The 144,179-nt window shown below is 44.2% G+C and overlaps 1 protein-coding gene and 1 pseudogene across 1 annotated transcript; one reads left to right on the plus strand and one right to left on the minus strand.

Annotated features, from left to right (window-relative positions):
* Positions 1 to 3,932: 3,932 nt before the first annotated feature.
* On the minus strand, positions 3,933 to 93,290 carry LOC124552273. The gene is made up of 5 exons (XM_047126552.1): positions 93,100 to 93,290; positions 80,083 to 80,227; positions 55,353 to 55,511; positions 39,704 to 39,855; positions 3,933 to 4,131 (listed from the first exon to the last, which is right to left on the minus strand). Exons 1-5 carry the CDS (start codon positions 93,201 to 93,203, stop codon positions 3,933 to 3,935), a joined length of 759 nt encoding a protein of 252 aa, XP_046982508.1. The 5' UTR covers positions 93,204 to 93,290.
* LOC124552880 lies at positions 9,979 to 10,096 on the plus strand (annotated as a pseudogene).
* Positions 93,291 to 144,179: the final 50,889 nt, after the last annotated feature.

Raw genomic sequence — 144,179 nt, forward strand, 5'->3', positions numbered from 1 at the left:
ACATCAAGGGCAGACTGAACTCAGGAGCGCCGTGGTCCCGTCGTTAGCGTGAGCAGCTGTGGAACGAGAGGTCCTTGGTTCAAGTCTTTCTTCGAGCGAAAACTTTAATTTTTATTTTCAGTCAATTATCAAAGTTCAGACACTCACACATAATCAACTTCGCTCTCCAAAATTCCAGGACATGTTCAGATTTGCTTGGACATATGCAGGATTTGACGGTCTACACATGGAAAAATTTGAAAACGTTAAAAACATATGTTTTGACAGAGCACAGGGAAAACTGTGCGACTGTGAAACTGTTGCATTCATTTGTTGCAGTTTATGTGACAAACTCTTATGTTTTCATCACTTTTTTGGGAGTGATTATCACGTCCACAAGAAAACCTAAATCGGGCAAGGTAGAGGAATCTTTTTACCCATTCGCCAAGGCTACAAGTTAGGTGGGTCGACAACATATTCTTGTTATGTGACGCACATGCCGTCACCAGTGTCGTATAGAATCTATGAGACGTGTTTTCCTGTGGATGAATCGTTTGACCTATGACCTTGCGATCAAATGTTTTCGGTTCCCATTGGAGAGGCACGTCCTTTCGTCTACTAATCGCACGGTTTTGCGGTGCGGTCGCAAACCACGGACACTAAACTTATTACAGTGAACAGAGACGTCAGTGAACGAACGGACAGATCATAACTTTGCGAAAATAAAGAAAGTAAACCTATCACTCGAGGGAAGACTTGAACCAAGGAACTCTCGTTCCACAGCTGCTCACCCTAACCACGGGACCACGGCGCTCCTGAGCTCACACTGTCCTTGATGTTGCCTATCTTGCACATGGACTACTCAGTTTGTATATTTTGCTTATTTTTTCATAGTTCCACTCAACTTCTTCCTGTTTTCTCGATTGATCTGTATTCAGTTTTTCAAGGCCTGTCCATTGTGCCAACTTATAACTAAATCTGAGGGGGGTGCGATGGGGAGGTTTCCTTGTAAGTGAGGACCTGAGGAAAAATAAGTTCGGTAGCTTAGCAAAAAGGACATCATCGGTACAAAATAAACATATAATGCCTTCACTTATTTTGTTACAAAACCCACTTCATTTCTCATTTCACCAGCTATCGATGATCCTCAAAAATTGCATTCATTCAGCGAAAAAGTCTGTAGTTATTGGAATAACACGGTAATTATCGAAGTTCTACTTGTTAACGATATGGTAGAATACTCTCCTCTTTGTGTGTTATTATTTCTCAAAATCTCACTTCGATATCTGAACCCATTTGTGAAATGTGAGTAATGATGTGGATACTTCACTCTGGCTTTATCACTGGTGCGGTGCGATCGCAAATGAGTATGCTGCATCAGATCGGTTTTCTTGAGGTGGGTGACTGATACTTCTACGGAAGGAAAATTCAACATCTTAGCTAGATTTCATACCCAAGAACATAATATGTGATATGCAACAAACGCAAAATCGTAGTCACATCTATTGATCAAGTGCTCGTAGCTTTTACTGATGTTTAACAGACATTTTTTCTTGTCTTGGTTCGTACTACCAGCTCTAAAAGTTCTATACTATATAGTCTTAGCAACAGTAGCAGCAGTACACGTATTCCATTATGAGAGGCATCAGAACGTTTTTCATTTAAAACTTCAGACTCGTTCGCGTCCAGTCTTACCTCAAATCGATGCATGTGTCCTTCTCCATCATCCCTCAAATTTTGCAATATCGTCACGAAATCACTCTGTATAAACATACATTTACAGGTGCCAGCGGTTCTAGGCGCTTCAGTGTGGAACCGCGCTGTTACTACGATCGCAGGTTCCAATCCTGCGTCAGGCATGTATGTCCTTAGGTTAGTTATGTTTAAGTAGTTTTAAGTCTAGGGGCCTGATGACCTCAGATGTTAAGTTCCATAGTGCTTAGAGCCATTTGAATCATTTCTGAACAGGTGCCAGCACCTATATCTTTGATGCTGTGTAGCATTGTTGGGTGACGTTTCTGGACATGGGTTCGAGTGTGTGTTTTGGGATACATAAATAAACAGGCAATAAACTGTTTTCGATATTGGTGATCAGCAGTCATACAATAGTTTCTAAACGAACACACCGCCATTTGACTGAATTGTTGTTAATTTAATTACGACCCAGGTTTCGGCCTTTTATGTCACTTCCAGGTTATTGAGTTTCTGTCATTAACACAAGCTCGAAATTGGTCATAAATTAAGAAAAATATTGGCTCCCGACGAAATAAAAGACGTAAAATCATCATATTTACTGAACTTTTTGCAATATGTTGATTTTACATCTGACAATTTTGATCTTGGTGTACTGCGGTATATGTTAATAACACAAACTCCATCGCTTGAAAATGACATAAAAGGCCGAAAAGCACTCCATCTTGGGGCCACAAGTGGCCTATCTGGACCATCCGACCGCCGCGTCATCCTCTTCTGGGGATGCAGATAGGAGGGGCGCGGGGTCAGCACACCGCTTTCCCAGTCGTTGGGATGGTTTTCCGTGACTGGAGACGCCACTATTCGGTCGAGTAGCTCCTCAGTTGGCATCATTAGGCTGAGTGCAACCTTAAAAATGGCAACAGCGCATGGTGGCCTACATGATCACCCATCCAAAGGCCAGCCTTACCTGACAGCGCTTAACTTTGGTGATCTGATGGGAACTGGTGTATCGACTGTGGCAAGGCCATTGCCCCAAATGGCCAAAACCTGGATTGTAGTTCAATAAACAACAATACAGTTGTCATGTACATAGTTCCGCGTAGTCAGCGCATACACAACTTTCCCACTTGAGCGCACCCCGCTAAGCACAACAGCACAGGTGCAGCGCTCATCCGTCTCCGCACAATGAGATGTCGCTGCCTTAGAGACGGACCAAATTCTGCTTCCGCCGATCTGCATATTAATATGTAACGCAGCCAATGAGATTGCTGCTAACGTAGAACCTTTTCTCCTCACGGATCACCCTCACGCAGTGATACCTGAATGCGCGAAGTATTATAACGAGTGTACAGACCTCCAATTAGTCAGTCTGCATTTGTCTGCACCAGTCTGTACCAGTCTGCGTTAGTCTGTACCAGTCTATAGTCAAGTTTCAGTCTGCACCTAAGAAGATTATCATATTCCTGTACATAGTCATGAAGATAAATGTATAGACACTTTCTCAAGTATCAGAGATATGTGAGAATACGATTAACGAACGAAGACCAAACAAACTTCAGATTGTCAGTTGTAAACACCATCCATAATCAAGTTACGTAATGTCTATGTTTTTTTTATTTTAATAAATGTGTGTGAAAATTAATCAAGTTCTTTTTAAAGTTGGTCACCATCAATCTGCTACTCTAGGCGTGCAAGTGGCATTTCTATCGTCTGACCTAACGACAGAAGATAAACACGCCATGATAAGACCACGGGACATATTGCTGACACTCGCCTACTTCGTTAGAGTGACAAGTCAAATAATCTGATGGTGCATGTACTGAAGGTCTTACAGTATGCACACCACAACAGTCAAATGGCAGTGTATTCATTTAAAAAAAAATAAATGGACAGTGTTGATTCAGCAGCTGGAAATTTAATAATTCTCTCAGACTAACATTAATTTATATTCAGTTTATGCTAATACTTTCCTGTCATGTTATTGTTGGAGTATATTAGTTAATTTGTACATACATAAGTAATAATTACAACTTTCACTGAGTTCTGGCATAATACAGAAATAATTACTCTGGATACCACATCAAGTGCCCCTGACACAAGTTTAATTATTGAAATGTATTGTGTTACAATTTTTTTTCCTCGTTGCAGCTAATCACAGTATTCTTAGACACACATTAGACAGTGCTACAGCCTGCTGGTGGTGAGTGATCCTCAGAGAGGTTTCTCTGCAGCTGTCTCATCCTCAGGAGGTGAGAACCTCAGAGCCCCTGCGCCACCCCCGCCGCCTCCAGCACGTCCTGCACAGTGAGCTGGGACAGCCGCTGGGCCAGCACGGGGCGCACCCTGTCCTCAACCACCCCCAGCAGCACATCCTGGAAGAGCCACGTGAAGAGGTTGATGACCCCATTGGCGATCCAGTCCACCAGCGTGCCCCCTTGCAGTTGTACGGTCAGCTTCCTGGAGACAAAGCAAGACACACACATACTGCAGTTACAAGAGAAAATACGAGTACAGTTTAGGAATGAGATGAAAGAGAAAAGCTCAATTGGATAGGGAGTGGGGCAAGGCTGCCCTCTCTCCCCAAAACTATTTACCAGGTGTAGAAGTATGAAACCGGAATTTGGTAGAAATAATTACACATCTTTCGACCAACTTTGTTGTATGGGAGCTAAAGCTAGGTGGATTCCGGTTACCTTATCAATAAGGCTGAGGTTACGGATACGAAAGTAGCTAGGGTGATTGCAGGTACTAGTAGATGGGAACAATGGCAGGAGGGTGTCCACAATGAGGAAATCAAAGAAAAATTGGGAATGAATTCTATAGATGTAGCAGTCAGGGCGAACAGGCTTAGATGGTGGGGTCATGTTACACGCATGGGAGAAGCAAGGTTACCCAAGAGGGTCGTGGGTTCAGCAGTAGAGGGTAGGAGGAGTCGGGGTAGACCAAGGAGAAGGTACCTGGATTTGGTTAAGAATGATTTTGAAGCAATAGGCTTAACATCAGAAGAGGCACCAATGTTAGCACTGAATAGGGGATCATGGAGGAATTTTATAAGGGGGACTATGCTCCAGACTGAATGCTGAAAGGCATAATCAGTCTTAAATGATGATGATGATGATGAATTACACATCTATTGTTTGAAACTTATGACCAATATTTTATTCAAAATAATCTCCTTTGCTATTTATATATTTCTTTCATCTCTCCGGCAGGCCCACAAGGAGTAGCCATGAGCCATGCAGTGTGAGGCTCCTTGTCACGGCTCCCCCTGTCGTAGGTTCGAGTCCTCCGTCGGGCTCAGGTGGGTGCATTGTCCATAGCGTAAGTCAGTTTGTTGGATTAAGTAGTGCATAAGCCTAGCGACCGATGACCTCAGCAGTTAGGTCCCATGGTACTTACCACAAATTTCCAGTTTTTCTCCAGCAGGCTACGAATGCCACGCCGAAAAAGCGTTTTTCTTTTGAAGCGAACCTTTCAGCGAGCCATTTTTGTACATTTTCATGCAAACTGAAACGTTGTTCAGGGAGAGGGCGTCTCAGTGATGCAAAACGCAAATAGATGGTAATCGGACGGAGCCAAGTCGGGAGAATAAGCCACATGCCATAGTATTTCCCAACTGAACACCTCGATCGTTTCCCTGAACCGTTTTGCTGTGTGTGATGGGGCGTTACCATGGAGCAATATTTGTTGTTGCATTTTTCCATATTTCGGTCGTCTTTCGCATAATGCTCGATTTAAATCGATCATTTTCTGTTGGCAGCGATCAGTGTTAATGGTTTCACCAGGTTTTAGCAGCTCATAGTAGATGATACCTTTCTGATCTTAACAAACACAGAGAATTGTGTTCTTTCCATAGCGATTTGGTTCAAATGGCTCTGAGCATATGGCACTTAACATCCGAGGTCATCAGTCCCCTGAAGCGCCTAGAACCGCTCGGCCACACTGGTCGGCCAAAGCGATTTGGTCTTACAGTGGATGTCGATGCTTTGCCTGGATTCACCCACGATTTCGACGCTTAGGATTCCCAAAACATATCCATTTTTCATTACCTGTCACAATTCGATGGAGAAACGACTTTATTTTGTATCTGGCGAGCGGAATTTCAGAAGCGGTCTTTCGATTTGCTTGCTGTCTTTCATTCAGCTCATACGGAACCCATTTTCCCACTTTCTGAAACATTCCCACAGCTTTCAATCGAAGGGAAACAGTTTTCTACGTCACATTCAATTGCTCCCAGAATTCCTGTTGAGTTTGAGTATCATCTCCACCCAATAAAGCATACAATTCGTTGTCTTCGAACTTCTCGGTGGTTTCCCACGCTCGTCGTTTCTCACGTTAAAATCACCACTTCTGAAATTTTTTAACCACAGGAAACACTGTGTTTTCCCGAGAACATGTTCGCCGAAAGCTTCGACAAGCATTCGATGCTGTTCTGCATAATTTTTCTTCAAATGATAACAGAAAACAAATGCTGTCCGCAAATCGTAGTTCGCAGGCACAAAACTCGACACGTTTACGGGTCTGAAGCAGATACCGATGTCCGGAACTTCGCCGGCCGTCGTGGTCGAGTGGTTCTAGGCGCTTCACTCCAGAACCGCGCAGCTGCTACGGTCGCAGGTTCGAATCTTGCCTCAGATATGGATTTGTGTGCTGTCCTCAGGTTAGTTAGGTTTAAGCAGTTCTACGTCTAAGGGACTAATGACCTCAGATGTTAAGTCCCGTAGTGCTCAGGGCCATTTGAACCATTTGATCCGGAAATTCCGTTACTGTGTGCTCACATTCGTCATCAGCCGTAATAGGAACCAGATGACGCTTCAGACAAGGTCTCGCGGGCTATACACTGACGGCTAGCACCAACCATAGGGAAAATGCGGTTTCGTATTTCTAGATCTGGTACATTGCAGCGCCAATGAAACTGGTACAGGCATGTGTATTCAAACGCAGAGATATGTAAAGAGGCAGAACACGGCGCTGCACTCGGCAACGCCTCTTTAAGACAACAAGGTCTGGCGCAGTTGCTAGATCGTTTACTGCTGCTACAATGGCTGGTTATCGAGATTTAAGTGAGTTTGAACGTGGTCTTATAGTGAGCGCACGAGCGGTGGGACACACCATCTCCAAGCTGGCAATGAACTGGCGATTTTTCCGTACGACCATTTCACGACTGTAGTGTGAATGTGAGGAATCCGGTAAAACATCAAATCTTCAACATCTCTGCGACCGGAAAAAGATCTTGCAAGAACTGGACCAACGACAACTGAAAATCGTTCAGCATGACAGAAGCGCAATCCTTCCCCTATCTGCTGCACATTTCAATGCTGGATCATCAACAAGTGTCAGCGTGCGAACCATTCAACGAAACATGACCATAAGGGCTTTCTGAGCCGTAGACCAAGGGCGTCGCCTGGGACTGCCAACAACGACACTGGACTGTTGATGACTGGAAACGTGTTGCCTGGTCTGACGAGTCTCGTTTCAAATTGTATCGAGCGGATGGACGTGTACGGATATTGCCAAAACCTCATGAATCCATGGACCCTGCGTGTCAGCTGGGGACTTTTCAACCTGGTGGAGGCTCTGCAATGGTGTGGGGTGTGTGCAGTTGGAGTGATATGGGACCAAAAATGGTTCAAATGGCTCTAAGCACTATGAGAACATCTGAGGTCATCAGTCCCCTAGACTTAGAACTACTTAAACCTAACTAACCTAAGGACATCACACACATCGATGCCCGAGGCTGAATTGGCTCTGAGCACTATGGCTCTGAGCACTATGGGACTTAACATCTGAGGTCATCAGTCACCTAGAACTTAGAACTACATAAACCTAACTAATCGAAGGACATCACACACATCGACGCCCGGTGCAGGATTCGAACCTGCGACCGTAGCAGCAGAGCGGTTCCATACTGAAGCGCCTAGAACCGCTCGGCCACCGCTGCCGGATGATGTGGGACCCCCGATACGTCAAGGTAGGACTCTGACAGGTGACATGCACGTAAGCGTATTGTCTTATTACTGCATCCATTGTGCGTTCAAACGCACTCCGGCAATTCCAGCAGGACAATGCGACACCTCCCACGTCCATATTTTCTCCAGAGTGGCTCTTGTAAGACTCTCATGAGTTTAAACGATTCCTCTGGTCAGTAGACTCCCCACACATAAACATTACTGAGTATATCATGGATGCCTTGCAATGCGCTGTTCAGAACAGATATCCTCAGCTTCATACTCTTGCGGAAAAGGACTGCCTTGCGGGAATCGTATTGGGAATTGCCTCCATTACTACTTCGTACTGGAGTCTTACAATATTACGGTAATTGCAATTATCTTTTGAAGATAATTCAGTTCTTCACTAAAAAACAACAGAATCGTTTAGTTTTTACCCGCCCTAAAACTTCATTTTAGCCCACCAGCGGTAACTACTCCCATATTAAGAACTACTATTTCTGGAATATGTATGTGACCAGAACGCAGCAAGTCATCCTCAATGGAGAGAAGTCTTCCGAAGTAAGACTGATTTCAGGTGTGCCGCAGGGGAGTGTCATAGGACCGTTGCTATTCACAATATACATAAATGACGTTGCGGATAGCATCGGAAGTTCACTGAGGCTTTCTGCGGATGATGTTGTGGCGTATCGAGAGATTGTAACAATGGAAAATTGTACTGAAATGCAACAGGATCTGCAAGGAATTGACGCATGGTGCAGGGAATGGAAATTGAATCTCAATGTAGACGAGTGTAATGTGCTGCGAATACATAGAAAGAAAGATCACTTATCATTTAGCTACAATATACCAGGTCAGCAACTGGAAGCAGTAAACTCCATAAATTATCTGGGAGTAGGCACTAGGGGTGACTTAATATGAAATGATCATACAAAGTTGATCGTCGGTAAAGCAGATGCCAGACTGAGATTCATTGGAAGAATCCTAAAGAAATGCAATTCGAAAACAAAGGAAGTAGGTTACAGTACACTTGTTCGACCACTGCTTGAATACTGCTCAGCAGTGTGGGATCCGTGCCAGATAGGGTTGATAGAAGAGATAGAGAACATCCAACAGAGAGCAGCGCGCTTCGTTACAAGATCATTTAGTAATCGCGAAAGCGTTACGAAGATGATAGATAAACTCCAGTGGAAGACCCTGCAGGAGAGACACTCAGCAGCTCGGTACGGGCTTTTATTGAAGTTTAGAGAACATAGCTTCACCGAGGAATCAAGCAGTATATTGCTCCCTCCTACGTATATCTCGCGAAGAGACCATGAGGATAAAATCAGAGAGATTAGAGCCCACACAGAGGCATACCGACGATCTTTCTTTCCACGAACGAGACTGTAATAGAAGAGAGAACCGATAGAGGTACTCAAAGTACCCTCCTCCACACACCGTCAGGTGGCTTGAGGAGCAGGGATGTAGATGTAGATGTAGACCTTTCACGCGCATTGTCGGACATTGCAAGATTACTCCTTTTTTTGCAGGTGTCACAAGTATAGGTATGAAATGTCGTATCAGCCTCCTTACCGAAAGGAATACTACGCACTGCACTGGTCCCGCAGAAACGCGTTTTCGTGGATACTCACTATCTAGACGCGGGCTGTGGCCTTCGCGTTCAATTACTCAGGACGCTGCAGAACAGGCCGGGCAGCCGCCAACTCTCCGGATGAGCGCGGCTGACGTTTCGACGCTGATGTATGGGCCCACCCATCCTCAGGCAGCGTTATTAATGAGGGCGCGGCGGCCGTCGCTGCTGACGCAATTATTAGTGCCGCACGCGATGTCGCTACGCCTACTTTCTCTCTCTCTCTCTCTTACACACAAACACACACACACACACATGCACACACAAACACACACACACACACACACACACGCTGCTGGATGATCGTTTTCCAGCGAGGGCAGATGCTGGATGGCGCGTAGGACGGCTTTAAAAATTCGTCGCCACTCCCCAGTGCCCGTCTTCCGAGCCAAAGCCAGACCTGTATCAACAATGAGGCATCCGCTGTCGGACCAGCCTGGGCAAAAAGGCCTGTCGCCGCAAATGGCTGTCATTGTCGCGGACGGGCTGATCTGGCAAATGTTTCACAGGGGCCCAAAGTGCTTGTTGTCAACAGCCCACAGTCTGCTGCCAGACGACTACATAGACATGTTTTTGGTATTTCCTCTGAGCATCTTTTCTCATGTGGATCGCCCGTCTTACTGTATTTCCCACTGAAATCTCCCTTTCGACGTGAATCAGATATCAAAATCGAACCCACCTGACTAGAAAATCGGCCCATATGCTGTTGCTAGATTGTTTAACGGCAACGGCCTTGCCGCAGTGGATACACCGGTTCCCGTGAGATCGCCGAGGTTAAGCGCTGTCGGGCGTGGTCGGCACTTGGATGGGTGACCATCCAGGCCACCAAGCGCTGTTGCCATTTTTCGGGGTGCACTCAGCCTCGTGATGCCAATTGAGGAGCTACTCGACCGAATACTAGCGGCTTCGGTCAAGAATACCATCATAACGACCTGGAGAGCGGTGTGCTGACCCCACACCCCCCCTATCCGCATCCTCCTCTGAGGATGACACGGCGGTCGGATGGTCCCGGTAGGCCACTCGTGGCCTGAAGACGAAGTGTGAGTGGATTGTTAAACACTGTGTAGTCCAAAGCAGCCACTCTAGGAAATGATCTTTCTAGAGTTCAGACAAATGGGTATTTTTCCTGTGAATCCAGATACTTTCACAGATGAAGATTACTTGCCACCTGAAACCATCCTTGCAACGAGGAATTTCTTGAAATAGCTGTAGAGGGTCAGGTACCAATGAGCAAATCATCTACGAGCAAAACTATGTCTATGTCTGCCGGCCGGGGTGGCCGAGCGGTTCTAGTGGCTAGGGCCTACGGTCGTGTGTGATGTCCTTAGGTTAGTTAGGTTCAAGTAGTTCTAAGTTCTAGGGGACTGATGACCTCAGAAGTTAAGTCCCATAGTACTCAGAGCCATTTGAACCATTTTTTAAGTCTACGTCTACATCACATTCCGCAAGCCACCTAATGGTGTGTGGCGGAGGACACTTTCGCTACCACTATGTAATCCCTCCAACCCTGTTCCACTCGCTAAAAGTGCGTGGGAAGAATGATTGTCGGTAACCGTCTGTATTGGCTCTAATTTCTTGAATTTTCTCCTCGTGGTCAGTATCTTGACGTGTATGTGAGGGGAATTAATATGTTGTCTGACGCCTCCTGAAAAGTGCTGTCCCGAAATTTCAATAGTAAATCTGTTGCGTACATAGTTCCACGTAGTCAGCGCGTACACAACTTTCCCACTAGAGTGCACCCCGCTAAGCACAACAGCGCAGGCACAGCGCTCGTCTGTCTCCGCACTATGAGATGGCGCTGCCTTAGAGACAGACCTAATTCTGCTTCCTCCGATCCGTGTATTAATATGTAACGCAACCAATGAGATTGCTGTTAGCGTAGAACCTTTTTCCTCGTGGATCGCACTCACGCAGTGATACCTGAACGTGCGAGGTATTACAACGAGTGTACAGACCTACGATTAGTCAGTCTGCATTAGTCTGTACCAGTCTGCATTAGTTGGTACGAGTCTGCATTTGTCTGCACCAGTGTGTACCAGTCTACATTATTCTGTACCAGTCTATAGTCAAGTTTCAGTAGGCACCTAATAAGATTATCATATTCCTGAACATAGCCATGAAGATAAATGAATAGACACTTTGTCAAGTATCAGAGATACGTGAGAATAACATTAACGTACCAAGACCAAAGGAATTTCAGATTGTCAATTGTAAACAGCATCCAGAATCAAGCTACGTAAAGTCTATGCTTTTTATTATTTTAATAAATGTGTGTGAAAATTAATCAAGTTCTGTTTAAAGTTGGTCACCGTCAATCTGCTACTCTAAGCGTGCAAGTGGCATTTCTATCGTCTGACCTAACGGCAGAAGACAAACACGCCACGATAAGACCACGGGACATATTGCTGACACTCGCCTACTTCGTTAGAGCGACAAGTCAAATAATCTGATGGTGTGTGTACCGAAGGTCTTACAGTACGCACACCACAAAATCTCTCCGTGATGCGCAACGCCTCTCTTGTAATGTATTATATTAGAACAAATAAGCCCTCGGTCACAAATGTTAAGTCAAAATTGACCAGGTTTCGACGATACTATGAGCGTCGTCTTCAGAACTAAACTAACTGTTCTAAAACATATTAGGTATATAATACATTAATAAAATTAAAATTTGTACTCACTGAAAAGAGATGCAGTACTTACAAGTCACATTTAAAAAAATCTAAGCCGGGAAGGCGACGTCATGAATAGTTGTAAATAAGATGGCGAGTCGCTAAGGGCTGCTCGTACTTGAGTGAACAAGGGCTGCAACAAGACTGAGGTGTCCACGTTAGAAAGTGCGGGCAAGTAAACACGGTGTTGCTACGAGCGCCATCTAGTAGCCGCAGAAACAACTAGGCTACTGTACATTCAAAATTAGACACATGAAATTGTGATGAAGCTGATTCAGGCTTAACGTCAGCACTAATAATAATAAGATGAAGTTACATATTTATCTGCTTTAAACAGAGATACATTTTGTAACGTAAAAAAAGGTCAGGTGTGACATACAAGAAAACAGGAAAGATGTAAGAGGAAAACAACATTTCGGCAAACTACATGAGGAAATCTGAATCTAAGATCAAGCAATGACTTTATACAGTCGAAAAAGTTTTTATTGTCTTGTGATGTCTGCCAGTGGAATTTGTTTAGCATCTCCGTAACGCTTTCTCGCCAGTTAAACTATCCCGTGACGAAACGCGCTGCTCTACGTTGGATCTTCTCTATCTCCGCTATCAGTCCTACCTGTTAGGTATCCCAGACAGTGGAACAATTGTCAAGAATCGGGCGAACAAGCGCCTTATAGGCCACTTCTTTCGTGGTTAAGTTACATTTCCTTCAGATCCTTCCGATGAATCTGAGTCTGGTGTATGCTTTCCTATCTGTTTGATGTGGTCATTCCACTTAATGTCACTCTGGATAGTTACGCCTGGATGTTTTACAGCGGACACTGTTTCCAGCTGTTTGTCATCAGTAGTGTAGTTGTACAGTAGTGGATTTCGTTTCCTGTGTATGCGCAATATGGTAAGTTAGTCGAGTAACTCGGCGCATCAAGCATTCATTTTGGCAAGCAAGCCATCTACAGCAACGTCCAGTGGTCATTTGGCTCCTATGACTCAGTCCAAAAGAAACTCTTGGCATCATTCCTCATTCAAAAAATGAGACTAATTCTAAATCTGAAGAGCTAATCCCAGTACCAGCTTCAGAAGGCCAAATCAAAGCAAGGAAACAAGAAGGAAAACTCAAACAACATTCAGAAATTCAGAAAAGTCCTCAAAAGAAAAAAAAATGGAGGACAAACTACTAAACAAAAATAATCCCTTAAGCAACATAAGCCAAAAGAGACAAAGTGGAAGAAATCAATGAAGATGATGAAAGCTAAGAAACGCAACCGCAATTGAAAGTTCGGTTCAGATACTGAAGACAGTGATACTGAAGTAAATGAACACGAGTTGTGTGACAATGATGAACGTGATCTTCCAGGCAACGAAGCTGAAGATATGTGCTTCGTTTGCAGTGAATTTGGACAAAATAATGGTGCAGGCGTACAGGCTGTGTGGGCTATGGAGTCATGCTTTTTGTAGGGGGACTGATTCAGCTGTAAAAAAATTTTATGCCATTTGCTTGAAGAAATAGTAGGCCTAAGCTTGAGGTTAAACAAAAAAAAAATCTCATACTAACTTTTATTTCCCTCAGATAGTCTAAACACATTGTTAACTGTTCAATTAATCTTCTTGCAAGGCCTATTTGCTTATTAATATTTGTATTTAAACCATTATAACCATTACATTCTTAGTTTGTGACAGGTTAGTATCGGTTAATATATACATATATTGTGAGCAGGTTAGGCCATTATTTCAGTATTTTGTTTGAAACTATTGCAATTTGTATTATTTTTTAAGAATTTTTAACACTATGGATGCTCTTTAACGGTGTGGGGCTCGTGCAGTCGGAATGATATGGGACCAAAAATGATTCAAATGGCTCTAAGCACTATGGGACTTAACGTCTCAGGTCATCAGTCCCTTAGACTTAGAACTACGTAAACCTAACTAACCTAAGGACATTACATAATAATTAAATTCAGCATTTTCCATATAAAATATGTGGAACAAAAATATGATCTATATTACCCCAGGAATGGGGGAGTGCCACTCTAAGTTTTTTTTTGTTTTTTTTTCGCTAATTAAACACTAAAGAATAGTACTTGTGCGACTTTTAAGTCTTAACCGCAGGCAGGAGGATATATTTGTCTGTCGTTTGATGCAAAATTTTAAATTTTCCAGATTGAAATATGCTATATAGCAATGTATTTCCTTAAGTGATTTTTGCTTCCTCATTTTCCCCTGCTAATGTGGATGACCTCACACTTTTCATTATTTACGGTAAATTGTCACTTCTCGCACCATACAGATATTTTGCTTAAATCGTTTTCGGATTTGTTTTCATCATATGACGGCTTTACCAGACAGTAAATCACAGCATCATCTGCCAACAAGAGGGTGGCCCAGATTGTCTCCTAAATCGTTTATGTAGATCATGAACAACAGGTGGGCTATAATGCTTTCTTGGAGAACGCCAGATATTAGTTTCGATTTGCACAGTGAGTTTCTTCCAGTTATTATGAACTCTAACATTTCGATTGTTATGCGGATTTGTTAACATGGAGTATAGATTTAAGCATCAGGAAGTCTTTTCTGAAAGTATTTGCAAGGAGTGTAGCCATGTATGAAAGTGAAACACGGACGATAAATAATTTAGACAAGAAGAGAATAGAAGCTTTCGAAATGGGGTGTTAAAGAAGAATGCCGAAGATTAGATGGGTAGATCACGTGACTAATGAGGAGCTACTGAATAGACTCGGGGAGAAGAGAAAATTGTGGCACAACCTGACTAAAAGAAGGGATCGGTTGGTAGGACACGTTGTGAAGCATCAATGGATCACCAATTTAGTAGTGGAGGGAATCATGGAGGGTAAAAATCGTAGAGGGAGACCAAGAGATGAATACACTAGTCACATTCACAAGGATGTAGGTTGCAGTAGTTACTGGGAGATGAAGAAGTTTGCACAGGATAGAGTAGCATGGAGAGCTGCATGAAACCAGTCTCTGGACTGAAGACCACAACAACAACAACAACAACCTTTCGCACAGAAAATCACGAATCTAGTCGTGCAAGGGAGACAATACTCCATAGGCATGCATTTTCATCAGATGTTGCTTGTGAGGTGTCAAAAGTCTTCTGGAAGTCTTGAAATGTGCAAGCTATCTGAGATCTCCTATCGATAGCACACATTCCTTCGCATGAATAAAGAGATGATTGTCTTATATCAGAACGATGTTTTCTGAAACCGCGATGACTATTTGTCAATAAATCGTTATCTTCGAGGTACTTCACGCTGTTCCAAAATCATACTGCAAATCGAGCCGAGTGATATTAGTGTCTAACTCAGTGGATTGCCTCTTTTTTCCTTCTTGTGTACGGGGAGGTCTCATCGTTAAGTTAATGTTGGAGGTAGCATAATGACGCAGACAGAATTTCTATTTGTAGCGACGAATGGAACCTTGCTCTAAATGTATAAAAATGTATGTTAATGGAGATGGGTAGGGAAAAAGTCCTGTAGTTTTCGAATGCAGTATTAGTGTTGTGATTCTTGACACAATCAGGCAAATTAAGTACCTAGACATAACGCTGAAGAGCAGTACGAAATGGAAAAAGCATCTAAGGTCGATAGTAGGGAAGGCGAATGGTTCACTTCGGTTTATTGGAAGAATCGAGGAAAGTGTAGCTCATCCATAAATGACTAGAGTGACCTGCTCTTGAGTTATGGTTGAGTGTTTGGGATCCACACCAGGTCGGACTAAAGGAAGATGTCGATACAGTTCTCTGCGTGATGCTTGAATTGTTACCGGTACGTTCGATTGACTCGTGTGTGCTACGCAAATGGTCAGTGAACATAAATGGCAATCCGCAAAGAACACCTTCTTTTCGTGAAACACTGCTGAGAAAGTTCACATGCGGCTGAGTGACAAACCATGCTATTGCCACCGCCGTACATTTCGCTAAAGGGTTGCAAAGACGACATAAGATAATTCTGGGCTCATAAGGGTGGATACAGACGATTGTTTTTCCCTCGCTCCGTTTGGTAATGGAACACGAAAGGGCATAACAAGCAGTGGTACACGAAACGCTCCGCCATGCACCGTACGGTCGCTTGCGAAGTACGTACATACATGAAGATGTAGGTAAAAGGCTTCTAACGATGATGACTGGCATGTATTATAGTTATTCCTAAACTTTCAGTTATAAAATATGAAGAGGGAAATTGTTGTGTACACCTTGGGCAGAAACGAGATTGCAGGTATATAAGCAGAAGAACATGTAAGGAAGAGAGTAGCAGCGAATGGGATGCGACTGATTTGTATTCTGTCCTGGATAACACGCCGGTATTACTGCACCTGGCTGTGAGGAAGATTTGGTTAGTTCAGCGTGAATGAACGCGTAATTGGGTCGATAGTACTGTATATGCAAAACTGCCCAGAAAGCATTGACAGCATAATGTGTTATTCTTGACCACTGTGCTGGCGGACGCCTTCGCCGGCACTAGTAAACACTGTATAGCAGGCGCTGAACTAAGCGCTCCTATCACAAGAGAAGACCAAGACACGCCTCGAGGCTACTCCCCAATAACGTCACCTGGGCAGTCTGCATATAGCCCGCCGACGACCGAGCTGTCTCAATCTCTCAGTCTCACAAGGGAACCTCCCCAACGCACCCCCCTCAGATTTAGTTATCAGTTGGCACAGTGGATAGTCCTTGAAAAACTGAACACAGGTCAATCGAGAAAACAGGAAGAGGTCGTGTGGAACTATGAAAAAGAAGCAAAATATACTAACTGAGAAGTCCATGCGCAAGATAGGCGACATCAAGGATAGTGTGAGCTTAGGAGCGCCGTGGTCCCTTGGTTAGCGTGAGCAGCTGCGGAAGGAGAAGTCCTTGGTTCAAGTCTTCCGTCGAGTAAAAAGTTTATTTTCGCAACGTTATGATCTGTGTGTTCGTTCATTGACGTCTCTGTTCACTGTAATAAGTTTAGTGTCTGTGTTTTGCGACCGCACCGCAAAACCGTGCGATTAGTAGACGAAAGGACGTGCCTCTCCAATGGGAACAGAAAACGTTTGATCGCAAGGTCATAGGTCAACCGATTCCTCCACAGGAAAACACGTCTGATATATTATTTACGACACTGGTGACGGCATATGCGTCATATGATAGGAATATTTTGTCGACCCACCTAACTTGTACACTTGGCGAATGGGTAAAAAGATTCTTCTACCTTGCCCGATTTAGGTTTTCTTGTCGGTGTGATGATCACTCCCAAAAAAGTGAAGAAAACATAAGAGTTTGTCTCGTAAACTGCAACAAATGAATGCAACAGTTTGACAGTTGCAGAGTTTTCTCTGTGCTCTGTCAAAACATATGTTTTTAACGTTTTCAAATTTTTTCCGTTTAGGTGTAGCGTCCCCATACTACGGCTCAGTTACCTCGCATCGGACGGATGGACGGACAGATAATGATTGTCTGAAAATAAAAAATTAAACTTTTCACTCGAGGGAAGACTTGCGTAGCTGCTAACGCTAACCACAGGACCACGGCGCTCCTGATCTCACACTATCCTTGATGTTGCTTATCTTTCGCATGGACTACTCAGTTTGTATATTTTGCTTATATTTTCATAATTCCACACAACTTCTTCCTGTTTTCTCGATTGATCTGTGTTCAGTTTTTCGAGGCCTATCCACTGTGCCAATTTATAACTAAATCTGAGGGGGGTGCGATGGCGGAGGTTCCCTTGTCAGTACCTCAATATGTCGATGGGTCACATTGCACCTCGGCACGTCATTCTGTGCTCTAGTCTTCCTCACCGATAGCCGTCGCCTCGTATTTTAGGTAGCTGTGAGAAAATGCTAATCATTGTACATAGTTGTAATATGGACACGGACAACAGTCATGAATTGGTAAATGTTATTGTTTGCTCTTAGCTGCAAAATTTCAGATCTGGCATCATTGAAGTTAAGTACTCAACTGGTTCTCGGTATTTTTTTTTTTTTTTTTTTTTTTTTTTTTGTGTCATCAGTCTACTGACTGGTTTGATGCGCCCCGCCACCAACCTACGTCCTCAATTATTTGCTTGACGTATTCCAATCTCTGTCTTCCTCTACAGTTTTTGCCCTCTACAGCTCCCTCTAGTACCATGGTTAGCAGATGTCCTATCATCCTGTCCCTTCTCATTATCAGTGTTTTCCACATATTCCTTTCCGATTCTGCGTAGAACCTACTCATTCCTTACCTTATCAGTCCACCTAATTTTCAACATTCGTCTATAGCACAACATCTCAAATGCTTCGAATCTCTTCTGTTCCGGTTTTTCCACAGTCCATGTTTCACTACCATACAATACTGTACTCTAGATGTACATCCTCAGAAATTTCTTCCTCAAATTAAGGCCGGTATTTGATATTAGTAGACCTCTCTTGGCCAGAAATGCCTTTTTTGCCATAGCGAGTCTGCTTTTGATGTCCTCCTTGCTCCGTCCGTCATTGGTTATTTTACTACCTAGGTAGCAGAATTCCTTAACTTCATTGACTTCGTGAGCATCAATCCTGATGTTAAGTTTCTCGCTGTTCTCATTTCTACTACTTCTCATTACCTTCGTCTTTCTCCGATTTACTCTCAAACCATACTGTGTACTCATTAGACTGTTCATTCCGTTCAGCAGATCATTTAATTCTTCTTCACTTTCACTCAGGATAGCAATGTCATCAGCGAATCGTATCATTGATATCCTTTCACCTAGTATTTTAATTCCACTCCTGAACCTTTCTTTTATTTTCATCATTGCTTCCTCGATGTACAGATTGAAGAGTAGGGGCGAGAGGCTACAGCCTTGTCTTACACCCTTCTTAATACGAGCACTTCGTTCTTGCTCGTCCACTCTTATTATTCCCTCTTGGTTGTTGTACATATTGTATATGACCCGTCTCTCCCTATAGCTTACCCCTACTATTTTCAGAATCTCGAACAGCTTGCACCATTTTATATTGTCGAACGGTTTTTCAGGTCGACAAATCCTATGAAAGTGTCTTGATTTTTCTTTAGCCTTGCTTCCATTATTAGCCGTAACGTCAGAATTGCCTCTCTCGTCCCTTTACTTTTCCTAAAGCCAAACTGATCGTCACTTAGCACATTCCCAATTTTCTTTTCCATTCTTCTGTATATTATTCTTGTAAGCAGCTTCGGTGTATGAGCTGTTAAGCTGATTGTGCGATAATTCTCGCACTTGTCAGCTCTTGCCGCCTTCGGAATTGTGTGGATGATGCTTTTCCGAAAGTCAGATGGTATATCGCCAGACTCATATATTCTACACACCAACGTGAATAGTCGTTTTGTTGCCAGTTCCCCGAATGATTTTAGAAATTCTGATGGAATGTTATCCATCCTTTCTGCCTTATTTGACCGTAAGTCTTCCAAAGCTCTTTCAAATTCCGATTCTAATACTGGATCCCCTATCTCTTCTAAATCGACTCATGTTTCTTCTTCTATCACATCAGACAAATCTTCACCCTCATAGAGGCTTTCAATGTATTCTTTCCACCTGTCTGCTCTCTCCTCTGCATTTAACAGTGGAATTCCCGTTGCACTCTTAATGTTACCACCGTTGCTTTTAATGTCACCAAAGGTTCTTTTGACTTTCCTGTATGCTGAGTCTGTCCTTCCGACAATCGTATCTTTTTCGATGTCTTCACATTTTTCCTGCAGCCATTTCGTCTTAGCCTCCCTGCACTTCCTATTTATTTCATTCCTCAGCGATTTGTATTTCTGTGCTGCTGATTTTCCCGGAACATGTTTGTACTTCCTTCTTTCATCAATCAACTGAAGTATTTCTTCTGTTACCCATGGTTTCTTCGCAGCTACTTTCTTTGTACCTACGTTTTCCTTCCCAACTTCTGTGATGGCCCTTTTTAGAGATGTCCATTCCTCTTCAACTGTACTGCCTACTGCGCTATTCCTCATTGCTGTATCTATAGCGTTAGAGAACTTCAAACGTATCTCGTCATTCCTTAGTACTTCCGTATCCCACTTCTTTGCGTATTGATTCTTCCTGACTAATGTCTTGAACTTCAGCCTACTCTTCATCTCTACTATATTGTGATCTGAGTGTATATCTGCTCCAGGGTACGCCTTACAACCCAGTATCTGATTTCGGAATCTCTGTCTGACCATGATGTAATCTAATTGAAATCTTCCCGTATCTCCCTGTCTTTTCCAAGTATACCTCCTCCTCTTGTGATTCTTGAACAGGGTATTCGCTATTACTAGCTGAAACTTGTTACAGAACTCAATTAGTCTTTCTCCTCTTTCATTCCTTGTCCCAAGCCCATATTCTCCTGTAACCTTTTCTTCTACTCCTTCCCCAACAACTGCATTCCAGTCGCCCATGACTATTAGATTTTCGTCCCCCTTTACATACTGCATTACCCTTTCAATATCCTCATACACTTTCTCTATCTGTTCATCTTCAGCTTGCGACGTCGGCATGTATACCTGAACTATCGTTGTCGGTGTTGATCTGCTGTCGATTCTGATTAGAACAACCCGGTCACTGAACTGTTCACAGTAACACACCCTCTGCCCTGCCTTCCTATTCATAACGAATCCTACACCTGTTATACCATTTTCTGCTGCTGTTGATATTACCCGATATTCATCTGACCAGAAATCATTGTCTTCCTTCCACTTCAGTTCGCTGACCCCTACTATACATAGATTGAGCCTTTGCATTTCCCTTTTAAGAATTTCTAGTTTCCCTGCCACGCTCAAGCTCCTGACATTCCACCCCCCGACTCGTAGAACGTTATCCTTTCGTTGATTATTCAATCTTTTTCTCATGGTAACCTCCCCCTTGGCAGTCCCCTCCCGGAGATCCGAATGGGGGACTATTCCGGGTTCTTTTGCCAATGGAGAGATCATCATGACACTTCTTCAATTACAGGCCACATGTCCTGTGGATACACGTTACGTGTCTTTAAGTATATTTTAATCACAAGTGTATTTTCTGTACTAATGAGAGAATACCGGCCACCCATCTATCATACCACCCAGGAACCACTAACATTAAAAGACGGCACAGCCATAACTATCACCACTGTTCTTCTTTTTTGCAAAGTCACCACGTGGTCTGGTGATGGCCAAGCGCCGGCCACTGTGGCCGAGCGGTTCTAGGCGCTACAGTCTGGAACCGCGCTACCGCTAAGGTCGCAGGTTCGAATCCTGCCTCGGGCATGGATGTATGTGCTGTCCTTAGGTTAGTTAGGTTTAAGTAGTTCTAAGTTCTAGGGGCCTGATGACGTCAGGAGTTAAGTCCCGTAGTGCTCAGAGCCATTTGAAACATTTTTTTGGCTCTAGGGGCTTCAGTCTGGAACCGCGCGACCATTACGGTCGCAGATTCCAATCCTGCCTCGGGCGTGGATGTATGCCATGTCCTTAGCTTAGTTAGGTTTAAGTAATCTAGGGGACTGAGGACCTATGATGTTAAGTCTCATAGCGCTCAGAGCCATTTGGACCATTTTTTACTATCTGATGTTTTCTACATGGCCATAACTATGCCGTGAATGGTGGACTATGCCTGTCAGTACTGACTGCCCGTTTTCGCATATGCAGGATTGGTGATGTCAGATTCTTCCGGCAGAACTTCAGACATTAGTCGAGTCCATGCCACGTCGTGTTGTGGCACTTCTGCGTGCTTGCGTGGACCCTACACGGTACTAGGCATGTGTACCAGTTTCTTTGGCTCTTCAGTGCATTAGCCAGCAAATGAAGTACATTTTGTTGTAATGTTGTCAGCACAGTGTCCACTCGCAACAATAGAAATTTCTGCACTTATACAGCTTACCTCCTCTGTAACATATCACTCTGCAACAACATACTACGACTTTTTATTACGAGTATAGGTTGAAAACAATCGCTGTAAACTGACGCTATGTGTCAAATACACGATAAATTTTGACACCATGTCAAAAGTAGTAGCCACGACAAAAATACAACAAGAAGAAGATGAGGATTAACTGTCGGTAGTGAGGATATTATTGGCCAAGCCTGTAAAAGAAAAGCGAATTATCATGGAAAACATGGAATTTTCATGATGTGCCGAATGCTGCTTGATGTGAATATGACTGTAATACGGTGAAAAGTTGCGCAGTTCCATCAATAAATTATTTCTGGGAAAAAATAGTGGACGACCTCTGTTGCCAATTGCTTATCTACCAGTTTACATTTAATATAATTATTAACCAAATTTAATAATTTAAGTGCGCTCTTATATACTCGTCGAGAGCTTAAGTTGTATGTTAAAAGTTTAAAAGGGGAAGACAAGTATCACTATTTCGAACTTTGTATTTATCTAGAGATATCGTACCTTACATCACACCAGTGACTATTTCCTCCGGTATTTTAGAATGAGAGCACTTACCGACTTTGGAAAGTCGTTGGCCATAACTTAAGATCGTTTCTAAACTATATCTCGCTTATATGCTTAAGGTCACATATTTACCTCATAAACTCATTCATAAAGTAGTCAGCTGTCTCAAGCCGTTTTATACAAGGCAGTTGGATTCTCTAATTTTCGGGAGCGTCCTTGAAAATCCTCTGGAATTTTATCAGTGTTATTCGGGCTCACAGTGTATTTTAATTTCTGACATAAATGTAGGCGCCGCGCGGGATTGGCCGAGCGGTCTTAGGCGCTGCAGACACGGACTGTGCGGCTGGTCCCGGCGGAGGTTCGATTCCTCCCTCGGGCATGGGTGTGTGTGTTTGTCCTTAGGATAATTTAGGTTAAGTAGTGTGTAAGCTCATGGACTGATGACCTTAGCAGTTAAGTCCCGTAAGATTTCACAAACATTTTTTGAACGTAAATGTAAGCGTGTTCATTTTTCTTGTGCACCCTTCGGGAGTGAAACGGTAGAGATATAATCTAAAGATGATTCGTTGAAGCCTCTGCGAGAAATGTAGAATAGTCGCCGGCCGGAGTGGCCGTGTGGTTCTAGGCGCTGCAGTCTGGAACCGCGCTACCGCTACGGTCGCAGGTTCGAATCCTGCCTCGGGCATGGATGTGTGTGATGTCCTTAGGTTAGTTAGGTTTAAGTAGTTCTAAGTTCTAGGCGACTGATGACTTCAGAAGTTAAGTCGCATACTGCTCAGAGCCATTTGAACCGTTTTTGTAGAATAGTCATGCAGATGTAGAAGTAAGTCTTATAAAGCTTTTATGAATATGTTTGTCTATGGTGTAGCCTTGTATGCAACTGAAACATGGACGACATGCACCACATACGGGAAGAGTATACTATTGCTGCTACAGAATGTTGCAGCAGATGACACAGGTATATCAGATTCCTAAGGAACGAGTACTGTATCAAGACAAAGAGAAAATAATTTGTGAACTATATGAAAGGCAACTGTTTATAGAATTCATCCCGATCAATAGACAAATATATAATTAAGTATTTATTAAAAGACTTCTCCTATACACCATGACCTGCACTAGAACTGGTTTTCGGATTTATAACCCATCGTCAGCGACATATGATACAGAGGAAGAATCAACTATGTGTGCATAGATTTCTACAAAATGATAATTGTACCTATGTAGCAGTAATGTAAGTCTACTTCTACAGCAATGACTTGCTTGTTAGTTAATACGACAGGGTCTGAAATGTGTCCTATAGCATTGTACACAGTTTGTCAAATACGTTACTGTTGTAAATTTTAGGCATTGACAATTCTTGATAATGTTCGACGTGTGTCATATAGAGCAGACGTGTAGGTCAAGTAGGGTACATTGTCTCTGTGGTGTCACCGCCAGACACCACACTTGCTAGATGGTAGCTTTTAAATCGGCCGCGGTCCGCTAGTATACGACGGATCCGCGTGTCACCACTATCAGTGATTGCAGACCGAGCTCCGCCACACGGCAGGTCTCGAGAGACTTACTAGCACTCGCCCCAGTTGTACGGACGACTTAGCTAGCGATGCAACACTGACGAAGCCTCGTTTATTTGCAGAGAAGATAGTTAGAATAGCCTTCAGCTAAATCAATGGCTACGACCTAGCAAGGCGCCATAGCAATTGACAGTTATCGTATGAAGCATGTCTCATCAAGAACGATGTATACAAATGATGGATTAAAGTTAAGTATTCCAGCAGCTACGTACTTTTCTTTATAGCATTCATTACGTATCCTGTTTCAGACCTCACGCCATCCTGCGTGAGCTTATAGCGTGCATTTCCGCCTTCTCTAGCTATACAACAGCCTCTCTTTTGTTATGTCTAAGAACATATTTATATATTCTGTGACATGCATTCGTATAGGCCTAACTACGTAAATTACAGTTTTTGGCAATTTGCTTGTGAAGACGGAATGTAAAGAAGGAAAAAGATTGCATAGTCATCCAACATATCGCGCCAAATTAGACAGTTGTGACGTGCAGGAGATAGAGCTCAAGCCAAAATTATTCGTTAAAACACTATTGAAATTTTGTATGTACATGTTATACTGTAACTCTGTTTGTTCATTAAATATATTGTCTGGTTGTTTTGTTGTACGGGTGTATATTTCAGTTTCTTCTAAAATATTTAATAATCTGGCTTTTTCTAATTTTTTGGAGAATGACGATGTTTTTGTTAATGTCATTAGCTGAGTGCTTGTATTCCCTTAAATGATCACTCAGTCCTGAGGGATTTACGTAATTGATATTAGTATGTCCTCTAAATCTTGTTTTGAAGTTTCTCTCATTTATCATAATCTTTACATGTTACTTTATACACTACTGACATGTTGTGCGATATCTTATCAATATCGTTTATACGACGTGATGTTGCATTGTTCTCTGTCCTGAAGCCGATTTGCAGTCTAGTTTCTTGAAAAATTTTGTCAGAAATGCGACACTAGTATGGTAAAGTTATAAACCTACCTTTGTCTACTTGATTGCTCTTTTCTAATGTGATCTGATATATGCTCTTACTACGTTGCTTCGTTTGCTTTTTTTTAATTTTTTGCATGGACAATAATTTCATAACTAGTTTCGGGCCATAGCCACTGTGAGATGCTACATGTCAACTGCGGAGCGGAAATATGCCTCTTTATAGGATCGCGGATGGTAACAACTGCTGTAAATTATGCAGTCATATGTAGTGGGTTTCCGGGATACGTGGGTATCTCTTTCTCTTTTAACCGTCAGGTAACTGTAATTTAGCTAATTATATGAGTACTTGTCACATGCACATGTAAATAAGATCATAGACGTAGCATAAGAAGGTAATGTAGACTGCCTGACCTGTCTGCTCTATACGACAGTTGTGTCAACTATTATCAAGAACTGTCACAGACTAATATTTGACAACAGTAACATACATGACAAACTGTGTATTATGATACCGGACATATTTCAGATCCTGTCGTATTAATTGACAAGCATGCCATTGCTATAGAAGTGCATAATGTAAGTAGACTTATATTACTTAATATTATATTGTTACTGGTTTTTAAATATAAAATGCGTCGTCATACAAACAGCTTTCGTCCATTACGAACACTATAACTTTTATACATATTACCTTCAGCTAAAATAAACAGAATCTACTCTCACTGATATTCCAGATCATGTTAACGTTAAAACAGAAATAAATCAACAGTTCATTTTAATGTTTGTTATTATTTAAAATTAAATTTAAATATAATGCTTACGGTCATACAAACAGCTGTATCTCATTGCAGATACAATAACTCTGTATTATTGACTCCTGGGCATTCAGGTTAAGTGCTATCTTGATTAAAATATTTGCTATAAACGGATTGTTTCATACGTTAATGTACGAATAGAAATAGATGAAATAGAATAGAATTAATAGAGATAAGACACCAGATCACTTGAAGTTGTTATTGTAGTACTTCATTTATTTATTTTATTTTGTGCTCTCATGTTATCGCCAGTCTGATTAAAATATTTGTCCTTATATCGACTTTAATACATGCAAAAAAGGAAAAATTACACCTCTGTGCAAAGTAGGCCTATACCATAACTTTTTGTCAAAATCTTTGTTATAAGCAACGGTCGTACAAGCGCGTGCTGGATGCTGGCAAAGTTTCGCTGTCAGAGTCTAAATTAATATAGATTTTGTAAAAGTGTGTGAAGTGACATATACCAACTGGCCAGCAAAATGGAAGCAGATAGATGGACACTAACGGAAAAAATCCGCCCATACTGTCGCTGTAAGTAAAACACTAAATTTACATCCATATCGTCAGATAAACAATACTGGGATTACGGAAGTGCCCGATAGCACCCGTTTGATTTGACCCGTGACGTCATCAATATGGCGGAAACGGCTATTCTACGCGTCTCCAATATGGCGCCTATGATGTCACTACATACACATGGCAACACGTAAATACGTATAAATAAGATAATAACATCTTCCTCCAAAAATACAATCAAACTAACGGGACAACCGCTGGAAATTGGGGGTTTTAAAGTCGGGGCAAGCTAAATATCAAGATGCCAAAACACACAAAACGACGAACAAAAAACAATAATTACAAAATCTACAGAATTAGGACTTTTCCCTTGATCTATATACGTCAACCGCAGTTGACGAAACCAAAACAGCAATGCCTACAGCAAAAGCTACGAAAACTGGAAAGAGACATTTCCCTTGACCACAGCTGACGATACCAAAACACCAATTCCTAAACATAAAACTACGAAAATTGCAATCAGTCATATCCCTTGACCTATATAGGTCAACCGTATCTATTGATACGAAAAATCCAACACCTACAACTACGGAAAACAAAACCAACCCCACAACACCTCAAAAAGTCAAAAATCGAACATCCCTACCTAAATTAAAACACATTCAATACACAATAAATACACAAAACATTACAACTCGAGAAAAACAGTCCCAAAAAAACAATTACTTACCACCAACAAATTTCGATGCTTCAACGTAGGTCGGCCACCAATCTCTCTCTCTCTCTCTCTCTCTCTCTCACACACACACACACACACACGCACACAGACACACACACATACAGAGAGAGAGAGAGAGAGAGAGAAAGAGAGAGAGAGAGAGAGAGAGAAAGAGAGACGAACACATGGCGCCATCAAACACACCGAGACGACATCTACAAACACAATCAACTCATAAACTCCGCGCCGTACTGGCGTCACACACGAAAACACCCTTACGTCACGGGGTCAAAGCAGACGGGTGGAATCAGACGCTTCCGTTTATCCCTCATGGCGCTGCATTAAAGCGTGTTCCATCCTCTTCGACGAGAGATGTCTACTGGTGCTAAGAGTAAGCCTTAATTTCAGAGAATGTACCACTGGAGCACAGGATTGTGTTATGTTGAAACATGGAATGTGGGGAAACCGAATCAGAAGAGAGTAGAAGGGTTTGAGATGCAGTTCTACAGAGCAGTGTTGAAAATTACATGGACTGATAAGACAAGGAATGCGAAAATAGTCCGCAGAATCGGGGAGAGAACGAGTATATTGAAACCACTAACACGAAGAAGGGACAGGGTGATAGGACATTTGTTAAGACAACACGGAATAATTTCCATGCTACTAGAAGGAGGTGAAGAGGGTAAAAAATGTAGAGAAACATAAACTCGAATACACCCAGCAAGTAATTGAGGATGTAGGTTACAATTGCTACTCTGAAATGAGAAGGTTAGGACAAGAGAGGACCTCGTGATGGGCCACATCAGACCAGCCAGAAGACTGATGACCGAAAAAAAAAAAGAAATCCAAAAGAAAGAAAAGGCCTTTGTGTATCAAGAAATCCATCATTAAACCTTTGACCGATGAAAAGCACGGTTTATTCCAGAACATTTTATAATACACTACTGGCCATTAAATTTGCTACACCACGAAGATGACGTGCTACAGACGCGAAATTTAACCGACACGAATAAGATGCTGTGATATGCAAATGATTAGCTTTACAGAGCATTCACACAAGGTTCGCACCGGTGGCGACACCTACAACGTGCTGACATGAGGAAAGTTTCCAACCGATTTCTCATACACAAACAGCAGTTGACCGGCGTTGCCTGGTGAAACGTTGTTGTGATGCCTCGTGTAAGGAGGACAAATGCGTACCATCACGTTTCTGACTTTGATAAAGGTCGGATTGTAGCCTATGGCGATTGCGGTATATCGTATCGCGACATTGCTGCTCGCGTTGGTCGAGACCCAATGACTGTTAGCAGAATATGGAATCAGTGGGTTCTGGAGGGTACTACGGAACGCCGTGCTGGATCCCAAAGCCCTCGTATCACTAGCAGTCGAGGTGACAGGCATCTTATCCGCATGGCTGTAACGGATCGTGCAGCCACGTCTCGACCCTTGAGTCAACTGCTGGGGACGTTTGCAAGACAGCAACCATCTGCACGAACAGTTCGACGACGTTTGCAGCAGCATGGAATTTCAACTCGGAGACCATGGTTTCGGTTACCCTTGACGCTGCATCACAGACAGGAGCGCCTGCGATGGTGTACTTCACGACGAACCTGGGTGCACGAATGGCAAACCATCATTTTTTCGGATGAATCCAGGTTCTGTTTACAGCATCGTGATGGTCGCATCCGTGTTTGGGGGCATCGCGGTGAGCGCTCATTGGAAGCATGTATTCGTCATCGCCATACTGGCGTATCACCCGGCGTGATAGTATGGCGTGCCATTGGTTACACGTCTCTGTCACCTATTGTTCTCATTGACGGCACTTTCAACAGTGGACGTTACATTTCAGATGTGTCACGACCTGTGGCTCTACCCTTCATTCAATCCCTGCGAAACCCTACATTTCAGCAGGATAATGCACGACCGCACGTTGCAGGTCCTGTACGGGCCTTTCTGGATACAGAAAATGTTCTGCTGCTGCCCTGGCCAGCTCGTTCTCCAGATCTCTCACCAGATAAAGACGTCTAGTCAATGGTGGCCGAGCGACTGGCTCGTCACAATAAGCCAGTCACTACTCTTGATGAACTGTGGTATCGTGTTGAAGCTGCATGGGCAGCTGTGCCTGTACACGCCATCCAAGCTCTGTTTGACTCAAAGCCCAGGCGTATCAAGGCCGTTATTACGGCCAGAGGTGGTTGTTCTGGGTACTGATTTCTCAGGATCTATGCACCCAAATTTCGTGAGAATGTAATAACATTTCGGTTCTAGTATAATATATTTGTCCAATGAATACCTGTTTATCATCTGCATTTCTTCTTGGTGTAGCAATTTTAATGGCCAGTAGTGTAAATAAAAGTAAGGTATTTCCAAATCGTAAATTTTTGTCCTCTGTGCATATACTCATAGCTTATGCTTTGAAAGATCTGTTATGCAACGTGTTCTGTAAAGTTATGGAGGAAATATGACAGGATCGAATTTGTTGCAATAAAAAAAAAAAGAGTTACAGCAATTTGGTGCAGTTTCAATCGGAAACTCTGCTCCCTGATTGGATTTTTAATTAATTACCCCGCCGTTCTGCTGTTTCACGTCGGGAGCAAGCCATTCAAATTTTTTTCACCTGCCATTTCAGTTTAGTGAGTGCATCGTAGAAACCACCCGTATCTCGTTCACGTTCCCGTCCTGTCTCGATTCACCCTCGATCGCTCCCCACCCACACCCCATTCCTCCTTCCACCCAGCGAACCCCCCTCTACCACTCCTCACCCCTCAACCCTCAACCCACATCCTCCGCATTCGCAGTTCATTGCTATGAACGTGCACTACATTTTCGGAAGGACAGCTTCAATTTGCCCCTGTTATTTTTTAATTAAAGCCTTGTGCCTGTTATAATACGCTGCTATGGGGCAAAACTGTGGGGAGTAATTAATTTGGTTCGAGCAGTGGCGGTAAATGATTGCATGCCAAGAAGCCTTCAGGCGTAGAAAAAGCATATTGTTAACATCAATCGAAATGTATAATAGCTTTCATAACTTATTTCATTTATTCATTTAACCTGCCGAAATTAGTACCGACAACAAGCACCCTTTCATATGCGGGGTGACTCACGTAAGATGTAACACCCCTTTTATTCGTATTGTGTGATTCGCTGTTATTAACGGCATCCGGAAGCGCTTAAAAAGACGAGTACAGTGATAAAATGGTTATTAATGTTGACGTGGAAAGTCTCCCCAGAAGAACTCGAGCAGTGTGTTAAAATTGCAAAGCAATGTATCCAGCGTCAGCTTTTGCAGTGTAAATACCTCCAAGCACAGCTCTCGTGGGTGAACTTTGGTGGGCGTGAAGAATAGGCAAAATAAAGCAGTACATATTATACTGCTCGTGCCAAAAATTGACTTTTACCTTGCCCTGAATGGTAATTTACCATATTAGATTTAGAAACGATGATGTATACAAAATGTTTCTCGTATAAGACTCAACATTCAATTAACGCCCTTGAAAACAGTAGATAAACTTTTGTAATAATGTGAAATTCTGCAAAACAGCCCACCACCTTCAGTTAATTTTGAGCAATAAAAACATGCATGCATGTGTAACCATCGTAGTTCCTAAAATACCATTTTTGGAAAATAAACCGAGTATTTTCAGCAAACTTGTTTAAAATATCTAAATATTCATTACTATTCTAATTATTTATTTTACTTGCATTTGTTTTATGTTTTAACTTGTTAGTTTAAATTTTTACATTCATGATTCCTTTGTTTTTCACATTACTGTTTCATGTACACACATTTTGCTAATTGAAAGCTATATGTACCTTATTATTATGATACAAAATCATTGCAATGATGATAATCTGTAAAGATATGCTCAAACCAAAACGTTTATTCATACCACGTACATAAAATGAATGAAATTCATTCACATAGGACACATGACGGAGAACACAACATAAAACAAAATATCCTATTGTGCGTCACGCATATTTAAGTACATTGGGATGCAGCCGGATCCGATCAACATTCTGCCATGACGTTTCGGCCCAGAGACGTCCGGCCATCCTCAGGTGAGCAGACGAAGTACAGAAGAAGCTTGACGCAGTCATGGTATTTATAGCGAATTCCGCGCATGCGAATCATACTGGCGGTTTACGGAGCATGCGTTAATGGGTGACATGCGCGAGGCAGCCAAGCTGTGTGTGCTGCCCTCAGTGGTGAAGTAAGAACAAACTAATTGCTGAGTATCGACTGAGCATGTCGATTCCATTGTGATCGCATAATTTTAATAATTGAATTACAATTTTTATCCAGCTCAAAGCCGTTATTACGATTCATTAAATTATCAGCAAACAGGATTTCAACGGATTCTTTAATTACAGAGTCCCAGAAGCTGGAAAGCGGTGCTCAGATTTTGGTATTATCGTATTCCATTGAATGTCCCATGGAAATTTTAAAGGTTTCCGCAGACGGGTGTGTCTTTCTTCTTCTACACAGCTTTCCTGGGCCGTTCGTGTCGCCTATCCTATACAGGGTGGTCCATTGTAAGTGACCGGGCCAAATATCTCACAAAATAGCCGTCAAACGAAAAAACTACAAAGAACGAAACTTGCCTAGCCTGAAGGGGAAAACCAGATGGCGCTATGGGTGGCCCGCAAGATGGCGCTGCCATAGGTCAAACGGACATCAACTGCGTTTTTTTAAACAGGAACCCCCACTTTTTATTACATATTCGTGTAGTACGTAAAGAAATATGAATGTTTTAGTTGGACCACTTTTTTCGCATTCTGACAGATGGCTCTGTAATAGCAACAAACGTGTAAGTACGCGGTATCACGTAACATTCCGTCAGTGCCGACGGAATTTGCTTCGTGATACATTAACCGTGCTAAAAGGGACCGTTTACCAATTGCGGAAAAGGTCGATATCGTGTTGATGTATGGCTATTGTGATTAAAATGCCCAACAGGCGTGTGCTATGTATGCTGCTCGGTATGCTGGACGACATCATCCAAGTGTCCGGATCGTTCGCCGGATAGTGCGGTTGAAGCGGCATCGAATAGCATATTTCATGACAGGTTGATTGTTCGTCGAAGCACCATACCTCGGCCCTCACGTTCACCGGATCTGACGTCCCCGGATTTCTTTCTGTGGGGAAAGTTGAAGGATATTTGCTATCGTGATCCACCGACAACGACTGACAACATGCGTCAGCGCATTGTCAGTGCATGTGTGATCATTACGGAAGGCGAACTACTCGCTGTTGAGAGGAATGTCTTTACACGTATTGCAAAATGCACTGAGGTTGACGGACATCATTTCGAGTATTGATTGTATTAATGTGGTATTTTCATGTAATCACGCTGTAACAGCATGCGTTCTCAGAAATGAGAAGTTCACAAAGGTACATGTATCACATCGGAACAACCGAAATAAAATGTTGAAACGTGCCTACGTTCTGTATTTTAATTTAAAAAACCTACCTGTTACCAACTGTTCGTCTAAAATTATGAGCCATTTGTTTGTGATTATTACAGCGCCATCTATGACCAAGCGGAAAAAGTGGTCCCACTAAAATATTCATATTTCTCTACGTACTACACGAATATGTAATAAAATATGGGCGTTCGTATTTTTAAAAAACGCAGTTGATATCCGTTTGACTTATGGCAGCGCCTCCTAGCGGGCCAACCATAGCGCCATCTGGTTTCCCCCTTCAAGCTAGACGAGTTTAGTTCTTTGTAGTTGTTTCTTTTGATGCTTATTTCGTGAGATATTTGGCCCGGTCACTATCAATGAACCACCTTGTACATGCAGAGCTACACACACAGGGAACTTTATAAACACACGCCTTCCTCAATCGTAAATCGTCTTTAACGATTCCGACTAAGGCCCTGATCTTTGCTGGTGGACGGAAGATGACATTAATATTATTCTCCCTTGTCTGCTCTGTAAAGTAGGACGGATGGCGACCTGTGTCATCTCTGCCGAAAGAGCACAATGCTGGTGCACGTAAAAGTGTTACGGAGGTTACTGACCGTGGCATATTATTGAACCTGCAGCTCCTCGGGATACCAACCTTATGGGTATGCAAGTTGACCCTACCACATCGTCAGTTACAATTGCAGTGGGCACGGGACCACCGGGACACGACCGTCGATCTATGAAAACGCGTCGGCTCTTCAGGTGAATCACGTTTTTGCCACATTAGGTCGATGGTCGTCTCCACAAACGCCGTCATCGAGGGGAACGGAGGCTCGAAACGCGCGGCTCGCTATCGACGCAGTCTGGTGGGAGCAGTATCATGCCGTGGGAGACATTCTTGCATGGGACCTGTGGCAGTAACCGATGATACGCTTACAGCTGCGAAACCCCTGTATCCCTTCATGCTCGATGTCTTCCCCCAATGGTGATGTCATGTTTCAGCAGTATAATTATCTGTGTCTCGAAGCTGCAACAACGCTACAGTGATTTGTGGAGTGTTGTAGTGAACTCACGATTGACGTGTCGGCGACAAAATTTGCCTGATGTAGATCCTACGTTATCCATCTGAGTCGCTATCAGGAGCCATCACCGCGTACGCAGATTAGCGGTCCGTTATTTGCGCGTATTACGTCACCTGCGCGTAGACATGTAATGCCATGTACCTCCACAAACCTTTCAACAAACTGTTGGATCCCTGATAGGCAGAATCAGTGACGCATTTCATTCCAAAGACGGACGAATAGCCTATTAGTCAGGATGACCATAATGTTTTGACTGATCAGTGTATGTCATTTAACGAGAAGCATGTTGGATAAATTAGAATCTTTCATGACCGGTTTTTGAACATCGGCTATCAGAATTATATGACATAGGCTCCAAATAATGCACGTCGTTAATGTAGCATATAGCAATACAAGCTGCGGGGTATTTCCAATGCGTCCAGAATGAGAATTTCACTCGATTAATTAACTACCAAAAATATGTCCCATGTGAGAAGTATGTCACTGCTGAAATGTTAAATGTATCGCATGTAAATTATAAATGGCCTGCCTGTTTGTGCAATGAATAAATGCTGTGCTCCCGTCTCCAAACTAATGCGGCTGCTGCGCCTACGCCAGTCAAAAATAAAAAATTCAAACTACTGCCAACGTGATGTGCAACACGTGCTTTAAAGTGTAGACACATCCACAACAGTTCGCTGCTAATAAATCTCATTGCTGCTATGATCATTTACTCGATTTACATAAACGATCTGGTTGATGGTATTGACAGCGAGACTGTTTGCCGATGATGCTGTACTCTACAGGAAAGTAGTATCTCACGAAAGTTGTGAACAAATCATTGAAGATTTGCAGAGAATAAATCCGTGGTGTAATGACTGGCAGTTATATCTCAATATCAGTAAGTGTAACCTACTGCGTATAACAAGGCGAAAATCCCCATTAATGTCTGACAAGGGGAGGTCGCCAATTGTGAAATTCAGATTCGATTCATACTGCGCATAATAAAAGCTCATGGCCAGAGGTGTAATGTGGCAAAGCACCAAGATGCACTTCTCAGCCGTTGTCGAGAAAATCGACAGTTAAAAGAAACCGTTGCGGTGAAATACTCTCTACGATTAATAGTTTTCTACAGCGTCGTGGCGCAGCGGTAAGCGCTCGGGTTCCTAATCCGAAAGTCGCCGTATCGAATCTCGCACCATGCAATTTTTTTTATTATTAGTTTTTTGTATTGCTTATGCATGTTGGTGAAGGCGGATCGCTCTCCAATTGTACCGCCTCCATTTTTCCGTTTTTTAACAGGGTGTAACAAAGCTCTCCCGTCCGCACTGATTTTCGACGATGTTATAAGTTGCGCTAGGGACCGCATCTACCTTATTTCGAAGTTAGCAGGCAACTAAGCTGTTATGCGGCTGCTCGTTTCGGCCCATTCAACAAAAAATGGCTCAGAGCACTATGGGACTTAACAGCTGAGGTCATCAGTCCCCTAGAACTTAGAACTACTTAAACCCAACTAACCTAAGGACATCATACACATCCATGCCCGAGGCAGGATTCGAACCTGCGACCGTAGCGGTCGCTCGGTTCCAGATTGTAGCACCTAGAACCGCACGGCCACTCCAGCCGGCCCCATTCAACGTCTGTCCTTCAAGTGTAACGAGCGAGTAACGGAGTTTATATTTCATACCTGCCACAGCGAATTTCTGTTCGTGGGGTCTCTCTTCTAATTCGAACGTTTGACTTACGCTATACGTTTTCGCTTTGGAATATCGTTTCTACGTCTTCAGTTAACTATACGTGGTTAACATTATGAAGACAATTAATAACATTTGCGAAATATAACTTTGTCTGCGGAAAACATAATGATGTTCGAAGTCGCCAGTTTTTCCACGACAAACGACTTTCAACAACTTATTATATGCATAATTGTTGCAACTGATTTCCGGGATATATATATATATATATATATATATATATATATATATATATATATATATATATATATTTGAATTACAAAAAAATAAATATTAAAAAAAAAGTTACATGGTGCGAGATTCGATCCGGCGACCTTTGGATTACAAAGCCGAGCGCTTACCGCTGCGCCACGACGCTGTAGAAAACTATTATTCGTAGAGAGTATTTCACAGCAACGGTTTCTTTTAACTGTCGATTTTCTCGACAACGGCTGAGAAGTGCATCTTGGTGCTTCGTCACATTACACCTCTGGCCATGAGCTTTTATTATGCGCAGTATGAATCGAATCTGAATTTCACAATTGGCGGCCTCCCCATGTGAGTACAAAATAAATGATCAGTCTTTGGAAGCGCTAACGTCCGTCAGGTATCTGGGTGTGACTAATCGAAATGATCTCAAATGGAATGATCAGATTACACAAGTAACGGGCAAGGCGAAGTCTAGATTGCGGTTTATTGGTGGAATCCTGAAGCGATGCAGTCCTTCAACAAACGAAATAGCTTACAATACGTTAGTTCGTCCAGTCTTGGAGTATTAAATGTCTGTATGGCACCCTTAACAGTTGGGTCTGATTCAAGAGATTAAGAAGGTCCAAAGAAGAGCGGAAAGATTCGTGACTGGTACATTTAGCCATCGAGAGAGCGTTACAAATCTCATAGAAAGTTTGAAGTGGGTCACACTTGCAGATAGACGGCGCGCTAAGAGGAACGGGCTGCTCACTAAATTCCGAAATCCGATCTTCACTGAGGATGTAGAGCATATATTATTACCACCAACTTTCAAGTCGCGCAATGATCACCATTCAAATATAAGGGAAGTTAGAGCTCGTACTGAGGCGTTCAGACAGTCGTTATTCCCTCGCGCGATCCGTGAGTGGAAGAGACGGGGGGGAAATATTATTTTGGCGCGAATTGCGCCCTCCGCCACACACCGCTTGGTGGTAAGCGGAGTATATATGTAGATGTAGATGTACATCATCGTCAGTTGGAGTTCTGTTACTGAAAAACTCGGAATAGCAAAATTATATATGTGAAACTTGAAATAAAGAGACGAGTGCTGATTGATAGAGAAAACAACACACTAACTGTATTATCAAAATTTTACATCACTAAGACGAAATATTTTGACTCTTGGAACATTAAAAATTCACTTTACATCAATAGTGGCAAAACCTGAATAAATTCCCGTTACTTTCTTGTTGAAGAATCAGTGCTCACACATTGTTATATTATCACAAAAATTTCCAATTCTAAATCCCTGAGCAAATTAATTATTGCACTTCGATGTGTCGGCAAAGGCGCTATTACAGTACCTTTTGAAGTCTTCTGAATGAATTTAGAAAATATCTCTCAATAAATAAAAAGTAATGTAAGAAAATTATTGCTGGCACATAGCACGGCCTAAACACGTCTTACTCCATCACAAGATACAACTAGACTCCTCCTCTCTATGTCTAAGACTGCACTCCACTAACAAGCAAAGGTTCTACTAACAATCTCTCGCAGCACAACCTCTCTGGCAGAGATGTTGCCCACTATTTCTCAGATGCTACTGAAGATTTACTTTTCCACGTGACATTCAAAATATTAACAAAATTACAATTTTCTGTATAAAACAGAACCCTTAGACGCAAAGGTTTGTGTCATGGGCAATCCGAAGAGCTGAAATCCGTAATTTAAAATAAATTTTGAAACAATTATTTGTGTCACTCACTTTTGTTGCATTCTGCAAATCTCTCTACTTCGACCATCGTTTTACTTTTCTGTCCAAACAAAAAAACTGATATACTACTTTTAGAGCCTCACTTCCAAACCTAATTACCTCAGCATCACCTGTCGGCATTCAATCATCCCTGTCTTACTTTTCTTAAGGTCCATCTCTCTGAATTTTGATACCCTCTCCCAGCTTCTCTATGGTGTCCTTAGATTTGTGCTCAGTGTCCGGATTGAATAACATGGGGGAAAGGCTATAATCCCGTTTATAAACTGCTATTTTTAAGAAATGATTTTCATACTGCTTGCAGTCTGAATCCTCTCTACTTCAGTCATCGTTATTTTGCTCTGCAATTAGCAAATCCCATCCATTACATTTAGTGTTTCATTTTTTTATCTACAAGGATCACCTTACATAATCCGACTACACTATTCAGTGTTCAGGAGTTGGCAACTGCAGATGGTGATGCACAGTTTGAGCAAAATTCCAGGAAGAGTTTACCTAGAGAGGTCTCCTTGCACCAACTCTTGGATACTGTTCGATGGTGTGGGACCCTTCCCACACTGAATTCACTGAAAATATAGAGAATATTCAGAGAGGAGTGACGTTGTTTTTCACGTATTCGTATAATCAGCGTGAAGGTGCTACAAAAATGCCAAGCGAACTGCATTGAAAATGAAACTTCCTGGCAGATTAAAACTGTGTGCCGGAGCGATACTCGAACACGGAACTTTTGCCCTTCGGGGCAAGTGCTCCACCGTCTGAGCTACCCAAGCACGACACACGCCCCGTCCTCACAGCTTTATGGTACACTCCTGGAAATGGAAAAAAGAACACATTGACACCGGTGTGTCAGACCCACCATACTTGCTCCGGACACTGCGAGAGGGCTGTACAAGCAATGATCACACGCACGGCACAACGGACACACCAGGAACCGCGGTGTTGGCCGTCGAATGGCGCTAGCTGCGCAGCATTTGTGCACCGCCGCCGTCAGTGTCAGCCAGTTTGCCATGGCATACGGAGCTCCATCGCAGTCTTTAACACTGGTAGCATGCCGCGACAGCGTGGACGTGAACCGTATGTGCAGTTGACGGACTTTGAGCGAGGGCGTATAGTGGGCATGCGGGAGGCCGGGTGGACGTACCGCCGGATTGCTCAACACGTGGGGCGTGAGGTCTCCACAGTACATCGATGTTGTCGCCAGTGGTCGGCGGAAGGTGCACGTGCCCGTCGACCTGGGACCGGACCGCAGCGACGCACGGATGCACGCCAAGACCGTAGGATCCTACGCAGTGCCGTAGGGGACCGCACCGCCACTTCCCAGCAAATTAGGGACACTGTTGCTCCTGGCGTATCGGCGAGGACCATTCGCAACCGTCTCCATGAAGCTGGGCTACGGTCCCGCACACCGTTAGGCCGTCTTCCGCTCACGCCCCAACATCGTGCAGCCCGCCTCCAGTGGTGTCGCGACAGGCGTGAATGGAGGGACGAATGGAGACGTGTCGTCTTCAGCGATGAGAGTCGCTTCTGCCTTGGTGCCAATGATGGTCGTATGCGTGTTTGGCGCCGTGCAGGTGAGCGCCACAATCAGGACTGCATACGACCGAGGCACACAGGGCCAACACCCGGCATCATGGTGTGGGGAGCGATCTCCTACACTGGCCGTACACCACTGGTGATCGTCGAGGGGACACTGAATAGTGCACGGTACATCCAAACCGTCATCGAACCCATCGTTCTACCATTACTAGACCGGCAAGGGAACTTGCTGTTCCAACAGGACAATGCACGTCCGCATGTATCCCGTGCCACCCAACGTGCTCTAGAAGGTGTAAGTCAACTACCCTGGCCAGCAAGATCTCCGGATCTGTCCCCCATTGAGCATGTTTGGGACTGGATGAAGCGTCGTCTCACGCGGTCTGCACGTCCAGCACGAACGCTGGTCCAACTGAGGCGCCAGGTGGAAATGGCATGGCAAGCCGTTCCACAGGACTACATCCAGCATCTCTACGATCGTCTCCATGGGAGAATAGCAGCCTGCATTGCTGCGAAAGGTGGATATACACTGTACTAGTGCCGACATTGTGCATGCTCTGTTGCCTGTGTCTATGTGCCTGTGGTTCTGTCAGTGTGATCATGTGATGTATCTGACCCCAGAAATGTGTCAATAAAGTTTCCCCTTCCTGGGACAATGAATTCACGGTGTTCTTATTTCAATTTCCAGGAGTGTATGTAGAATTGTGGAAAGTTGGGAATGTGAGTCTCACGGGAAGCGTGCAAGTCCCTGCAGTCACGCTATTTATCTGTGTCCTCGGTGGCTCAGATGGATAGAGCGTCTGCTATGTAAGCAGGAGATCCCGGATTCGAGTCCCGGTCGGGGTACACATTTTCAGCTGTCCACATCGAGGAATATCAACATCACCTGTCGGCAGCTGAGGGTTTCAGTTAGTCATCATTTATTCCAGGGAAAAGCTGCACAGTCATCAACAGTAACTGTTCTTTCGAGAACAGTTATTGTCTTCGTATATAATATTTGCTGTTTGAATTCTTCTTTTACTATATAGTTTCAGATTTAATATTTGACCAGTTTACGTAAGATCTTGACTGGAGTATTGGATTGTATTAGCATCAGCAACAGTGTAATGGGCGAGGAGTATTTCGCTATGCCAGTGGTTATAATTTCCCAGTGCTGTATGTGAGCCTGGGAAGTGGACTCACCCAGCATCGGTGATGGTGTAGCTACCCAGCGAGAGCTGCGATGTCGCGACATCGATGTTGACTTCCAGAGAGACGAGGAGGTCCTCCGCTTTGGCGTTGATGCTGCCTGTCGGTCCGATGTCCAGGATCTTCAGTGTATAGTCGTACGCTACCTGCAACAGCAGTAAGGAGACAGAGTCGGTAAAACTGAGGTCATCTAGTGAGAGCTCAGTGTTACTGTGGTCATCAGCCCGAAGACTTGTCCGATGCAGCTCTCCACACTGGTACAACATGTACTAATCTCCTCATCTCTGCATAACTACGAAAAACTATAAATATATCAATCTGCTTGCTGTACTGTAAACTACAATTTTTGCTCCACCTCCCATCCACTATTCTCTGCATTGCATTACGATTTTCACTGCTCCTCAAGGTCTCATGAACTGTCATATCAAACTATATATTCTCTAAAATCAAATTGTGCAACCGATTTCATATTTAGCAGACTCGATTTACATGTGCGTCCATGATCTGTCAACCACTGTGAAGTACATTGCTGAGAGTACTTTCGATTCTACAACTTACAATAAAACATCCCCAAGTGTAAATTAACGACCGTGATGAAACTTGGCGACAGCATATAGTGTGTGTATTTTTTTATGTTTTATTTATTCATTTATTTTTTTAATTATTTATTTATTTATTTTTTATTTATTTTTTTTTTCCAGCGGACAATTTCACTTTTAAGGGGTAAACCACACCCAGATAGATAATTCGGTATGTTACGTTTAGAGGGAGAATCTTCAAAAGGATGATATGGAAAACATGTTTTTCATGTAAAAGTCGAGATGGAATTAACGTTCTTTGTGGCTGTATAAGCAATAATTAGAAATTTTGTGAAGTACCCCAACAACAAAAAAATGGCTCTGAGCACTATGGGACTTAACTTCTAAGGTCATCAGTCTCCTAGAATTTAGAACTAATTAAACCTAACTAACCTAAGGACAGCACACGCATCCATGCCCGAGGCAGGATTCGAACCAGCGACCGTAGCGGTCACCCGGTTCCAAACTGTAGCGCCTAGAACCGCTCGGCCACCCTGGCCGGCACCCCAACAACAATAATTAATTTAGAAAAGTGATAATTTTTGTTACAATGCAAATTAAAGAAGCTTTCAAGACACATACGTACTTGCATGCATAGCAAATCTGGTTCCTGAAATACCAGTTTTTGGATAATGAGCTATAAACAATGTGCTTTTGGGTTATTTTCAACATACTTAATTTAAAGATCTAAACATTCATTACTATTGTAGTTATTTACCGTAGTTATATTTGTTTATGTTTTAAATTATTACTTTAGTTTTACATTCATCTTTTTTGTGTTTTAGTTTACCGTTTCAGATACATGTAGTTTGTTCACTGAGGTTATAAGTAAGTCATTATTATGATACAAAATCCTTACAGTAATGATAATACGTAAGCAAATGCATAAAATAGAACATTTTAGTTACCCCATGCACATGAAATCAACGTAATTTCTCCATGTGTAATTACGTACGCGACTGAGAACGCTATATAAAACAAAATTCAGCAGGATTTCAAATTCTCGCAGGCGATTCTCTAAACATCCTGGCCTGTATCAGACATTTGACAAGCGTTGGCGAAGAGAATTAGTTATGTACTAGTGACTAGAGATTGATTACTTTCTTCTCAAGTGGAGATGGACATTATAGCCATTCAACTGAACTAGATCCGAAAATATTGTCGCAAAGTTCTTCCAACATAGAAAGCCACATACTTCCCAAGGCTGTGCCTCTGCCATCAAGCTCTTTGGGATCAGCGGATGAGCAGTCCCCAAGTGCGGATGTAATGGGTAGTGACCTTGTCCAGTTCACTTCGCGTCAAACTTGAATTCTAAGTTCAGTAATATAATTACGAATTTTTTATACATAAACTGGAGTGCCTCAGCGCCTTCGGCGAAAGAGATGCTTCTATGCATGGGGAAGTGGAGGAACTGGCCGAGGTGGCCGAGCGGTTCTGGGCGCTTCAGTCCGGAACCGCGCAACTGCTACGGTCGCAGGTTCGAATCCTGCCTCGGGGATGGACGTGTGTGATGTCCTTAGGTTAGTTAGGTTTAAGTAGTTCTAAGTTCTAGGGTACTGATGACCTCCGAAGCTAAGACCCATAGTGCTCAGAGCCATTTCAACCTTTTTTTTTTTTATGTAGGAAGGCCGCTGGAGCCGCACTGATACTGGAGGGTGGAATGGAAAAGTGCCGCTATGCCACGTAGTTCTCAATGACAAAAATGACAAAATATGCCTTGGTGGCAATACCTGGCCTGACTGTTGGATTTTTACACCAGGGGTGTTCAGTAATTAATGCAATACTTCATCCAGTTGGTTACATCTAGGATTCCAATACACCACATTATTCCCAACTCTTTTGGCTACAAAACCAACTTTCAACATAATCTCCGTTCAAAGCGACGGCCTCAGCCAGTCTTACTGGCAGGGCTTGTGTGCCCGCGTGGTAGGACTCTGCTGGACGAAGTCGGAGGCAGCATCTTTCTGCATCAATGACCTCTCTCGTAACGCGCAGGCAATTTCGCACAGGTGGTTGCTCTTTATGGTCTTCTGATGGACAGTGGGCATGCCAGCAGCCACACATCTTTGAGTACCCCAACAGGTGAAATAATGTGTCACCACTACCAACAGAGACGTACAGCTGAGAAGCGAAGTGTTTGATTGTTATCCGTCGATCTCCTCGGTTGAGAGTGTCCGCACGTTCCAACACTGCAGGAGTCACAACGGTGTGCGGCCGACCGTCACGCGGGATATTGGACGGGTTTGTGCTACCTTGTTGCGATGATGACAGACACCTCGCACAACGACTCACCGTGCTTTTGTTCGCTGCCAGATCTCCGTACACATTCTAAAAGTGCCTATCTGTATCTGCGATGCTCTAGTTTCCTCCAAAAGGAACACCTTCCTACTCAGCTCTGTTATAGAGGCTAATTTGAAGGCTATGTGTAGTGCCGCCACCAGTCTGAACTTCTTGATACTATAGTGTCTAAAGCGGTAATATTCCACGGTGTCCAACAGCAAATTCCGTAATTTTTCGACTGAAATTGGCTGAGAAAAAAACTGTATTCCATTGAATGCTGAATGCTCATCGAACATTTTACACACTTCCTCATTCTGTTGAAGATGGTTGACCGAATGACCAGTGTTTCCATTGGAAAATGGAAATAAGCGTTTGGCGTCATTGGCCGGGAGGCCCCTTCCAGGGCACGTCCGGCCGCCTTGGTGAAGGTCTTATTACATTCGACGCCATATTGGACCACCTGCGCGCCGGATGGGATTAAATGATTATGAAGACAACACAACACCCAGTCCCTGAGCGGAGAAAATCCCCGACCCAGCCGGGAATTGAACCTGGGCCCGTAGGATGACAATCCGTCACGCTGACCACTTTTTTTTCCACTAAGTGTGCAGAAATCTTAAGACTTATATATATATTATATATATATATATATATATATATATATATATATATATATATATATATATATATATATATATATAAAAACAAAGATGAGGTGACTTACCGAACGAAAGCGCTGGCAGGTCGATAGACACACAAACAAACACAAACATACACACAAAATTCAAGCTTTCGCAACACACTGTTGCCTCATCAGGAAAGAGGGAAGGAGAGGGGAAGACGAAAGGAAGTGGGTTTTAAGGGAGAGGGTAAGGAGTCATTCCAATCCCGGGAGCGGAAAGACTTACCTTTGGGGGAAAAAAGGACAGGTATACACTCGCACACACGCACATATCCATCCACCTATATATATATATATATATATATATATATATATATATATATATATATGGTGTTACAAAAAGGTACGGCCAAACTTTCAAGAAACATTCCTCACACACAAAGAAAGAAAATATGTTATGTGGACATGTGCCCGGAAACGCTTACTTTCCATGTTAGAGCTCATTTTATTATTTCTCATCAAATCACATTAATCATGGAATGGAAACACACAGCAACAGAACGTACCAGCGTGACTTCAAACACTTTGTTACAGGAAATGTTCAAAATATCCTCCGTTAGCGAGGATACATGCATCCACCCTCCGTCGCACGGAATCCCTGATGCGCTGATGCAGCCCTGGAGAATAGCGTATTGTATCACAGCCGTCCACAATACGACCACGAAGAGTCTCTACATTCGGTACCGGGGTTGCGTAGACAAGAGCTTTCAAATGCCCCCATAAATGAAAGTCAAGAGGGTTGAGGTCAGGAGAGCGTGGAGGCCACGGAATTGGTCCGCCTCTACCAATCCATCGGTCACCGAATCTGTTGTTGAGAAGCGTACGAACACTTCGACTGAAATGTGCAGGAGCTCCATCGTGCATGAACCACATGTTGTGTCGTACTTGTAAAGGCACATGTTCTAGCAGCACAGGTAGAGTATCCCGTATGAAATCATGATAACGTGCTCCATAGAGCGTAGGTGGAAGAACATGGGGCCGAATCAAGACATCACCAACAATGCCTGCCCAAACGTTCGCAGAAAATCTGTGTTGATGACGTAATTGCACAATTGCTTGCGGATTCTCGTCAGCCCACACATGTTGATTGTGAAAATTTATAATATGATCACGTTGGAATGAAGCCTCATCCGCAAAGAGATTATATTTACTGAAATGAGGATTGACACATTGTTGGATGAACCATTCGCAGAAGTGTACCCGTGGAGGCTAATCAGCTGCTGATAGTGCCTGCACACGCTGTACATGGTATGGAAACAACTGGTTCTCCCGTAACACTCTCCATACATTGACGTGGTCAACGTTACCTTGTACAGCAGCAACTTTTCTGACGCTGACAGAATACTGCACCAAGAATTGCCTCGTCCATTGCAGGTGTCCTCGTCGTTCTAGGTCTTCCCCAGTCGCGAGTCATAGGCTGGAATGTTCCGTGCTCCCTAAGACGCCGATCAATTGCTTCGAACGTCTTCCTGTCGGGACACATTCGTTCTGGAAATCTGTCCCGATACAAACGTACCGGGCCACGGCTATTGCCCCGTGCTAATCCATACATCAAATGGGCATCTGCCAACTCCGCATTTGTAAACATTGCACTGACTGCAAAACCACGTTCGTGATGAACACTTACCTGTTGATGCTACGTACTGATGTGCTTGATGCTAGTACTGTAGAGAAATGAGTCGCATGTCAACATAAGCACCGAAGTGAACATTACCTTCCTTCAATTGGGCCAACTGGCGGTGAATCGAGGAAGTACAGTACGTACTGACGAAACTAAAATGAGCTCTAACATGGAAATGAAGCGTTTCCGGACACATGTTCACACAACATGTTTTCTTTATTTGCGTGTGAGGAATGTTTCCTGAAAGTTTGGCCGTACCTTTTTGTAACACCCTATATATATATATATATATATATATATATATATATATATATATATATATATATGTGTGTGTGTGTGTGTGTGTGTAGTGTGTAACAAAAAAGTACGGCACAAATTGCAGGACAGATTCCTCACATGTAGACGAAGAAATTATATTGTATAAACATAGGTCTGGAAACGCTTTGTTTTCTTATTAGAAGTCATTTTCTGCAACTCGTAAAGCACGGGAAACACACATGAACAGAACACACTAGCGTAGAACGTGCAACTTCTTCTCAAACGAGATTTCCAATATGCCATACGTGAGCACTGATAGAAGGATCAAGTCGCCGTCGTAGAGAATCCCGGATGCGCTGATGTATGTCTGTAGTATTGCGTGTAGTTTCGCAACCTTCCGTAATATGGGCACGGACACTCTGTAAATCTTGTGCTGGGGTTCAACACACCAGAGCTTTCAAATGCTCTCGAAAATAAAAGTCCAGTGGGTTTAGGTCCAGAGAACTTAGAGGCTAGGAAATTGGTCCATTCCTACATATCCAAGTTTAGTGGGTTTAGGTCCGGAGAATGAGGAGGTGCTCCACCGTGGATGAAGTCCATTCTTTGTGACACAGAAAATGAGTTGTAACATGGAAACAAAGCATTTCCAGACCGATTATCACATGTTCGACTACGTGTGAGGAATGTGTCTTACAATTTTTGCTGTACATTTGTGCTAGATTCAGTATATATATATATATATATATATATATATATATATATATATATATGGAGCAAAGATGAACTGATACTCATTCTAGAGCAACGATTCTGGACGCAAGCGAGGAAAACCAGGGGGATACCAACTTTCTAAAACGGCAGATTGTTATGCCTGACCACATGGGCATGAGGATCTTGGGAAAGCTGGAAAGTGTTGGACGTCCAGTGCATATTGCAGAATGCGTTGGTGGTTTTGTGACGACTCCCTAACCCAATGTCCTCGGCGGTACTTTTGGGGCAGCCACCACAAATTGTATAAAGCATGGGTACTGACCAAGATGTAGCTATGTCTGTTGGCCGAAAAATAATTAATGACAAGAATTGCGCCAGCTAGAATAAAGAGATAACATTATTTCTGACGAGACGTACACCAGAAATACAAGTCCGAGTAATATCCGAGAGTAATCCGTGTACTGAACCTAGTCGAGCACAATAGCAAATATCACACTGCAATGGCTCCGCTATAAACTCCACGAAAGGCTAGCAACAGACATTCGACAATGGACTGTCCGTCTCGGGGCCAGCCCTCCTCCTTATATGCAAAAGGCAGAGGGCACTGCGGACCCGAGCTCAGCCATGGCGCGACCTCTTCCGTCGGCGGTGACGCCCTGAGACGCCGACGGCCGCGACAGGAACTGTGGCCAGCGATGTCACGGTCAGGGCGCGCGTGCGGGAGCCGGTTGGTTCGTTGGTTGGGTCCGTGGAGACAACAGGTGGGACTCTTGATTACTGACAAGGGGAAGGCCTACGACACGGCCAACGAATTCGGCTCAAATTTGGCAGGTCGCTTGTGTACAACCCAAAATGAAGGAATCTAAGATATTTTGGATCAACACCCCCTCGTTTTTGAGAAAGTCACCCCTAAAGTTTATGACCAGCAATCGACACAAAATGGACAGGATCGATAGATAATTGTAAGTAGAGCTTTTTTTCATCATCAGGTATGGGGTCCGAAAACGCATACTTTTCCAGTAATGGGGGTAAGAAAGTTGTACAACTGCCGCTTCTGTACAGACATGCAAATAGCTTTTCGCCGGCAGCGCCGATAGCGCAATGGCCAAGATAACTGGCTCGGAGCCGGCCGCGGTGGTCTCGCGGTTCTAGGCGCTCAGTCCGGAACCGCGCGACTGCTACGGTCGAGGGTTCGAATCCTGCCTCAGGCATGGATGTGTGTGGTGTCCTTAGGTTAGTTAGGTTTAAGTAGTTCTAAGTTCTAGGGGACTGATGACCATAGATGTTAAGTCCCATAGTGCTCAGAGCCATTTGAACCATTTTTTTGAACTGGCTCGGAATGGGAGAACCCGGGTTCTAATCTCGAAGAAACCTAGCGGATGTTACTCTTTTCGTTTGTATCTTTCCGTATCTCAATTGATAGGGATAGGAGGGTTAATAAGGTAAGGAAAACAATAAGGAATGATAATAATAAGATAGGCAAACTAATTTCCCAAACGCCGTGAGTTAGTAAAGTATTAAACTTTTAAGCCTTGTCACATGAAAACAACTCCGAGTAAGACTGCTGCGAATTCCTCACGAGGGATCACAGACAGCCAACCGCGCGACGCTTGTTTACAGCGAGACACGGGACGGAATGCACGCGCGGAGAGTTATGTTGTCCCGGTTGCCTCTTCGTCATATCATAGTTGTGAACCTGGAAGACTGAAGGTGTCCAGCACGAGCCTTATAGAAGTCAATCGGAGAGAGTTATTTTCCGTCATTAGGCTGCCGCGAACCTCGCGGATACATGTAGTGGATTTTCCATCGTTAATGCACCGAATGAAATACCTTTTGTGAATGAAGACAGTGCCCTTCAGTAAGTAACATATGACGAGTACTGTATGTAGTTTGTAGTAATTTGCTCGTATGTTTATGCTGTAGTAACTAGTTATTGTTTGCTGTGTCCTATCTTTCGAGATTCGAACCCGGGTTCTTCGAGTCCCAGCCAGTTATCTTGGCCGGTGCACTATCAGTGCTGTCGCCGAATAGCGTTTACCATGTGGGTACAGAAGCGGCAGTTATAAAAGTTTCTTTCCTCGATTTCTGGAAAAGTTTGCGTTTGCGGACCCCATACCCGATGATGAAAAATGCTCTATTTACAATTATCTATCGATCCCTCCAATTTTGAGTCGATTGCTCTTCACAACCTTTACGGGTGATTTTCTCAAAAACGCGGGGGTGTTGACCCAAAATAACTTAGATTCCTTCGTTTTAGGTTGTACACAAGCGACCTGCCAAATTTGAGCCGAATCCGTTGGCGTGTGCTGAGGCCTTCCCCTTGTGAGTATAGCAGATCCAAGGACAGAGAACAATGCGTGCGTTCTGGAGTACAACACATGGCGCGTATTGCAGAACTGGGGCTCTGCAAGAGATGATGTGGTCTAAAGTTAACCCACCAAACGCCCGTTACGACTGCTGTAGATATGGGTAGTTTAGACTAGGCCATGGATAAGTGGAAATGTATCACCAGGACATGTGATTCATGTTCCTCATTACAGCAGGTCGGTATGCATGTCCAGGTATCCTGTCATACAGAATAGTGAGTTATGTATGGTGACATACGCCACATATACGCAAATCAATTTTGTATCTTTAAATGCAGACGTTTTAGTTTACCCCATTACCGTGACTCCTGTGGATATAAATTAGAGCTACACGTTTTCAGTAACCAGTGACAATTTTCTTTCAGAAGTTTTAACTCCCATCATTAGTTACTTTTATGTCATGTATGTGTCACGTGCATTTGCTGTAAATCCATCTGACAAACTCCGATACGCGCAGCGAGAGTAAAACAAATTGCCTTTGTCTGCAGCAGTCTTGGAGTGCCAATTGACATCAATTTGCATACGGGTTTACTAATACGTACATCAGAGATATCAGAATATCCCAAGTTTGGCACAGTTTGCAGAGTGAATCCCTAGGGGGCAGATGTGCCAGAACATGTAGACAGGCCATCCCCACCATACCGTCGCATCGATTTACTTCGGCACTGCTGACAGGCAACAGAGTGAACAGATATTTAATGGAGGCTGCTGCTTTAGAACCAACAGCGCCTTCTGTGAATTGCACACACGTAATGTTCCAACAGTATTGGCGTTTTCGGCGACACAAATGGTGATAACATTGGACACCTGCCATGGGACGTAGAAACTTGGAGAACTGCAATATCAACTAATTGCTTTCTGCATATCTAATCATTTTCATGCAAATGTCTCTGGAAACCTTTGGCATAATTATGAATTGCATATACACTACTGGCCATTAAAACTGCTACACCAAGAAGAAATGCATATGATAAACGGGTATTCATTGGGCAAATATATTACACTAGAACTGACATGTGATTACATTTTCACGCAATTTGGGTGCATAGATCATGAGAAATCGGTACCCAGAACAACCACCGCTGGCCGTAATAACGGCCTTGATACGCCTGGACATTATGTCAAACAGAGCTTGGATGGCGTGTACAGGTACAGCTGCCCATGCAGCTTCAACACGATACCACAGTTCATAAAGTGACTGGCGTATTGTGACGAGCCAGTTGCTCGCCCACCATTAACCAGAAGATTTCAATTGGTAACAGATCTGGAGAATGTGCTAGCCAGGGCAGCAGTCGAAGATTTTCTGTATCCAGAAAGACCCGTACAGGACTTGCAACATGCGGTCGTGCAATATCCTGCTGAAATTTAGGGTTTCGCGGGGATCGAATGAAGGGTACAGCCACGGGTGGTAACACATCTGAAATGTAACGTCCACTATTCAAAGTGCCGTCAGTGTGAACAAGTGACCAAGACGTGTAACCAATGGCACCCTATACCACCACGCCAGGTGATACGCCAGTATGGCGATGACGAATACACGCTTCCGATGTGTGTTCACTTCGACGTCGCCAAACAAGGATGTGATCTTCATGATGCTGTAAAAACCTGGATTCATCCGAAAAAAATGACGTTTTGCCATTCGTGCACCCAGGTTCATCGTCGAGTACACCATCGCAGCCGCTCCTGTCTGTGATGCAGAGTCAAGGGTAACTGCAGCAATGGTTTCCGAGCTGATGGTCCATGCTGCTGCAAACGTCGTCGAACTGTTCGGGGAGATGTCTTGCAAACGTTCTCATCTGTTGACTCGGGGATCGAGACGTCGCTGCACGATCCGTTACAGCAATGCGTATAAGATGCCTGTTATCTCGACTGCTAGTGATACGAGGCCGTTGGGATCCAGCACGGCTTTCCGTATTACCCTCCTGAATCCACCGATTCCATATTCTGCTAGCACTCATTGGATCTCGATCAACGCGAGCAGCAATGTCACGATACGAGAAACCGCAATCACGATAGGTTACAATCCGACCTTTATCAAGATCGCATTTCTCCTCCTTACACGAGGCATCACAACAACGTTTCACCAGGCAACGCCAGTCAACTGCTGTTTGTGTATGAGAAATCGGTTGGAAACTTTCCTCATGTCAGCACGTTGTAGGTGTCGCCACCGGCGCCAGACTTGTGTAAATGCTCTGAAAAGCTAATCATTTGTATATCTCAGCATCTTCTTGCTGTCGGTTAAATTTCGGGTCTGCAGCACGTCATCTTCGTGGTGTAGCAAATTTAATGGCCAGTAGTGTAGTATGTATATTTATTAGCGTTTTCACTGCATTTTCCATACCGGAGTTCTAAAGTGCATTTTGCATCAGAGTTATAAATCTGAGTTGCCGTTAGCCACAAGCAGCGGACTGGTAGACATGAAGAGAAAGGACCAGGTGATTGGATTCAAAAGCAGCTACTGATTGAGGTGCAGTTTGGGCTGTAATTATCGTATGGCTTGGTAGCTATGCAAATGCATTAATGCGGAACCGATTTAGGCTGAAAGAAAATTGTTTCGAAATTTGTCCACCAGGTGCAATTCTGGCTCTATATGATGTATGACATAACGTGAGTGAACAGTATGGTTATCGAGAGGAGAGCTTGCGTTGTTAGTAAAAGTGTCATATGTGAACAGCATCAATTACAGTTACAGTTACTGAGAGTATCAAATGGCTCTGAGCACTATAAGATTTAACATCTGAGGTCATCAGTCCCCTAGAACTTAGAACTACTTAAACCTAACTAACCCCATGCCCGAGGCAGGATTCGAACCTGTGACCGTAGCAGTCGCGCGGTTCCGGACTGAGCGCCTAGAACCGCTCGGTCACCGCGGCCGGCCTGAGAGTATCACCGACTGCAATGTCTGAGGAGAGGCCTGGCATCATTAAATGAAGACGATTATAAGGAAACAATAATACATGGGTGAGTCTGGTATGGCACCTGGAAGAGGAAGGCGTCCTATGCAGGTGGAAGATGTTGACAAAGTTCGGAGTAGGTATTAAAATCCATTGAGAAGAAATAAAACTTTGAGATTTGCCTATGACATTGTAATTCTGCCAGAGACAGCAAAGCACTTGGAAGAGCAGTTGAACGTAATGGATACTGTCTTGAAAGGAGAATATAAGATGTACATCAACAAAAGTAAAACGAGGATAATGGAATGTAGTCGAATTAAGTCGGGTGATGCTGCGGGAATTAGAGTAGGAAATGAGACACTTCAAGTAGTAAAGGATAAATAGTTTGGATAAGAAGAGAATAGAAGCTTTCGAGATTTGGTGCTACAGAAGAATGCTGAAGATTAGATGGGTAGATCACATAACTAATGAGGAGGTATTGAATAGAATTAGGGAGAAGAGGAGTTTGTGGCACGACTAGAAGAAGGGACCGGTTGGTAGAACATGTTTTGAGGCATCAAGGGATCACAAATTTAGCATTGGAGGGCAGCGTGGAGGGTAAAAATCGTAGAGGGAGACCAAGAGATGAATACACTAAGCAGAGTCAGAAGGTCGTAGGTTGCAGTAGGCACTTGCACAGGATAGAGTAGCATGGAGAGCTGCATCAAACCAGTCTCAGGACTGAAGACCACAACAACAACAACAACACCTGTATAAGATCCAGATGATGCAACAAATGTAACCTCATGATCTACAGCAACGTTCTGAATTTGCTCTTCATTTTCTCTCAATGATCGATGACACGGGACTGTGCAATATTCTATGGAGTGACGAGGCAAATTTTACACTACAGGGTGCAGTGAGTGCACAGAACTGCCGAATTTGGCGAACTTTGAAACCACGTGTTGTGCGTAAGGAGCAACTGCACTCGCCGTATGTGACTCTGTGGTGTGGACACACAAACACCTTTATTCTCGGCCCGTACTTCTTTCAAGAGAATACACACAGAGAGACTGACATTTGCACGCTATCGAGACCTCTTGTCCAGCATGTGTTTACTGACTGGGTAGTGCACAACTGTGAGGAAACCATTATTTTAATGCAAGATGGGGAAAAATTTCTCGTCACTCGCTCAGTGAACGATCTCCTTAATGCAACCTTCCATGAATGTGTTGTCTCCAGAGGTTTTGCAGGTGCGTGGCCTGCAAGACCACCTGATATGAATTCATATGACTTTCAGCTGTGTGCGTATCTAAAGTAACCATTTACTAGGGACACATTCAATCTCCACCTAATCTGATGGCCAGTATACACCAACACGTTGGCCAGATTTCACTGCTGCTAACAACTGTTGATCATGTTTTTAGTGCTCATAGTGAACAAATTGTACGGGGTGTTCAAAAAATCTCTCCGCAGTGCCGTATGATAGTTAGCCGCGCGTGCCGTATCATTATTCGCCTGCCTGGGCTACTTCCCTTCAAGTGGACTCTCCCGACATTCCACTGTTTCGTTTATCTCAGCCAGCGTCAGTAGTATCGTTGGTGTGTGTCGTTACCTGTTGACGTGAACGTTTAAGTTTAGTTTCTTTGTTCATTTGTTTCGTCTTTGTCACTGGTAAAATGCTAACCGTTGAAGAACGTGTGCTTTTAGTCGAACAATTGTTCAAAACTGTCGGTAAATACACAGTTTCAGTTCGTCAAACATTTAATTCAGTTTTCCCGGAGACAACACTCCCCATATGGCGATACTGTGCGAGATTTGATTAACAAATTTCGAAGTACGGGTTCAGTGACAGATGCACCGAGAAGTGGTTGTTCTAGCGTGTGTCTGACGATAAACTACTCGATATTTCCTATAAAATGTCCACGAGTCCGAACAAGTCAGTAAGAAAACTCCTACACAGTTTCAGTTCGTCAAACATTTAATTCAGTTTTCCCTGAGACAATACTCCCACATCGCGATACCGTGCGAGATTTGATTAACAAATTTCGAAGTACGGGTTCAGTGACAGATGCACCGAGAAGTGATTGTTCTAGCGTTCTGTCTGAGGATAAACTACTCGATATTTCCTATAAAATGTCCACGAGTCCGAACAAGTCAGTAAGAAAACTCGCCCAGGAGAAAACTCGCCACACAGGTGTAAGGGAAAAAATTAGAACTTTTCCCATACAGAGTGCAAGAACTGAAAAATACTGATCATGGCAAGAGACTGCATTACTGTCAATGGTTCAAATATTTCAATCAGCAAAATGGAAGTGGTATTCTTAATGACACGTTTTTCACAGCTAAGGCGTGGTTTGTTTTATCCTGCTACATGAACTCGCAAAATTCTCGTATGTGTACTGCAAATCCATTGTGTTCCAGAAGAAATGTTACAGCTTGTGTTTGGGAACATGATTAGACGCATTGAATTGTGTATTCAACAACGGGGGGGGGGGGGGGGGGGGGGGGGAGGGGGGGAGGTGGGCACTTTCAACATTTAATGTGAAAAATTTTAGGTAAAAATTAATATTCAATACATCTACATCTACATGACTACTTTGCAATTCACATTTAAGTGTTTGGCAGAGGGTTCATCGAACCACAATCATACTATCTCTCTACCATTCCACTCCCGAACAGCGCGCGGGGAAAACGAACACCTAAACCTTTCTGTTCGAGCTCTGATTTCACTTATTTTATTTTGATGATCATTCCTACCTATGTAGGTTGGGCTCAACAAAATATTTCCGCATTCGGAAGAGAAAGTCGGTGACTGAAATTTCGTAAATAGATCTCGCCGCGACGAAAAACTTCTTTGCTTTAATGAGTTCCATCCCAACTCGCGTATTATATCTGCCACACTCTCTACCCTTTTACGTGAGAATACAAAACGAGCAGCCCTTTTTTGCACCCTTTCGATGTCCTCCGTCAATCCCACCTGGTAAGGATCCCACACCGCGCAGCAATATTCCAACAGAGGACGAACGAGTGTAGTGTAAGCTGTCTCTTTAGTGGACTTGTTGCATCTTCCAAGTGTCCTGCCAATGAAACGCAACCTTTGGCTCGCCTTCCCCACACTATTATCTATGTGGTTTTTCCAACTTAAGTTGTTCGTAATTTAAACACCCAGGTACTTAGTTGAATTGACAGCCTTGACAATTGTACTATTTATCGAGTAATCGAATTCCAACGGATTTCTTTTGGAACTCGTGTGGATCACCTCACACTTTTCGTTATTTAGCGTCAACTGCCACCTGCCACACCATGCAGCAATCTTTTCTAAATCGCTTTGCAACTGATACTGGTCTTCGGATGACCTTACTAGACGGTAAATTACAGCATCATCTCCGAACAACCTAAGAGACCTGCTCAGATTGTCACCCAGGTCATTTATACAGATCAGGAACAGCAGAGGTCCCAGGACGCTTCCCTGGGGAACACCTGATATCACTTCAGTTTTACTCGATGATTTGCCGTCTATTACTACGAACTGCGAACAGGAAATCGCGAATCCAGTCGCACAACTGAGACGATACCCCATAGGCCCGTATCTTGATTAGAAGTCGCTTGTGAAGAACGGTGTCAAAAGCTTACCGGAAATCCAGAAATACGGAATCAACCTGAGATCCCCCGTCGATAGCGGTCATTACTTCGTGCGAATAAAGAGCTATGTATTTTCACTGAGTATCATTTCGGTATATTCCTGCGGCATACAGCACGCTCGGCTATCAATCACACGGCACTGCAAAGAGACTTTTTGAATACTCCGTATAAGTGGCAGTTAATAATAAAACCAACATGATAGCTTTCCCATTTGTTTGACATTTTCTGGCCATGTCCTCTACCTAATCCATTACATATGGAAACATTTCTACACATATTTCTTGCATGCAGAGCGCCAGATTTGCACCTAGTGGCCAAAATTAGAAGTAATTTGTTTTTCAAGTTCAAATCCGTTTAACACATTAGAATACCCATCAAGTTTACAATAATTATAGCCCACGCTGGACAGATGGGAATAGGTGGACTTCAATTATAAGCACCTGATAGCTGAAAATGCGTGTCAGAAATTGTGTTGATTATGGTCTGAACAAAGAGAGGCAACCAGCAAGCGTCTGGACTTGACGCGTGGGTACTGTGGAGGAAAGGCAGCTGCGGTGAGGGTCGGGTGAGTAGGTGGTTGTGGGCGTGGCGGGTGGTCTGACACGACAGACGGAACAACAGGCACTTACGGAGACCGTTGGGAAGTCCAGGCCCACGCTGAACACGTGCAGGGACGAGTTGACGTAGCGGACCTTGGCGTCGCCGTCTCGTTGGAATGTGGACAGGTCGGTCAACCAGCCCTTCTTCAGTGAGATCTCTGTCGTGCGCTCGATGCCCAGCGGATCAGTCTGGCGACAAAAACACCCCGAGCATCCGACAGTCAGTCTATACCTTTAAATGTAAAACACCGAGACTCGTTTATATTGCACTACACAGTTCACCTTTGAAGTGAATAACACGATACGCCCTAGTGTGTTGTTTATATTACACAACTGGCCATTAAAATTGCTACACCAAGAAGAAATGCAGAAGATAAACGCGTATTCATCGGACAAATATATTACACTAGAACTGACATGTGATTACATTTTCACGCAATTTGGGTGCATAGATCCTGAGAAATCAGTACCCAGAACAACCATCTCTGGCCGTAATAACGGCCTTGATACGCCTGGGCGTTGACTCAAACAGAGCTAGCGTTGGGTTGGCAGAAGAGCCAACACCGTGTTAGTAGAGGAGGCCGAAATGCACGCGTTTTACCTCACGCAGGCTGTCGTAAGGAGGGAAGGACTACACTGACGTGAGGTCTGGAACATGACAAGGAATTAGAATTCAGAAAGCGCACGGAATTAATTTGATACTTAACTTTAATCCATTAATGATGAACGTCGCTCTTGACGGTACATGATTCACAATATTATCTGTTCAGAATACATTCGTAGTAACTGAATATGGCGCGTTGCTAGGTCTTAGCAAATGACGTAGCTGTAGGCTATGCTAAACTGTCGTCTCTGCAAATGAGAGCGTATGTAGTCAGTGAACCGTCGCTAGCAAAGTCGGCTGTACAACTGGGGCGAGTGCTAGGAAATCTCTCTAGACCTGCCGTGTGGAGGCGCTCGGTCTGCAATCACTGATAGTGGCGACACACGGGTCCGACGTATACTAACGGACCGCGGCCGATTTCAGGGCTACCACCTAGCAAGTGTGGTGTCTGGCGGTGACACCACAGCTTGGATGGAGTGTACAGGTACAGCTGCCCATACAGCTTCAACACGATACCACAGTTCATCAAGAGTAGTGACTGGTATATTGTGACGAGCCAGTTGCTCGGCCACCATTGACCAGAAGTTTTCAATTGGTGAGAGATCTGGAGAATGTGCTGGCCAGGGCAGCAGTCGAAAATATTCTGTATCCAGAAAGGCCGTACAGGACCTGCAACATCCGGTCGTGCATTACTCTGGTGAAATGTAGGGTTTCGCAGGGATCGAATGAAGGGTAGAGCCACGGGTCGTAACACATCTGAAATGTAACGTCCACTGTTCAAAGTGCCGTCAATGCGAACAAGAGGTGACCGAGACGTGTAACCAATGGCACCCAATACCATCACACCGGGTGATACGCCAGTATGGTGTTGACGAATACACGCTTCCAATGTGCGTTCACCGCGATGTCGCCAAACACGGATGCGACCATCATGATGCTGTAAATAGAACATCGATTCATCCGAAAAAATGACGCTTTGCCATTCCTTCACCCAGGTTCGTCGTTGAGTACACCATCGCAGGCGCTCCTGTCTGTGATGCAGCGTCAAGGGTAATCGCAGCCATGGTGTCCGAGCTGATAGTCCATGCTGCCGCAAACGTCGTCGAACTGTTCGTGCAGATGGTTATAGTCTTGCAAACGTTACCATGTGCTGCCTCAGGAATCGAGACTTGGCTGCACGATCCGTTACAGCCATGCGGATAAGATGCCTGTCATCTCGACTGCTGGTAATACGAGGCCGTTGGGATCCAGCACGGCGTTCCGTATTACCCTCCTGAACCCACCGATTCCATATTCTGCTAACAGTCATTGGATCTCGACCAACGCGAGCAGCAATGTCGCGATACGATAAACCGCAATCGAGATTGGCTACAATCCGACCTATATCAAAGTTGGAAACGGTATGGTACGCATTTCTCCTCCTTACACGAGGCATCACAACAACGTTTCACCAGGCAACGCCGGTCATCTGCTGATTGTGTATGAGGAATCGGTTGGAAACTTTCCTCATGTCAGCACGTTTTAGGTGTCGCCACCGGCGCCAACCTTGTGTGGGTGGTCTGAAAAGCTAAGCATTTGCATATCAGAGCGTCTTCTTCCTGTCGGTTAAATTTCGCATATGTAGCACGTCATCTTTGTGCTGTGTAACTTTAATTAGGCAGTAGCGTATTAGTATTGTTATGTGACTGCACGCAGCACTTATTTTGCATCATTTACCCCAGGCCTTATCAACAGGGGGAGGGATGGGTAGTTTATGACCAACTGTTGCGAATATACTCTACATTTCAAAACACTGAAAAATGTATTTACAGTGTAAGGAGCGGTGATAGGTGACTAAGTTGTTGCGGGCGTGTCGCGTGGGCTTACACAACAGACAGAACAAGAGGCACTTACGGAGACCGTAAACATAAGGAATGTAAAACTCAGACAGGCTCAAATAAAACAAGACACTCACACGTTAAAATCCATCTGCAGCGTTCGTCAGAAATGGAAACACACACCTACATACACACTTTCATTAACATGAGCAAACTCACCTCACACACACGACCGCCATCTCTGTGAGTTCCGATACGCACTCCAGTCCGAGCTGCTGGAGAGGGCGGCGATGTGTGTGAGGTGTGTGTGTGTGTGTGTGTGTGTGTGTGTGTGTGTGTGTGTGTGTGTGTGTGTATGTATTAATTTTGGTAGGAATCCAAGAAATGGTTTGCCACAATGTGTGTGTGTGTATGTATTTCCTTTTATGATGTGGGCTGGCTGGAAGCTAATGTGTAAATATCTGCAACTTAACCTGTCATCTTTACAGTAAGTAGCACTGCATTTTTCCTTACACTCTTGATACTCCTACTTCGAATTTCCATTGTTCGAAAAATTTATTTAACGTTTTTAATGAATTCTTCTACCAGATTACATAATTGTTTTAGATTTTTAGGTTAAACTGACAATATTATTAAGTTCCCTCTCAATTACAAGTAGACTTAACTTTTAACAATTAATATTATACTCAATAATTTCAGGTTGTGGACACTACTTGCAAATAATATTTAATTTCGTGATCACCGTCTTTGGGACGGATTGACAAATCAGCTGTAGCGGAACACGTTTTCAAAGGCGGTGATCACGAAATAAAATTTAGTGAGACAAACGTGATAGTTTTTTTTTCTTTATTGTTATTTTCAAACCCGTACAAACAGGCACGCTGTCAGCAGCATGGTACGCCGCTCTTCAGCCGTAGAGGAGATAGAGAAAGAACAGAAAGAATACACAAAGGTGACATAACGGTGGGTAAAACGTGATAGCTAGGACCTCACATTATTATACTCGCATGTATAGAGAAGCTATAGAGATCTACAAGTACGGAAATAATTTTAATAGAAAAGAAGAAGGATTAAAACTAGACAAGGTATGGCGGTCGACTTCGTACCAACAAAGTGACAATCGATTACTTGTAATCGAGAGAGATGGCACTAACCAGAGATAGTTTTAAAGTCGAAAGCACGTGACGAGTGGTGGCGCCATCTAAGCGCTCTATACAGGGTGTTACAAAAAGGTACGGCCCAAACTTTCAGGAAACATTCCTCACACACAAATAAAGAAAAGATGTTTTGTGGACATATGTCCGGAAACGCTTAGTTTCCATGTTAGAGCTCATTTTAGTTTCGTCAGTATGTACTGTACTTCCTCGATTCACCTCCATGATTTAGTACGGGATACTCTACCTGTGCTGCTAGAACATGTGCCTTCACAAGTACGACACAACATGAGGTTCATGCACGATGGAGCTCCTGCACATTTCAGTCGAAGTGTTCGTACGCTTCTCAACAACAGATTCGGTGACCGATGGATTGGTAGAGGCGGACCAATTCCGTGGCCTCCGCGCTCTCCTGACCTCAACCCTCTTGACTTTCATTTATGGGGGCATTTGAAAGCTCTTGTCTACGCAACCCCGGTACCAAATGTAGACACTCTTCGCGCTCGTGTTGTGGACGGCTGTGATACAATACGCCATTCACCAGGGCTGCATCAGCGCATCAGGGATTCCATGTGACGGAGGGTGGATGCATGTATCCTCGCTAACGGAGGACATTTTGAACATTTCCTGTAGCAAAGTGTTTGAAGTCACGCTGGTACGTTCCGTTGCTGTGTGTTTCCATTCCATGATTAATGTGAGTTGAAGAGAAGTAATAAAATGAGCTCTAACATGGAAAGTAAGCGTTTCCGGACACATGTCCACATAACATATTTTCTTTCTTTGTATGTGAGGAATGTTTCCTGAAAGTTTGTCCGTACCTTTTTGTAACATCCTGTATAAGTGGGACCACCAGCGCCTAGCAGTCGGTCGCCGACTCACCTCTGAAGATGTTGCCCGCAGTAGGCAACGAAACGTCAGGAAGGAGAATTAGTTTTATATATGGACCACGCCAATTCAGCCCGGAAGTTTTAATTAATGGTAGTTTGAAATACCAAGTGATTTGACGATAGTATCGAAACCTTCACAAATGGTGTTCAGAAAAATAGTTAAACATCTTAGCTGTAAGTTGTACAATTGCATATTGATTGATAAACATGTTTATTTTACTAAATTATGCATATAAACTCAATTCTTGTTAAAATTTGGCTTATGTCAAACGTTTTCTTCCATTCTCTAAAGCAAAATGTCATACTTGAATATTTGTGAATATATTACTTTTCGTTGCAAGGTAACTAAAGTAGCTGTTTTAATAATACACTTGTCATCTGTCATTGCTGTCTCCTTATACACACAAACATGCACATCAACTCACATGCATGTACACACACACGTACACAGGCGCACACATATATATCAGGCCACGACGGAGCAGCCGTTTACGTGGCGAGAAATCCGAGTTCGAGCCATATTCAACAGATCGCAATCTATCGGAGACAGAAGAAGTAGAGGACGTTACGATGACAACAAGTGTGTGCTACCACATGAGAGATCCTTCCGGGTTCTCTGGTGGCCATAGCCAAGATCCAAACAAGTGGCTCAAAGTATATAAGCGTATGAGCAGATGTAACAAATGGGATGACACCGTGTGTTTGGCTAACGTATTTTTCTGCTTGGAGGGCATTGCCAAGCAATGATATGAGACCAACGAGGAGAATTTCAGAAGCTGGGAAGTATTCCAGGAAGAACTGCGTTAGGCGACACACAATGACAGAAATGCAAGGCTGACGATAAATTAAAGTGCAGGGCACAACGTCCAGGAGAAACTACAGCATCCTACATTCAAGACGCCTCGGAGCTGTGTAATATAGTGGATCCTAGAATGAAGGAGGAAGATAAGGTTGCACATCTCATGAAGGATGTACCGTAGGTCTCTAGAAGAGCGTAGCGTTCCAAAGGATTGGAGAAGGGCACAGGTCATCCCCGTTTTCAAGAAGAGGCGTCGAGCAGATGTGCAGAACTATAGACCTATATCTCAAACGTCGATCAGTTGTAGAATTTTGGAACACGTATTGTGTTCGAGTATAATGACTTTTCTGGAGACTAGAAATCTACTCTGTAGGAATCAGCATGGGTTTCGAAAAAGACGGTCATGTGAAACTCAGCTCGCGCTATTCGTCCAAGAGACTCGGATTCACAGGTAGATGCCGTGTTTCCTGACTTCCGCAAGGCGTTCGATACAGTTCCCCACAGTCGTTTAATGAACAAAGTAAGAGCATATGGACTATCAGACCAATTGTGTGATTGGATTGAAGAGTTCCTAGATAACAGGACGCAGCATGTCATTCTCAATGGAGAGAAGTCTTCCGAAGTAAGAGTGATTTCAGGTGTACCGCAGGGGAGTGTCATAGGACCGTTGCTATTCACAATATACATAAATGACCTTGCGGATGACATCGGAAGTTCACTGAGGCTTTTTGCGGATGTTGCTGTGGTATATCGAGAGGTTGTAACAATGGAAAATTGTAGTGAAATGCAGGAGGATCTGCAGCGAATTGACGCATGGTGCAGGGAATGGCAATTGAATCTCAATGAAGACAAGTGCAATGTGCTGCGAACACACAGAAAGATAGATCCTTTATCATTTAGCTACAAAATAGCAGGTCAGCAACTGGAAGCAGTTAATATCATAAATTATCTGGGAGTAAGCATTAGGATTGATTTAAAATGGAATGATCATATAATGTTGATCGTCGGTAAAGCAGATGCCAGACTGAGATTCATTGGAAGAATCCTAAGGAAATGTAATCCGAAAACAAAGGAAGTAGGTTACAGTACGCTTGTTCGCCCACTGCTTGAATACTGCTCAGCAGTGTGGGATCCGTACCAGATAGGGTTGATAGAATAGATAGAGAAGATCCAACGGAGAGCAGCGCGCTTCGTTACAGGATAATTTAGTAATCGCGAAAGCGTTACGGAGACGATAGATAAACTCCAGTGGAAGACTCTGCAGGAGAGACGCTCAGTAGCTCGGTACGGGCTTTTGTCAAAGTTTCGAGAACATACCTTCACCGAAGAGTCAAGCAGTATATTGCTCCCTCCTACGTATATCTCGCGAAGAGACCATGAGGATAAAATCAGAGAGATTAGAGCCCACACAGAGGCATACCGACAATCCTTCTTTCCACGAACAATACGAGACTGGAATAGAACGGAGAACCGATAGAGGTACTCAAGGTACCCTCCGCCACACACCGTCAGGTGGCTTGCGGAGTATGGATGTAGATGTAGATGTAGATGTAGAAGGACGTTGCTGAGGAGGTTTAGACAGCAGACGACTTCAAAAAATAGTGGCAATATATCGAGACAATGCATCAAAAAGGTATTACACGCAAGAACTTTGAACGGCTTGCAAACGTCGTATCGACGTCTGTGATGGAGGACCCCAATCTCTCGCGCTTCATTTCCCTTTAAAACGGTGAAAAAGTCGAGACCCAAAGGGAATTACGTTCCTACAATGCCGCATGAGGAAGCTGCATGAGCAACAAAGAAAACTGACTTCTGGACGACCCAGGATAACCAACCAGTATGTTTCCACTGTGGACGACCGGGACATCTGATGACGTCGCCCCGGAAGACAGCAGACTGATCTTAGCCGACGAATATGAACAAGAAGATGTGGGTGCAGGACGACGTAGGTCAGCATCGTCGCAAGCTAGCCGCTGGAGAGGACGCCCCCCAACACACCGATCAACGTCTCCATCCCCGTTTAGAAGCTCCAGCCGATCACCTAGCCGCCGCAAACTGGAAATCTAAACGGTGCGGAGGTGAGGCCGCACATTCAATCATTTCGCAGAAATACCGTCACCAGTTGCAGAAAACCGTATTCCTCTACAGCAAAACATCTCTGCTGAAGGTGGCTAATGGGAAATATGTAAAGCCTACAGGAAGATGTACCATTCGTGTGGGTATAAGTGCGCATACACAGCCCTTAGAATTCATAATCTTACAAGAGTATAGTCATGATGTCATTCTCGGATGGGACTTTTTGAAAGCTTCCCAGGCAATTTGAGACTGTGGTCGCTCAAAGATTATGCTACACGAAATGAGATACCATGGACAGGAAGACACGCATTCAAGTGTGTGGAGACTGTGTGTGCTGGATGAAGTGATCATTCCTGCAGTCAGCGCTAGAAAGGTAACTGTCACGCATCATGCCATGCATCAAGTCATGGATCTTGTAGAGGAATGTAAGAGAAGCATACTACTGAAGAATAAATTGGTTATCCTAGCCTCTGTCGTCTCGTTTAAGAACGGATTCAGTGAACTGTGGATAGTTAACTGTCGCCGAGAACGGCAGATTTTTCCAAGATGCATGTGCGTAGCAAACGCCAAACCGTTAATTGACGAACAGCTGAGCGTCATAGAAACCTCCCATGCCGAGTATGTGGGCCAAATTAGCGCTAGCACTACGAGACTACGGTTTGTTGCAGGATTCTCGAACATATTCTCAGTTCGAATATAATGAATTTCCTTGAGACAGAGAAGTTGCTGTCCATGCATCAGCACAGCTTTAGAAAGCATCGCTCCTGCGAAACGCAACTCGCCCTTTTTTCACATGATATCTTGCGAACCATGGATGAATGGTATCAGACGTATGCCATATTCCTTGACTTCCGGAAAGCGTTTGACTCGGTGCCCCACTGCAGACTCCTGACTAAGGTTCGAGCATATGGGATTTGTTTTCAAATATGTGAGTGGCTCGAAGACTTCTTAAGTAATAGAACCCAGTACGTTGTCCTCGATGGTGAGTGTTCATCGGAGGTGAGGGTATCATCTGGAGTGCCCCAGGGAAGTGTGGTAGGTCCACTGTTGTTTTCTACATCTACATCTACATTTATACTCCGCAAGCCACCCAACGGTGTGTGGCGGAGGGCACTTTACGTGCCACTGTCATTACCTCCCTTTCCTGTTCCAGTCGCGTATGGTTCGCGGGAAGAACGACTGTCTGAAAGCCTCCGTGCGCGCTCTGATCTCTCTAATTTTGCATTCGTGATCTCCTCGGGAGGTATAAGTAGGGGGAAGCAATATATTCGATACCTCATCCAGAAACGCACCCTCTCGAAACCTGGCGAGCAATCTACACCGCGATGCAGAGCGCCTCTCTTGCAGAGTCTGCCACTTGAGTTTATTAAACATCTCCGTAACGCTATCACGGTTACCAAATAACCCTGTGACGAAACGCGCCGCTCTTCTTTGGATCTTCTCTATCTCCTCCGTCAAACCGATCTGGTACGGATCCCACACTGATGAGCAATACTCAAGTATAGGTCGAACGAGTGTTTTGTAAGCCACCTCCTTTGTTGATGGACTACATTTTCTAAGGACTCTCCCAATGAATCTCAACCTGGTACCCGCCTTACCAACAATTAATTTTATATGATCATTCCACTTCAAATCGTTCCGCACGCATACTCCCAGATATTTTACAGAAATTTCTATCTACATAAATGATCTTTTGGATAGGGTGGATAGCAATGTGCGGCTGTTTGCTGATGATGCTGTGGTGTACGAGAAGGTGTCGTTGTTTATTGACTGTAGGAGGATACAAGATGACTTGGACAGGATTTGTGATTGGTGTAAAGAATGGCAGCTAACTCTAAATATAGATAAATGTAAATTAATGCAGATGAATAGGAAAAAGAATCCCGTAATGTTTGAATACTCCATTAGTAGCGTAGCGCTTAACACCGTCACGTCGATTAAATATCTGGGCGTAGCATTGCAGAGCGATATGAAGTGGGACAACCATGTAATGGCTGTTGTGGGGAAGGCAGATAGTCGTCTTCGGTTCATTCGTAGAATTTTGGGAAGATGTGGTTCATCTGAAAAGGAGACCGCTTATAAAACACTAATACGACCTCTTCTTGAGTACTGCTCGAGCGTTTGGGTTTCCTATCAGGTCGGATTCAGGGAGGACAGAGAAGCAATACAAAGGCAGGCTGCTAGATTTGTTACTGGTAGGTTTTATCATCACGCGAGTGTTACGGAAATGCTTCAGGAACTCGGGTGGGAGTCTCTGGAGGAAAGGAGGCGTTCTTTTCGTGAATCGCTACTGAGGAAATTTAGAGAAGCAGTATTTGAGGCTGACTGCAGTGCAATTTTGCTGCCGCCAACTTATATTTCGCGGAAAGACCATAAAGATAAGATAAGAAAGATTAGTGCTCGTACAGAGGCACATAGGCAGTCATTTTTCTTTCGTTCTGTTTGGGAGTGGAACAAAGAGAGAAGATGCTAGTTGTGGTAAGAGGTACCCTCCGCCATGCGCCGTATGGTGGATTGCGGAGTATGTATGTAGATGTAGATGTAGACAAGATCTTCTTGCTCGATTATCACCAGATCTCACTGAGGAACAACAGAATAAGCTACTTGCCATTCTTCAGGGGTTGTCTGAATGCTTCAGTCCACAGGTGAAGAGCAAATTAGACAAATCGACGGTGAAGCATGGGATTAACACTGGAGACCATCAACCAATAGCCCAAAGAGCATACCGTTGTCAGCAAGGGAACGTAGAATAATTCGCGACGAGGTAGAGAAAATGACGGAGAATGACATCATTCAGCCTTCGCAGAGTCCATGGTCGTCACCAGAGGTCCTCGTCAGGAAGAAAGATGACGGTTGGCGCTTTTGTGTTGATTGGAGGAAGCTTAATAAGGTAACTGAAAAGGACGTTTACCCTCTTCCACGAATTGACAATACACTAGATTGTCTGAACGGGTCTAAGTTTTTTTTTAACCATGGACATGTACTCAGGATACTGGCAAATCGAAGTAGATGAGGCTTATTGTGAGAAAACTGCATTCATCACCCCTGAGGGCCCGTATGAGTTTAAGGTAAGGCATTTGCTTTGTGTAATGCATCAGGAACTTTTGAACGGATGACGGATAATTTTCTAAGACACCTGAAGAGGACGATGTGTTTTTGTTATTTAGATGACATTATAGTGTTTTGAGAGACATTTGATGAACATATAAAAAGACTAAGGGCCTTCGTAAGTGTCTCCAACAAGGCGGACTGAAACTTAATCCAGGAAAGTGTCTTTTTGGAGCAAAAGAAATCAAAATACTTGGACACCTTGCGTCAAACGAAGGTGTGCTGCCAGACCCAGAAAAGGTGAGATCCATAAAGGAATTTCCTATTCCTAAAAGTATTAGAGATGTGAGAACATTCCTCGAGTTATGTTCTTATTACTGTCGTTTTATCGAAGACTTTTGTATCAAAGCTAGGCCACTCCAAGTGTTGTTAAAACCCGATGCTAAATTTATCAGGGGAGGTGCTCAACAAGATTATTTCGATGTGCTGCGAAAAGCTCTGACGACTGACGCTGTACTTGGTCTGTATGATGACAGAGCACCTACATTACAACACACAGATGCCAGTAGGTATGGGATCGGTGCTGTTCTGGTGCAAATTTCGGATGGAAAAGAGAAGATATGCTGCTAGGACACAAAAGCCGAGAGAAACTACTCAACTACAGAAAGAGAATGTCTTGCTGAGATCTGGGCCATGCGTAAATTTCGACAGTATCTCTATGGAGGCCATTCACAGTTGTTACAGACCATCATTCACTTTGTTAGTTGACATGTCTTAAGGATCCAACAGGACGACGCGCCAGGTGGGCACTACGTCGAGTATGACATTACTGTAGTGTACAAAAGTGGAAGAAAACACCAAGATGCTGACTGTCTCTCAAGAAACCCTGTGCAAGACCATCAAGACTTTGATGAAGATAGTGACTGTCTCGATGCACTCCAGGATCTCTCTGCTGAGCAGAAGAAGGACGTCATCAAATTATGCTTGCCTTAAATCGGTTAGAGGATGTGAAAGGACAATTTAAAATAGTTAATGGACGACTTTGCGCCGCGCAGGATTAGCCGAGCGGTCTGAGGCGCTGCAGTCATGGACTGTGCAGCTGGTCCTGGCGGAGGTTCGAGTCCTCCCTCGGGCATGGGTGTGTGTGTGTATGTCCTTAGGATAAAGTACTAAAGTAGTGTGTTAGCTTAGGGACTGATGACCTTAGCAGTTAAGTCCCATAACATTTCACACATGATTTTTGGATGACTTTGCAAGAAAAACTTTGATCCGTTTGGAAAGAGGTGGTTACCAGTGATTCCTAAACACATGCGCTTAGATGTTCTACAGAAATTCCACGACACATCTGAGGCTGGACATTTAGGATTTATTAAGACATACGATAGAATCCGCAAGAGATTTTTCTGGCCAGTTTTATTTAGGAGTGTTCGTCACTATGTATCGCACTGTCGAGGGTACCAGAGGAGAAAAGCAGTTCCCAGAAACCGCCTGGCCGACTCATACCAATACCACCAGCCGGAATGCCTTTCCAGCGTGTTGGGGTTGACCTACTCGGACGTTTTCTAACGTCTGCTAGTGGCAATACATGGGTTATTGTTTGCACTGATTATCTGACACGCTACGCCATTACAAAAGCCGTGAAAATAGCTGGAACATCTGAGGTATCCAAATTCATCGTGGAAGACATTGTATTAAAACAAGGTGCACCAAGATCGTTAAGTTTTTCAATCGAATCTTGTGACAGAGATAAACCGTCGGTGCAGCTTTACTCAGCACATAACGACTGCCTGGTCTTATCATGGCGAGTTTATCTTCCGCCGTTAGGTCAGACGATAGAAATCCCACTTGCACTCTTAGAGTAGCAGACTGTCAGTGACCAACTTTAAACAGAACTTGATTGATTGTCACACACATTTATTAAAATAATAACAAGCATAAAATTACGTAACTTGGTTCTGGATGCTGTTTACAATTGACAGTCTGAAGTTCCTTTGGTCTTGGTACGTTAATCTTAATCTCACATACCTCTGATACTTGACAAAGTGTCTATAGATTTCTCTTCATGGCTATGTACAGGAATATGTTAATCTTATAAGGCGCAGACTGAAACTTGACTATAGATTGGTACAGACAAATGTAGAACTCGTACAGACTGTTGCAGACAAATGCAGACTGGTACAGATTGGTGCAGACAAATGCAGACTGACTTATCGGAGGTCTGTACACTCATTATAATACCCCGCGCATTCAGGTATCACTGCGCGAGTGTGATCCACGAGGAGAAAAGGTTCTACGTTAGCAGCAATCCCATTGGCTGCGTGACATATTTATACGTGGGTCGGCGGAAGCAGAATTTGGTCCGTCTCTAAGGCAGCGCCATCTCGTAGTGCAGAGACGGACGAGCACTGCGCCTGCGCTGTTGTGCTCAGCGGGGCGCGCTCCAGTGGGAAAGTTGTGTACGCGCTGACTACACGGAACTATGTACACAACATGCATATATATATATATATATATATATATATATATATATATATATATATATATATATATACACTCCTGGAAATTGAAATAAGAACACCGCGAATTCATTGTCCCAGGAAGGGGAAACTTTATTGACACATTCCTGGGGTCAGATACATCACATGATCACACTGACAGAACCACAGGCACATAGACACAGGCAACAGAGCATGCACAATGTCGGCACTAGTACAGTGTATATCCACCTTTCGCAGCAATGCAGGCTGCTATTCTCCCATGGAGACGATAGTAGAGATGCTGGATGTAGTCCTGTGGAACGGCTTGCCATGCCATTTCCACCTGGCGCCTCAGTTGGACCAGCGTTCGTGCTGGACGTGCAGACCGCGTGAGACGACGCTTCATCCAGTCCCAAACATGCTCAATGGGGGACAGATCCGGAGATCTTGCTGGCCAGGGTAGTTGACTTACACCTTCTAGAGCACGTTGGGTGGCACGGGATACATGCGGACGTGCATTGTCCTGTTGGAACAGCAAGTTCCCTTGCCGGTCTAGGAATGGTAGAACGATGGGTTCGATGACGGTTTGGATGTACCGTGCACTATTCAGTGTCCCCTCGACGATCACCAGTGGTGTACGGCCAGTGTAGGAGATCGCTCCCCACACCATGATGCCGGGTATTGGCCCTGTGTGCCTCGGTCGTATGCAGTCCTGATTGTGGCGCTCACCTGCACGGCGCCAAACACGCATCGACCATCATTGGCACCAAGGCAGAAGCGACTCTCATCGCTGAAGACGACACGTCTCCATTCGTCCCTCCATTCACGCCTGTCGCGACACCACTGGAGGCGGGCTGCACGATGTTGGGGCGTGAGCGGAAGACGGCCTAACGGTGTGCGGGACCGTAGCCCAGCTTCATGGAGACGGTTGCGAATGGTCCTCGCCGATACCCCAGGAGCAACAGTGTCCCTAATTTGCTGGGAAGTGGCGGTGCGGTCCCCTACGGCACTGCGTAGGATCCTACGGTCTTGGCGTGCATCCGTGAGTCGCTGCGGTCCGGTCCCAGGTCGACGGGCACGTGCACCTTCCGCCGACCACTGGCGACAACATCGATGTACTGTGGAGACCTCACGCCCCACGTGTTGAGCAATTCGGCGGTACGTCCACCCGGCCTCCCGCTTGCCCACTATACGCCCTCGCTCAGTCCGTCAACTGCACATACGGTTCACGTCCACGCTGTCGCGGCATGCTACCAGTGTTAAAGACTGCGATGGTGCTCCGTATGCCATGGCAAACTGGCTGACACTGACGGCGGCGGTGCACAAATGCTGCGCAGCTAGCGTCATTCGACGGCCAACACCGCGGTTCCTGGTGTGTCCGCTGTGCCGTGCGTGTGATCATTGCTTGTACAGCCCTCTCGCAGTGTCCGGAGCAAGTATGGTGGGTCTGACACACCGGTGTCAATGTGTTCTTTTTTCCATTTCCAGGAGTGTATATATATATATATATATATATATATATATATATATATATATATATATATATATATATACTACTGTTCATTTTTTTTCTCTGAAGAGGTCCAGCACTTGGTAGCATGAGTGGAAGTCAAAAAGTAAAGCGACTTTTAGAATTTATTTCCTTAGGGCTTGGTAACACATCCTGGTATCCAGGGCTGAAGTATTGGAGTCTGCAACAATTCTACACATCATGTTACTCGTATACTCGTATTCCCACGTTGATCGTTGTATTGTAGCAGAGGGTGAAACATGGAAGCTCCATTGTCGATCTGCATCAACGAAGCAATGAGGGCAGTGACTTGGTTTTTGTTTTCGGAAGGAGTTAAACCTGCGGATATTATTCGTCGAATGAAAGCGCAGTACGGTGACGGCTGTGTATCGCGAAGCGAGATTTACGAATGGATAGAGCGCTTCTTCAAACGCTGAAGAAGATCTGTGTGTGACGAGGAAAGATCGGACAGGCCATCGATGTCAACAATAGAGGGCAATTTGGAAGTCATTAAGGGTTTGGTGATGCAAAACAGAGGAACCATAGTGGACGAAATCGCCGATACTTGACATATCTGTCGTGGTCCGGCGTATGACATCTTTCACTACAGGCTAAATTTTCGAAAAGTGTGCTCAATGTTCGTACTGAAAGAATTCTCAGCGCTGAATAAGGTGCAAAGGAGGAACATCTCTCGTAAATATTTGGCCCGTTATCACCGCGAGGGATATGGAATTTTACAGCAAATCGTTACTGTAGGCAAAATGTGGGTGCATCAACACGAACCGGAACGTAAGGCTGCGAGCATTGTTCGGAAACACACATCATCTTCAGAAGTTAAGTTCAGACGTCAGCCATCAGCTGGTAATATTTAGCAGACATTGCTCTGCGACATAGGAGGTGTGGTAGCCGTTCATTTCACCCCAATAGGTGAAACGGTGAACAGTGAGAACTATTGTGTTGTGTTACGAACTATACTGAAACCTGAAATCACATATAAACGCCGCGGAAAACAGCGAAAAGGTGACATAGCGTTCGGACACATTCTCCGATACGGACGACCGAAACAGTACATCAATTGGCATTCGAATTGCTGGAACACCCATCATACAGTCCAGACATGGGTCCTAGAGATTTCCGTGTGTTTGGATCACTGAAAGGAACTCACAAGGGCAGAAGATTTTGCCCGCATCTCGCGGTCGTGCGGTAGCGTTCTCGCTTCCCACGCCCGGGTTCCTGGTTCGATTCCCGGCGGGGTCAGGGATTTTCTCTGCCTCGTGATGGCTGGGTGTTGTGTGCTGTCCTTAGGTTAGTTAGGTTTAAGCAGTTCTAAGTTCAAGGGGACTAATGACCATAGATGTTAAGTCCCATAGTGCTCAGAGCCATTTTTGGAAGAAGATTTGTTATCGATGCAGAAGTCACTGATACGTTACAGAATTTGTTACAGGGGCAATCAAATGACTATTCTCTTGTGAAACGTCGGAAAAAGTGCCTTGAAGTCCAGGGAGGTGATGTAGAAAAATAATTTACAGGGTGCCGCACGAAATGTGCTACCAATTGTTTCTTTCACAATTTACGACGCACATCAGATATCCTGCTGGGATCTCTACAGCAGTACCAGCAGAGCTTGGAAAAACAAATGAATTACGAAATGACGTGTAATTGACGATACTACCGCTAGGAGACTAGTAAGCAGCAATGGCTGACAATGGAAGACTGACGACACAGCAACGATCGGCAATTGTGTTACTTTTTCATGAAACGAAAAGCCTTGTTGTGACTGAGAGGCGTTTTCGACAATAGTTTAACACACGAGGCGTCCCTTGCAAGAAGACCATCCACAGGTTGTACGATAAATCTGTACAGGGAGGAACAGTATTGGAAGCGAAGCGACCTCGCCCTAAGCCAGTTTGTTCGCCGTAGAATATTGAAGCGGTACGAGTTGCTGTACAGAGAAGTCCCGGGAAATCGTGTAGAAAGGCAGCAGTGCAACTGGGAATATCCAGACGCTGCGTTCAACGCATTCTTAAAAGTGACCTCCATATGTACCCATACAAGATGACCTGTGCACAGAAGCTCTCTGAAGAACACAAGCAGCAGAGACTACTGTTTGCTCAGTGGGCGGAGGATAGGGAAGAAACTCCCAACAACGTTTGGTTTTCATACGAGGCGCATTTTCATTTAGACGATGTGGTTAACAAACAAAATGTACGCTTTTGGGCCACTGAAAACCCACAAGTGCTTCACGAACGACGACATTATGCTCCGAGGATTACAGCGTGGGCAGCAATTTCCAGTCACGGACTTATTGGACCCGTTTTCTTTGAAGAAACTGTGAACAGCGAGCGTTATTTGAGCATGCTTCGCAATAGCTTCATTCCACAGCTTCATGCTACTGCCTTGCCCTTCAACACGCAGTGGTTCATGCAAGATAGAGCAAGGCCACATACTGCAAACACTGTGTTGGAGTTTTTACACGAGCATTTCGACATGCGGATCATTTCACTTAGGTTTCCAGGTCGCTTCAATGACGGACAAAATTGCCCCCCCCCCCCCCCCCCCCAATGGTCCATACCTCAATCCATGTGACTTTTTTCTTTGGGGGTACCTAAAGGAAAAAATTTTCTCGAAACGTCCACGTGATTTAACGGAGCTCAGAAGACTTATTCTTCAAGCTTGCCGTGAAATTACGGAAGACATGTGCCGTAGGGTAATAACTAACTACAGTGTTCGTTTGAAGGAAGTTAGGAAACGAAACGGTGGACATATTGAGCATGTGCTGAGTTAGAACAAGTCTCCACGGACGGCTCTTCATTGTAGTATATGTTCCTTTCAGATTGTATTGACAATAAAGTTTATATTCAAAAGCAAAATGGTAACACATTTCGTGCTCCTCCCTGTATGTTACAGTTTTCTGTCATTAGAATAAATATTCCTTTTCTCGAAAGTACCTTTACTTTTTCCATTGCCTTGGTATATGCAGTGCGGACGTTGCACAGCTGATGCTTTGTAGCTACTAGTCAGCGAACGATCGCTGCTTTGAGTATAAACTGAGTGTTCGATCGTACACGAAAGCAACCGGTATCTGTGAGAATATGAACTCCATCCGGTCCAAGCACCGCACCATACAGATATGTGCATAGATTTGATTTCCTTCATCAGTAATTTTAACGATGAAATACATCTACTGGTTACAGCTTCATGGACTGCAGCAGCAGTCGGGATTTTTCTGTATGTCACCCAGCAGGCGCACCTTAACTTCCGAATGTCTTTAATTACAGGAAACAAAACAGTTGAAACGAGCTGAATATATAAAGGGTGGTTCATTGATTGTGACCGGGCCAAATATCTCACGAAATAAGCGTCAAACGAAAAAACTACAAAGAACAAAACTTGTCTAGTTTGAAGGGGGAAACCAGATGGCACTACCTTTGACACGCTAGATGGCTGAGATTTTTTAAAATAGGAACCCCGATTTCTTATTACATATACGTGTAGTACGTAAAGAAATATAAATGTTTTAGTTGGACCACTTTTTTCGCTTTCTGATGGCGCTGTAATATTCACAAACGTATACATACGTGGTATCACGTAACATTCCTCCAGTGCGGACGGTATTTGCTTCGTGATACATTACCCGTGTTAAAATGGACCGTTTCCCAATTGCAGAAAATGTCGATATCGTGTTGATGTATGGATGTTGTGATCAAAATGCCCAACGGGCGTGTGCTATGTATGCTTCTCGGTATCCTGGATGACATCATCCAAGTGTCTGGACCGTTCGCCGGATAGTTCCGTTATTTAAGGAAACAGGAAGTGTTACGCCACATGTGAAACGTCAACCGCGACCTACAACAAATGATGATGCCCAAGTAGGTGTTTTAGCTGCTGTCCCGGCTAATCCGCACATCAGTAGCAGTCAAATTGCGTGAGAATCGGGAATCTCAGAAACGTCGGTGTTGAGAATGCTGGATCAACATCGACTGAACCCGTACCATATTTCTATGCACCAGGAATTTCATGGCGACGACTTTGAACGTCGTGTACAGTTCTGCCACTGGGCACAAGAGAAATTACGGGCCGATGACAGAATTTTTGCACGCGTCCTATTTAGCGACGAAGCGTCATTCACCAACAGCGGTAACGTAAACCGGCATAATATGCACTATTGGGCAACGGAAAATCCACGATGGCTGCGACAAGTCGAACATCAGCGGCCTTGACGGGTTAATGTATGGTGCGGCACTATGGGAGGAAGGATAATTGACCCCCATTTTATCGATGGCAGTCTAAATGGTGCAATGTATGCAGATTTCCTGCGTAATGTTCTACCGATGATACTACAAGGTGTTTCACTGCACGACAGAATGGCGTTGTACTTCCAGCATTATCGATGTCCGGCACATAGCTCGCGTGCGGTTGAAGCGGTATTGAATAGCATATCTCATGACAGGTGGATTGGTTGTCGAAGCACGTTCACCGGATCTGACGTCCCCGGATTTCTTTCTGTGGGGAAAGTTGAAGGATATTTGCTATCGTCATCCACCGACAACGCCTGACAACATGCGTCAGCGCATTCTCAATGCATGTGGGAACATTACGGAAGGCGAACTACTCGCTGTTGAGAGGAATGTCGTTACACGTATTGCCAAATGCATTGAGGCTGATGGACATGATTTTGAGCATTTATTGCACTAATGTGGTATTTACTGGTAATCACGCTGTAACAACATGCGTTCTCAGAAATTATAAGTTCACAAAGGTACATGTATCACACTGGAATAACCGAAATAAAATGTTCAAACGCACCTGCGTTCTGTATTTTAATTTAAAAAACCTACCTCCTACCAACGGCTCGTCCAAAATTGTGAGCCATATGTTTGTGACTATTACAGCGCCATCTGTCACAAAGCGAAAAACGTGATCCGACTAAAACATCCATATTTCTTTACGTACTACACGAATATGAAATTAAAAACGGGGGTTACCATTTAAAAAAGCGCAGTTGATATCCGTTTGACCTATGGCAGCGCCATCTAGCGGGCGAACCAGAGCGCCATCTGATTTCCCCCTTCAAGCTAGACAAGTATCGTTCTTTGTAGTTTTTTTCATTTGACGCTTATTTCGTGAGATATTTGGCCCGTTCATGATCAATGGACCACCCTGTATAATAGAGCTGAATGATTACATTAAATTAACAGAGACACACTATATTGACACATGCGATGGCGAGCAAACATTTCCTCTATTTGAAGAAAATTAAAAAAGCCTTGAATTTTGCTAAGTTTTTCTTAATATCTTACTTCAGTGATCCCTGACAGCTATGGTAATCAAAAGCGGTTTTAAATAATTATCAACAGAAAATTATAAGCCTAGTAATTGGCTGTGTGGCACGTCACGAATTTGTCACGATCCACCAGAAACGGCAGCTTCCCTACAACATAATTCTGAGAAAATGTTCCTCAGCAACCTCCAGAACATCTTCAGTGAAATTCGGCTTTTTCAACCTATAAAAAACGTCCTACAGTGTAATACGGTTCAAAGTTCTGAGAAAAACCGCTGCAAGCTACAGCACAAGTCTGAGAATACACTAAATGTACGAGAAACAAGAGGGAATGGTAAAAATAGAAGACCAACGACGAACTGTCCCTGTTAAGGAAGTTGTAAGACAAAATGCAGTCAATCTGAACATCTAAGATGCAATAACGCAACTAAGACAGAGGTTTAGTTTCATTAAAATTTATTCAGCGTGAATCGCGGTGGTAAAATGGCAATGCTGTATTCAGCGGAAGTAAAGAAAAATGAATTCAGCATTTTACTCATTACGCAATACGGACTGTGGGTATACGGACGAAAGAGGAAGGTAACAAGGATTAGCGAGAAACATCTAAACCACCGTTTCTCTTTCATATCCGATTTAATACAGTCTGGTTTCGCTCCCTGCATTTGATCCCTCATAGCTTCTGAACTTCAGAGACTGCACCCCAGTCGATATTGCCAGATGCATTCTCTAAATCTGCAAATGCTACAAACCTGCGTTTACCTTTCTTCAACCTACCTCGTAAGTTAAGTCGCATGGTCAGAACTACCTCGCATGTTCCTATATTTCTCTGGAACCCAAACAGATCTTCCCCGAGGTCAGCATCTTCGAGTTCATCCATCTTTCTGAACGTAATTCCACCTATTATTATGAAACCATAACTTATTAAACCTGATAGTCGGATATTATTCTCAGTTACCAGCATCTGCTTTCTTTGAGATTGGAATTACTGAATCGTTCTTCAAATCTGAGGGTATTTCGCCTACTCAAATGTGTGTGATTTCCTAAGGGACTAAACTGCTAAGGTCATCGGTCCCTAGACTTACACACTACTTAAACTAACTCGCGCTGCGGGCAAAACACACACCCATGCCTGAGGGAGGACTCGAACCTCTGGCGGTGTGGCAGCGCGATTCGTGACATGGTGCCTCTAACATAGCGGCCACTCCGCGCTGCCACCTTACACGTAGAGAATTACTAGACTGATACTTTTCTGTTAGCATTTTCATTGACGAGACTCAGAGGGCCATAGACACGGGTTCACAGGTAGATGCCGTGTTTCTTGACTTCCGCAAGGCGTTCGATACAGTTCCCCACAGTCGTTTAATGAACAAAGTAAGAGCATATGGACTATCAGACCAATTGTGTGATTGGATTGAGGAGTTCCTAGATAACAGAACGCAGCATGTCATTCTCAATGGAGAGAAGTCTTCCGAAGTAAGAGTGATTTCAGGTGTGCCACAGGGGAGTGTCATGGGACCGTTGCTGTTCACAATATACATAAATGACCTGGTGGATGACATCGGAAGTTCACTGAGGCTTTTTGCGGAAGATGCTGTGGTATATCGAGAGGTCGTAATAATGGAAAATTGTACTGAAATGCAGGAGGATCTGCAGCGAATTGACGCATGGTGCAGGGAATGGCAACTGAATCTCAATGTAGACAAATGTAATGTGCTGCGAATTCATAGATAGAAAGATCCTTTATCATTTAGTTACAATATATCAGGTCAGCAACTGGAGGCAGTTAATTCCACAAATTACCTGGGAGTAGGCATCAGGAGTGATTTAAAATGGAAAGACCATATAACATTAATCGTCGGTAAAGCAGATGCCAGACTGAGATTCATTGGAAGAATCCTAAGGAAATGCAATCCGAAAACAAAGGAGGTAGGTTACAGTACACTTTAATATTGCTCAGCAGTGTGGGATCCGTACCAGATAGGGTTGATAGAAGATATAGAGAAGATCCAACGGAGAGCAGCGCGCTTCGTTACAGGATCATTCAGTAATCGCGAAAGCGTTACGGAGATGATAGGTAAACTCCAGTGGATGACTCTGCAGGAGAGACGCTCCCTAGCTCGGTACGGGCTTTTGTTAAAGTTTCGAGAACATACCTTCACCGAGGATTCAAGCAGTATATTGCTCCCTCCTACGGATATCTCGCGAAGAGACCATGATGATGAAATCAGAGAGATTAGAGCCCACACAGAGGCATATTGACAATCTTTCTTTCCACGAACAATACGAGACTGGAATAGAAGGGAGAACCGATAGAGGTACTCAAAGTACCATCCGCCACACACCGTTAGATGGCTTGCGGAGTATGGATGTAGACGTAGATCTAGAATATCATTGCTTTGAACCATCACTGACGTTAGGCATTAAGAAAAACTTTAAAAAATTCAACACTGCCTTTAATTTCCTTTTCTGTCTAATACACTCCTGGAAATAGAAAAAAGAACACATTGACACCGGTGTGTCAGACCCACCACACTTGCTCCGGACACTGCGAGAGGGCTGTACAAGCAATGATCACACGCACGGCACAGCGGACACACCAGGAACCGCGGTGTTGGCCGTCGAATGGCGCTAGCTGCGCAGCATTTGTGCACCGCCGCCGTCAGTGTCAGCCAGTTTGCCGTGGCATACGGAGCTCCATCGCAGTCTTTAACACTGGTAGCATGCCGCGACAGCGTGGACGTGAACCGTATGTGCAGTTGACGGACTTTGAGCGAGGGCGTATAGTGGGCATGCGGGAGGCCGGGTGGACGTACCGCCGAATTGCTCAACACGTGGGGCGTGAGGTCTCCACAGTACATCGATGTTGTCGCCAGTGGTCGGCGGAAGGTGCACGTGCCCGTCGACCTGGGACCGGACCGCAGCGACGCACGGATGCACGCCAAGACCGTAGGATCCTACGCAGTGCCGTAGGGGACCGCACCGCCACCTCCCAGCAAATTAGGGACACTGTTGCTCCTGGGGTATCGGCGAGGACAATTCGCAACCGTCTCCATGAAGCTGGGCTACGGTCCCGCACACCGTTAGGCCGTCTTCCGCTCACGCCCCAACATCGTGAAGCCCGCCTCCAGTGGTGTCGCCACAGGCGTGAATGGAGGGACGAATGGAGACGTGTCGTCTTCAGCGATGAGAGTCGCTTCTGCCTTGGTGCCAATGATGGTCGTATGCGTGTTTGGCGCCGTGCAGGTGAGCGCCACAATCAGGACTGCATACGACCGAGGCACACAGGGCCAACACCCGGCATCATGGTGTGGGGAGCGATCTCCTACACTGGCCGTACACCACTGGTGATCGTCGAGGGGACACTGAATAGTGCACGGTACATCCAAACCGTCATCGAACCCATCGTTCTACCATTCCTAGACCGGCAAGGGAACTTGCTGTTCCAACAGGACAATGCACGTCCGCATTTTTCCCGTGCCACCCAACGTGCTCTAGAAGGTGTAAGTTACTACCCTGGCCAGCAAGATCTCCGGATCTGTCCCCCATTGAGCATGTTTGGGACTGGATGAAGCGTCGTCTCACGCGGTCTGCACGTCCAGCACGAACGCTGGTCCAACTGAGGCGCCAGGTGGAAATGGCATGGCAAGCCGTTCCACAGGACTACATCCAGCATCTCTACGATCGTCTCCATGGCACAATAGCAGCCTGCGTTGCTGCGAAAGATGGATATACACTGTACTAGTGCCGACATTGTGCATGCTCTGTTGCCTATGTCTATGTGCCTGTGGTTCTGTCAGTGTGATCATGTGATGTATCTGACCCCAGGAATGTGTCAATAAAGTTTCCCCTTCCTGGGACAATGAATTCACGGTGTTCTTATTTCAATTTTCAGGAGTGTATGTATTGACATAGTGTATCTCTATTAATTTAATAGCATTTCTAGGCTCTACAAATTTTAATAATTTCGATAGCAGTTAAATTATTTAAATGGTTGTTGCAACTTCCTGGCAGATTAAAACTGTGTGCCGGACTGAGACTCGAACTCGGGACCTTTGCCTTTCACAGTTTCGTTCTGGAAACATCCCCCAGGCTGTGGCTAAGTCATGTATCTGCAATACTCTTTCTTCCAGGAGTGCTAGCCATAGATGTTACGCAGGAGAGCCTCTGTGGAGTTTGGAATGTAGGAGACGAGAAATTGGCGGAAGTAAAGGTGTTAGGACGCGTCGTGAGTCATGCTTGGGTAGTTCAGTTGGTGGAGCAAAGGTCCTGAATTCGAATCGCGGTCTTCACACAGTTTTAATTTATCAGGAAGTTTCGTAACAGCGCATACTTCGCTGCAGAGTGAAAATTTCATTCTGGAAACGATTGTTGATAGTAGTTACGCAATGCCGAGTGGAAAGTTCTCACCACGGATGCGGGTGAAATGAAAAAGTGTAGTCGCTAAACAAATTTGTTGACAAAACGTTTCTATAATTCAACAGTGTCATACCTCCAGCACTATAAATTTAATAAAATTTTCCTTAATGATATAGATAAATATTTTTACTATACATCTTGATGCGTTTCGGACTTAGTCATCATCAGTAACAAATTAAAAATTTGGATATTGTCTGTACTGTCAGCCCTCATGTACGCTTGCACCAAACGTTAAAAGTATACATGAGAAATATCAATAATCAATGTACAGATATTTTAAATACGATTCTGTTGATGGTCATGGCCGAAACGCATTAAGAAGTAAATTTGAAAAATAAAAAAGAAATGGGGATTAAGACAGACAATTACATTGAGTATAACAATGATAGTGGACTTTTATAATGATTTTATGTCATCTATAATAAGAACTTCCCAAATAATAGCTATTTTTCATATATCAGATATCTGGTTTGTAAAACAGATCAATATTACACTGAATATGTAGGAACTAGACAATTCGATAATTTAACATCGATGCATGTTCTGTATTGATAAGTCTCTAACGATCTACCAAGTGGTCAATATACCCGTACTTCAGAAAATTGGCCAGTCTCTACTTCTAGGTAAAATTATTCTATGTGGTAGTACGGGAGGATGTCTATACTGTAGAGAGGTGGTGATCGATACTCACAATGGTGGACTCGATTCCCTCGTCCGGAAGCGGCAGTGGGTCGAGACCGCTGGAAACAATGAAAGTCGATATGCCGTCGATCAGGCGGTCGAACAGCTCATTGAATTCGATACTCAGGCGGCTGTCGGCATGACGCAGCTGCGGCCTGTGTGCAGAAAAAGTTTTTGCCAGGTAAAGACGCAAACGCTGACGGACAAGGAATGTATCAGGCAACTTCGGCCCTTGGTAGCACCAATAATCGACAGATATACGTATATTCCGTGTAAATTCTCTGCTGACATTGTACACTATAATTCGTTCATGATAAGAATAAACCTGATGTAAACAAACACAGACGCTATGATTGGTCAGAAGCCGCAGCACGCGTACACTGGTGTTGTTACGCTCTTATGTATTATATATATTATTACTAAGTTACGTTAAATGAAACTTTAAGTGCCTTTGACAGGTACGTGCCGAGTAAAACTGTCAGGGACGGGTAAAACCCACCGTGGTTCAACAACAAAGTTATGAAACAACTGAGCTTCACTGCATATTTAAAAGCAGCCAAAACCTCTCAGACAAACAGAAGCTAAACGATGTCAAAGTTAGCGTAAGGAGAGCTACGCGTGAAGCGTTCAGTGAATCCGAAAGTAAAATCCTATGTACCGACTTGACAGAAAATCCTAGGAAGTTCTGGTCTTATTTTAAACCAGTAAGTGGCTCGAAACAGCACATCCAGAGACTCCGGAATGATGATGGCATTGAAACAGAGGATGACACGTGTAAAGCTGAAATACTAAACACCTTTTTCCAAAGCTATTTCACAGAGAAAGACCGCATTGCAGTTCCTTCTCTAAATCCTCGCACGAACGGAAAAATGGATGACATCGAAATAAGTGGCCAAGGAATAGAAAAGCAACTGGGATCACTCAACAGAGGAAAGTCCACAGGACCTGACGGGATACCAATTCGATTCTACACAGAGTACGCGAAAGAACTTGCCCCCCTTTTAACAGCCGTGTACCGCAAGTCTCTAGAGGAACAGAAGGATCCAAAAGATTGGAAAAGAACACAGATAGTTCCAGTTTTCTAGAAGGGTCGTCGAGCGGATGCGCAAAGCTATAGGCCTGTATCTCTGACATCGATCTGTTGTAGAATTTTAGAACATGTTTTTTGCTCGCGTATCATGTAATTTCTGGAAATCCAGAATCTACTCTGTAGGAATCAATATGGATTCCGGAAACAGCGATCGTGTGAGACCTATCTTGCTTTGTTTGTTCCTGAGACCCAGAAAATATTAGATACAGACTCCCAGGTAGATGCCATTCTCCTTGACTTCCGGAAGGCGTTTGATACAGTTACACAAAGTAAGAGCCTACGGAATATTAGACCAGCTGTATGGCTGGATTGAAGAGTTTTTAGCAAACAGAACACAGCATGTTGTTCTCAATGGAGAGACATCTACAGACGTTAAAGTAACCTCTGGCGTGCCACAGGGGAGTGTTATGGGACCATTGCTTTTCACAATATATATAAATGACCTAGTAGATAAGGTCGGAAGTTCCATGCGGCTTTTCGCGGATGATGCTGTAGTATATAGAGAAGTTGCAGAATTAGAAAATTGCAGCGAAGTCCAGGAAGATCTGCAGCGGATAGGCACTTGGTGCAGGGAGTGGCAACTGACCCCTAACATAGACAAATGTAATGTATTGCGAATACATAGAAAGAAGGATCCTTTATTGTATGATTATATGATAGCAGAACAAACACTGGTAGCAGTTACTTCTGTAAAATATCTGGGAGTATGCGTGCGGAACGATTTGAAGTGGAATGATCATATAAAATTAATTGTTGGTAAGGCGGGTACCAGGTTGAGATTCATTGGGAGAGTCCTTAGAAAATGTAGTCCATCAACAAAGGGGGTCACTTACAAAACACTCGTTCGACCTATACTTGTGTATTGCGAATACATAGAAAGAAGGATCCTTTGTTGTATGATTATATGACAGCGGAACAAACAGTGGTAGCAGTTACTTCTGTAAAATATCTGGGAGCATGCGTGTGGAACGATTTGAAGTGGAATGATCATATAAAATTAATTGTTGGTAAGGCGGGTGCCAGGTTGAGATTCATTGGGAGAGTCCTTAGAAAATTTTGTCCATCAACAAAGGGGGTCGCTTACAAAACACTCGTTCGACCTATATTTGAGTATTGCTCATCAGTGTGGGATCCGCACCAGGTTGGGTTGACAGAGGAGATACAGAACATCCAAAGAAGAGCGGCGCGTTTCGTCACAGGTTTATTTGGTAACCGTGATAGCGTTCGGAGATGTTTAGCAAACTCAAGTGGCAGGCTCTGCAAGAGAGGCGCTCAGCATCTCGGTGTAGCTCCAGGTTGGAGAGGGTGCATGTCTGGATGAGTTATCGAATATATGGCTTCCCCATACTTATACCTCCCGAGGAGATCAAGAATGTAAAATTGGAGAGGTTCGAGCGCGCACGGAGGCTTTCCAGCAGTCGTTCTTCCCGCGACTGGAACAAGAAAGGGAGGTAACCACAGTGGCACATAAAGTGCCCTCTGCCACACACCGTTGGATGGCTTGCGGAGTATTAACGTAGAATGTAGATGTAGAAGTTATTCAAATGTATTAACAGCCATCAACGTTTTTGTTCCAGAAATCGTGTATAGTCACAGGCTTTGGAACGTTGTGCTCTTATGGTCTTGCTGTTAATGCGCAGAAGGAAAATGTCTGAGGCTGCTTTCTGTTCCGTGGTGAAACACGCACGTGGAACACGGTTAAAAAGAGCCGAGAAATAGGTTGTTGTTAATGTTTATCATAAATATACAGTGATAAACGGGTCTGAAATTTTTCCGAGGTATTAGATACAGTTGCTCACATCTGTACATTCGATTTGCGGCAACAACGAACTTCAACGGTTGTCATGTGACATCCGCTACGACCAAATACAACGAGAAAAAAGAGAAATAGCTGAATCAGTAGCGTAGTAGTTTGGCAACTCATTGCATTTCATGTTTTATTGGTCCAAGCATCACTTGTGTCATTTTTTTTCGTTCAATTTGAAATACCTACAAATCGTAATTGTAAAATTCGTCATCATTTTTTAGGAATAATGCGCGTCTTCTTGTTTTAACTTACATATTGCACACGAAATTGCTGTTTTCATTTCAAACATAAATACTCAGTTATCAATATTTTATGAAATACTGTTAATAAAGGTTGCTTAAATTAAGAAAACGTAATAATATACTTTCTTATGGGAAAAATGAAAAAACCAAATTCTCATTATTTGGACTATGTCCATCGTTTTGTACTACAGCGGTAGATAAGTATTGTACAAACATGAAAAACAATCATTTTCACAGCATCGATCACACCATACAAATGCTACATTGTTACATTTGCCACTACCATTACAGTACGAACCTAACACTCGTGATCTGGAGCCAAGTGACTGGATTTGGCCCGAGAAGTAACAAGACTGTTAAGCTGCCAGATGTACTGGAACTAACGCACGTAGCTTTTTCACACGTCACTACCGAACACTGGCAGGTTATAGAACGGCTCGTAATAAAGGAAGGAGTAGAAAATGCGGCCTCGTGTTAGCTTCGTGGATTCTGCTGTTGATGGACATTATCAACGTAATATATGACAGTTCCAGAACTGATATGTATTTGTCGGATTCGGATAAGGAAGGAGCTAAGAGATTACCAGAGGACTAATAAATATGGATAAAATGGCTCTGAGTACTATGGGACTTAACATCTGAGGTCATCAGTCCCCTAGAACTTAGAACTACTTAAACCTAACTAACCTGAGGACATCACACACATCCATGCCCGAGGCAGGATTCGAATCTACGACCGTTGCGGTCGCGCGGTTCCAGACTGCAGCGCCTAGAACCACTCGGCCACACCGGCCAGCGACTAATTAATACCTTCAGTGTTTTTAGTATTCATCAATACGGTGAAATCACTGCAGTATGCTTTTGCATTACACACAGCTCGCTCAGAAAAGTTACCCTATGGTCAAGTCAGAAATTTTCATCACTCTTGTTTGTAATTAGAATACTACGGCGGCTGAGAACGAGACAATTTTATGATCTCCGTCTGCTCAGCTTAAGAAGTATGCGGTAGTGATGAGTTTTGCCGAATGTTATTTCTTTCTCTTTACAAATTGAATGACATTCGAAGCTATATTATTTCTATGCTCGTGTCTTTTTACGTCTGAAATGCAACTCCTCACACCATTTCACGTGTGGTGTACGTACTGTAAGACCTTCAGTACACACACGATCAGATTATTCGACTTGTCGCTTTAACGAAGTAGGCGAGTGTCAGCAATGTCTCGTGGTCTTATTGTGGTGTGTTTATCTTATGCCGTTAGGTCAGACGATAGAAATGCCACTTGCACGCTTAGAGTAGCAGATTGACGGCGACCAACTTTAAACAGAACTTGATTAATTTTCACACACATTTATTAAAATAATAAAAAATATAGACATTACGTAACTTGATTCTAGATGGTGTTTACAACTGACAGTCTGAAGTTCCTTTGGTCTTGGTACGTTAATCTTATTCTCACATATCTCTGATACTTGACAAAAGTGTCTATACATTTATCTCCATGGCTATGTACAGGAATATGATAATCTTATTAGGCGCCGACTGAAACTTGACTATAGACTGGTACAGACTGGTGCAGACTAATGCAGACTGACTGATCGGAGGTCTGTATACTCGTTGTAATACCTCGCGCGTTCAGGTATCACTGATCGAGTGTGATCGGCTAGGAGAAAAGGTTCTACATTAGCAGCAATCTCATTGGCTGCGTGACATATTAATACGCGGGTCGGCGGAAGCAGAATTTGGTCTGTCTCTAAGGCAGCGCCATCTCGTAGAGTGGAGATGGACAAGCACTGCGCCTGCGATGTTGTGCTTCGTGGGGCGCACTCTAGTGGGAAAGTTGTGTACGCGCTGACTACGCGGAACTATGTACACATCATTGCAGGTTAGTTGGGCTGCTTGCTGGCCAGTGCTGTCCAAGTTTAATGCGCCGGTAAAGCTGTTGTCCTGCACATTATCTCTCAGTCTATGTGCGTGTAACACAGCATAAACTGTATCCTTATGATCGTACTTCACTGTATTGATCACAGCTTGGCTTCTGCTCCACGTGAAACGAAATCCAATGAGATGGAAGCAGACGCTGAAGTATACATGCCGTAATGTTTACATCAGGTTTATTCTTATGATGAACAGAGTACAATTGAGCCGTGGTAAAAATTGCTGTTTTGAAGAGCGCGCCGCAGCGCGTTGTGTGAAGAAGTCGCCATCAGTTTGTGGCGGTGGCGTCGCTGTGGCAATCGCAGCTTTTGTGTCTCCCTCTGGTGGGAATGGGGAAAGGTTGCCTGTTCACGTGCATTTAAGGGGCGCTATGAGCTCGCCAGTCCTCGACCTCGAAAAGGCCTACGACCGTGTCTGGCATCCCGGTCTCCTGTTTAAACTCCAAACCTACGCCCTTCCTATCAACTACATCCGTCTGATGGCCTCAGTCCTCTCCCACCGCCCCTTCTATGTTACCGTCCATAATGCCGATTCCCACATCTTCTACCCCACTGCAGGTGTGCCCCAGGGCTCTGTCCTCTCCCCTCACCTCTACCTCCTGTACACAGCAGATATGCCCCAACCCACCCACCCCTCCAATACACTTCTTGCAATATGCCGATGACACCACATTCCTCGCCCTCGCTCCTACCCTCCAACAGTCCCAACGCCTTCTCGAGAATCACCTTGACCTTTCTGCTGCATGGTGTAACCAGTGGCTCCTGAAAATGAATCCTTCCAAGACCCAGGCAATCATCTTAGGTCGTACCACTCGCTCCTTCCGGCTCCTGGATTTCTCCCTTACCGTCTGTGCCCATCCTGACTGCCTCACCCCCACCCTCACGTACCTTGGCCTCACCGTTGACCGTCACCTCACCTGGATTCCTCGTCTCCGATCCATCCAATCCGAAGCCCACAACCGCCTCCGACTCCTCTCTGGCCGGACTTGGGGGTTGCACCCCTCTACCATCCTCCACACCTACAAATCCTAAATCCGTCCCATCCTCTGTTATGCCAGTCCCACCTCGATATCTGCCCCCCCCCAAATTCAATGTCCCTCCAGATCCATGAGCGTCATGCACTCCACCTCGCCTTCTGTATACGCCTCCCGTCCCCCACGCGGATCCTTTACGACCTCATTCCTTTCCCCCATCTGCTCCTATTCCTCAAACATATCCGCATCCTCTACACCTCCCGCCGCCTTGATCCCCCTCACCCCCTGGTTGCTCCTCTCCTCTCCCATCCCCGCCCCCTGCCACGCCTTCACTGTTGTGTCCCCCCTACCCTCCACCCCAACACCCTACATCTTCTTTCCCAAGGTGGCTTCCATCAACTCCCCCTCCCAGATGATGCCGTCTCTCCCTCCATTTGTCCCTCCTATCAACTCTGATCCTCACTCCCCCTCCTTTCCTCTGTCCTTTTCCCAGGCTCCCTCTCCCCGCCTTCCATCCTCTTTTTTCCCCACCTCCCCTCTCTCTGCCCCCTTCTCTCCCCAAGTCCTTTTGCATTTCCCTCCTCTGCCTCTTCTCATTCCCTCTCGCATCTGCCCCACCCCTCTACCCCCTTATGAGTCCTCCCTCATTGGTTCCCCCCCTCTCGTTTTTTCCTTTCCTCCCTCATTGATTTCCCCCCCCCCCTCCAGGTCCCCCCCCACCATCTCCCTTGGGCTCGGGAGTGTCATCTTTGTGACGCCATTTTCGTGCAGTGTTTTACAGTGAGAGCCTTACGGTGAGTGTTCTGTGTTGTGTCTTTTGGGAAGTGTTGCGAACGGCCATCATACTGTCGCTATGTTTTTTAATTGTGTGTCTACTATGTTACTTGTCTGATTCCTGTGTATTTTATTAAAATTGCCAACCCCTTTGCTTTCTGTTTTAACTTTCCGCATTTTTCCGCCATTTTACACGACGTCACCGTTTTATCGCCTGTTTTTCTTGTTTCTTTTCTTCTTCTGTTCTTTAAAATTAAAGTCTGTAGGCTGTAGAGCAGCGTACTAAGCTGCTGCCAGCCCGCCCCCTTCGGGGGGAATTGAGAATCAATAAGGAAAAAACAAACAAAAAAAATTCGCCAGTCGGTCAGTTGGTCAGTCAGAGTGAGTCTGGGTCAGTCACTCGTCACCAGTTTCTGGTCTGTCTCTCGTCCGCATTTGTGCGGCAGTTAGTGTCTGCCTGTCGCCTGGAGTGCCAGTATGTCTCTCGTTCGGATCAACCTTTAAGGCCGGTTGGATCGGTTGGTTGGCCGGTCGCGCACTTAGACACAAGATGACTTGTCCGCCTTAAGCGTCGGCGCATGTGAGGTCGCCACGTGAGTGCAGAGGACCGCGGCGTATAGCGAGGGGTAGCGGCTTCGCGGTCCTCACGAGAGCAACGGGAGTCAACCCACGACATCAGTCTGGCGGTGTAACTGGTTCTCCGAGCGCTTCTGGGCCCCTTCAGTTACCATCTTGTGGAGCTTGGGTCGGTCCTTTCCTGGTGCAGGGATGTCATTTATCCAGTGGGCGTGTTTCCCCTGCATGGTTGGGTCCGAGCCAGTATTTCCGCCATCGTATGTCTGGAAGTGAGTGGGAGACGCACCAGCAGTGCAGTCGCGACGGAGCAGCAGTCGCGGACGGAGCAGCGGGCAGTCGGTCGGTTGGTGCGGACCACGAAATACGGCGAGCCTTCTTCGTCCGTTGAAGCGGCTGGCAGCAGACGGTTCGGGAGAACGATTTGGGGGTGCTGCGCCAGGTGTTCTCGAGAAATGGCACTTTATTAAAATTTAAGTGATTGGTGATATGTTGTGTGATTTACTTTTGTTTTCTTGGTCAGTCTCTTGTCCCCAGCTTGCTCGTCTGTCTCTCGTCCGCATTTATTAGGCAGTAAGTGTCTGTCTGTCGGTCTGCCGTACGTTAATAGCTGCCTCTGTCATGTTTGTCGGATTCGGTATAATAACGAATTTATTGCTTGAAGTGTAACGGCCTAACTCCTGAAATATGTTTTTATCTTGCCTATCATCTTGAGAGGCGGTATATGTGTAATGTAGAGCATGTTTGGCCAACCTTGTATAATTTTATGTAAGATTGCATTTCATGGACTTTTATTTAAATGGTCATTTTAGTATATAAAGTTGCCGTAAGACTTTTCTTAGAAGTTAAAATCAAGTTGCACCTTCGGTGGCAAGTTAATCATTTAATTTTAGTGTTTTGCACCGTTTCCATCCCTCCTATGGGGTGCATAGTTTGTGTGATTGTGAAAATTGTTAAAACTTTTACTTTAAGGTTGGGTTGTTTGGGGCAGCAGACCAGACAGCGAGGTCATCGGTCTCATTGGATTAGGCAAAGAAGGGGAAGGAAGTCGGCCGCGCCCTTTCAAAGGAACCATCCCGGCATTTGCCTGTAGAGATTTAGGGAAATCACGGAAAACCTAAATCAGGATGGCCGGACGCGGGATTGAACCGTCGTCCTCCCGAATACGAGTCCAGTGTCTAACCACTGCGCCACCTCGCTCGGTACTTTAAGGTAATTTGATGTGTTGCAGAGCCGGCCGGAGTGGCCGTGCGGTTCTAGGCACTGCAGTCTAGAGCCGAGCGACCGCTGCGGTCGCAGGTTCGAATCCTGCCTCGGGCATGGATGTGTGTGATGTCCTTAGGTTAGTTTGGTTTAAGTAGTTTAAGTTCTAGGGGACTGATGGCCTCAGCAGTTAAGTCCCATAGTGCTCAGATCCATCTGAACCATTTTTATTTGTTTACTTTTAATTGATTGTTTCTTCGTATAGGTTCTTTTAAAGTAGTTTTTCAAGTTGTGTAGTCGTTTAGTAAGCCAATTTGACTTCGAGTCCTATGAGAGACTAGTTGCTATGTCTCCTTGTTAAATGTTGAACTAATTTTGCATTATTCGTTACACTTAACGTCGTTACTAAAGGTATTTGTCATTTTTCATAATTCCGTCTGTTACCATTTACAAACCATACCAGTTTAAGGAACCCTACAATCTCCTTTACTTCAGTGCTAAGTGAAAATAAAGACCCCTTCTGAGTATTTCTGGAAGTCAGCACAATCGTTCATTCTGCACCAAAACTTTTCTTGTAACTTTACTGTCCCTTTTTACAGAGTAACTTCATGGGCATACTTCTGAAGCCCATAGTAATCAGTACTGTTTCAAATCATGATCTCTTTGTGATACTTAACTAAAATAACAGTACTTCACGCCACTGACAGTCAGACTTTGTTGGTAGGTTCGTATGCCCTTCTGCATTTGTTCATTATACTGCCAGTAGCAGTGTGTACCGCTACATTTACGAGGTGCATTCAAGTTCTCCGATTTTTTTTCTAATTAACTACTCACCCGAAATCGATGAAACTGGCGTTACTTCTCGACGTAATCACCCTGCAGACGATTTTTCACAACGATGACGCCATGATTCAATGGCAGTGGCGAAGGCTTCTTTAGGAGTCTGTTTTGACCACTGGAAAATCGCTGAGGCAATAGCAGCACGGCTGGTGAATGTGCGGCCACGGAGAGTGTCTTTCATTGTTGGAAAAAGCCAAAAGTCACTAGGAGCCAGGTCAGGTGAGTAGGGAGCATGAGGAATCACTTCAAAGTTGTTATCACGAAGAAACTGTTGCGTAACATTAGCTCGATGTGCGGGTGAGTTTTCTTGGTGAAACAGCACACATGTAGCCCTTCCCGGACGTTTTTGTTGCAGTGCAGGAAGGAATTTGTTCTACAAAACATTTTCGTAGGGTGCACCTGGTACCGTAGTGCCCTTTGGAACGCAAGGATTACGCCCTCGCTGCCCCAGAACATGGCCACCATCATGTTTTCACCACTGGCGGTTACCCGAAATTTTTTTGGTGGCGGTGAATCTGTGTGCTTCCATTGAGCTGACTGGCGCTTTGTGTCTGGATTGAAAAATGGCATCCACGTCTCATCCATTGTCACAACCGATGAAAAGAAACTCCCATTCGTGCCGTCGTTGCGCGTCAACATTGCTTGGCAACATGCCACACGGGCACCCGTGTGGTCGTCCGTCAGCATTCGTGGCACCCACCTGGATGACACTTTTCGCATTTTCAGGTCGTCATGCAGGATTGTGTGCACAGAACCCACAGAAATGCCAACTCTGGAGGCGATCTGTCAACAGTCATTCGGCGATCCCCCAAAACAATTCTCTCCAGTTTCTCGATCATGTCGTCAGACCGGCTTGTTTGAGCCCGAGGTTGTTTCGGTTTGTTGTCACACGATGTTCTACCTTCATTAAACTGTCACACCCACGAACGCACTTTCGACACATCCATAACTCCATCACCACATGTCTCCTTCAACTGTCGATGAATTTCAATTGGTTTCACACGACGCAAATTCAGAAAACGAATGATTGCACGCTGTTCAAGTATGGAAAACGTCGCCATTTTAAGTATTTAAAACAGTTCTCATTCCCGCCGCTGGCGGTAAAATTCCATTTGCCACACGGTGCTGCCACCTCTGGGACGTATTGACAATGAACGCGGCCTCATTTTAAAACAATGCGCATGTTTCTATCTCTTTCCAGTCCGGAGAAAAAAATCGGAGGCCTTAGAACTTGTATGCACCTCGTATTGACTATTCTGTGTCCTGCGTAAGGGTTAGCTGATGTCGTGTTTGCTAGGGCAAGTTACTGCATAATATAGAGAATAAATGTGTTAGAACGTTATTTAGGATATCAAGTGAGGTCAGTTTTTTAGGGCGAAGTTTATTTACGGTTTGCCATAAAACCTAATACCACATTACCTAATTCGGCGGGCGACCGCATGTACAGTATACATAAACACAGTTTACTTTCGTGTTAGTAGAAAGCCATTTCAGAAAACAATAGCTTTGTGCCGGCCGCGGTGGCCGTGTGGTTCTAGGCACTCCAGTCCGGAGCCGCGCTGCTGCTACGGTCGCAGGTTCGAATCCTGCCTCGGGCATGGGTGTGTGTGATGTCCTTAGGTTAGTTAGGTTTAAGTAGTTCTAAGTTCTAGGGGACTAATGACCACAGCAGTTGAGTCCCATAGTGCTCAGAGCCATTTGAACCAATAGCTTTGCTGTTGTTACTGTTTCACTTACTACGCGATTACGAAATTATAGTCCAGTTCCTTGTAATCAGGTAGAGTCACGGTCAGGATAGACCCTTCACAGATGACTCCAGGAGCACTCTTCTGCGTTTAAAAACTTCCGCTAGCCATCAGACTCCCCAGACATGAACATTATTGGAATGCCTTGCAAAACGTGCTATTCGGAAAATATCTCCACCTCCTCGTATTCTTACCGACTTATTCACAACGCTGCAGGATTCATGGTGGAAATTCCCTTCAGCACTACTTCAGACGTAAGTCGAGCTCCTTGCCACGTCTTACTGCGGCACTTCAGCGTGCTCGCGGGGGCCTAAAACGATATTAGGCAGGTTTAAAATTTTCTTTGACTTTTCAGTGTACGTTCCGCATCTATGCAAAAACACAGTTTTTTTTCTTTTTACCCAAACATGTTTCGGCACCACTAAGCGATCATCAGTGGGTTTTTGTTTACTGAAAATGTAATTCTACACTGCTGGCCATTAAAATTGCTGTACCACAAAGATGAAGTGCTACAGAAGCGAAATTTAACCGAGAGGAAGAAGATGCTGTGATATGCAAATGATTAGCTTTTAAGAGCATTCACACAAGATTGGCGCCGGTGGCGACACCTACAACGTGCTGACATGAGGAAAGTTTCCAACCGATTTCCCCTACAGAAACAGGAGTTGACCAGCGTTTCCTGGTGAAACGTTGTTGTGATGCCTCATGTAAGAAGGAGAAACGCGTACCATCACGTTTCCGACTTTATTAAAGGTCGGATTGTAGCCTATTGCGATTGCGGTTTATCGTATCGCGACATTGGTCGAGATCCAATGACTGTTACCAGAATATGGAATCGGTGAGTTCAGGAGGGTAATACGGAAAGCCGTGTTGGATCCCAAGGGCCTCGTATCACTAGCAGTCGAGATGACAGGCATCTTATCCACACGGCTGCAACGGATCGTGCAGCCACGTCTCGATCCCTGAGTCAACAAATGGGGACGTTTGCAAGACAACAACCATCTGCACGAACAGTTTGACGACGTTTGCAGCAGCATGGACTATCAGCTCAGAGACCATGGCTGCGGTTACTCTTGACGCTGCATCACAAAAAAATGGCTCTGAGCACTATGGGACTCAACATCTTAGGTCATAAGTCCCCTAGACTTAGAACTACTTAAACCTAACTAACCTAAGGACATCAAACACACCCATGCCCGAGGCAGGATTCGAACCTGCGACCGTAGCAGTCCCGCGGTTCCGGACTGCAGCGCCAGAACCGCACGGCCAACGCGCGCTGCATCACAGACAGGAGCGACTGCGATGGTGTGCTCAACGACGAACCTGGGTGCACAAATGGCAAAACGTCCTTTTTTCGGATGAATCCAGGTTCTGTTTACAGCATCGTGATGTTCGCATCCGTGTTTGGCGACATCGTGGTGAAAGCTATTGGATGCGCGTATTCGTCATCGCCATACTGGCGTATCAGTCGGCGTGATGGTATGGGGTGCCATTGGTTATACGTCTCGGTCACATCTTGCTCGCACTGACGGCACTTTGAACAGTGGACGTTATACGATTTCAGATGTGTTACGACCCGTGAGTCTACCCTTCATTCGATCCCTGCGAAACCCTACATTTCAGCAGGATAATGCACACCCGCACGTTGCAGATCCTGTACGGGCGTTTCTGGATACAAAAAATGTTCGACTGCTGTCCTGGCCAGCACTTTCTCCAGATCTCTCAACAATTGAAAGCGTCTGATCAATGGTGGCCGAGCAACTAGTCATCAATCCGATACAGACATCTCATCCGTTCGCACTTACCGCTAAACTTTAACGTCGTGGCAAGCATAACAGTATTTACCGTGCGACGTGAAGATCTTTCTCCGGCTTCCAGACGCGTGCTGGAACAGCGAAAACTGCCGACAGCGCCGCAAGACAGAACAAGGCTTGTGCGAGGAACCTCATGTTGCCGTAGGCTCGAGTCTGCTCAGCTGGAATCACGAACAAGTGTACAACAAACACAGTTCACTGCCTCTCCAGATGGTGCCGCTATCTAGGAAGCAAACTGCTGTGAAAGGAGACGCTTAGAGTGGGAAAAAACACTTTGAACAAGGGGGGGGGGGGAGGAGGGAAACACGCATAGCGAGGCAAACGTCTGAAGTGTTTTTTTGATGATAAAGAGCCTCTTCACGAAGCGATAAGCATATCGGGCTTTCCAACTGTGGCGGATACTGTAGACCTGACACAAAGGGAATCCTGGATGTATTGGCCACACATCGACATCTGCATCTATATGCATACCCGGCAAGCAACTTCACGGTGCATGGTGGAGAGTACCTTGCACCTCTGCTAAACTTTCCGTTTCCTGAAACTTCCTCTATAATAATGAGTTACATCACCCAAAAGTTTAATATTTTTGCGTGCAAGATGGCCCTTGATCCATATACATGCTACTCCCTGTTCATTAATTTTACGATGATTACTGGTCCTCCATACTGAGAGGTTACTACCGTCTTCTTATCCGGTAGCAACTCTCCCACCTGCTGCGTCTAGCAGTTAGGCCTAATAGATGTGTGGCCTGCCAAGCGAGTGCGTTTAATATTTGTGCATCGGAAATATTGATATGACTTATCGTAGCCACTGCTACCGTACAATGATAGCAAAGCCGTATCATCCAACCGTTTTGCTATACTTCTTTTATTTATAATTATCTCAACGAATGGTATTATACGCACCTGACTTACAAACTTTAAGCATGGCACTGTCAGTAAACACTTCCGATGGACTCGCTCCACATTGGCAAGACCAGTTTCCACTCTATTTCATTCATTTTAATCACAGCTTGGCTATTCTACTAATAGGGAGCTTGAAACTTCCACTTTGAATGTAAAGAATGACAACGCTGAAAAAACTCTTACGTTATTAGATTTCCAAACAGCTGGGCAAAACTCAACGTACTCAGACAGTTTTCTCTTTACGCATTGTGATCATCACTAAACTGATACACAATATTTTTAGCGCAACGCAGTCTGACTTTCAATAATCCCTACAAAATAATGGCCCCGGCTAACAATAACCTATACCTTTCATGAATCACTTACCTCACAAAAATCTTCGTTACTCGAACTACTGCAATGCAGCGAGCGCCTACTGCTAGCTAATTAAAAGATTCTGACTACTGTAAGCACTAACTACTGATAGGCATAGTTAGCAAATGAAAGATTTTGATAGAGAATAAACAATGTACACTGCCGGCCATTAAAATTGTTACACCAAGAAGAAATGCAGAAGATGAACGGGAATGCATTCGACAAACATACACTGCTGGCCACCATAAATGCAACACCAAGAAAGACAAGAGGTAGCACAACAAAATTTATTTTGTAGATAACATGTTGACCAAGTATCAAATGATTACGTTTACAGACGTCTGCGACATGTGGTTCCTGCCAGAATCAGTAGCCAGAGTAGCCGCCATTGTTGGAGATCACCGCTGCCACACGTCTCGGCATTGAGTCAAAGAGACGTTGGATGTGTTCCTGGGGTACAGCAGCCCAAGCAGCTTCCACACGTTGCCAAAGATCATCTGGTGTGGCAGCTGGGTATGTAATCTGGGTCACTCGTTGAGCAACCGTGGACCACATGTTTTCTGTCGGCGAAAGATCCGGAGAGCGAGCCGGCCAGGGAAGCAATTCAATCTGGTTATTGACGAAGAACCTTTGGACAATGCGTGCCACGTGTGGTCGCGCATTATCGTGTTGAAATATGGCTGTGGCCGAGCCCTGAAGGTAAGGAAGGACAACTGGCTCCAGCACCTCGGATATGTAGCGCCGGCTATTTAAAGTACCGGCAATGCGTACTAGAGGCGTGCGAGAGTAATATCCAATACCGCCCCATACCATAATACCCGGTGCAAGACCAGTGTGGCGGTGCATAATGCAGCTGTCCAGCATCCTCTCTCCACGGTGTCTCCACACTCGAATCCGACCATCGTGGTGCTGCAGACAGAAGCGTGACTCGTCAGTAAAGACAACGTCATTCCATTCTGCCATCCATATCCGTCTGTCATCACACCATTGGCGACGGAGACGTCTGTGGTTCTGCGTCAATGGTAGACAAAGCAATGGACGTCTTGCGGGCAGACCACTCTGCTGTAAACGGCGCCGAATGGTACGCGCAGACACTGGATGATGCGTTACAGACGCAATGTGCTGTGCTACGGTTCGGGATGTCACTGAGCGATCCGTCACTGCCATGCGCACAATTTGCCTATCAGCACGTGCAGTGGTGCACCGAGGTGAATGCGATCGACCACGTCGGTCCGTCGTAACCTCCTGCATCCAACGGTCACATATCCGCATTACAGTTGTTTGGTTTCGTCCAAAACGACTAGCGATTTCTCTGTATGATAATCCACAATCTCGGTAAGCCACTATCCTTCCTCAGTCGAACTCGGATACTTGATCAAACGATGTTGTCTACGAGGCATAACTGATCGTGTTGTGAAACAACCACAAGGTAAACACACGTGCCGAACGTACACTCGTCGAAATAGCCAAGCCTTAAATGGCGCTATAAGGTGGCGCCACAGGCGCGCGTGATGTGCGTCTGCGCTGAAATTCTAATCAGTTGCATATCTCATCGCTGCAAACCCATGGTGTAAATTTCACTTGATTCGGATGCTTCCTTCAGGGAGTTGCATTTACGGTGGCCAGCAGTGTATTATACGAGAATTGACATGTGATTACATTTTCACGCAGTTTGGGTGCATAGATCCTGAGAAATCAGTACCCAGAACAACCACCTCTGGCAGTTGATTAGCAGTAAATCACTAACGCGTCCGGATTTCATTGGCTGCGGCGATTTGTTAGTGACATGCCGGCTTTACTAAAGCATCTTTCACTAGGTGCGCTTGTTCTGGGATACATAAAGTAGGTCTTGCAACTGTATCGAGGCCTGGCAGATATGTTTCATGTCTGTTCCACCACTTTAAAATGTCGTCATTATCTCCGGGATGCATTAAAATGTAGAGATCTACTTCATCTGCTGTGGATGATCTGTTGTTCTTCCATTCCTTGAAACGATCTCTCTCTCTTGGGTGGTGATGACTCAGTACTTGAAGGATCTATGATAATAAACAAAAGAGACAAGTAATACAGAACTGATGTGGGAATCATCGAAACGTTCCCGTAAAAACGAGGTGTTTTACCTTAGTGAAATATTGTACGAATTACAACATTCCCTTTTCTCTATAATACACTATCCAGTAACTATGCAAAAACGATTATGTTAATGATTGCATGTTGTAACTGCGTACGTAGCACACATTTTTCGCACATTGCTAAGAATTTATTGCTTTTCATTTATTTCAAGCATATTAAGATAACGGAAAGACGGCCATAGAAACGTAGCAATTCTATGTCCCGAAGCGATCACAATCTCCTCACAAACGAAAATCAGGGCTCGATTTTTAATCCTTTGTACCTCCTGTTAAAAAATACATATCTGATAGTACACATCAATTACTCTAGTTAATTATAAATCTATCGCGAATCATAATGAAACAGTGCTTTTAACTGCATTAATTACTCACCTGACAGTGTCATTGTCACAGCAAATTTGTTGCAGTTTCTGAAACCAAAGAAGAACTAACTGGATTGCCGATTCTTTTTCGCCTTATAATTCATCTGTCACCTCTTTAAATGGTCTCAGAAAATGCGCAGTTTTTCCTGCAAGCTCGTTATCATATCCTTGCAATCTGTAAGCGGAGTTCTTTTCCGTCAGCAAAAGCAGAAACTTCGTTATACTGAGTGTGTAAGGATTCCAGCATAGTGTACAAGCTGTTCCAGCGTGTGCAAACCTCTTGTTTCAACGATGATTTCAAAGACGAGCTGGAGCCACTTTTCTTAATGTACCTTCCATGCGTTTTGCGGTATTCATTGTTGATGCGATGTTCGGGGCACGATTTAACAAGAACTTATCTTCGTCGAAAGTATGGCTAAGTGCTGTGGTCATACAATGAGCAGCACAAGGAATCATTTCGTGATTTTAGCCGGCCGGATGTGGCCGAGCGGTTCTAGGCGGTACAGTCTGGAACCGCGCGACCGCTACGGTCGCAGGTTCGAATCCTGCCTCGGGCATGGATGTGTGTGATGTCCTTAGGTTAGTTAGGTTTAAGTAGTTCTAAGTTCTAGGGGACTGATGACCACAGCAGTTAAGTCCCATAGTGCTCAGAGCCATTTGAACCTTTCGTGATTCTCCAAAGTCTTTATTACATTGGCACCCTGGTCGGAGACAAAAACAAATCTGGGCAACATGTCCGGCGAAATGTCCCAATCAACCATCCTCTCTTCAGTTTCTTTCATAATATTTATTCCCGTCTTCTTAACGTCCAGGAATTTTGTTGTAAATAAAACATTGTTCACAAGCGACGAATCTGTGTTAACGTAATGTGTTGTAAGCGTCAAATAGTGCACCTGATTATGCGAATCAGTCCACATATCAACTGTCGCAGCAAATGTTTTATTAATAACTTTCTCAATAACAGAAGGCATTATGCTGTTTCGTATTGCATCAGCTTGTTCTTTGACATGTCTGCTTACAGTAGATGGATGTGGCATGACATCTGCCACGTTAACTTTTCCATAATACCGAGCGAGGTGGCGCACTGGTTAGCACACTGGACTCGCATTCGGGAGGACGACGGTTCAATCCCGTCTCCGGCCATCCTGATTTAGGTTTTCCGTGATTTCCCTAAATCCTTTCAGGCAAATGCCGGGGTGGTTCCTTTGAAAGGGCACGGCCGATTTCCTTCCCCATCCTTGCCTCACGCGAGCTTGCACTCCGTCTCTAATGACCTCGTTGTCGACGGGACGTTAAACACTAATCTCTTCCTCCTCTTTCTCCATAATGCGCACCTAGACGTATTAATTCTTGTCCTAGTTCTCTGAAACCTTCACCAGAAACAGCATTAAAAGGTCTCATATCTTTAGCACACACTGCCACACACTTTGCTGTTATATTATTTTTTATTACTGCCGGTATCCCTGAAGAAGCTGTATCTTTGTGAGGTTTCTTGCAACTGTGTTTCTTTAAATGAGTGGTTCCCGACTGGAAACACAATAATGTGGAGCAGTTTAAGCACGATACGTACCCAGTAGACGTACTGTTTTCGTCTACAACCAACAGAAATGTACTCCATACTTGATTTTCTAGGCCTTCCCGTTTCATCTATGTGGCTTCCTTACGCTGCATGTTTACAGAGACACACCACAAATCAGAAGCCCGTACTGGCTGCAGTCTCACACGAATAATGACACGTGTAATGTGTTTGAAGTTACGTGCTACGTATTCGGTCACGGCTTCTATGCTCGCTCACAAGAACTAGTGCAGGCAGCCTATCCAGTCAGGGTGTGCTCGCCTCATCTCGTATTTTGAGCTCGCTTACTCGGTCATACAGGACTCTAATCCGCATCGACGCGCAAGTCGCCGAAGTGTCGTCGAATCGAAAGACTTGCACTCGGCGAAGGGTCTACCCTACAGGAGGCCCTAGTTACAGGACAATTTTATCTGAAAAGAACATCCCTACTATTAAAAGTCTCGCGTCCTGGAACTGTTTTAACGTTTTCGTCATTATACCATACTACTGAAATAGTTATCCAACCATTACCACACTGCGCAGCATCGCCTTTCGTAAAGGTGAAATTCAGTAAACAACGACAAAACACAGAGGAGCCCTGCAATAAAACTTGCGTTCCAACACCACTGTCTGTAGTAATCTCCCAACTGTCGATAAAGCACTCCGTCTTCAGGCCACGAGTGGCCTATCGGGACTATCCGACCGCCGTGTCATCCTCAGTGGAGGATGCGGATAGCAGGCGCGTGAGGTCAGCACACCAAAAAAATGGTTCAAATGGCTCGGAGTACCATGCGACTTAACTGCTGTGGTCACCGGTCCCCTAGAACTTAGAACTACTTAAACCTAACTAACCTAAGGACTTCACACACATCCATGCCCGAGGCAGGATTCGAACCTGCGACCGTAGCGGTCGCGCGGTTCTAGACTGAAGCGCCTAGAACCGCTCGGCCACAGCGGCCGGCGGTGAGCACACCGCTCTCCCGGTCGTTATGATGCTTTTCTTTGACCGGAGCCGCTACTGTTCGGTCGAGTAGCTCCTCAATCGGCATCACAGGCTGAGTGCACCCAGGAAAATGGCAACAGCGCGTGGCGGCCTGGATGGTCACCCATCCAAGTGCCGACCACGCCCGACACCGCTGAACTTCGGTGATCTCACAGGAACCGGTGTATCCACTGCGGCAAGGCCGTTGCCACAAATCGTCAATAGTATTGTAAACGCTCATAAGATGGTTGTGTACCGAATTTCACCTTTAGGAAAGTTGATGCCACACAGTGTGATAATCGTTGGATAACTATTGCAATAGTACGGTTCAACGGTGAAAAAGTTAAAACAGTTCCAGGACTCAAGACTTTTAACATTATGGATGTAATTGTCTATCGTACCTTTCAGATTAGCGAGGTATGTAACAGAGATGTCAGTAAATCCTCCTTTACGAACTCGGGACCCGCATCTCGTGGTCGTGCGGTAGCGTTCTCGCTTCCCACGCCCGGGTTCCCGGGTTCGATTGCCGGCGGGGTCAGGGATTTTCTCTGCCTCGTGATGGCTGGGTGTTGTGTGCTGTCCTTAGGTTAGTTAGGTTTAAGTAGTTCTAAGTTATAGGGGACTGATGACCATAGATGTTAAGTCCCATAGTGCTCAGAGCCATTTGAACCATTTTTTTTGAACGAACTCGGGACCTTTGCCTTTCGCGGGCAAGTGCTCTACCATCTGTGCCACCTGTCCTCGCAGTTTCAATTCTGCCAGTACCTTGTCTTTGAGGACGGGTCGTGAGTCATGCTTGGGTAGCTCAGATAGTAGAGCACTTGCCCGCGAAAGGCCAAGAAGGTCCCGAGTTCGAGTCTCGGGTCGGCACACAGTTTTAATCTGCCAGCAAGTTTCATACCAGCGCACACTCCGCTCCAGAATGAAAATCTCATTCTTTCCCTTTCCTGTTCCACTCGCTAATGGAGCGATGGAAACACAACAGTCTGCTTGCATCCGTACGAGCAGCGATTTCCCTTAAGATGGCTTCCCCGTGCTTAGAAGAGGGTAGGATTTGGCGGCGGTGGAATCTTTCTGCAGTCACCTGCAGAAGCCTGTTCTCTAAACTTTGTTAACAGCGCATCGAAAAAGGACGTCTTCCTCTTTCCAAGTATTGCCATGTGAGTTCTCGGATCATCTCCGTAATACATGCGTTCTGAACAGAACCTAGCACCAAATCAAGCCTGTGTATTGTTTCGATGTCTTCCTTTAACATGGCCTTGTGGGGACCCCAAATACTCGAGCAACACTCAAGAACAGGTCATGCAAGTGTTGTATACAGGATCTCATTTATAGACGAATTTCACTTTCCTGCGTGCTTCCCATTAAACCTAAGTCAACCATTCGCCATCCCTACAGCCAGTACTGGCATCCTAGGACAGTGCGGAATGATGAAATGCGTTTGAAATTCTCTGAGGCTGTAGATACTCCGATAGTGGACTCCACAGTATCCTGGTCAGTGACGACGGAGGGGCTGCTCCGCAAAGAGCCAAAACACAAGCTGCACAGAGGAACATCGATACAACGAATGTAACGATGAAGAAACACCTTGGCTACCAGTAGTAGTACTTCAGCTGATCGGTGTACGTAGGAAGTACACTACTCGCCATTAACATTGCTAAACCAAGAAGAAATGCAGATGATAAAAGGGTATTCATTGCAGAAATATATTATACTAGAACTGACACGTCACTACATTTTCACGCAGTTTGGGTGCATAGATCCTGAGAAATCAGTACGCAGAACAACCACCTCTGGCCGTAATAACGGCCTTGATACGCCTGGGCGTTGAGTCAAACAGAGCTTGGATGGCGCGTAAAGGTACAGCTGCCCACGCAGCTTTAACACGATACCACAGTTCATTAACAGTAGTCACTGGCGTATTGTGACGAACCAGTTGCTCGGCCACCATTGACCAGACGTTTTCAGTTGGTGAAAGATCTGGAGAATGTGCTGGCCAGGGCAGCAGTCGAACACTTTATGTATCCAGAAAGGCCCGTACAGGACCTGCAACATGAGGTCGGGCATTATCCTGCTGAAATGTAGAGTTTCGCAGGGATCGAATGAAAGGTAGAGCCACGCGTCGTAACACATCTGAAATGTAACGTCCACTGTTCAAAGTGCCGTCAATGCGAACAAGAGGTGACCGAGACGTGTAACCAATGATACCCCATACCATCACGCCAGGTGATACGCCAGTATGGCGATGACGAATACACGCTTCCAATGTGCGTTCACCGCGACGTCGCCAAACACGGGTGCGACCATTATGATGCTGTAAACAGAAGCTGGATTCATCCGAAAAAATGACGTTTTGCCATTCGTGCATCCAGGTTCGATGTTGAGTACACCATCGCAGGCGCTCCTGTCTGCGATGCAGCGTCAAGGGTAACCGCAGCCATGGTCTCCGAGCTGATGGTCCATTCTGCTGCAAACGTCGTCGAACTGTTCGTGCAGATAGCTGCTGTCTTGTTGCAAACGTCCCCATCTGTTGACTCAGGGATCGAGACGTGGCTGCACGGCCCGTTACAGCCATGTGGTTAAGATGCCTGTCATCTCAACTGCTAGTGATACTAGGCCGTTGTGGTCCAGCACGGCGTTCCGTATTACCCTCCTGAACCCACCGATTCCATATTCTGCTAACAGTCATTGGATCTCGACAAACGCGAGAAGCAATGTCGCGATATGATAAACCGCAATCGCGATAGTCTACAATCCGACCTTTATCAAAGTCGGAAACGTGACGGTACGCATTTCTCCTCCTTACACGAGGCATCACAACAACGTTTCACCAGGCAACGCCGGTCAACTGCTGTGTGTGTATGAGAAATAGGTTGGAAACTTTGCTCGTGTCAGCACGTTGTAGGTGTCGCCACCGGCGCCAACGTGCTCTGAAAAGCTAGTCACAGCATCTTATTCGTGTCGGTTAAATTTCGCGTCTCTAGCTCGTCATCGTCGTGGTGTAGCAATTTTAATAGTCAGTAGTGTACAAAAATATGCAGGGAAAGCAGGAAGCAGTACGGAAAGAGTCAGAAGGAACGGTACATGTTTGGACGAGTGATACTATCAGTGATTTCTCAACAAAATCTTCATAAAGACATATGGGCTATTCCTAATGGCTTCCTAGATAAAACACATTTAATGTACATTGTTATATATTTTTTGTATTACTCAAATATTGTCGGCACGCGGAGTGGCCGGGGTGTTTGAGACGCCGTGTCACGGATTGGGAGGTCGCTCCTGGCGGAGGTTCGAGTCCTCCCTCGGGCATGGGTGTGTGTAGTTCTTAGCATAAGATAGTTTGTGTGTAAGTCTGGGAATCGATGACCTCGGCAGTTTGGTCCCTTAGGAATTCACACACATGTGAACATTTCAAATATTGTCATTGTTTACAACGTACGGAAGTGGTGTAGAGGTAGATGAGACGAAAAATTTCGTATGGGACACTAGTGGTCTGTAATGTCGGCAAACTGCCTCAACCTTCTCTACAAAACAAACTAAACTACAGCGCAAGTGCGTCGTGCGAGATTTTCCTTGTACTCGCGCTCTCTAAAATCTAAATACAATGAAGCGACGAAGAAACTGGTATAGGCATGCGTATCCAAATACAAATATATGTAAACGGGCAGAATACGGCGCTGCGCTCGGCAACGCCTATATAAGACAACAAGTGTCTGGCAAAGTTTTTAGATCGGTTACTGCTCCTGCAATGGCACATTATCAAGATTCAGGTGAGTTTGTGTGGTGTCACCGCCAGACACCACACTTGCTAGGTGGTAGCTTAAATCGGCCGCGGTCCATTTAGTACATGTCGGACCCGCGTGTCGCCACTGTGTGATCGCAGACCGAGCGCCACCACAAGGCAGGTCTCGAGATACGGGCTAGCACTCGCCCCAGTTGTGCGACGACTTTGCTAGCGACTACATTGACGAAGCCTTTCTCTCATTTGCCGAGAGACAGTTAGAATAGCCTTCAGCTAAGTCAATGGCTACGACCTAGCAAGGCGCCATTAGCCTTACATAGTTTGATAGTTATTGTATGAAATGTCTCATCAAGAACGATGTATACAACAAGGACGATTAAAAGTTAAGTATTAAAACAGCTACGTACTTTTCTTGTTACCACTTATTACGTATCCTGTTTCAGACCTCTATCTAGCCTAAGTGAGATTACGCGTGCCTTTCGGCTACTTCAGTGTGACGTAGCTGTCTTGTTACGCCACAACAGTTTGAATTTGTTGTTGTAATCGGAGCACGAGGGATGGGACAAAGCATCTCCGAGGTAACGATGAATTGGGGATATTCCCGTATGGCCATTTCACGAGTGTACCGTGAATATCAGGAATCCGGTAAAACATCAAATCACCGACATCGCTGTGGCTGGATAGAGATCCTGCAGGAAAGGGACCAACGACGACTGAAGAGAATCGTTGAATGTAACAGAAGTACAACCCTTCCGCAAATTGATTGAGATTTCAAAAACTGTCAGCATGCGAACCATTCAACGAAACGTCATCGATATGGGCTTTCGGAGCCGAAGGCCCACTCGTGTACCCTTGATCACTGCACGACACAAAGCTTTACATCTCGCCTGGGCTCGTCAACATCGACGTTGGACTGTTGACGGCTGCAAACATGTTTCCTGGTCGGACGAGTCCCATTTCAAACTGTATCGAGCGGATGGACGTGTACGGGTATGGAGACAACCTCATGAATCCATGGAACCTGTGTGTCAGCAGGGGACTGTTCGAGGTGTTGGAGGTTCTGTAATGGTGTGGAGTGTGTGCACTTTGATAAGCCTAGATACGACTCTGACACGTGACACGTACGAAAGCATCCTGTCTGATCACCTGCATCCATTCCAATACATTGTGCATTGTGAGGGACTTGGGCAATTCCAGCAGGACAATGCGACACTCCACACGTCCAGAATTGCTAGAGAGTAGCTCCAACGACAGTGTTCTAAGTTTAAACACTTCTGCTGGCCACCAGACTCCCCAGACATGAAACATTATTGGGCATATCTGGTATGCCTTGCAATGTGCTGTTCAGAAGAGATCTCCACCCCCTCTTGCTCTTACGGATTTACGGACAGCCCTGGAGGGTTCATGGTGTCAGTTCCTTCAGCACTACCGCACACATTAGTCGAGTCGATGCCACATCGTGTTGCGGCACTTCTGCGTTCTCGACAGGGTCCTACACGATATTAGGCGGGTGTACCAGTTTCTCTAGCTCTTTAGTTAAAAAAATGAATAATATATTTTTCGTAGGAAATTTAATGTAGTCTACTTTCCCAATGGAACTCGTTTTCGGTATAGTGTGCGGTTTTCGAGGTATTCTAGAGACATGTACGAAAGTGATTTCAAGTATTTTCTGTCTTGGAAACCATTCGGAATAGGGTACATGTATATATGTAGTATTTTGTTCAGAATCACTGATACTATAACAGCTCAAAACATGTACCTTTCCTCCTGACTCACCAGATATAAGTTACTGAAGACTGAGACAAAGAGCAATTACAGGTAAACCAAGGCGAAATACCCGCTGGGATAATGTGAAGAAATCGAGAAAGAAGTAAATGTCACGGGAGGAACCGATTCAGAGTATCTATCTGAAGATAAATCAAGAGTCTTGGTATTAGATGACAAGTGGGCCATTCACTACACGGGAAAGAGTGAAAATATGACACTATTTCGCGACATTTGGAGACTTCCGGCAGAATGTAGCCGACACCTCATTATGCCATTAGTGGATAGCACATCTACCCTGGTTCAAGACCTGGCTGTGGCTTAAATTTCGATTCATTGCTTCAGCCTCTATCCTTATCGAAGTGATTTATGGTCTTGTATTTTATATTCTCCTAAAATAAAGGTCACAGTATCAGAACAAAAATTTGTTTATTCCTTCTGTCATCAGACCCGTCATAATTTGATAATACTATTTTACTGCCAACATTGTGTATCAGTATTAACACAGGGGTCTAATAGGCACCTCTAATACATTTTTGTGAGTCCAGCTATTTCTACGTCCAATGTTTAGTGTCCATAATAAAGAGAAAAAATCGATAGTGTGCGGTTACACGATTTGTGGGAACACTTGCTGGTACACTTGTATAAACATTTACTTGTAGTACCAAGAAGCGACATGAACACCTCCTTGTATAGCGTAACGCAGAATACACTATCACGTTACACAGGAAGACGAGCCAGATTCGAACTGTCTGCGTGATGGTTTAATGACCGTGGTATGGTAGAACGACCAGCCTGAGGATGGCTTTTAGCCGTTTTCCCACGATCGTTAGGTAAATGCTGGGCTGGTCCCCAATCTCTGCCTCAGAAAAACCACGAAGAAACGTTCAAAATACAGCATAAAGAACGAAATTCACACAGTTAGTAGACAGGTGACTGTATCACGCCACTTAAATATCTTCTATGCATGTAAGTGTCCACCGAATGGACTTTCTTCATTATTCTAAAGGAAGTGTCATGTTCACTTTACTTAAATATAACTTTTTACTTAGCTGGTTATCTTGAAGATGGTGTCGTTGTCTTATCAGGAGTGTGACAATGGCCATAGGTAATCATTGTGCGACATATGTAAACTGTTTCTGGGTTGATGTCTGTTTGATAAATCAATAACTGAGACACTAATTGCACCTGAACACTCCTGCTTTCTACATCGCTTCAAAGCACGACTTGAGTCCATTAGAAAACTTTCAGACTGGTGTAAACAAGAAGAACAAAAAAAAAAAAAAAATACATTTGTGGCAAACAGATTAAAATTAGTAACTGGTACATAATTGCCCAAAACTTAATAAAAATTATATTTGTAGGTTTTTATGCTAAAGCTTCAGAATCATCATAATTACATAAAATATAAATAATCGTGCGTGAAATAACGATTTTCGTTTAGATATAACCTTATGTTAACTTTTATGTTTGTAAATGAAATTAGCTGCAATGTGTGAAATCTTATGGGACTTAACTGCTAAGGCCATCACTCCCTAAGCTTACACACTACTTAACCTAAATTATCCAACGGACAAACACACACACCCATGCCCGAGGGAGGACTCGAACCTCCACCGGGACCAGCCGCGCAGTCCATGACTGCACCGCCTAAGCCTGCTCGGCTAATCCCGCGCGGCAAATTAGCTGCAGCCAGGCATACTTTTCTGTGGCTTAGTCTAATTAAATGGAGAAGGACGAATAGATACATCTCATGTGTCTAATACGCATTGGAATTGGATACACGTCCTAATCTCCCTCGCACCCATCTCTCTGTCCATCACCTCTTCCCCCTCTCTCTGTCCATCTCCTTCTTATAGTTGTCTATGTCAATTCTACATCTGCATCTACATCTACATCTGCATCCATACTCTGCAAGCCACCTGATGGTGTGTGGCGGAGGGTACCTTGAGTACCTCAATCGGTTCTCCCTTCTATTCCAGTCTCGCAATGTTCGTGGAAAGATGGATTGTCGGTATGCTTCTGTGTGGGCTCTAATCTCTCTGATTTTATCCTCATGGTCTCTTCGCGAGATATACGTAGGAGGCAGCAATATACTGCTTGACTCTTCGGTGAAGGTATGTTCTCGAAACTTTAACAAAAGCCCGTACCGAGCTACTGAGCGTCTCTCCTGCAGAGTCTTCCACTGGAGTTTATCTATCATCTCCGTAACGCTTTCGCGATTACTAAATGTTCCTGCAACGAAGAGCGCTGCTCTCCGTTGGATCTTCTCTATCTCTTCTATCAACCCTATCTTGTACGGATCCCACACTGCTGAGCAGTATTCAAGCTGTGGGCGAACATGTGTACTGTAAACTACTTCCTTTGTTTTCGGATTGCATTTCCTTAGGATTCTTCCAATGAATCTCAGTCTGGCATCTGTTTTACCAACGATCAAGTTTATATGATCATTCCATTTTAAATCACTCCTAATGCGTACCCCCAGATAATTTATGGAATTAACTGCTTCCAGTTGCTGACCAGCTATTTTGTAGCTAAATGATAAGGGATCTATCTTTCTATGTATTCACAGCACATTACACTTGTCTACGTTGAGATTCAATTGCCATTCCCTGCACCATGCGTCAATTCGCTGCAGATCCTACTGCAATTTCAGTACAATTTTCCATTATTACAACCTGTCGATATACCACAGCATCATCTGCAAAAAGCCTAAGTGAACTTCCGATATTATCCGTAAAGTCATTTACGTATATTGTGAATAGCAACGGTCCTAAGACACTCCCCTGCGTCACACCTGAAATCCCTTTTACTTCGGAAGACTTCTCTCCACTGAGAATGACATGCTGTGTTCTGTTATCTAGGAACTCTTCAATCCAATCACACAATTGGTCTGATAGTCCATATGCTCTTACTTTGTTCATTAAACGACTGTGGGGAACTGTATCGAACGCCTTGCATAAGTCAAGAAACACGGCATCTACCTGGGAACCCGTGTCTATGGCCCTCTGTGTCTCGTGGACGAATAGCGCGAGCTGTGTTTCACACGACCGTCTGTTTCGAAACATTCCTACAGAGTAGATTTCTAGTCTCCAGAAAAGTCATTATACTCGAACATAATACGTGTTCCAAAATTCTACAACTGATCGACGTTAGAGATATAGGTCTATAGTTGTGCACATCTGTTCGACGTCCCTTCTTGAAAACGGGGATGACCTGTGCCCTTTTCCAATCCTTTGGAACGATACGCTCTTCTAGAGACCTACGGTACACCGCTGCAAGAAGGGGGGCAAGTTCCTTCGCGTACTCTGTGTAAAATCGAACTGGTATCCCTAAATACAGTTTTCTCCCAGTCCTCTGTCAAATGTTCAAATGTGCGTGAAATCTTATGGGACTTAACTGCTAACGTCATCAGTCCCTAAGCTTACACACTACTTAGCCTAAATTACCCCGAGGGGGGACTCGAACCTCCGCCAGGACCAGCAGCACAGTCCATGACTGCAGCGCCCTAGACCGCTCGGCTAATCCCGCGCGGCACTCCTCTGTCCATCTCTTATTACCCCTCCCCCATCCCTGTGACCTTCAGTGTTGTTGATTGTTTTTGGAAAATGAGATTCTGTGGTAGTATTATAATCACAAACAAATAAGTCCTAAATAAAGCTTTCCTTTTGCTAACAATGTTAAACAAAAGCTTATATATAGTCTGTATGTGTGACTAAACATTATTACAGTAAAGTGTAAAATTCTGAAGTAAATTTAAGAAGTATATTTAGAAATTTTTGGTAATGTTTTCCCTATATACATTATTACCAAAAATCTCTAAATGTACTTTTTAGATTTACTTCAGATTTTTACACATTACAATATATATATATATATATATATATATATATATATATATAGGGAAAAATGAAACGACCCAGGGGAATCATTACAGAAACCAGTATCTGTATGTTAAAAGTACTGACCCTGGCTGTTGAGACACTCGTCCCACTGTGACACAAGGCGATGTAAGGCTGTCTCATAAAATTCCCGGGGCTGTGATGTCAACCAGATCCGCACGTACAGCTGGACGTCGTAGTCTAAGGTGAATCGTTTGCCCCTCAGAGCCTTTTTAAGGGGACCAGAAATGGCGTAATCACAGGGAGGGACTTCAAGACTGGATGGAGCGCTGCCGAGAATTTCTCCAGTAGTGCCGCCTCTGTGTTGGCCGTATGATTCTTTGCATTGTAAAACAATAAACTGGTAGCCAAGATCGCAGGAATTATGAATCACGTCGAAGGGAACGATCTATTAATACGTAATCAGCATGGTTTCAGGAAACATCGTTCTTTTGCAACGCAGCTAGCTCTTTATTCGCACGAAGTAATGGCCGCTATCGACAGGGGATCTCAAGTTGATTCCGTATTTATGGATTTCCGGAAAGCTTTTGACACCGTTCCTCACAAGCGACTTCTAATCAAGCTGCGGGCCTACGGGGTATCGTCTCAGTTGTGCAACTGGATTCGTGATTTCCTGTCAGGAAGGTCGCAGTTCGTAGTAATAGACGGAAAATCATCGAGTCAAACTGAAGTGATAGCAGGTGTTCCCCAGGTGGCAGTTGACGCTAAATAACGAGAAGTGTAAGGTGATCCACATGAGTTCCAAAAGAAATCCGTTGGAATTCGATTACTCGATAAATAGTACAATTCTCAAGGCTGTCAATTCAATTAAGTACCTGGGTGTTGTAATTACGAACAACTTCAGTTGGAAAGACCACATAGATAATATTGTGGGGAAGGCGAGCCAAAGGTTGCGTTTCATTGGTAGGACACTTAGGAGATGCTACAAGTCCACTAAAGAGACAGCTTACACTACACTCGTTCGTCCTCTGTTAGAATATTGCTGCGCGGTGTGGGATCCTTAGCAGGTGGGATTTACGGAGGACATCGAAAGGGTGCAAAAAAGGGCAGTTCGTTTTGTATTATCACGTAATAGGGGAGAGAGTGCGGCAGATATGATACGCGAGTTGGGATGGAAGTCATTACAGCAAAGACGTTTTTCGTCGCGGCGGGATCTATTTACAAAGTTTCAGTCACTAACTGTCTCTTCCGAATGTGAAAATATTTTGTTGAGCCCAACCTACATAGGTAGGAATGATCATCAAAATAAAATAAGAGAAATCAGAGCTCGAACAGAAAGGTTTAGGTGTTCGTTTTTGCCACGCGCTGTTCAGGAGTGGAATGGTAGCGAGTTATTATGATTGTGGTTCGATGGACCCTCTTCCAAGCACTTAAATGTCAATTGCAGAGTAATCATGTAGATGTAGATGTAGATGAATTCTTCTCATTCCATGATTACCGGTATCGGCGACACTAAAGCCGCCACCATCGGATCTTAGGACACATTGTCGTGTAGCAGAATCACCCCACGGTTGAGACTACCTGGTCGTTTTGATTTGATCGCTTCGAGAAAGGTGGTCAATGTTTCCAGTAACGCTGGGCGTTCACTGTGGTCCAGTGCTGCGCAGGAACAGAAGGGGCCATTTTTGGTCTTCTTAAAAAGGCTCTGAGGGGCAAACGATTCACCTCGGACGACGACGTCCAGGTGTAGGTGCGGAGCCGGTTGACATCGGAGCCCCGGGAATTTTATGAAACAGCCATCCACCGCCTTGTGTCACAGTGGGAAAAGTGTCTCAACAGCCAGGGTCAATACTTCTAACAAAAACATGGTTGTATAATAATTCAACGTGAAGTAAAAATTTCAAAGCAATCAGTCAAGAACTTTCAGAGATTAAAGATTCTGACCAAACCAATATTTATATTTTTATGACTGGCCACTATAATTGCTACACCAGGAAGATGACGTGCTACAGACGCGAAATTTAACAGACAGGAAGAAGATGCTGTGATATGGAAATGATTAGCTTTTCAGAGCATTCACACAACGTTGGCGCCGGTTGCGACACCTACAACGTCCTGACATGAGGAAACTCTCCACCCGATTTCTCATAGACAAACAGCGGTTGACCGGCGTTGCATAGTGAAACGTTGTTGTGATGCCTCGTCTAAGGAGGAGAAATGCGTATCGACTTTATAAACGTCGGATTGTAGCCTATCGCGATTGAGGTTTATCGTATCGCGACATTGCTGCTCGCGTTGGTCGAGATTCAATGACTGTCAGCAGAACATGGAATCGGTGGGTTCAGGAGGCTAATACGGACCGCCGTGCTGGATCCCAACGGCCTCGTATCAATAGCAGTCGAGATGACAGGCATCTTATCCCCATGGCTGTAACGGATCGTGCAGCCACGTCTCGGTCCGTGAGTCAACAGATGGGGAAGTTTGCAAGACAACAACCATCTGCACGAGGAGTTGTTCTACGATGTTTGCAGCAGCACGGACTATCAGCTCGGAGACCACGGCTGCGGTTACCCTTGACGCTGCATCACAGACAGGAGCACCTGCGACGGTGTACTCGACGACGAACATAGGGCAACGAATGGCAAAACGTCAATTTTTCTTGATGAATCCGGGTTCTGTTTACAGCATCATGAAGGTCGCATCCGTGTTTGCCGACATCGCGGTGAACGTACATTGGAAGCGTGTATTCGTCATCGCCATACTGGCGTATCACACGGCGTGATGGTATGGGGTGCCATTGGTCACCTCTAGTTCGGATTGACGGATCTTTGAACTGTGAACGTTACATTTCATATGTGTTACGACCCGTGAATCTACCCTTCATTCGATCCCTGCGAAACCCTACATTTCAACAGGATAATGCACGACCGTTTGTTGCAGGTCCTGTACGGGCCTTTCTGGATACAGGAAATGTTCGACTGCTGCCCTGGCCAGCACATTCTCCAGATCTCCCGCCAATTGAAAACGTCTGGTCAATGGTGGCCGAGCAACTGGCTCGTCACAATACGCTAGTCACTACTCTTGATGAACTGTGCTATCAGGTTGAAGCAGCATTGGCAGCTGTACCTCTACACATCTTCAAGCTCTGTTTCACTCAATGCCCAGGCGCATCAAGGACGTTATTACGGCCAGAGGTGGTTGTTCTGGGTACTGATTACTGAGGATCTATGCACCCAAATTGCGTGAAAATGTAATCACTTGTCAATTATAGTATAACATATGTGTCCAATGAATACCCGTTTATCATCTGCATTTCTTCTTGGTGTAGCAATTATATATATATATATATATATATATATATATATATATATATATATATATATATAGGGATATAAAAACACTTGATTATTCGGATGTAATGAGAAAACGGGAAATTTGTGGTAAGTTCCTATGCGACCAAACTAATGAGGTCATCGGGCCCTAGTGTCACACACTGCTTAAACTAACTTATCCTAAGTACAACACACACAGCCATGCCGGAGGGAGGACTCGAGCCTGCGCCGGGGGGAGGCGCGCGAACCATGGCAAGGCACCCTGCACCCTGTAGCTAACCCGTACGGCGAACCTTCTGAGTTTTGAGATTAGAGAATTTTAGAAACGAACTTTTACGATTGTACATATACAAAAACTGTAAATGTGCCTAATCAGTTTTTGACTGAGTGCTTTCAAAGTTTGACACAATGTTTCACTCTAAGCTGCATGAGTTGATATATACCTGTTTTTTTACGTATGTAACAAATAATTTTTATAAATTTAATAATAGGTAGACGATGTCACAAAAAGCTCTTTATACAAGGTGTTACAAAAAGGTACGGCCAAACTTTCAGGAAACATTCCTCACACACAAAGAAAGAAAATATGTTATGTGGACATGTGTCCGGAAACGCTTACTTTCCATGTTAGAGCTCATTTTATTACTTCTCTTCAAATCACATTAGTCATGGAATCGGAACACACAGCAACAGAACGTACCAGCGTGACTTCAAACACGTTGTTACAGGAAATGTTCAAAATGTCCTCCGTTAGCGAGGATACATGCATCCACCCTATGTCGCATGGAAACCCTGACTCGCTGATGCAGCCCTGGAGAATGGCGTATTGTATCACAGCCGTCCACAATACGAGCACAAAGAGTCTCTACATTTGGTACCGGGGTTGCGTAGACAAGAGCTTTCAAATGCCCCCATAAATAAAAGTCAAGAGGGTTGAGGTCAGGAGAGCGTGGAGGCCATGGAATTGGTCCGCCTTTACCAATCCATCGGTCACCGAATCTGTTGTTGAGAAGCCTACGAATACTTCGACTGAAATGTGCAGGAGCTCCATCGTGCATGAACCACATGTTGTGTCGTACTTGTAAAGGCACATGTTCTAGCAGCACAGGTAGAGTATCTCGTATGAAATCATGAATACGTGCTCCATTGAGCGTAGGTGGAAGAACATGGGGCTCAATCAAAACATCACCAACAATGCCTGCCCAAACGTTCACAGAAAATCTGTATTGATGGCGTGATTGCACAATTGCGTGCGGATTCTCGCCAGCCCACAGAAGTTGATTGTGAAAATTTACAATTTGATCACTTTGGAATGAAGCCTCATCCGTAAAGAGAACATCTGCACTGAAATGAGGATTGACACATTGTTGGATGAACCATTCGCAGAAGTGTACCCGTGGAGGCCAATCAGCTGCTGATAGTGCCTGCACACGCTGTACATGGTACGGAAACAACTGGTTCTCTCGTAGCACTCTCCATACAGTGACGTGGTCAACGTTACCTTGTACAGCAGCAACTTCTCTGACGCTGACATTAGGGTTATCGTCAACTGCACGAAGAATTGCCTCGTCTATTGCAGGTGTCCTTGTCGTTCTAGGTCTGCTCCAGTCGCGATTCATAGCCTGGAATGTTCCGTGCTCCCTAAGACGCCGGTCTGTTGCTTAGAACGTCTTCCTGTCGGGACACCTTCGTTCTGGAAATCTGTCTCGATACAAACGAACTGCGCCACGGCTATTGCCCCGTGCTAATCCATACATCAAATGGGCATCTGCCAACTCCGAATTTGTAAACATTGCACTGACTGCAAAACCACGTTCGTGATGAACACTAACCTGTTGATGATACGTACTGATGTGCTTGATGCTAGTACTGTAGAGCAATGAGTCGCATGTCAACACAAGCACCGAAGTGAACATTACCTTCCTTCAATTGGGCCAACTGGCGGTGAATCGAGGAAGTACAGTACGTACTGACGAAACTAAAATGAGCTCTAACATGGAAATTAAGCGTTTCTGGACACATGTCCACATAACATCTTTTCTTTATTTGTGTGTGAGGAATGTTTCCTGACAGTTTGGCCGTACCTTTTTGTAACACCCTGGATATATACAGGGTGTCCCAGCTATCTTGTCCACCCAAAATATCTCTGGAACAATAACAGCTATTGGAAAACGACTTTCACCTGTATCAATGTAGGGCTGGGGCCCATGGATGTACATATTTGGAAACATTCCAAAACGAAAGCATACGTGTTTTTAACACAAACTTATGTTCATTTAAATGGACCTGCTATATTATTTCTTCAGCAATCCATAGCATGACAAAGCACATACACAATGGCGTTGATTGCATCGCAGTATTCCCATTACATCCCGAGATATTAAGACGCGAAGTTGACGCTTGAAACACCCTACATGCGCTTCTAGCGCACGTCCTGAGGCTCAGGCGTGAACCTCATGCTGCCCGTAATCGCCATGTGATTGACATACCTCTAAAGAAAATCACAAACAGGTCGTAAATGCGATCTGTTCTAGAGTAACGCTTCCATGTTTGGAGTCGTTATTATGCAGATACGGCAGCAGGCAGCCAAGTAAGTCATAGACCCACCGCTGCGATTGTAACACGTCAGCATAGCCCGCACGAAAGAATTTTGTGGAAAACTAATATTTTTGAGATCGTCCTCGTGTACGAAATACAAACTGATTCTTGTGAGCAAGAAAACAGCAACCAATCACTATTGATAATGATATTTATTTACTCAAATAGCTCTCCAATCGGTTTCGAAACGAGAGATTCATCTTCAAAAATACACATTTGTTCATATTGGGTTTTCGGTTCTTTATTTGTCTTTGTAACGAAATCGTTTGGGATGCGGTGGCCTATAGCAAAAAAGGTTGTTAGATGTGACCTACTGAAGCGTAATCCTCCCTAATAACTACCGAATACACATCTTTGATAATGAGATTTTCACTCTGCAGCGGAGTGTGCGCTGATATGAAACTTCCTGGCAGAATAAAACTGTGTGCCGGACCGAGACTCGAACATGGGACCTTTGCCTATTGCGGGCAAGTGCTCTACCAACTGAGCTACCAGAGCACGACTCACGCCCCAACCTCACAGCTTTAGTTCTGCCAGTACCTCGTCTCCTACCTTCCAAACTTTACAGAAGCTCTTCTGCGAACCTTGCAGAACTAGTTCTCCTGAAAGAAAGGATATTGCGGAGACATGGCTTAGCCACAGCCTGGGGGATGTTTCCAGAATGAGATTTTCACCCTGCAGCGGAGTTTGCGCTGATATGAAACTTCCTGGGAGATTAAAACTGTGTGCCGGACCGAGACTCGAACTCGGGACCTTTGCCTTTCGCGGGCAAGTGTTCTAGAGCACGAAAGGCAAAGACCCCGAGATCGAGTCTCGGTCCAGTATACAGTTTTAATCCGCCAGGAAGTTTCACATACCTTTGATCTTAAGTTTGTATAGTTATAGTTGACTAGCGTCGAAAAACCATCATCATTCTGTTGCAATTTGTCTGCAGCGAGCCCCTGTGGCCAAGCCTGATCCAGGCGCTTCAGGCCGAAACCGAGCTGCTGCTACGGTCGCAGGTTCGAATCCTGCCTCGGACATGGATGTGTGTGATGTCCTTAGGTCAGTTAGGTTTAAGTAGTTCTAAGTTCTAGGGGACTGATCACCACAGATGTTAATTCCCATAGTGCTCAGAGCCATTTGAACCAATCGTAATACTTACGTGTTGTTCGCACCTTCACTTCCATACTTATCAAGAGGTCCAAAACGAATAATACGGTCTGCAGCCATCCTGCATTAACGTCGTATATTCCAGCAGGTGTTTATCCCATAGGCTAGGGGTGATGCGGTTCTGTAACATTTCTGTGTACCGCAACGTTAGTCACAAAGTTAACTTCGCTTATCGTTAATCCGTTACTAAAAAGGTAATGCCGTACACCGTTAAAACTTTACTTTACTGTAGACCTAGCGCAAGTGACAGTTAATCATTCACTCGCAATAGTAAAATTCATGTTGATGGTTTTAGTGAAACGAGCAAGTGGACTAAAAGTTTTACCGTTGTTTGGGTAAAAATTTTTTGATTTGGGAAGTTCAGGTAGGACATAGAATATGAATGTAAACATGTTTAACCAATTAGTTTTATTATCACATAATTATCAATGTTATGTTTATCTAATGCGTTAAATGCCAAATTGTTGCAAACAAATGTTTCTTAACATCACTGGGTAAAATGGCCCTTTATAGAAACTTCCACTCTGATACCAGCACTACGTAATAAACATAGCGTTCACATCTCATGCTCAAAGTGATGCCCATTGGCTTGCGTACATAGGGTCACTCTGCGGATGAAGGATGCTCTACTTCGTGCTATTGTTTCCTCTTTGATGGCTGTACAAGCATCAATAATGCGTTGCTTCATGTCCTCTGGTGTTGTTGGTTCATGTTGGTAAACAGCATCCTTCACTGCTCCTCAAAGAAAATAATCCAGCGGTGTAAGGTCCGGAGATCGGGCAGGCCACCTAACTGGGCCACCTCGTCCAATCCACCTACCAGGGAACTTACGGTTCAGAAGCCGTCGTGCTGATACCACATGACCATTCTCCGGTTCAGAGGTACGGTGTCCAAGAGAACAGGAAGATTGTGTCGTATAAATCTGGAGTATTGTCTGCCATTTTGGATGCCATTTATAAAGAAAGGTCCGATAACTGTATCTCCAATAATCCCGCACCAAACATTAACTTTCCACGCACGTTGATGCTCTACCTGACGGAGCCATTTTGGATTGTCTGCGGACCAATAACGCATATTCTTCATATTGACAATTCCTTTGTTGGAGAATGATGCCTCGTCGGTAAAGAGAACACCTGCAAAAAAATTTGGATTAGTCAGAAGTTGCTGCTGAGCCCACCGACAAAATGTTACCCTATTGCGGAAGTCATTTCCGTGAAGATCCTGGTGTAAATGAACATGGTAAGGATGAAATTTATGACGTTTATGAATACGTTGTGCACCTGATTTCGACACACCAACTTCACGTTCAATTTGACGTGTGCTGATTTGAGGATTCACAGCTATGGTAGCGAGCACAGCAACTTCAGCACGTTCATCTGTGCGTATTCTAGGACGATGTCGAGGTCTTGGATTTAAGCTTCCCGTTTCACGTAGACGAGATGTGAGACGACCAAACATCCGGCGCGAAGGCGATGGCTTGTCAGGGAATCGTCTTCTGTACAGTCGTTCTGCCTGAACAGCATTTCGTCCACCTACAACAGGGTACAGTACAGGTATGTAGAGTAGGGTAGAAAACAGACATATTAACTTAATAATCATAATGTTCGCTAACAGTACTATCAACAAACAAGCAATCTCATAACGTATTTCCCGTCAACGTACATTCTCCATAGATCAGCAGCACTTCTACCATATCTTCATGTGTGTACATTATACTGTACAGTATGAGTTCCACAACACAACGTTTATTCACAATGTGTACTACCTCCGTGCTGTCACAAGATTACTCTGATGCACGACTACACTGTCAAGCGGTGTACTGCACGCCAAAGCAACAACAAATGGGATGCTCGGAGGGTGGTGGTGCACAGGAGTTTGCATGGGTCGCAAATCATAAACAAGGCGAAGTGGTAACTGTGGCAGTAGTGGGAACTACGTTGGACACTTGACTAGGTAGAGCCAGGCCCTGCGCGACAGGCACAATGGGCCATATAACGCATTAGATAAACCTTATTTTGGGTGTGCAGGATAAATAAGACAACCTGACGGGTGTACACCGATCGGTACTGGTTCATATTGTGTACGTAGATACGTAAGACGTGCAAGAGGGAAACCATTATGTGCTTATGAGAGTTGATGGCAGCAGACCGTATTATTCGTTTCGGACCTCTTGATAAGTATGGAGGTGTGATTACACATGTCAATGACATTGCGATTACGGACAGCATGGGGTTCACGCCTGAGCCTCAGGACGTGCGCTATCAGCGCATGTCGGGTGTTTCAAGCGTCAACATCGCGTCTCAATATCTCGGGATGAATGGGAATATTGCGATGCAATCAACGCCATTGCGTATGTGCTTTGTCATGATATGGATTGCTGAAGAAAAAATATAGGACGCCCATTTAAAAAAACATAAGTTTGTGTTAAAAAACACATATGCTTTCGTTTTAGAATGTTTCCAAATATGTACATTCATGGGCCCCAGCCCTACATTGATACCGGTGAAAGTAGTTTTCCAATAGCTGTTATTGTTCCAGAGATATTTTGGGTGGACAAGATAGCTGGGACACCCTGTATATATCTATATCTATATATATATATATATATATATATATATATATATATATATATATATATATATATACTCCGTTAGCCATGTAGCTGTCCTCCAAGCTTTGAGTGAGCAAGGAGTGGGAGCAGCATACATTGAAGTGCTCAGGAAAATCTACGAGAATTCTTCAGCTTATGTTAACATCGGCGAATCAACTCAAGAATTCCGCATCATGAGGGGTGTCAAGCAAGGCGATCCCATCTCCCCAAAACTGTTCTCTGCTGTATTGGAAATGGCTATGTCAAAGCTGAGCTGGGAAGGTAAGGGAATTAGAATTAATGGAAGAAGGCTTACCAGCTTGAGATTTGCTGATGATATTGCCTTACTGGCCAAAGACTTCGCAGAGCTCCAAAACTTAGTTACAGATCTTGCATCGGAATGTCAGCTGGTTGGCTTGAACATGAACCTTTCCAAAACAAAAGTAATATCCAACAAATGGGTCCCAGCTGGAGATGTGAAAGTCAAGGACAGTCTACTAGAAGAGGTCAGTGAATATGTCTACCTTGGCCAGATTATAAATATGAAGGGAGACATAAGACCAGAAATCTATCGACGCATCAAGCTTGACTGGCAAGCATTAGGGAAGAATTCAAAAGTATTCAGATCAAAAATGCCAGTAAATCTGAAGAAAGCAGTATTTGATCAATGCATTCTTCCTGTGATGACGTACGGATGCGAGACATGGACACTGAACTCATTCACAAAAGGGAAACTTTAGACAGCACAGAGAGCCATGGAGAGATCAATGCTGGGCTATACAAGAAAGGACAGGAAAAGGGCAGATGACATCCGGTCTGTGACGATGGTTAATGACATCTTAGAGAGAGTAGGTTCCTTGAAACGGCAGTGGGCTGGCCACGTCGCAAGAAGAAAAGACAACAGATGGACGAAGTTAGTACTGGAGTGGAGTCCGAGAGAGCACCAGAGGCCTAGAGGAAGACCACCAGACAGATGGGACAAAGACATCAAGAAGATCGCTGGTAACACCTGGCAGAGAACTGCCCAAGACCGTCCCACTTGGAGAAGACTTCTGAAAGCCTACCTGAATCCACGACTCGAAGAGGCCACATCATCTAATGACTGAATTGGCTGATGATGATGATGATGATATATATATATATATATATATATATATATATATATATATATATATATATATGTGTGTGTGTGTGTGTGTTTGCGTGTGTGTGTGCACGCCTGCGCCTGCGTTAGATTGCAACATTGTGTCAAAATTTCACCGCAGTTGATGAAGAACTTTTGGCGATCCACAATCTTGATCAAACGACTATTTGGGCCAGATTACATCACATGGTATTTGCGATTTGTCTCCCATTAGTATAACAGCGGTCTCGTACCTGCCAAAGATGTTAATAAAAATAATTATGCCAAAAATGGTGCCACAACTGTACAACTCGTACTTCTCCAAGAAAATAAATACTTATCACAAATAATGCAGCAAAAGACAGAGTCCAGCTACCACAATGTTAATGAGAACCTTTTCACGCAATTTGAGTTCAGAGATCCTGAGAAATCAGTACCCATAACAACCACCTCTGGCCGTAATAACGGCCTTGATACGCCTGGGCATGAAGTCAAACAGCTTGGATGGCGTGTACAGGTACAGCTGGCCATGCAGCTTCAACAGGATACCACAGTTCATCAAGAGTAGTGAATGGCGTATTGTGACGAGCCAGTTGCTCGGCCACCATCGACCAGACGTTTTCAATAGGTGAGAGATCTGGAGAATGTGTTGGCCAGGGAATGTGCTGGCCGCAAAGGCCCGTACAGGACCTGCAGCATGCGGTCGTGCATTATCCTACTGAAATGTAGGGTTTCGCAGGGATCGAATGAAGGGTAGAGCCACGGGTCGTAACACATCTGAAACGTAACGTCCACTGTTCAAAGTGCCGTCAGTGCGAACAAGAGGTGACCGAGACATGTAACCAATGGCACCCCATACCATCACGCCGGGTGATACGCCAGTATGAAGATGACGAATACACGCTTCCAATGTGCGTTCACCGCGATGTCGCCAAACACGGATGCGACCATCATGATGCATGAACCTTGGTGTCGCAGCTGTGACTAGGTGGCAACTGTGTAGCGTCTGGTAGCGAAGAGGTTCCAAGTGCAAGTGGATTGAGTGATGATTGTCTGTATTGTGGTGGAAGAGGGCGCTCGTGGTATGGAGCCGCAAGCGTGTGGCTCAGCGGGAATGCTCCATTGGGTCGACTGGATTCCGTGCGACCACTATCAGCATCAGACAAAAAGTTGCTATTTCCTTGCCAGCTCGATACACTGGTAGTGTGGTATCGATATGTAATACCACAGTTTTCTGACTGTGGCGTGAGGGCATAAGGGTGGTGTGAGACTGCTGCTAGCGCCACCCGCAGAGTGAATGGCGGCGGTCGGTAATACAGCCGGGCAGGTGGCAGGTGAACAGGCACAGACCTGCACGGGCAACGGAACAGCATGGTGGGGTCTGAACGTGGGATAGCGCTGACGAATGCACAGAGAACTGGCCGGCTGGAGTAGACGTGGTGGCCAATAAGTCGGTTCTTGGTGTGCACTGTCAGTGACTGCACCTTCTCCTGTGTGTACTGCACACTGGAATCCTCATCCGAGCCACGCGGGTAGCCACGCAGTCTCAGGGGCCTTGTCACGGTCCATGTGGCTATTCCGTCGGAGGTTGGAGTCCTCCCTCTGTCATGGGTGTGTGTGTGTTGTCCTCAGCGTAAGTTAGGTTATGTAGAGTGTACGCTCAGGGACCGATGACCTCAGCGGTTGGGTCCCACAAGACCTTGCCACGAATTTCCAATTTCCTTTGCTGTAAGTTCACTTTGATGTTAAGGCAGTGAACTGTCGAACTGTGCCACCTGGTAATTCTATGTATCTTAATTCCCACCTGTAGTTCATCTACATCTACATCACTGCTCTGCAGTTCACACTTGCATTATGTGATCAAAAGTATCTGGACACCTGGCTGAATATGACTTTCAAGTTCGTGGAGCCCTCCATCGGTAATGCTGGAATTCCCACAAGACCTTACCACGAATTTCCAATTTCCTTTGCTGTAAGTTCACTTTTGATGTGAAGGCAGCGAACTGTCGAACTGTGCGACCTGGTAATTCTATGTATCTTATTTCCCCGATGTAGTTCATCTACACCTACATCACAGCTCTGCAACTTACACTTACATTATGTGATCAATAGTATGGGGACACCTGGTCAAAAATGGCTTACAAGTTCGTGGAGTCCCCATCGGTAGTGCTGGAATTCAATATGTCGTTAGCCGATCATTAGCCTTCTACATCTACATTTACATTTATACTCCGCAAGCCACCCAACGGTGTGTGGCGGAGGGCACTTTACGTGCCACTGTCATTACATCCCTTTCCTGTTCCAGTCGCGTATGGTTCGCGGGAAGAACGACTGTCTGAAAGCCTCCGTGCGCGCTCTAATCTCTCTAATTTTACATTCGTGATCTCCTCGGGAGGTATAAGTAGGGGGAAGCAATATATTCGATACCTCATCCAGAAACGCACCCTCTCGAAACCTGGCGAGCAAGCTACACCGCGATGCAGAGCGCCTCTCTTGCAGAGTCTGCCACTTGAGTTGATGACAGCTTCCACTCTCGCAGGCGTAGGTTGAATCAGGTGGTGGATGGTTTCTTGGAGAATGGTGGCCCATTCTTCACGGAGTGCTGCACTAAGGACAGGTATCAATGTCAGTCGATGAGGCCTGGCACGAAGTCGGCGTTCCAAAACATCCCAATGGTGTTCTATACGATACAGGTCAGGAGTCTTTGCAGGCCAGTCCATTACAGGGATGTTAGTGTCGTGTAACCACTCCGCTACAGGCCGTGCATTATGAGCAGGTGCTCCATCGTAATGAAAGGTACAATCGCCATCCTCGAATTGCTCTTCAACAGTGGTAGGCCAGAAGTTGCATAAAACATTAATATAGGCCTTTGCTCTGATAGTGCCACGCAAAACAATAGCGGGTACGATCCCCCTCCATGAAAAACACGACCACACCATAACACCACCGCCTCCCAGTTTTACTGTTGGCCCAACAGACGCTTGCAAATAACGTTCGCCGGGCATTCGCCATACCCACACCTTGTCATCGGATCGCCACATTGTCTACTGTGATTCATGGCTCCAAACAACGTTTTTCCACTGTTCAATCGTCCAATGTTTACGCTCCTTACATCAAGCAAGGCGTCGTTTGGCATTTACCGACGTGATATGTGGCTTATGAGCAGCCGCTCTACAACGAAATCCATCTCACGTCTTGCCTAACTGTCGTAGCACTTGCAGTGGATCCTGATGCGATTTGGAATTCCTGTGTGATGGTCTGGATACATGTCTGCCTATGACACATTACGACCCTCTTCAACTGTCGGCGGTCCCTGTCAGTCAACAGACGAGGTCGGTGTTGTGGATTGGCGAGACAGCCAACCCACTATGAGGAAGCCGAAAGGCACGCGTTTAAGCTCACGCAGGCTGGCGTGAGGTCTGGAACAGGACAAGGAATTGAGACTAGCAAAAAAGGTACGTATCTTCTGGAATACTTAACTTTATTCCATAGTTGGTGAACATCGCTCTTGACAGTACATGTTTTACAGCATCAAAAGTAACGGGTAATGGCGCCTTGCTAGGTCGTAGCAAATGACGTAGCTGAAGGCTATGCTAACTATCGTCTCGGCAAATGAGAGCGTAATTTGTCAGTGAACCATCGCTAGCAAAGTCGGCTGTCTAACTGGGCGAGTGCTAGGAAGTCTCTCTAGACGTGCCGTGTGGCGGCGCTCGGTCTGCAATCACTGATAGTGGCGACACGCGGGTCCGACATATACTAACGGTCCGCGGTCGATTTATAGGCTACCACCTAGCAAGTGTGGTGTCTGGCGGTGACAACACAGTCGGCCTGTACGCTTTTGTGCTGTACGTGTCCCTTCACGTTTGCACTTCACTATCACAAGACCTAGGGATGTTTAGGAGTATGTAAATGTCGCATAGAGACGTATGACACAAGTGACACCCAATCACCTGACCACGTTCGAAGTCCGTCAGTTCCGGAGAGCGCCACATTCTGCTCTCCCACGATGTGTAATAACTTCTAAGGCCGCTGATATGGAATACTTAGGACCAGGTGGCAGCACAATGCACCTAATATGAAAAACGTATGTTTTTGGGGGTGTCCGGGTACTTTTGATCACATAGTGTAGGTGAGTGTCGCAAGATCGTTCGAACCACATCCGGACTAGATTGAGATTTTCACTCTGCAGCGGAGTGTGCGTTGATATGAAACTTCCTGGCAGACTAAAACAGTGTGCCGGACCGAGACTCGAACTCGGGACCTTTGCCTCTCGCGCGCAAGTGCTCTATCATCTGAGAAGAAGTAAAGCTGTGAGGACAGGGCGTGAGTCGTGCTTGGGTAGCTCAGATGGTAGAGCACTTGCCCGCGAAAGGCAAAGGTCCCGGGTTCGAGTCTCGGTCCAGCACACAGTTTTAATCTGCCCGGAAGTTTTACACATCTTTGATGTTAAGTTTGTGTAGTTATAGTTTACCTGGGTCGAAAATCCAACATCACCTCTGTTGCAATATTGTCTTCAGCCAGCCCCTGTGGCCGAGCCTGATCCAGGCGCTTCAGGCCGGAACCGTGCTGCTGCTAGGGTCGCAGGTTCGAATCCTACCTCGGACATGGATGTGTGTGATGTCCTTACGTTATTTAGGTTTACGTAGTTCTTAGTCTGGGGGACTGATGACCTCATATGTTACGTCCCATAGTCCTTAGAGCTATTAGAACCAATTTTTTTTTATTTTGTCCGCAAATACATCACTCCCCGCTCGACTCTATATCGGCAAAACAGCCTCTTGTGTCATATAATGGTCAGATCCGCATTACATCTACATCTACATCTACATGCACAATCCGCAAGCCACCGTACGGTGCGTGGCGGAGGGTACCCTGTTCCACTACTAATCGTTTCCTTTTCTGTTACACTCGAAAACAGAGCGAGGAAAAAATGACTGTCTATATGCCTCCGTTTGTTGTTGTTGTGGTCTTCAGTCCTGAGACTGGTTTGATGCAGCTCTCCATGCTACTCTATCCTGTGCAAGATTCTTCATCTCCCAGTACCTACTGCAACCTACATCCTTCTGAATCTGCTTAGTGTATTCATCTCTTGGTCTCCCTCTACGATTTCTACCCTCCAAACTGCCCTCCAATACTAAACTGGTGATCCCTCGATGTCTCAGAACATGTCTTAAAAAAACCGATCCCTTCTTCTAGTCAAGTTGTGCCACAAACTTCTCTTCTCCCCAATGCTATTCAATACTTCCTCATTTAGTTATGTGATCTACCCATCTAATCTTCAGCATTCTTCTGTAGCACCACATTTCGAAAGCTTCTATTCTCTTCTTGTCCAAACTATTTATCGTCCATGATTCACTTCGATACGTGGCTACACTCCATACAAATACTTTCAGAAACGACTTCCGGACACTTAAACCTATACTTGATGTTAACAAATATCTCTTCTTCAGAAACGCTTTTCTTGCCATTGACAGTCTACATTTCATATCCTCTCCGACCATCATCAGATATTTTGTTCGCCAAATAGCAATACTCCTTTACTACTTTAAGTGCCTCATTTTCTAATCTAATTCCCTCAGCATCACCCGATTTAATTCGACTACATTCCATTATCCTCGTTTTGCTTTTGTAGATGTTCATCTTATATTCTCCTTTGAAGACACTATCCATTCCGTTTAACTGCTCTTCCAAGTCCTTTGCTGTCTCTGACAGAATTACAATGTCATCGGCGAACCTCAAAGTTTTTATTTCTTCTCCATGGGTTTTAATACCTACTCCTAATTTTTCTTTTGTTTCCTTCACTGCTTGCTCAATATAGAGATTGAATAACATCGGGGAGAGGCTACAACCCTGTCTCACTCCCTTCCCAACCACTCCGTATGAGGTCAAATTTGTCATATTTTATCTTCGCCGTCCTTACTCGCAATGCATGTTGGCACTGAAGAACCGTTCGGCAGTCAGCTTCAGATGCCGGTTCTCTAAATTTTCTCAATACTGTTCTTCGAAAAAAACATCACCTTCCCTCCAGGAATTCCCATTTGAGTTCTCGAAACATTTCCGTAACACTTGCGTGTTGTTGGAACCTACCGGTAACAAATCTAGCAGCTCGCCTCTGAATTGCTTCGATGTCTTCGACCTGGTGCGAATCCTAAACACTCGTGTATTAATCAAGAATAGGTCGCACTCGCGTCCTATATGAGGTCTCCTTTACAGATGAATCAAACTTCCCTAATTTAGCAAATTGAGAAACTCCCCGATATAAAGCAGAAAATATTGTATTATCGCCGGTATGTTGACGGCAGTATAGTTTTATTTAAAGGAACCAATCAAGGATTAAATGAAGTATCAGACTGTGGAGTCCTGCTTAACCCACAGGACGGGACAGGTAGTTTAAATTGTGGAAAGAGGCCAAAATAAGGGGCTGTCTGTTACACTCGAACATACACCTTTATTATTTGATCAAACATTACAAGAGCCGAAAATGTTATTTAAACACGCAGCTTTAATCTTTGGGTCTTAATTACCGACTGAAAACCACGTTAAGTTAAAAACGGCTGAAGGCCAGTAACTTAAAACGCAAGCATAATCAAAAATTTATAAGGCAAGCCTTATCTTACAACAGTTCTTTACTTAGGCTGAAGGCCCAAAGAACCTGAGATTTTCAGAGCAAACAAATTGAATTCAAAATCTGCTGGAAGCCCAACACTTACGGCTAAACAACAATATTTTTTTTAAAATCAAGGCATTACGTAAAACAGTTCTTAATTAGGAAAAACTCAACAAAAACAGAAATTTAAAAGGCATATCCTTATCTTTAAACAGTTCTTTAATTAGGCTCTGAGCACTATGGGACTTAACTTGTAAGGTCATCAGTCCCCTAGAAATTAGAACTACTTAAACCTAACTAACCTAAGGACATCACACACATCCATGCCCGAGGCAGGATTCGAACCTGAGACCATAGCGTTCGTGCGGTTCCAGACTGTAGCGCCTAGAACCGCTCGGTCACCCCGGCCGGCTCTTTAGTTAGGCTGAAGACCCAACGAATCAGACACTTCAAGGGCAAACAATTTAAATTCAAATCGGCTGAAGGCCTAACACTTAAAACTCCATAACATTAATTTAAAAAAAAAAATACCAAAGGCCTTACGTGAAACAGTTCCTTAATTTAGGATTAAGGCCTTAAGAACAAAACAGCTAAAACTCAGTTTGGCTGAAGGTCCAACACTTAACATTCAACAACATTTAAAATGTTAAAGGTCTTACGTGAACCAGTTCCTTAGATTAGGCTGAAGGCCTAAAGAATCGTACGCCTTAAGGGCAATACAACCTTAATTTTTTTTAAAAAAGATCGGCTAGAAGCCGTACAAATACAAACAACAAGAACAAATAAAAAAAAGGCAGTACACGTAATTGCGCTCAGATGTTCGAGGGTCGGCTTGGAATTCAAACAGCCACGCTTCACAGACGAACTTATCCAAATACACTCAAAACTAAGTTCACAGCTGAACATTAAACTGATAGTAGCATGAATTTTCTAGATTTGTCAGTTAGTAATCGGATGGGAGACACATGTTTAAAGGTTACAAAAACGTACATATTCAGGTATAACTGGTAGAGTTATTCAAATTATCCGGTCCACCACAGAAAATATTCATTTCTATTCAGCGTTACACAGAATGTTACAGTTATCACTCACAGACGATGACAGAACTACAGAAGTAAGGGCAATCAAAAATACAGCGTTAAGGAACAATTACCCAGAACATGATAGAACGAAAGTGTGCTATACAGAAAAGTATTCACCGAAGGAAAAACAATAGTACAGACAAGTTAGTAGAGAAGAATACGTATACTACACTCACATACAAAGGTTGTGTAACAGACCATACTGCGAGATGTTTCACGAGTAGACACGCACTAACAAACAAAGAGAATGTACAGGAGTGTATATAAAATGAATTGCAAAATTGCCAGAGTACGTAAAATGGTCAAAGTGGAAGAGCGTTTAAAATATATTACAGAGAAAATAGCAATTTCAATTCAAATCGTACAACACTTGATAAACATTTGAGAACATCTAAACATACGTAATTACGCCACTCGTGGTCTCGCGGTAGCGTTCTCGCTTTCGAGCACGGGATCCGCGTTCGATCCCCGGTGGGGTCAGCTATTTTCACCTGCCCCGTGGTGACTGGCTGTTGTTTGCTCATCTTCATCATCACTATTCGTCGCCATGACGGTCGGAGAAAGCCAACGGCAAACCACCTCCATTAGGACCTTGCCTAGTACGGCGGTGCGGGTCTCCCGCATCATTCCCCTACGCCCCGTCAAGAAGAATGGGATTTCTCTTCCATTCCAAACATACATAAGGTGAGACTCAAAACAGTACGAAAATTATCCACTCTGCAGATAAAGGCCATCTGTTAAGTGGCTTGGAAGAACTGGAAATTTTCATAGATAGGAAGAAAAACCTGCAAAATTTATTAAACGAACAAATCGAATTTAATTTACCTCTGTCCCTCCAGTTATTTGATGAAGTGCTCAAGATAAGGAACCTAAATATACGCTGAAGCGCGAAAGAAACTGGTATAGGCGTGCGAATTGAAATACATTTGTATAAGCAGGCAGAATACGTCGCTGCGGTCGGCAACACCTATATAAGGCAAGTGTCTGGCGCAGTTATTAGATGATTTACTACTGCTACAACAGCAGACTATCAGGATGTAAGTGAGTTTGAACGTGGTGTTACAGTCGAAGCCCGAGCGATGGGACACAGCATTTCCGAGGTAGCTGTGAAGTGAGGATTTTCCCGTACGACCATTTCACGTGTGCACCGTGACTATCAGGTTCCAATGGATCAAATGGCTCTGAGCTCTATGGGACTTAACATCGGAGGTCATCAGTCCCCTAGAACTTAGAACTTCTTAAACCTAATTAACCTAAGGACATCACACACATCCATGCCGGAGGCAGGATTCGAACCTGCGACGGTAGCAATTTCGCTGTTCCGGACTGAAACGCGTAGAACCGCTCGGCAACCGCGGCCGGCTGACTATCAGGAATCCGGTATAACAAACTGCTTGTTGGCTTCTGTCTCAGGTTCTACGGCCGACGTTCGTTTCGTCCTGACACGGAAGCCAATAAGTAGTTTGTCAACAAGTGGCCACGAAAGCCTTAGAAATTTCGTAATCCGGTATAACTTCAAATCTCCGACTTCGTTACGGCCGAAAAAAGGTCCTGCAAGAACGGTACCAACGACGATTGAAGAGAATGTTTTAGCGGGACAGAAGTGCAACGCTTCCGCAAATTGTTGCAGATTTCAATGCTGGGCCATCAACGAGTGTCAATGTGCGAACTATTCAACGAGACATCATCGACATTGGCTTTCAGAGCCGAAGGCCCTTTCGTGTACCCTTGATGACTGCACGACACAAATCTTTACTCGTCGCATGGCCCATCAACACCGACATTGGACTGTTGATGACTGGAAGCATGTTTCCTGGTCGCACGAGTCTCGTTTCAAATTGTATCGAGAGGATGGATGCGTACGGGTATGGAGACAACCTCATGAGTCAATGGATCCTGCGTGTCCTCAGGGGACTGTTCAAGCCGTTGAAGGCTCTGTAATGGTGTGGGGCGCGTGCAGTTGGAGTGATATGGGACCCCTAATAGGTCTAGATACGACTCTGACAGGTGACACGTTTGTTAGCATCCTGTCTGATCACCTGCATCCATTCATGTCCATTGTGCATTCCGACGGATTTGGGCAATTCTAGCAGGACTATGCAACAGCCCACACGTCCAGAATTACTACAGAGTGGCTCCAGTAATACTCTTCTAAAACACTTCTACTGGCCACCAAACATCCCAGACATGAACGTTATCGAGCATATAAGGGATGCCTTGCAGTGTGCTGTTCAGAAGAGATCTCCACATCCTCATACTCTTCCGGATTTATGGAGAGCATTGGAAGATATACGGTGTCAGTTCCCTCCAACAGTACTTCAGGCATCAGTGGAATCCATGCTAAGTCTTGTTGCGCCACTTCTGCGTGCTCGTGGAGCCCTTACACAATGTTGTTGTTGTTGTGGTCTTCAGTCCTGAGACTGGTTTGATGCAGCTCTCCATGCTACTCTATCCTGTGCAAGCTTCTTCATCTCCCAGTACCTACTGCAACCTACATCCTTCTGAATCTGCTTAGTGTATTCATCTCTTGGTCCCCCTCCACGATTTTTACCCTCCACGCTGCCCTCCAATGCTAAATTTGTGATCCCTTGATGCCTCAGGACATGTCCTACGAACCGGTCCCTTCTTCTCGTCAAGTTGTGCTGCAAACTCCTCTTCTCCCCAATTCTATTCAATACTTCCTCATTAGTTATGTGATCTACCCATCCAATCTTCAGCATTCTTCTGTAGCACCACATTTCGAAAGCTTCTATTCTCTTCTTGTCCAAACTATTTATCGTCCATGTTTCACTTCCATTCATTGCTACACTCCATAGAAATACTTTCAGAAATGACTTCCTGACACTTAAATCTATACTCGATGTTAACAAATTTCTCTTCTTCAGAAACGCTTTCCTTGCCATTGCCAGTCTACATTTTATATCCTCTCTACTTCGACCATAATCAGTTTTTGCTCCCCAAATAGCAACACTCCTTTACTACTTTAAGCGTCTTATTTCCTAATCTAATTCCCTCAGCATCACCCGATTTAGTTCGACTACATTCCATTATCCTCGTTTTGCTTTTGTTGATGTTCATCTTATATGCTCCTTTCAAGACGCTATCCATTCCATTCAACTGCTCTTCCAAGTCCTTTGCTGTCTCTGACAGAATTACAATGTCATCGGCGAACCTCAAAGTTTTTATTTCTTCTCCATGGATTTTAATACCTACTCCGAATTTTTCTTTTGTTTCTTTTACTCCTTGCTCAATATACAGATTGAATAACATCGGGGAGAGGCTACAACCCCGTCTTACTCCCTTCCCAACAACTGCTTCCCTTTCATACCCCTCGACTATTATAACTGCCATCTGGTTTCTGTACAAATTATAAATAGCCTTTCGCTCCCTGTATTTTACCCCTGCCACATTTAGAATTTGAAAGAGAGTATTCCAGTCAACATTGTCAAAAGCTCTCTTTAAGTCTACAAATGCTAGAAACGTATGTTTGCCTTTCCTTAATCTTTCTTCTAAGATAAGTCGCAAGGTCAGTGGTGCCTCACGTGTTCCAGTATTTATACGAAATCCACTGATCTCCCCGAGGTCGGCTTCTTCTAGTTTTTCCATTCGTCTGTAAAGAATTCGTGTTAGTATTTTGCAGCTGTGGCTTATTAAACTGTTTGTTCGATAATTTTCACATCTGTCAACACCTGTTTTCTTTGGGATTGGAATTATTATATTCTTCTTGAAGTCTGAGGGTATTTCGCCTGTTTCATACATCTTGCTCACCAGATGGTAGAGTTTTGTCAGGACTGGCTCTCCCAAGGCCGTCAGTAGTTCCAATGGAATGTTGTCTACTCCGGGGGCCTTGTTTCGACTTACACAATATAAGGTGTACAAGTTGCTTTGGCTTTTCAGTGCAATACCTGCCATGTAACAGCAACGGAAATATTTTTAAAACTGTAGTTTTGAATGCGAATTTATGAAGAGCCTTCAAAAATGTGTATTTTTTTGTAATGTATTTTGAAAGATATTTTAATTTTACAAAAAATGGTTCCAGACTGAAGCGCCTAGAACCGCTCGGTCGCACCGTTAATTTTACACATATACTCGTATTTTTTGAAAGACAAACAGGTATGTACAGCCATGAGATGTCTATACACACGCCAACAAAACAGGCGACTAAAATGCAAATTTCGTTTTCTTTAGTTGTAAATTATCTTTGCATACACGATGCCATGGATGTTACAAGTATTGTTGTACAGTTAATTTCATGTTTTCCGCTGTCAATGGCATCACTTACAACAGTACTTTAAAAGTACTTTAAACGTTAGTTTAAGTACTAAGTACAGGCAGCAGAACTGCCAGCCAGCTTGCAACGTAAGTAATGGTATCAGCCAACATCAAACGTAAGTCACCATACTGTAAATAGAATATGTAATTTACGTAATATCAAGTAAAATTTTCCGTAGTATATCAGTTTGTATGTTTTAAAGTATACATGGCGAGTCACGTAACATTACCGCTGGATATATTTCGTAAACCACACCAAATACTGACGAATCGATTCCACAGACCGAACGTGAGGAGAGGGGCTAGTGTAATTGGTTAATACAAACCATAAAAAAATGCACGGAAGTATGTTTTTTAACACAAACCTACGTTTTTTAAAAATGGAACCCCATTAGTTTTGTTAGCACATCTGAACATATAAACAAATACGTAATCAGTGCCGTTTGTTGCATTGTAAAATGTTAATTACATCCGGAGATATTGGAACCTAAAGTTGACGCTTGAGTACCACTCCTCCGCTGTTCGATCGTGTGTATCGGAGAGCACCGAATTACGTAGGGATCCAAAGGGAACGGTGATGGGCCTTAGGTACAGAAGAGACTGGAACTGCACATTACGTCCACATGCTAACACCTTTTGATTGGTCTTTTTCACTGACGCACATGTACATTACCATGAGGGGTGAGGTACACGTACACACGTGGTTTCCGTTTTCAATTACGGAGTGGAATGGAGTGTGTCCCGACATGTCAGGCCAATAGATGTTCAATGTGGTGGCCATCATTTGCTGCACACAACTACAATCTCTGGCGTAATGAATGTCGTACACGCCGCAGTACATCTGGTGTAATGTCGCCGCAGGCTGCCACAAAACGTTGTTTCATATCCTCTGCGGTTGTAGGGCACATCACGGTACACATTCTCCTTTAACGTACCCCACAGAAAGAAGTCCAGAGGTGTAAGATCAGGAGAACGGGCTGGCCAATTTATTCGTCCTCCACGTCCTACGAAACGCCCGTCGAACATCCTGTCAAGGGTCAGCCTAGTGTTTATTGCGGAATGTGCAGGTGCACCATCATGCTGATACCACATACGTCTACGCGTTTCCAGAGGGACATTTTCGAGCAACGTTGGCAGATCATTCTGTAGAAACGCGACGTATGTTGCAGTGCTCCCCGATACACACGATCTAACAGCGGAGGAGTGGACCCAAGCGTCAACTTTAGGTTACAATATCTCCGGATGTAATTAACATTTTACAGTGCAACAAACGGCACTGATTACGTATTTGTTTATATGTTCAGACGTGCTAACAAAACTAACGAGGTTTCATTTTAAAAAAAAACGTAGGTTTGTGTTAAAAAACATACTTCCGTGCATTTTTGTATGGTTTGTATTAACCAATTACACTAGCCCCTCTCCTCACGTTCGGTCTGTGGAATCGATTCGTCAGTATTTGATGTGGTTTACGAAATATATCCAGCGGTAACGTTAGGTGACTCACCCTGAATATTCTGATGACGCTCTTGTTCATCTGACGAGCGAAACAAGTAAATAAAAATTAGAAAGTGAGACTTGTGGCTGTTTTCAAAAACTTACACTTACCTAAATTCTCCCAATAAACCGAAGTCGGCCATTCGTCTCCCTTACCACAGTTCCCACGTGCTCGTTCCATGTCATGTCGGTTTCCAACGTTACGCCCAGATATTTAAACTACGTGACTGTGTCCAGCAGAGCGCTACTAATGCCTGTATCCGAACATCACGGGTTTGTTTCGGCTACTCTTCCGCATTCACCTAAGTGTTTCCACGTTTGGAGCTGGCTGCCATTCATCATCCGAACTGAATATATTGTCTAAATGTGAATGAGGTTTTCACTCTGCAGCGAAGTGTACGCTGATATGAAACTTCCTGGCAGATTAAAACTGTGTGCCGGACCGAGACTCGAACATGGGACCTTTACCTTTCGCGGGGAAGTGCTCAACCAACTGAGCAACCCAAGCACGACTCACGCCCCGTCCTCACAGCTTCAATTCCGCCAGTACCTCGTCTCCTACCTTCCAAACTTCACAGAATCTGTCCTGCGAACCTTGCAGAACTAGTACTCCTGAAAGGAACGATATTGCGGAGACATGGCTTAGCCACAGCCTGGGGGAGGTTTCCAGAATGAGATTTTCACCCTGCACTGGAGTGTGCGCTTATTTGAAACTTCCTGGCAGATTAAAATCATTTTGTGTCCTCCTGGCATTCTTCACCTGCGACACTTGCGACCGTACCCCACATCAGCAAACAGCCGCACAATGCTGCCCAACCCGTCCCATGCTCGTTTACGCACATACACTGAGGAACCATTGAAACTTGCACACCTGCCTAATAGCCTAATATCGTGTAGGTCCCCCGCGAGCTGGCGGAAGTGCCACAACACTACGTGGAATGGACTCGAATAATGTCTGAAGTACTGCTGGAGGGAACTGTCAACGTGAGTACTGCATCGCTGTCCATAAATCCGCAAGATTACGAGGCGGTGGAGATCTCTTCTGAACAGCACGGTGCAAGACATCCCAGACACGCTCAATAATGTTCATGTCTTGGGAGATGGCCAGTCCAGTGAAAGTGGTTAAAATGAGAAGACTGTTACTGCATTCCTGATATTCATGATACACTCGTGAAATGCTCGTACGGGAAAATTCCCGCTTCACCGCTACCTCGGAGATGCTGTGTCCCATCGTTCGTGCGTCGATCATAACACCACCTTCAAACTCACTTGGGGACTTTGTATGTCCTATGCCGCCAATGTTAAATTATCGAAATTTTTGACCCATTATATTGGAATTTCTTAAGACACCATCTTACAATTTTCCATAATTATTGAATGCACCTTTCTTGATACACCGAACTAGAATCATTACTAAAATTGTATTGTAGGTCATGTTATCTTTTTCTTTCTCAAACACTCAATTTTTTGACACAATATTGTAAAGAAATGAACATAAAAACAAAACAACTCAGGATATTTTAATTATTCTAGTTCCATATGTATTGAATCTCACAGCATACTGTAAAAACTTCATGTCTGTACCATAAGTAATTTTTTTAGAAAATGGCTCATTTATTGAAAAAATGTAGTTCAGAGATACTGAGGTTTAAAATTTTTTCTATTACAAATTCTTATACAGATTTACACTTCAGTGTCTTTTACGCACTAGAATTGGCCTGACCCATAGTCTGTGTCTTCTTCAGTGTCACAACATCCCAGTCTTGCCTCCTCCTTTTCTTTCTTGATTCTTTTGTCATTTTCTGAGCAGCTAATTCTCCTCTACGTACACGAAGCTCATCCAAATTCCCACGGTCCTTTAGCTGTGTTCTGTCCAAATCTTACCCCTAACTTCTGCAGAACCTTACGTCTCTCATAATTCCCGCCATTAAAAGTTATTACAACATCATACACTGCTAACTTTAGAATCATAAGGCCAACAAATACATTTTTACGCACACAGCACCACACAACATTATTGAAGGACTCATTCACATTCAGGTTCTTGCCATGTAAACACTTCTTTAGTAGCTCAGGATTTTCCAAATCTCTGTAAATATTTTTGACTGCCTACATTACTGCAAAGGAAGAAAATGTTTATGTGTAAATTCATGCAGGGCGACAGAAAATTCAGCTTGCCTGTATTTACACCAAGTGTTTGTTGGAGGTGGACACAAAGCATGACATGGCTTTTCATCGGTTGATATTCGATGAAAGAAAGTGCTCCACACAGCTCTTTTTATCTTCTCTAAATTGTCACAGTTATCTCTAAATGGCCTTCCCGTAATATTCCTGTAATTCACCAATTACTTTGTCCGTTAGTCTTCCAGCACATTTTATTGTCTTGCTATCAGACAGTCTTGTGCTACCCAGCTCGGTTTTTACGTTATGCAGACGTGTTCCCATCCTTTTATGGACATGTCCTACACACTTAAGTTTTTGTATAGGAAAATCATATGGCTTACAGTTTTCTACTGCAATGAAAAAAGCCTTGCTTCTCCATCACCTAAGTAATTCACATATCTGACACCTCTCACCTTCTGAGAACACTGGAAAAATGTTGTTGTTGTTGTTGTTGTTGTGGTCTTCAGTCCAGAGACTGGTTTGGTGCAGCTCTCCATGCTACTCTATCCAGTGCAAGCTTCTTCATCTCCCAGTACCTACTGCAACCTACATCCTTCTGAATCTGTTTAGTGTATTCATCTCTTGGTCTCCCTCTACGATTTTTACCCTCCACGCTGCCCTCCAATACTAAATTGGCGATCCCTTGATGCTTCAGAATATGCCCTACCAACCGATCCCTTCTTCTAGTCAAGTTGTGCCACAAATTTCTCTTCTCCCCAATTCTATTCAATACCTCCTCATTAGTTACGTGATCTACCCATCTAACCTCCAGCATTCTTAATGCTGACTGCTCCTTTTACCTCTATTCCTCCACTTGTGCCATCATAATTTTTATACACTGCTGCTTATGAAGTAATCTGCTCTTCTGGTTCACTGTACAACCTTGGCAGTACTTACTGAGAACTTCAAAATCCAAAACTATTCCAATGACAATACTTATTGCAGATGTAAAACCATTTCTAGAACTAAACCCACCCATTTGACAGGATCTATCCACAGCTGTGCTGATGTCTGTGTCACCCTCAGTTTCTTCAACAGCTTCTGATGTAGCAGCAACCATTGAATCTTCAGCCACGGCATTGACAGAGTCCCCTATTGCTGTTACATATTTCATATACCTAGAAGGTGGTTTTTGCAAATTCAACACAGTGCAGAGAACATTACTAGCCCTTGCACCTTTACCAATGCATCTAAGGCCATATAACATTCTCACATTAGTTTCATACAATTCATTACCTGAACAAATATTTACTATTAAAAACAGTCTTGATCACAATTTATTTAGTACGGTGACCGATTTCGACCACTACTGTGGTCATCTTCATACCAATGAGTAAGAACCTCCTTCTGATACAGAATCACCGGTCACCGTACTAAATAAATTGTGATCAGGACTGTTTTTAATAGTAAATATTTTCAACCTATTGATCACTGTCACTCTCAATATGTATTCAAAAGTAATTACCTGAACACTTTCATGAAGTATGAAATGCTTATCGTTTTTGCTCTTCTGACAATTAATAATTAATTTACAAACAACACCTATTCTAGCTCCAATATCCTCGTCAAGTTTAACTTCACCACCACAAAGACAGCAAGAAACAGTCCGAGGATTTGCAAATCAATAATGTCGTTGTCCATAATATTGTCGCAGAAGAAGCTGAGTAGCTCCGTGGTGTAGTGGTTCTGTTACTAAACTGTTGCATGGAGGGTCATGAGTTCAAAATTCGCCTGAGCTGTACTATTTCAATTTCTATATTCTGTACTAGTACTTTCTAGAAGTATCCACAAATGTCGAGAATGATTGTACTGGAATGTTCTGTAGCTGTATATATACTGTACGTGTTCTGGCCGGAGGCAGTTCACTCCTCGCTCTTGTATGTGCAAGTGCTGAATAATCCTTCGTTAAGTGAGGTTAGTGTTCGTGATTCATCTAATTACACCTTCTCCTACGTGACAATGTCATTACTTTTACCACTGTCACCCGTTTCCAATGTTACTTCCCTTTTCGGTGCACTAGGCGGCGTGGTCACTTCAGAAACATTATTGTGGTTTCCTTCACTGCTATCACACGCCTTTTCAAGTACTTCAGAAGAAAATGCGGGTCTCACATATCTGTTACCCGCAAATTTGCGTTTCTTGAAGTTACTTTTAGGCTTAGTCGTTTTATTTACGTATGAAAAGCAATAGAAGCTAGTTTACTACAAAAATAGCCGATAATCACACTACTTTCAAAGAAAACTAGTATCAGAAATAAAGGACTGAGATGTTTATTCGTAATGCCAACTTCTGAGACATAGCAATAGGCACAAAACAAAGCAATTCACAGCCTTCTAGACTGTGTAGTTCCCAATGTATGACTGCTCAACTGTGGCAGTATATGCGTAGATGCGAAATTTGACAGTCACCCACCAACATTCGAAATATTATTTGAAGGTCTCACAATTGTCTGATTTTAATGTGTTTTATACCAAAATATGCAAGACAGTCCAAAGTACATTATGCAGTAGAAAACAGAAAATGTCAAATTTCAGCAAATTATACATACAATGTATGTAGTGTTACTGGATTCCTGATGTTCACGGTACACTCGAAATGGTCATATGGGGAAAATCCCCACTTCATCGCTACCTGGAAGATGCTGTGAGCACCAACTATAACACCATGTTTAATCTCACTCAAATCTTGTAGCAGCAGTAACCGATCTAACTGCGCGAGACACTTGTCTTACCAGGCGTACCGGTATGAAATGAGCGTTAAGATACAATTGTATCGATAGGGAACATTTGTTGAGAACGAGCCTTAATTTTTTTTTTGTTTGGTTGGTATGACATCTGTCAAAGATATTTAGTATACATCAAGTCATGGAAAAAACAACATTATATGTTTTCATCATGTTAACAATTTCGAATTTTGTACCAGAAAGTGATGATTTGCGGAAAGCATTAATTTTCTGTTTTCATTTGGAAAAAAGCGCTACAGAGTTGCATCGAATGCTTGTCGAGGCATATGGTGATCATGCTCTATCAGAAGCAACATGCAAGAGATGGTTTCAACCGTTCAGAAATAATGATTTTGATGTAAGAAGTGAAGAACGTGGAGGACCACCAAAAAAGTTCGTAGACGCCGAATTGCAAACAATATTGGATGAAGATGATACTTTTAGTCAGAAGCAAATGGCAGCAATGGTAAATGTTGCACAACAAACAATTTCTGACCGTTTGAAAGCTATGGGAAAGATCCAAAAGTGTGGAACATGGGTCCCACATGAGTTGAATGAAAGACAGATGGAAAACCATGTCTTCAAAGACATGAAAGAAAATCAATTTTGCATCGAATTGTTACTGGAGATGAAAAATGGATTTATTTTAAGAATCCTAAAAGGCAAAAATCATGGGTTAATCAGGGACAACCATCAACATCGACTGCAAAACCAGATCGATTCGGCAAGAAGACAATGCTCTGTGATTGGTGGGATCAGAAAGGTGTGGTGTATCATGAGCTTCTAAACCCCGGTGAAACTGTGAATACTAATCGCTACAGACAGCAAATGATCAATTTGAACTATGCATTGATCGAAAAAAGACCAGAATGGGCCAGAAGACATCCCAAAGTAATTCTTTTACACGATAATGCACCTGCACACAAATCAACTGGTTCAGGATAAAATCGAAACACTTGACTGGGAGCTGCTACCCCACCCACTGTATTCACCAGACTTGGCCCCTTCCGACTACCATTTGTTTTCATCAGTGGAACAAGCATTGTCTGAGGAACTCCGATTCCTACGAAGAAGTCGGAAATTGGGTGTCTGATTGGTTTACTTCAAAAGACGAACATAAATTGGCGTGGTGTCCACAAATTGCAAGAAAAGTGGTCAAAATGTATAGAAAGGAATGGTCAGTACTTTGAATAAAAAGTTTTTACTTTTCAATTCAGAATTAGTGTTTCATTATCACAAAAAAAACCGCTCAATTCATACCGGTACACCTGGTATATACGAGATGTGGCAGTAAAGTAATGAGACTGATGTGAAAAAAAATGTCTCTTACCATTTTAGTAAAGTTTGGTGTTGTCTCCTTCAAAGTAGTTCCCTTCTGATTGCACACAGTTTTTACAGCGCTTCTGCCATTGATGGTAACATTTCTGGAACTGATCTTCTGTAATATCCTTCAAGACCCTCGTCACAGCTTTTTGGACATCTTGTGTTGTTTGAAAATTTTCCCTTGACCGTCGTTTTGACTCTTGAAAATAGAAAAAAGTCGCGCAGAGCGATATCTGGTCAATAAGGTGGCTGTGATAGAACTGAAATTTGTTTTGAGGCTAAAAATTGCTGTACTGACAGAGCAGTATGGGATGGCGCATTGTCGTGATGCAGAATGCAGTTATCAGCGCTTTTACGAAGTGTTTCTAAAATTTCTTTGTAGTAATATTGGTTAACTGTTCTTGCAGGAGGCACCCACTCTTTATGAAAAATTCTCTTGGAATCAAAGAAGCACACAAGCATGCATTTCACTTTTGACTTTGACAAGTGAGCTTTTTTTGGTCTGGGTGATCCCTTTGAGCACCATAGCGAACTTCGGCGTTTTGTCTCTGGGTCGTACTGAAAAATCCAACTTTCATCACCAGTGATACAGCGGTTCAACAATTCTGGATTGATTTCTGTTTGTTCCAACAGATCGGCTGCCACATTTTTTCCGTGTTTCTCGCTATTGTAGTGTGAGATTTTTGGGGACAATTTTTTCACAAATCTTTCTTATACCAAGATTTTCATTTATTATTAGACGAACCGTTTCTCGATTGATGTTCAGGTCTTCTGCAATAATTTTCATGGATAATCTTCGATCAGTTCGTACAAGTTCACACACCTTGGCCAAGTTGACACCTGTCCATGAGGTTGATGGTCGTCCACCACGGCCTTCATCTTTAACATTCGTTCTGCGTTCACTAAACATTTTATGCCAACAAGAAACTTGAGCTCTTGACATAACCTCCTCTCCAAAATCCTTCTGAAGCTTACCGTGAGTTGTCGTCGTCCAATTAACTACAAAAAAATGGCATAGTGCTGCGCAATATTATGCGGTTCCATTTCCGTGACGAGAGACCGAAACACGTGTTAACTTATTACAGCACAACTCACGACTGAGCGGTTGCATCGATGTGCCACTTGGACTAGAAGAAGCTTATGGACCAAGGTCAACGATATTGTGCCTATGCAAACCTGCAGGGTTGCCACATCTTGCAAACAACATCTGTCTCATTAATATAATGATGAAAAATCCGCCTCGATTGGACAAACTACCTGGTGTTTACCTAGGTTTCAGCGTGGGTAACCACGCCTTCTTCGGAACAAATATAAAACAGCTTGCCTAAATAGGCATAGTCAAAGGCTAAAATCAACACCTACAGCGGCAAGACCCCAGAAAATTTTTTTACCTATAAACGGTGCATATGTACCAAGTCAATAATTGTTGTGACTTGGCCAGACAGCCAAGCCACTGTGAAGTAGCCGAAAGGCACGCGTTTAAGCTCACGCAGGCTGGCGTGAGGTCTGGAACAGGTAAAGTAATTATACTATCAAGAAAAGTACGTAGCTGCTGGAATACTTAACTTTAATCCATAATTGGTGAACATCGGTCTGACGGTACATGCATCACAAGACAAATAGCAATTGATAATGGCGCCTTGCTAGGTCGTAGCAAGTGACGTAGCTGAAGGCTATGCTAACTATCGTCTCGGCAAATGAGAGCGTAATTTGTCAGTGAACCATCGCTAGCAAAGTCGGCTGTACAACTGGGGCGAGTGCTAGGAAGTCTCGCTAGACCTGCCGTGTGGCGGCGCTCGGTCTGCAATCACTGATAGTGGCGGCACGCCGGTCCGACGTATACTAACGGACCGCGGCCGATTTAAAGGCTACCACCTAGCAAGTGTGGTGTCTGGCGGTGACACCACAATAATATTACTTATCTCAGCCCTGTGTGTGCTGCCTCGCCCGAGCCAACGTACAATGGTCACAGGCTCTCCACCGAGTTCGTTGGCTGGGGCGAAGCAGCCACACAGGGCTGAGATAAGTAATATTATTGACTTGGTACATATGTACCGCGTATTTCTAAAAAAATTTTATGGGGTCTTGCCGCTGTAGGTGTTGATTTTAGCCGTTGACTGTGCCTATTTAGGCAAGCTGTTTCATATTTGTTCTGAAGAAGGCGTGGTTACGCACGCTGAAACCTAGGTAAACACCAGGTAGTTTGTCCAATCGAGGCGGATTTTTCATAATTATTCCGATACATACGATGGCTGACGCGCTGCAATGCTGAAAGTATCTGTCTCATTACTTTATTGTCGCATCAACGTATTCTGCCTGTTTACGAATCTCTGTATTTGAATACGCAGTTCCTTTGGCACTTCTGTGTACAACACAACAAAAGTCCTACCACACTTCCCTGGGGCACCCCTGACGACTCCCTTGTCTCTGATGAACACTCGCCGCAGAGGACAACATAGTGCGTTCATCAGATAGTGTAGGTACGTGTGTAACAGCAGACCTCCAGCAGTACTGCATTGCGAATACAGCAAACAACAGGGAACAAGCACGTAATAACGCATGGGTAACGCGTTTGCGCTCATTTGTGCTGAAAATGCGGCATTATGAAATCGACCGATAATTTTGTAGCGACCACTAGACCCTGCTCGTGCAGGTCCACAATTGCTTCGGAAGCTCCCTGATTCACCTAGAGCGACCGGACACGAGGGACTGTTTGTTGGTCTGTCACTATTCACTGCGCGTCATTCTGCTCTCGGTTCGCTGAACTCTGGCCCCGGATTGGCAGCGATTAATCCGCTCTGCGCCGATGCTTTACACAGGTCGACGGCGGACAATTGTGTGTGACGCGGCTCTCGTGTTTGTGTGTGTGTGTGTGTGTGTGTGTGTGTGTGTGTGTGTGTATCGAGAACGCGCGACAGCACGTTGGCTCGATGCGCTCTAAGCCAATATTTACACGGGTAGCGTTTTTCGACTAGCGGCCATTACGCCACACACACGCGCGTGCCGGAATCACCGCTGCGTATGACTGGCTTAGCCGGGGATAATCAGGGGTTAAGGGGCACTGTGACAGCCGTATCCAGGCGAAGCGGAAAGAATCAGCAAGTTAAAATACCGAAAAAAAAACAACATAAATATTTATTCTGTAAAGGCTGCACAGTGTTCGCCTCGACCGCAGAGGAGAATGGAGCACTCACGTATTGTAACTAGGACTGTTGATATTTTTAAAATTTTCGGGAATCCAATACATCGACATTTAAAATGTATCATTATCGAGCCTAGATAAACCGAAAAGAAAGCATCTCTACATAGACAAAAAATATCGATGTACCGGCCTATAAAAATATCGGCCTGTAATCTCCCCCGCGTCCTTCCTAATTCCAGCAATTAATAGTGTAACGCCTGACACAGTCACGTCGATTAAATATTTGGGCGTAACACTGCAGAGCGATATGAAGTGGGACAAGCATGTAAAGGCAGTTGTGGGGAAGGCAGATAGTCGTCCTCGGTTCATTGGTAGAATTTTGGGAAGATGTGGTTCATCTGTAAAGGAGACCTCTTATAAAACACTAATACGACCTATTCTTGAGTGCTGCTCGAGCGTTTGGGATCCCTATCAGGTCGGATTGAGGGAGGACCTAGAAGCAATTCAGAGGCGGGCTGCTAGATTTGTTACTGGTAGGTTTGATCATCACGCGAGTGTTACGGAAATGCTTCAGGAACTCGGGTGGGAGTCTCTAGAGGAAAGGAGGCGTTCTTTTCGTGAATTACTACTGAGGAAATTTAGAGAACCAGCATTTGAGGCTGACTGCAGTACAATTTTACTGCCGCCAACTTACATTTCGCGGAAAGACCACAAAGATAAGAGAGATTAGGGCTCGTACAGAGGCATATAGGCAGTCATTTTTCCCTCGTTCTGTTTGAGAGTGGAACAGGGAGAGAAGATGCTAGTTGTGGTACGAGGTACCCTCCGCCACGCACCGTATGGTGGATTGCGGAGTATGTATGTAGATGTAGATGTAGAACAAGTAAAGTCTATTATGAAAAATTTGAGAACACCGAAGATCACAATAAACTTTCTAGTTTACTTAGCTTTTCGTATAGAGTCTCCCTTTCTTCTTGTCTAGGGGGTCTGATTATTGAAGCTGAAATTCTCACATTTTAGCTCCTCATGGCTGAAATGATGTCAATAAATCTCAATACTGTTGTTGCAGAATTTTGGTCACATTTTAGTACATCATACACCCTTTTCAATTTTCACATTAACAAAGCCGAAATTACATTGTTCGCCTAAAATACAAAAATACATCCGATCACATCAGAGGCATGCTTAGTACCACTTCAGTCTGCAGTAATAACCATATTCAAAATGGTTAACAAATTTTCTTGACAAATGAATTTCTATTATTTATTTCATAAATCAATGCACAAATAAACATATTAAACAATACTAGATTGCATAATTAATAATAAGCCGGCCACGGTGGCCGAGCGGTTCTAGATGCTATAGTCTGGAGCCGCGCGACCGCTACGGTCGCAGGTTCGAATCCTGCCTCGGGCATGGATGTGTGTTATGTCCTTAGGTTAGTTAGGTTTAAGTAGTTCTAAGTTCTAGGGGGCTGGTAACCTCAGATGTGAAGTCCCATAGTGCTTAGAGCCATTTGGATAATTTGTACATTCAGAGCTAGTACTTATCGATTTTAATTCCTTTTCACAAATTTTAGCTTTAAATTTAACACATTGTGTGCAAAATTATATGAAAGTTTTAAGAAAAGCAGCTGTAAGTAGGCTGTTTAAGTTTTTTTATTGGTAAAGCCACCTCTGTATGAAAATCACTGGCTGTGCTGTGTGCAGTCTGTGGCTAGTTTTGCATTGTTGTCTGCCATTGTAGTGTTAGGCAGCTGGCTGTGAACAGCACGTAGCGTTGCGCAGTTGGAGGTGAGCCGCCAGCAGTGGTGGATGTGGGGAGAGAGATGGCGGAGATTTGTAATTTGTCATGAGTTGCTATATATATTATG

This window comes from Schistocerca americana, chromosome 10 (assembly GCF_021461395.2).
Source record: "Schistocerca americana isolate TAMUIC-IGC-003095 chromosome 10, iqSchAmer2.1, whole genome shotgun sequence".
Classification (NCBI taxonomy): Eukaryota; Metazoa; Arthropoda; class Insecta; order Orthoptera; family Acrididae; genus Schistocerca; species Schistocerca americana.

Coding starts and splice junctions, on each gene's coding strand:
- LOC124552273 (XM_047126552.1), bottom strand. CDS start 93,203: ATGAGGTTCCTCGCACAAGCCTTGTTCTGTCTTGCGGCGCTGTCGGCA. Junction 80,228..93,099: donor AAAGATCTTCACGTCGCACG/GTAAATACTGTT, acceptor TTCTGCACACAG/GCCGCAGCTGCGTCATGCCG. Junction 4,132..39,703: donor TACACCATCACCGATGCTGG/GTGAGTCCACTT, acceptor CTTTGTCTCCAG/GAAGCTGACCGTACAACTGC.